We start from the raw sequence: 144,179 nt of genomic DNA on the forward strand, positions 1-144,179 counted from the left end.
ATTAGAATAGAACTTTTCCCAGGGTTCTCATTGCAAAATACGTGACTTATGTTAATAGTGTTGAATAGTGTAGAGTACTGTGGGTTAATTTGAGGAAAACTCAGGGGCCTCACCGCAAGAGTACATCCGTCGCCCTGCCCTGGCCGCGTGGACCGGCTTGCTGGGCTGTTCGTGCCCGCGCGCTTGGGCCGGCCTTGTGCCGCACGCGCCTGGGCTACGCTCGCCGGTCATGGGCCACGCTGAGGCCGCGCCCGCCGTGGGCTGCGGTGTTCTTTTCTTTTTCCAATGAATTAGTAAAGATTTCCTAAAATAAATTTTGAGCTGATTTTGTTATTTAAATATAAAATCATTTAGGAGTCCAAAAATTGTAGAACAAATTTCGTTGAGTTCCTAAAATCATCATCTATCTATTAGCGTAATTGGTTCATCTAGTTGATGCTGTTTTTAGGGTCGCCATAATTAATTTAAATTGCTTAGTTTTAATAAGACATAAGTTCGTAGGATTTTTGTGAGAAAATGGTGTTGGTGTTGACTCTGAAAATTTTATAGTAAATTACTAATGTTATTAGTTGCTCACTATAATTTTCGTAGCTCTAGAATAATTAGCTTGCTAGATAGATAATGATGCCCTATTTCGAATAGATATTAAATCGATAGAATGAAATAAAAAACACCTTGGAAGTGAATAACTAAAACACTTGTTGGGAAATGACATCTTTGTCGACGATGTTGATATGTAGATTAGTACGTTAGTCATTAGAGTTAGCTTGTTAGTTCGTAGTACGTGCTCTGTTTTAAGAGTTGTTGTTGCCTTATTAATTAACTGTTGCATCATCTCTGCATCACATTGCATACAATAATAGGGACGATGATGGGTCGTGGAGTCAATTGAAGTAGCTGAAAAGGTGGTGCTAGGGATCATGTCACGGAGATGGAATGCTAACTTTTGGTTATATTTTACCCAAGCAAGCCCCGGTGCATAACCCCTACTTTTCTGCACCTTATATTATGTTTGTGCAATAAGTTTCAAGGAGTTGAATGAAACCCATTTGCTTATGTATATCCTTATCCTATGAGTCTTACTAGTGTGACAGGATCGTGTAGATTGCTATACAATAGGACTCCTGGTATAAGTCGAGTGATTACCTGTCACTCGTGAGAGATAGGAAATATATTATTGTTGTTACTATATTATTATCACTTGGAATATATAAATAGTGAAAGGAAAAATAGAGACTGGGCAGGGATATAGTTTGGGTAATGGTGGGTGTAATGGGTTGTGTCCTGCAGCCTACGAGGCATAGTTTGGTTATACTGTTTTTCCTATCTGTGTCGGTTAAGGACCAGCCATTGCATTGAGCTCTAGGCAAGTCACAGACTTATTATCCCAAGCATATACTTATGTATGGGCACAGGGAAGACTTGTTACTCTCTTGTCATGGGTTCTGGCTCTTTCCAGGACCGACTTTCAAGGTGGTTTTGGGTGGAGGTCCAAGCACCGCAGTGAGTCCGGACTCAGGGGCGGGGGCTTGGAGTCCAAGTTTGCATGGGCCTAGACGCCGTGACAGGAAGGTAGTGGGTTAGTCCTGCTTGTGCCTAGGGTACAAGCGAGGGCGTGTGTTTCGGGGTACCCAGCTAGGCTTATTGATTCACGAATCAGTCGTCGTGTCGGTATGACTTGTCTAGAATCTAGCACCGTAGTAAGAACTGAAGATGAAAGATGGTAAAAGGAAATTTGATTGCTTACCACCTGCTTGAGAGTAGCACAGGTGCTTACATAGAATGAGTTAGTTAATGAACTAGTGATGACTGCTAATAAAATTGAATATAAGGACGCACGCTTAGTAATGCTTCTTGTAGATGTAATAAACCCACAAGCCAGATAGCCTTGCATATCCTTGGAGTCTTTTTTCTTTTCTCCTATTGGGTAAGTCTTGCTGAGTACAATTGAGTACTCAGGGTTTTATTTTCCCCTGTTGTAGGTGATAAGTGGATGCTAGAGCTGACCCTTGTGTGTGAATTCCTCCTGGTGGGCTCATAGATGAATTCTTTTATGCTATGATCATAGTTTTTATTTATAACTCTCACTAAATGTTTTTATAAATGGAAATTTTATAATATATTGTCATAGTTTATATATCAATGCTTCATTATGTCATGAATAGATATTTATTTCCTGCTGTAATTCTGATCACATGTTTATATTCTACTGTTAACTTAAATTGTTCATAACTCTGATAACATGTTCATATTCCGCTATTATAAATAATAAATATTATAGCTCTGATGTTACATGGAAAGTGATGTAAGAAACGGCTAAAATGTTGTAAGCTTTATTCTCTCATTTGTGATCCTGATGGAAAAATATGGATTTTTAGGGTTCTCCCTTGGGGTGTGCCCAACGGAACTGCGTAATTTGGTGTCCTCCCTTGGGTACTTAGTGTCTAAAGGAAGACAAGTACTCGTAGGAGGTATTAGATTAGGCGGTTCTGCCATATCTTCCCTCAAGTGGATATAATTTGATTTAGTGGAGATGCGACACACCGATCTGGCTTTAGATCGATAGACCCTGAAGCATGCAACCTTAGCACCACGTCTCCTCTAGTTATCAATCATATCACAATACGGTTGTCCCCGCCGAGAAGGCTAATAATCCTTACTGCAAATCGAAAGAACACAAGCAAGAATAAGAAAAAATGCAACTCAAGCAAAGTGACAATTGTGGATATTAGATTAAGCTCTTGAATGTGGGGTTTCATAAACTGACGAACAACGACAGTTCAAAGATAGATTCATCTAAAGCAAAATCCAGACTATAACATGGGCGGCTAATGATTATATAGTCTAAGGGGCATCAAGGACCCCTATTCGCATCCCTAAGGAGTCTCAACACGTTACAAAGGCCAAAACAGGCCCAAAAGACGACGGTGCAATACTCTGACAGATTCTAGATGTAGAATTGTTTCGATGATTTCCATTGACCCCGATCAAATTTTTACATAGGAACATTGTCATTGGTTAGCTTATGAAATTATACATTCACCCATAGGTAGATCATGCAAAGACAGACTCAGTATGCTTTCTGGGTGTCCGCTTTACTATAGGCTACTCCTGAAGTTCGATATGAACTCGAACTTGACAGTGGATTGGACCTCCAAGTTGGCCTGGATGGCCTTTCTTGCCTCCTAAGGTTGTGGGCAAGGAGGAGAACATCATTAGGAATCTTTGAGGTGTTCTCTCACATGGTTGGAGTGTGCTCCAACTTGGACCATGGTCCCAAGGGTGAATAACAAACTCACGACTGATATCTTAGTACCCGACAGAAACAACAATAGCTTATCATGATAATTTAAAGGCCTAGCCGACAAAATATTGATGTGGGACTAGATCCATTTAAAACCTTATCAAACAAGCTTTCTATCAAGTAATCATTGACCTCAGTCGCACTCAGATGGATGAGTTATGACTTTTCTAATGAAGCACTGTCGGGCTGGCGATGAACCAAATGTTGGGCTTCGATGAGCTTTCTCTCCAAAATCGATCTTGTGCATGTTGTATCCATCTCCCATCTTGTCAAAGCTTTCGACCCCAGGCAATGAAGATCAGCGTGTCACGCACAGGGAATCAATAGGGTAACACACATGACACAGATTTATACATGGTTCATGTACGTGGTACCCTGTGTCCTAGTTTGGAGTAGATCTATTTATCTTGCGTGCTCAAGTTACAAAGCGTTGCTAAGTATTTGCAAGATACCGATTGTGTGCTGTTAGAGTGCACGTTTAGATCTATATCCAAATGGATCTACTAACTGATGAATATGGAGCCATAACCACCATAGGAGAAAATACGCAAACAAGAACATCACCGAGGCATGATGTCTTTTTTAACGAGGTTCGGCGTTGTGCCTACATCCTCGAGGCATGACTACGGACACTCTTTCCCATAAAACAGTAGCTACACTGACATCTACCATCTAAAATATGTTCTTCCAATGTAGGATCACATTGGTTTACTAGTATTGTTTTGGCAATTAGTGTTGTACACACATAATATGGATGTTGCGCATCCGATTCTTTTGCTATGTCCTCCCCTTAAACCGTAACTTGATAGTTCGCATAGAACTGAAGAAATTTCTTTGTATCAATAGGAATATATCTGTAACTGTAACTTGTAAGGACTCGTGTGGACATGCATGTGGTGGCCGAGAGTGGTGCTGCTGCTTTTTTTCAAGCTCCTGAACTCCTGCAGCGAGGACTTGTACAGAGTTATCTGTCTGCTTCTATATGAGACTCCTACAGAGTGATGCTTCTGTTCTTCATTTCCTTTTTGTTGGTTTTGCAGGTTGTATGGACTTTAGGTAGGTGACTCCCAAAAGTGTGTGATCCACTGCTTAGCAACGGTAGGCTATTCCCATTGTTGCTGCAGCTTAATGAGCATGCTAAGCTCTCAATGCTCAGGAATATCCCTATCAATTTTTTTTATGCATGCATTGCCTCTTTTTTTTTTGTTATAACATGGCTGATATCTGTGTATTAAATTACTCAATGAATGAAGAGATTTTTTTTGTCCAGCTATATATTTATGTTGCAAATCTGAAGGATACAATAGAGACTTGGTGATTTTTTTTATTTTTTTGTTTTGTTTTTTTAAAACCACCATTTGGTGCAGCCTTCACAGGAGGCAGATGCAGGACTAGGATCGAACCCCCGGTTCTTATAGTTCCTTAGGCAAGTAGCAATAGCACCAATAATAAAGGGGGATGAAGGATCATGGGTAACGCGGTCAAGCTACCTGCACCTGGCTGGCTGGCTCCTCCCTTGGAGCCTTCACCACTGGGCCACATGCCCATCCACATAGAGATTTGATATTCCGTAAAATCTTTTATAAACTCAAGGCAACTATAAGTTGCCAAATTAAAGGTTGATGTTGTGTTGAGTTTACTTCAAAAAAAAAATGTTGTGGTGCCTTTTTTTTACCAAAATGCTACAATAAGTTATTACACAAAGATATTTTCTTTATAAACAACTCATGTATCATGTACTTTACTTTAGAAGCAGTTCTAGATTTATTGTAAAATGTACTGATTCTTCTGCTCCAATTTAAATGGTTCATTGACACCAATTTTAATTTTAATTGAAATAACTTCATTTTAGTTGTTTCATTTATTGCATGTACTAAATAAATTAGCTGGTTTCAACGTGAATGCACTCAAACATCAATAGGAGTGCATTTAAAGGACATGCTCGATGAATGGAGCTCGTTTCCATTGACTTTCCGCATAACTTTGTAACAAAATATCTGTCGTACAACATCCATAGAACTATTTGTATTATTATTATTTGAAAAAAAAAACATTATGATTTCACCCTAGTCTTATGAACTCTTTTACGTCGACACGTGTGCCTATCCACTAGCACCCTCAAAGGAGCAATGGAGAGGTGCACTGGAGCTTTCGAGTGAGTGGCACCGAAGTTTCCTAGTGGACCAGTCCTAGGCAAAGAGAAGAAGCCCGGAGGCATACTTCTGTTATGGTTAGTAAGTATAGTTATAGTTAATAGTTAAAGCCACCACCTCCAACACTAGCATCGACATCTGCTTTGCCGCTACCCCCTGCCTTACCGCCACCAAAAGTAGTTCCATCTGCATCAGTTTTGCCACCTTCATATCCTCCAGCATCGCCACTTGCGCTGGAGCTGCTGCTCTTACTTGCCTCAGCTTCTCCTCCAGCTCCAGCACTAGCATCGACATCTGCTTTGCCGCTACCCCCTGCCTTACCGCCACCAGAAGTAGTTGCACCCGCATCAGTTTTGCCACCTTCATATCTTCTAGCATCTCCACTTGTGCTGGAACTGCTGCTCTTACTTGCCTCAGCTTCTTCTCCAGCTCCGACACTAGCATCTACATCTGCTTTGCTGCTATCCCCTTGCCTTATCGCCACCTAGAAGTAGTTGCATCCTGCATCAGTTTTGCCACCTTCATATCCTCCAGCATCACCAGTTGCGCTGGAACTGCTGCTCTTACTTGCTTCAGCTTCTTCTCCAGCTCCGGCACTAGCATCTGACATCTGCTTTGCCACTACCCCTGCCTTACCGCCACCAGAAGTAGTTGCTTCCGCATCAGTTTTGTCACCTGCATATCCTCCAGCATCGCCACTTGTGCTGAAACTGCTGCTCTTACTTGCTTTAGCTTCTCCTCTAGTTTCAGCACTAGCTTCAGCCCCAGCAATGGCTTCATTTTCAGCTTTATCTAGAGCTTTAGCATCAGCAACAGCTTCAACAGCTTTAGCTTCAACTTTAGCCAGAGCTTGACTCTCAATCTCAACACGATATCGACACCAGCTGCTACATGGCCAGACACTTCTAAAATGTAAGCAAGAACATTATGTTACTTTTCATATGTTAAAAAGACATAAATATTTATGGTGATGTATTTGTAGCCATGCAACTGCTTGCTTAACTGCGCCTGTTTGCATCTTTTATTGTTTGTTGTTGCAGATATAGCTAGGAGTATGTTATATAACTAGGGCATGATACTATTGATATAGTTTACCTTTCACAGTCAACGCACTACAGCAACTAAGTTGCACTCGGGGAAGTCTTCTCCAAGTGCAACACTCGGGGAAGACCCTCCGGCTAATCCTCATCCGGCAAAGGCGTCTTTCCCGAGTGCCGAAAATCGTGCACTCGGGGAAGACTTTGTCGAGTGTCGTGCTGGTACTCGGGAAAGATTTGACGCCGTTGGCCGACGGCCGACACCGTTTTCTTTTTTTTTCTTTCCTGAGTGCAACACTCGGGGAAGATTTTTGAATTTTTTTAAATAATCTTTGCCGAGTGCCGCAGCTCAGGCACTCGGCAAAGAAATTTATTTTTTTTAAAACCTTCTTTGCTGAGTGCCGCAGCTTAGGCACTCGGGGAAGCCACCTCTAAAAATTCTTTTTTTTTTGTTTTTTCCTTTTTCATGTAAACAACAAAGCATATATATATCACAAACCACAAATCAACAACAATATATCACAAACCACATTTATATAACACAAACGACCAAATTTGTCCGAAATCCACAATATATTACAAACCACACATTCAAAAGTACACACTATTCCAAGTTCACAAGTTCAATACATAAAAACGACTCCGCAGGCAGCTCACGGTGACTGTGAGGGTTGGGACGCCCCAGGGTGCGATCCTGGCGAGTGTCCAGGTGGGGATGGCCCGACGTGCGATGCCAGCGGCCCTCCAACATGGTTCGACGCCGCCCCCGATTGATGCTGCAAAAAAGAGAAGAGATTGCACGTGAGTGACAAGATAAAAATGTAAGGAGTTTAAAGAAAAGTTGAAAATTTCGGCAGCACCTCCCCTACACGGGGAGGTTTCCAAAACCTACAAGAAAAACGTCGGCACGAAGGCCGACAACCACATTTCCGGCACGAAGGCCAACACATCAACAAATCTGGCACGAAGGCTGACACATCAACAAATCCGGCACGAAGGCCATCACTAGGTTTGACACTAAGCATGAGCAAAGAAAGTAAAACATCCGTACTCATACTCACTGGAGTAGACTCTCGACGATGTGGTGGTGGTGGTGGTGCAAGCAGCTGTGCTGGGATCTCCCAACCTTGTTGCGCCCAAGTTGTTGCACGAACTTGAGCAAACCTTCTTGCTGGGCCTCCAAAGCTTATATCCTCCGACGCTCGGCCTCCCACTCGGCCCGCTCAGCCTCCCGCTTAGCCAGCTGGGCCTCCTGCTGGGCCTGAAGTTGCTGCACCTCGGCCTGCAACATTTGACTCCAATGTTTCAATAATGCAGAGCTAAGGAACGTAAAAGTCAAAGAACGACGAATGAAACTGGAATACTTACCTAGAGTGTCGCCACCGATGTCGGCCGTTGGCTTATGGGCATGCTAGAGCTCGTGCTCGCTGCTCGTAGGCGGTTGAGAGGAGTAGAGCCCGTGTCGAGGATGCCATCGCCAATGTAGAACCACCCATGCTTCTTGCCTTGCCCAATCCTCATCACTTGCTCAGGATCAAGGCGCTCCTCGGTCCTCGGATCGTAGTCCGGCCTGTGGACTAACCTTAACGCCTCCATGTACGAACTGAGGCGGGTGTGGACGCTGGAGTTGGTGTACGCCTCTGGGCCTGCATCTGGGTTGTACTCGATGTTGGACTTTGCCGGGCCCATGTGGCCCAGAGCATACGCCGTGAGTTGGCCAATTGGCTGGCCACCGTGCGCCGCCTCCTGCGAGAAAGACAACAACATGTGGTTAGGAATTATGCAGAATTGAGCGCGGCTAGATTAGACAAATGGTGGAGACTTACATATGCCTTTGTGTATTTGCTGAGGCTGGCGCTGCCTTGATGGTGAGGTACACCTGGCATCATCATACGGTGCTCGCTTTTCTCTTGGTGCGCCTTCTACCAGTCCGCGTCCAACCATTTGTCCACTATAGCAGCCAAGCAATCGGGAAAGGTGGCGCACCAGCTCGGAATCACCTACAAGCCATTAGAAGATCAAATTAGGCATAGTTAATCTAAAAGGAGATCAATAGGAGATATTTTCTATTTACCTGTAGGTACCGCTCCCTTGTCAGAATCTCTGTCTCTCTTCTTGCCTGAGTTCTGTTGATTCTTCTATTACGGTAGGTGGCGTTGTAGTCAATGTGCGCCTAGAGGCGGGACTCGTGATACAAGTCCGAGACACGCCTTTTACAGGAAGCGTAAGCCACCTAATACGCCCTTTCCTCCCATCCCGGCTGGCATCTAAAGAAGTCCTGCATAAAGACACGAGGTATCCATTATTTTATTTCAAGAATGTCAAATGAATGCAATGAATTGAGGGCCGTAGAGCGAGAAAGGCTTACCCACAACTCCGTAATCACCTGATCCGCCAAGTTTGTGTGCCCATCGGCGGGGAAGAGGGCATACTGGTCGAATGAGGGTATCTCTAGGTCCTCATCCTCCGACGTCCACACCAGGCCAGGGAAGTGTTCCCTGCACAGAAGTCCTAGGATCCCATTGACATTGCGAGCCTCGACCCCCTCCTCCACAAGCATCCAGTTCCTGCACAAGTGGTTAACAATAGTTATTATTAGCTCTTATTATGATTTTTCAACATATCAAATGAAGAACATATGAAGTTACTTACCTATCCCCCTCGGGTGCAATCAGTGGGCGGCGGTCAACAGGAATCGGTCGCTTTGGGAGCTGGCTGGGACCTCACTTATAGGGTTTTGAGGCTGCAGAGGAAGTCGAACCCCCTGCCCCCTCCTCAGACGTGTGCGGAACCACCTCCTTGAACACGTGCGGAACGGCATCGTCGTACATCTACGGAACAACGTCCTCACCCACTGTGGGCAGACAGACGTCGTCGTCCCTAGAAGAGCACAAGGAGCTACGCTCGTGGTTAGTCGATGGCTCCCGCCTAGGCCTGCCCCTTGGCCCGCTCTACCTATGCGACATCTTCGTCTCCTCAGCCACTGACGTGCCCCTCGGTCTCGAGTAAGTCAAGTGACAGCTCCTCCTAGTGGGCCCCATCACCTGCAATTAAAAAGAATAAACCAGTATTAGTCCAGATAAATGAGAAGTACTTAGCAAGGGATGCAAAATAAAGAAAATGTAATTACAAAATAACATAGTATTACATGTATTTCTAATATTCTTCATGATCGGGATTATCTGGACGATAGGTATCATCATCACTATCAAGAGCCACAAAATCATCAAAAGCCTCATCCTCATCGCTTTCATTGCCTAGTTGTAGTCCATCAAGCATTTTCAAGTCTCTCGAATCATGCACCTCATCTGCAGCTTCCTCATCAACAACCCATTCCTCGTCTACTTCCATTTCAATCTCTCTGGTTAAGTCTATCTCAAGCATCCCTGGTAGCCCCTCATCTTGTTGATAGAACTCCCCATCATGCGTGGGTGGGTTCAAGTTGTAATCATCATCGTTTGGGCGAGGTAATTTACCATGTGGTGATACCTTGTGCACAATATACCAACCCTAAAGACGTGGGTCGGTTTTGCAAGCATATGGACAATAATAAACTTGCCTAGCTTGTTGAGCCACAATATAGACATCATCTCCTTCATAGAAGGAATCCTATCTAGTTTCGACTATCCCAAGTTTAGGGGACTTTCTCTGTACTACAGGTTTAAACCACTGGCATTTGAATATGACAGGCTTAGGTGCTTTTTCACCATGGTATTCGAGCTCGTATATTTCTTCAACTATGCCATAATAGTCCTCCTGATCAGCGTCGGGCGTAACTACTCCGGGCATAAATACTCTAGTATTCGTGGTCCTTGCATTGGGCCGACTCTTCTCGTAGCCTGTTGTGTGAAAGCGATATCCATTCACGTCATAAGCGTTAAATGACGAGACCTTATAGTCAAAGCCTTTGGCCACTTGTTGTAATTTGGCACTTATAGACAAATAACTTTGGCACTGCAAGATCAAGCAGGAGAGAAATGAAATTAGGCAACTAGGAACGCCAAACTTAGAACGAGCTAAGTTGGTCAGAAGGTACCTTTCTTTGGAACCATGTAATGAAATTAGGCGAACCATGTTGAAGAAGGGTCTCTCGTTCATGGTCAGAAGGTGGCCTTGGATGATGCCAGTATTGATAAAAAAATTCCTTGCAACAACAAGCAACAAGGTTGTTGGATGCAGAAAATTTACGGAGTATGTAACAAGTTCGTTGAGAACTTACCCCTGATACTTGTCGACTTCCTCAAGGTTCATCAACACGTAGAGCATGATCTTGCGCCACTCTTCATTGGTCAAGAACTTTTTGGACGCTCCACTTGATCTCCTGTGTTGCCCTTTGAATAGGCTGAGGGCCGATTCATTTTCATCCTCATTGTAACGAGGGGGTGGATTATGCACGCTAGGGAGGTTCTCACTATAGTATGACATTGTGAAGTTTGACACCTCCTCACGAATGAATGCCTCTACTATGGAAGCCTCAATCCTACCTTTGTTTCCACATTTCTGGCGAACAGTCTTTAGACATCTCTCGATTGGATAGCACCAACGGTTCTGCACGGGCCCCCCCCATTCATACCTCGTTCGGGAGGTGTAAAATCAAATGTTGCATCAACAAGAAAAAGGCAGGTGGAAAGATCTTCTCCAACTTACAGAGCAACTCGGGTGCCATTTTTTCCAACTCCTCAACCACTCTCAGAGATATCTCCTTGGCACAAAGCTGGTGGAAGAAAAAGCTCAACTCTGCTAGCACCTTCCAAACATGTTCAGGGACGTAGCCTTGAACCATCGATGGAAGAAGCCGCTCAATCCATATGCGGAAGTCATGACTCTTCATCCCTAAGACTTGGCCAGTATCTGGGTTCGCTCCCCTCCTCAGATTCACTGCAAACCCATCAGGGAAACTTAATGTCTACATCCATTCTATCACTTTCGTCCTGTGCTTCTTTTCCAAGACGTAATCAGCCTTAGGCCTTTTCCGTGGTTTGCCGTCTCTTGGAGGCATCATCTGTAGCTTTGGTCTGTCACATAGTGTTGCCATGTCTACTCTGGCCTTAGGGTTGTCCTTTGTCTTGTCAGGAATTGTAACACCCCGGGTGTTTAAATATTAAAAACAGGACATGTCATCATATGCATTACAAGGCATTTGGTCATATTGCAAACTTTGATATGCATTCACTAAAACAAGTTTACATTTATGTTAGGAGTGTTGAATTGAATTGTTTGAATCAAGTTCAAAATTTGGTTTGGATTTGAATTTTCGAGAAAGCCCTGATTTTCAGCATTTAAATCTTACCCTAAAAACTCATTTCAAAATCTAAGCATATTTTGGGGTTGAGCCCAAAAGAAAAAGTGTAGAGCTTGTTAAGTTATACAAAGTTTGTTTTTGGAGTTTTCAAAGTTGTTATGAAAAATTTGAAGTAATTCGAAAAGGCATAATTCGTTAAATGTTCCCTATTTGAATTCAAAAGTTCATTTCAAAATGTAGACTGAATTAGGGGTTTGTTATAAAAGCAAAGTTGTAGAACTTTGAATTTTGAACAACTTATATTTTTGGAGATTTTTGAGTTGTTATACAAATTTGGGAGTAATTTGAATTTGAAAATGAATGACAATTCTGTAAATTCTGTGAACAGTGTTCATCGCCTAAGCTACATCGTCGGCGACCTTCGGCTTGCTTCCAAGCACATCATGGCCATCTATGGCATCGTGCTGGCACAAGAAAAGGCTTCCGCTTGGTTTCCTTGAGCTTCTGAGCCGCTCTATAAGGCCGAGACGCCGTCGCCGTCGTTCTTTCTTCTTCTCTGTTTTTCCCGTCACCCTTGCTCATCTCCGGTGAGTCCATGCCGTCGCTGTAGTGCCTCTTCAGCCTCAGCAAAGCTTTCCACAACTCCACCTACTCCTTGCGCACTCAGCCGACCTGCCATTGTAGCTTGATTTCGCCAGGAGTCACCGTTCATCGTTGTTCTTCTTTGCGGCTGCCAGCATCGCCATCGCGTTCGCCTCACTATGGCCAGTGCTCCTCGGTGCGTATCCATCCTTGATTTGTAGCCCTTCTTCTTCACCATGTTACCGTGGTCCTCTGTGACCTTTTGATTGAACCATTCCTCCATTGCAGTCACCAGGAGTCGAGCTTGCCATCGCCGCCGTTGCTGTCACCGTCGTCTGACGCCACCCTTGCTGCTCATCGTCTACCGCACGTTCTAACATGTTTGTGGTGAGCTTCTGTTGCTTCTCGAGTAGTTTTAGAGAGCTCTAGCAACATCTAGTTGCTTGAACGCTGTGGTGCCACCGTGTCTTGCTCGGTTGAGCCGCCATGGCCGGTGTAGTGCTCGGTTCTGATCGCGTTTGGTCTCGGTTGTGCCACCAATCGTTGCGCCTTGTTGTGGTGATCACCGTGGTGCCTTTACCTTCGCCGTTGGTCTCACCGGCGGCGAGGAATCACCGGTCAGTGCACGTGTCGCCGGAGTCAAAGCCGGAGGTTGAAGATGACAGGCGGGACCCGATGTCAGTGACTCAGCGTTCAAATGGAATTTTTTTCTATTTTCTAAAATGAATGAATAGTGTATGCTTTTGTTATTTTTGTGTAGAATTATTTAAAGCTCCAAAAATTATAAAAATTTTTGTGTGACCTCTCTGTGATGTATATTATTTAAGAAAAATATGAAATGTTGTTTTTCAGTACATTTTGAATGTGATAAAAATTGCTTAATTAATTAATAAATGAGTTTCGATAAATTTTCTAGGCTTATTTGTGTATCCAAAAATTATAAAATTATTTTGCCACTTAGTTATCATGTGATAAACATTTACAAAAATTTTGAGGTCAATTGGAACAAGTTGATTTATTTCATAATTTTTAATTAATTAATTAATTCATAAAAACAAATAGTAACCTTTAGTGATTTAGGTTTTGTTTGAATTTTTGATTGAGTGATGTCCTTGGGTCATTAGTTGATAATGATCCTTGGCAATTGAATTAGGTGTTACGAAAAGGTTTAGTTAGTTTGACTTGTAACTGTACCGCGAAGGAAAGTTGTATTCTAGTTGTTAACTTTTACATCCATCATCGAGCATCATGTTTTGTATTCCGCATCATGTTAAACATGGCATTGTTACTACGTGTAGTGAATGAAGGTGAACACATGGTAGTTAATCAAGTTGCGGAGGAGGTTAATCCGTCTGTTGAGGTCGGATCGAATACTTGTGGAACGTTGCAGGAACCGGACTTTTCCGTCAACGAAGGCAAGCCCCGGATGCATACAACCCTACCTTGTGTTTTACAAATTAATTTCACTTTTGCTTTTCTATACTGCATTAAGTGATTAAGGGTTAAGTAAAAGCCTAATTGGTGCATTACCAACATTGTTTTTTTTGTATCTACCTTGTTACTAGTTTTATGTCGTAAATGTCTAGTTATGCTTAGCCATGCTTAGACAAATCAAAATCAGGTGATTACCTATCACATGCAGATTTTAAATGGATCTTTGGTTACTTATGTGATCATGAAATATGAGCATGTGGAGTAATAAATCTAGACCGGGCGGATTTGGTATGTGAGAGCCACAAGACATGGAGGTCTTGTGAGCGGGTTCTTTCCACCTATGTCGATTAAGGTCCATCCGTTGTTGAACTGTGTGCGGTGAGACTTTGTAGTACTAACCACATACTCTGGTAAGCCTTAACTTGGTGATTCTATGACGAGAATGGCTACTCGCGCACTAGGAGTGGAGAGATGGCGGGAATAGCGTGTACCCACGTGGCAATGGACTAGATTAGTGGAGTACTGTATTCTCGGGTGGCGCGGACCCGTTCTTATTTTAGAGGATCCGAGAGTAGGTTGGTATATGTAGGTCGGAGATCTGCATATGTCGTGTGGTCTGGAATTCCCAACTGAGTTATAATCGGTTTGAATCGTCGTTACTCCTCGGTTATGGAGACTCACTTCTCTGTTCATCATCCTAGTTTAATAACTAGAACTCGAATAAGGTTTGCGAAGATGTTGGATATGAAGTTTCATGATCTCAATATGGATCGTGTAATCTTTGTATACGATTTTATGAAGTTTTAAATGTCAAATTAAAGAATTTTGTTAAAAAGCTTTTACGCAAAATAACTTTGATTATTGCTAAATCTATACCTTGAATCCCTGAGTCTGCATTCCTAAGTTTATCAGTTCTTATCTCGGTTAAGTCTTGTTGAGTACTTTTGTACTCAGGGTTCGTTGACCCTTGTTGCAGGTGAGCCTCATGAGCAGATCTGTTTTGGATCATGCTGCATGACTATTGTTTTGATCTGACGATGAGAAGTAAATGTGTGGCCCTTGGGCAGGGCAGTTTAATTGTGTGTTTCGTATATTGTTATAATGCCACTCCACTACTTTGGTTTGTAATAAGTATCGAACTTAGTTGTATGGTTTGAAACAAATGGTTTGTAAACTATGTTATTGTAAGTCTTCCACTATTTTTACTCTGATGTATATATTTGAATAAATGTTATAATACTGCAATGACTCTATAATGTGATCCTGCTCAGAAATCGTGGATGATTCGGAGTTCTCCGAGGACACCCGACAGACTTCTTAAGTTACCAGGAACATGTGCATGGATGTCAAAGGTCGTTGGATAGTGACAAGTGCATGTGGGCCCTATAATTTAGGAGGTTCTGCCACAGAATGGTATCAGAGCCAGGTTACAAAGTTTTTGTTGTATTATTTTACAAAAATTTCAAAACAAATTGGGATGACTAAACTTAACTTGTTAATTTGGTCCAAATTGCTTCTGACTTATCTTATCTCTTTCTCACCATTCCTTATTTGATTAAAAAGGTTTTGTGTGGTAGAGTAGTAATCTTACTATGCCCTATATAAAAACAAATATTGTTTATGTGCATTATAAGCTTTGATGTTTTTGTTCGTAAGAACGATTCATGCATCATGATTAATTCACTCGTTACTTTCTTCACCTCTAAGTCTGGAGTTGAGTAGTGAGTTTGGTTTGAGTAATATAATCCATCCTAGCTGCTCTTTAGACTTTGATCAAATGGTCTTACTTGGATTAAATTGGCTTCCTATAGTATGGCTCGTACCAAGATGACGCCCCATAAGTCCACTCGACCCAAAGGAGTTCCTCATCACCAACTTGCCCCTAGGAATGATGGTGCTAGCAGTAGTAGCTCTAGGCCTGATCCCTAGATAGAGATATAGAGGATTTCTATAGAGTTAGCATAAGCTACTAGAGATAGGGCCTTGGATGCCATACAGGTAGGAGAATTACAGAATCAATTGAGGTGTCTCACCACCACGCACAGGAACTACGAACATATGTTAGTTCGTATGGTGGAAGGAAGGAATGAAGCTTAGCATAGGGAAAATGTAGCTAGAGCTAGAACTCATGAGCTAGAATTCTATGTAGAAGATTTAGAAGAACATAATACTTATCTGCATGAGGAAGTTCATAGGCTAAGCAATCTCCTAGATCCAAATCATGAACCCCAAGCTGATGCAATGGACCTAGGTGTTATCCTTGCCGATGGTAGTGAATTAGAAGAAGAAGAAGAAGATCCTGAAGAATTAGTAATGATCGATGAAAGTGATACTGAAGGCGGTAATATTTTCAGAATAGGATACCAAGCCTAAAGTTTGAAGTAATCGAGGAAAGGAGTAGAGTTGTACAATAGTTAGTTCTAGTTAAGTTAAGTAGTTTTGTTTAGGTTTATGCAGGTTTGTGTTTCTTTTAGTAAACTCTATGTAATGTGTCTGGAGTAAGCTGTTGTGCAATTCAATAAAGACTTGTGAATAAAGTTTGGTTTGTTATGAGCAGATGCGTCGTACGTGGGGTTCGTATATTCCTAGTACCTCACAAGATGAGAATGGTATTCCAGATCCACCACCAGTTCTAATAAATCTGGCTAATGCTATAGCCGCACTTGTCAATGTGATGGTCGAAAATTCTCGTTTGCTTCATGAGATAGCTTAGAGTAATCAGAATCAGATGCAAGAAAACTGTGGTCGCCACCATAATAGGCAGGAGGCTACATATGTTGATTTTATAGACACAAAACCACCGGTGTTCACCAAGGCAGATGAGCCATTAGAGGCTAATGATTGGCTTCAAACCATGGAGCAGAAATTTGATCTTATTCTATGCACGGAGTATCAGAAACCTACGTTTGCCGCCCAGCAACTTCAAGGAGTAGCAAGTGCTTGGTGGGCAAAGTTAGTGGCTATGCAACCAGCTAGCATTCCAATAACTTAGGGCTGAGTTCCGTTACTGCCTTCAGAGCCCATTATATCCCTGAAGGAGTTATGGCTATGAAGCTGGATGAATTCCTTGCTTTGAAGCAAGGGGATCAAACCATGATGCAGTATGTGGGAAGATTTAATCACCTGTCACAATATGCATCTAAACATGTCAATACTGATGCCAAGAAGAAGAGGTAGTTTATGAGAGGCCTAAATACCAAGCTGTAGACAATGATGACAACTTGTACTAATGTTACTTATCATGAGGCTGTAAATATTGTAATTGCTTCAGAGGCAAAGTATCGGCAGCATAAGGAGCTCAAAAAGAAAAAGAGTATGCCATCTAGATCTTTTGGGGGAAATCAAAAGAGGCAGAGGGTGATTTATCATCCAGTAAATTATAATTGTCCTCCTTATCGTCCACCGCAGTTCCAAGCTGGGTAATAGTCAAATGTTCATCCTGCTATAACCTACCCAAATTCACAGCAGACCAATGCTCCTGGTGGCAATGCTCCAACGTCCTAGGGTCACAATTATCCGTGTTACAATTGTGGAAGGACTAGTCATTTCTCCAAGGAATGTTCATATCCTAGGCAGGCTAATCAAAATTATCAAAAGGCCCCTGCCAATCAACAACAGGGTCAGACACCAAACAAGAACCCCAATCAGAATGCTCAGAAGGGCAAAGATGAGAGGAAGACAGGATGGGTGTTCTATATTCAAGCTGGGGAAATTCTAGAAGGGGAGCCAGTGATGATGGGTATGTTTCCTATTGCCAATCACCTTGTAGTTATACTTTTTGATTCAGGGGCATCTCATTCATTCATCAATAGAAAATTTGTGGTAAAGCATGAAATTTCAATTGGGGCAACAAAGGAAAATTTCTTTATACAGTCGCCTAGGGGGCGTCTGTGTACTAAGGAAATGGTATACCAGGTACCCGTAAACCTAGGTGGGCATATTTTTCCCACTACCATGATTATCCTTAAGGATCATGATATAGATGTAATCTTGGGAATGAATTGGATGTATCAGCATAAGGCTGTTATAGATGCTTTGAATAGAACTATAAGGGTGAGTTTGCCAGATAGTAATTCTCAATTTCTCATCCAACTTCCAACCTTAAGAAGATCAGTGGGCAAGGTTTGTGCAACTGCTATCAAAGAGATTAGAGATATCCCGGTAGTGTGTGAATTTTCGGATGTGTTTCCTGAAGATTTACTCGGTCTACCACCTAATAGGGATGTCTAGTTTAACATAGAGTTGCAACCTGGAACAGCTCCGATTTCTCGGAGAGCTTATAGGATGCCACCTAAGGAATTGGCCAAGTTGAAGACTCAGTTGCAAGAATTGATTGAGAAGGGGTTTATCCAACCTAGTTCATCACCTTGGGGATGTCTGACAATTTTTGTGAAAAAAGAAAGATGAGACCCTGAGGTTATGTGTCGACTATTGTCCGTTGAATGAAGTGACCATCAAGAATAAGTATCCCTTACCTCGGATAGATTTGGTTTTTGATCAATTGGCCGGAGCCAAAGTTTTCTCCAAGATAGATTTGAGGTCAGGATATCACCAAATCAAGATAAAGCCTGAAGATATTCCCAAAACGACATTTACCACAAGATATGGATTATATGAATACTTGGTAATGTCTTTTGGTTTGACAAATGCTCTAGCTCACTTTATGTATTTGATGAATTCAGTATTCATGCCTGAGCTAGACAAGTTTGTAGTGGTATTTATTGATGATATCCTAGTATATTCCAAGAATAAAAAAGAACATGCGGAACATCTTAGAATTGTTCTGACCCGTTTGAGAGAACAACAACTATATGCCAAGTTCAGCAAGTGTGATTTTTGGCTTAAGGAAGTACAATTTCTTGGACATGTCTTGTCAGCTGAAGGCGTTGTAGTTGATCCAAGCAAAGTAAAGGATGTGCTTGATTGGAAACCGCCAACCATAGTTCATCAAGTTTAGAGTTTTCTAGGATTGGCAGGGTATTACCGTTGGTTTATTCTAGATTTCTCTAAAGTATCAAAGTCAATAACTAAATTGTTGAAGAACCAAGTCAAGTTTGTCTGGTCATCTAATTGTGAAGAGCCTTTCCAGACTTTGAAGAGACTATTGACTATTGCACCAGTATTAGCCCAACCTGATATCAAGAAGCCGTTTGATGTTTATTGTGATGCTTCAGGTATTGGTATTGGATGTGTGTTGATGCAAGAAGGCCGAGTCATTGCCTATGCATCGAGGCAACTTAAGGAACATGAAGAACACTATCCGACTCATGATCTGGAGTTAGCAGCTGTGGTCCATGCTCTGAAGATTTGGCGGCATTTCCTGCTTGGTAATACGTGCTATATTTATATAGACCACAAGAGCTTAAAGTATATCTTTACTCAGTCAGAGTTGAACATGCGACAAAGAAGATGGTTAGAACTGATTAAAGATTATGACTTGGAAGTACATTATCACCCCGATAAAGCAAATGTGGTTGCAGATGCCCTCAGTCGCAAAAGTTATTGCAATTGTCTGGTAGTGAGAACAATGGGTTTGACTTTATGTCAAGAAATGGAGAAGTTAAATGTAGAAGTAATTCAACAAGGTAGTTTGACCAACATAATTATTGAAGCCACTATTCGAGATAAAGTTATTATTGCTCAGAAAGAAAACAAGGGCATAGCCCATATCAAAGAAAGGGTTAGGAATGGAAAAGCAGAATGCTTCAGCATAGATGATGAAGGTGTGTTATGGTTCAAGGATCGCCTGGTGGTACCAAATGTTCCTGAGTTGCGGCAGTCAATTCTAGAAGAGGCGCATGCTACTAGGTTATCTATCCATCTGGGAAGTAACAAGATGTACCATGACTTGAAACAAAGATTTTGGTGGACTAAAATGAAAATAGAGATTGCTAGATACATAGCAAAGTGTGATACTTGTCAAAAGGTGAAAGCAACACATTTGAGGTCTGCTGGTGAATTACAACCATTACCTATTCCATCTTGGAAGTGGGAGGACATAAGTATGGATTTTATTGTTGGTCTACCCAAGACATCAAAGGGATTTGACTCAATATGGGTTATTATAGATCGACTAACCAAATCAGCACATTTTCTTCTAGTTTAGAATACATATCCCACTATATGGTATGCCAAGATGTATTTAGAGCGAATTGTGAGTCTCCATGGAGTACCCAAGACTATTATGTCCAATAGGGGTACACAGTTTGTCTCTAGTTTTTGGAAATGGTTGCATTCTTCATTGGGTACCAAACTACTATGTAGTATAGCTTATCATCCGCAGACTGATGGACAGACTAAAAGAGTCAATCAAGTGATTGAAGATATGTTAAGGTGTTGTGTCCTTAACTATTCCAGTAAGTGGGACGAATGCTTACCTTTGGCCGAGTTCTCATACAACAATAGTTATTAGGAAAGAATTAGAATGGCTCCATTTGAAGCACTCTATGGTCGTAGATGTAGAACATCGCTAAGTTGGTCTAAGCCTAGAGAAAGAAGGTTCTTTGGGGTTGACCTTGTGAAAGAAACAGAAGACAAGGTTAAGTAAATACAAAGTAATTTGAAGATAGCTCAATCCCAACAAAAGAGTTATGCGGATAGACGACGTAGACCATTGGTGTTTAACAAAGGAGATTTTGTATATCTGAAAGTATCACCAATGAAGGGAGTTACCCGTTTTGGTGTTAAAGGCAAGTTGGCACCTCAATATGTTGGACCATTTCAAATTTTAGAGAGGTATGGAAAAGTGGCATATTGCTTGAAATTACTAGAACATCTCACAGCTGTGCATGATGTGTTCCATGTTTCTCAATTGAAGAAGTGTCTCCGAGTGCCTAAGCAGAATGTTGAGGTTGAAGGAGTGGAACTTGAACCAGATTTGACTTATTCCGAATATCCTATCCGAGTTTTGGATCAGAAAGATCGTGTTACTCGAAGAAGGACAATCAAGTTCTACAAGATACAATGGAATCAACATTTAGAAGAAGAAGCTACTTGGGAATCAGAAGATTACTTGCTAGAAAAATTTCCAAAGTTTCTGGCGTCAATATAGAATAGAGTAATGTTAGTTGAGCTCGGTTGTTACAAATTATGTTTTGTAAAGAGACCTCAGTTGCTTTATGGATAGATTTTGTATGTGTTCTTGCGACACATTTCCTTTTCCATTACTTACCCTATGGCTTTGAATCTCGGGGCGAGATTTCTTTTAGGGGGAAGGATTGTAACCCGGGTGTTTAAATATTAAAAACAGGACATGTCATCATATGCATTGCAAGGCATTTGGTCATATTGCAAACTTTGATATGCATTCACTAAAACAAGTTTACATTTATGTTAGGAGTGTTGAATTGAATTGTTTGAATCAAGTTCAAAATTTGGTTTGGATTTGAATTTTCGAGAAAACCCTAATTTTCAGCATTTAAATCTTACCCTGAAAACTCATTTCAAAATCTAAGCATATTTTGGGGTTGAGCCCAAAAGCAAAAGTGTAGAGATTGTTAAGTTATACAAAGTTTGTTTTTGGAGTTTTCAAAGTTGTTATGAAAAATTTGAAGTAATTCGAAAAGGCGTAATTCGTTAAATGTTCCCTATTTGAATTCAAAAGTTCATTTCAAAATGTAAACCGAATTAGGGGTTGTTTATAAAAGAAAAGTTGTAGAACTTTGAATTTTGAACAACTTTTATTTTTGGAGATTTTTGAGTTGTTATACAAATTTGGAAGTAATTTGAATTTGAAAATGAATGGCAATTCTGTAAATTCTGTGAACAGTGTTCACCGCCTAAGCTACATCGCCGGCGACCTTTGGCTTGCTTCCAGGCGCATCGTGGCCGTCTATGGCATCATGCTGGCGTGGGAAACGGCTTTCGCATGGTTTCATTGAGCTTCTAAGCCGCTCTATAAGGCCAAGACGTCGTCGCTGTCGTTCTTTCTTATTCTCTGTTTTTCCCATCGCCCTTGCTCATCTCCGGCGAGTCTGTGTCATCGCCGTAGTGCCTCTCCAGCCTCAGCAAAGCTTTCCACAACTCCACCTACTCCTTGTGCACTTAGCCGACCTACCATTGCAACTTGATTTTGCCAGGAGTCACCGTTCATCGCTGTTCTTCTTCGCAGCCGACAGTGTCGCCGTCGCGTTTGCCTCACCGTGGCCAGTGCTCCTCGGTGCGTATCCATCCTTGATTTGTAGCCCTTCTGCTTCACTGTGTTACCGTGGTCCTCTATGACCTTTTGATTGAACTATTCCTCTGTTGTAGTCACCAGGAGTCGAGCTTGCCATCGCCGCTGTTGCTGTCACCGTCGTCTGACGCCACCCTTGCTGCTCATCGTCTACCGCACGTTCTAACACGTTTGTGGTGAGCTTCTGTTGCTTCTCGAGTAGTTTTAGAGAGCTCTAGCAAGCTCTAGTTGCTTGAACGCCATGGTGCCACCGTGTCCTGCTCGGCCGAGCTGCCATGGCCGGTGTAGTGCTCGGTTCTGGCCACGTTTGGTCTCGGTTGTGCCACCAATCGTTGCGCCTTGTTGTGGTGATCACCATGGTGCCTTTGCCTTCGCCGTTGGTCTCACCGGTGGCGAGGAATCGCCGGTCAGCACGCGTGTCGCCAGAGTCGAAGCCGGAGGTTGAAGATGACAGGCGGGACCCGATGTCAGTGACTCAGCGTTCAAATGGAATTTTTTCTATTTTCTGAAATGAATAAATAGTGTATGCTTTTGTTATTTTTGTGTAGAATTATTTAGAGCTCCAAAAATTATGAAAATTTTTGTGTGACCTCTCTGTGATATATATTATTTAATAAAAATATTAACTGTTGTTTTTCAGTCCATTTTGAATGTGATAAAAATTGCTCAATTAATTAATAAATGAGTTTCCATAATTTTTCTAGGCTTATTTATGTATCCAAAAAGTATAAAAATTGTTTTGCCACTTAGTTATCATGTGATGAACATTTACAAAAATTTTGAGGTCAATTGGAACAAGTTGATTTATTTCATAATTCTTAATTAATTAATTAATTCATAAAAGCAAATAGTAACCTTTAGTGATTTAGGTTTTGTTTGAATTTTTGATTGAGTGATGTCCTTGGGTCATTAGTTGATAATGATCCTTGGCAATTGAATTAGGTGTTATGAAAAGGTTTAGTTAGTTTGACTTGTAACTGTACCGCGAAGGAAAGTTGTATTCTAGTTGTTAACTTTTGCATCCATCATTGAGCATCATGATTCGTATTCTGCATCATGTTAAACATGGCATTGTTACTACGTGTAGTGAAGGAAGGTGAGCACGTGGTAGTTAGTCAAGTTGTGGAGGAGGTTAATCCGTCTGTTGAGATCGGATCGAATACTTGTGGAACGTTGCAGGAACCGGACTTTTCCGTCAACGAAGGCAAGCCCCGGATACAAACAACCCTACCTTATGTTTTACAAATTAATTTTGCTTTTGCTTTTCTATACTGCATTAAGTGATTAAGGGTTAAGTAAAAGCCTAATTGGTGCATTACCAACATTGTTTTTCTGTATCTACCTTGTTACTAGTTTTACGTCATAAATGTCTAGTTATGTTTAGCCATGCTTAGACAAATCAAAATCGGGTGATTACCTATCACCTGCAGATTTTAAATGGATCTTTGGTTACTTATGTGATCATGAAATATGAGCATGTGGAGTAATAATCTAGATCGAGCAGATTCAGTATGTGAGAGCCACAAGACGTGGAGGTCTTGTGAGCGGGTTCTTTCTGCCTGTGTCGATTAAGGTCCGTCCGTTGTTGAACTATGTGCGGTGAGACTTTGTAGTACTAACCACATACTCCGGTAAGCCTTAACTTGGCGATTCTATGACGAGAATGGCTACTCATGCACTGGGAGTGGAGAGATGGCAGGAATAGCACGTACCCACATGGCAATGGGCTAGATTGGTGGAGTACTGTATTCTCGGGTGGCGTGGACCCGTTCTTGTTTTAGAGAATCCGAGAGTAGGTTGGTATATGTAGGTCAGAGACCTACATATGTCATGTGGTATGAAATTCCCAGCTGAGTTATAATCGGTTCGAATCATCGTTGCTCCTCGGTTATGGAGACTCACTTCTCTGTTCATCATCGTAGTTTAATAACTGGAACTCGAATAAGGTTTGTGAAGGTGTTGGATATGAAGTTTCATGATCTCAATATGGATCGTGTCATCTTTGTATACGATTTTATGAAGTTTTAAATGTCAAATTAAAGAATTTTGTTAAAAAGCTTTTACGCAAAATAACTTTGATTATTGCTAAATATATACCTTGAGTCCCTGAGCCTGCATTCCTGAGTTTATCAGTTCTTATCTCGGTTAAGTCTTGTTGAGTACTTTTGTACTCAGGGTTCATTGACCCTTGTTGCAGGTGAGCCTCATGAGCAGATCTGTTTTGGATCGTGCTGCATGACTATTGTTCGATCTGACGATGAGAAGTAAATGTGTGGCCCTTGGGCAGCGCAGTTTAATTGTGTGTTTCGTATATTGTTATAATGCCACTCCACTACTTTGGTTTGTAATAAGTATCAAACTTAGTTGTATGGTTTGAAACAAATGGTTTGTAAACTATGTTATTATAAGTCTTCCGTTGTTTTTACTCTGATGTATATATTTGAATAAATGTTGTAATACTGTAATGACTCTGTAATATGATCCTGCTTGGAAATCGTGGATGATTCGAGGTTCTCTGAGGACACCCGACAGACTTCTTAAGTTACCAGGAACATGTGCATGGATGTCAAAGGTCGTTGGACAGTGACAAGTGCACATGGGCCCTATAATTTAGGAGGTTCTGCCATAGGAATGTCCATGAGTGTTGCCCAAAGTGCTTTGGCGACATTCTTCTTAGTGTGCATTACATCTATGTTATGTGGAAGGCGAAGGTCATCAAAATAGGGAAGCCTCTCCAATCCTGACTTATGAGTCCACATATGTTCCACACCATAGCCTATAAAGCGATCTTTGTTTGGAGTATCTTTCTTTGGATTGCATTTCTTTCTTTTACCCTTCTTTGGATTATCTTTCTGCGTTAGGACCATGAGAGCATCTATCTGAGCATGAACCTGGGCACTAGTCATCTTCTGAGGTGCAGGGTCGGTCACCGTGACAACTTCGTGAAGTTCTTGGTGTCTTCTCTAAATGCATGGTCAAGAGAGAGGAATTGTCGATGCTTGTCGAACGATGAGAACTTGCCACCCTTCTTCAACCAAATAAACTATAGAGCTGCCTTGCATACCGGGCCTGGAAACTTCCCGTGGACACACCAGCCGGTGAATATCCCATACGCCAGGAAGTCATGCATGGAGTACTGGTACCAAACATACATTCTAAAGTTCTTCTTTGTAGCTCGGTCATAAGTCCATACGCCTTCATTCCAAGCCTTGATCAATTCATCATAAACAGGCTCCATGTACACACCCATTTTGTTTCCCGGGTGTCTAGGAATTATCAACGTCAAGAATATGTTTTGCCGTTGAAGTAGGGCCCTGGGGGGAGATTGAGGGGGATAGTGAACATAGGCCAACAAGTGTATGGGGCCAACATCATTCCATAAGGATTGAACCCATCCGTTGCCAGCGCAACACGTACATTACAGGCCTCTTCATCTTTGCCATGATGGTTGCCATTAAAGTTTTTCCATGCTTCACCATCTGCTGGATATACCATCTTATCAGGATTGTATCGAATGCCATTCTTGTGCCATGTCATCGGTTTCACGGACTCCTCAGACATGAATAGCCATTGGAGCCTCGGTATGATCGAAAGGTGTCGTAGGACTTTCATGGGGATGCCCTCATTCTGCTCCTTGCCATCACCTTTGTCTACCTCCACATACCTAGAGGATTTACACTTTGGACAGTACTTTGCATCCTTGTGTTCTTTCCTAAATAGGATGCATCCCTTCGGACAACAATGTATCTGCTCATATGGCATCTTCAGTGCCCGAAGGAGTCTCGTTGACTCGTACAAGCTGCTCGGTAGATGATGACCCTCCGGAAGTAGATCCCCAATAATTGCCATCATAGCATCAAAGTAGGCTCGAGTCATGTTGTGCTAGGACTTCAACCCTAGTAGGCGCCCAATGGCATCCAGTTGAGAAACCGCTGTCTTCTCATGTAGGAACTTCTGTGCCGAATCCAACATGGCCAAGAACACCTTAGCGCTTGGCTCTGGCTCCTCCTCCTCATCCTCCTACTCGTCCTCCGTAGGTCTTTCAGTGAACATCGCATCCTCATAGTCACCTAACCATCCTACTACCCCGCCATCACCATCAAATGCCTCCAAGCCTCGTCTCATGACCTCCTCTCTAGGACGGTAGGCTTCACCATGGTGCACCCACCGGGTATAGTTTGGCATAAATCCATACTTGTAAAGATGCTTCATCATGACTTCCCTTGTTCTTCTTTTCTTGTTTTCACATTCGCTGCAGGGACAAAACGTGTCTCTCGCTTCCTTAGCTGCCTTAAATGCATGGTCCAAGAATTTCTCAGTCTTATCCATCCATTCACGGGTGATTTGAGCCTAACTTGGGCGTCCCGTGTACATCCACTCACGGTTATCCATCCTCTAGCATATACACATAACGGAGTAATATAACCATCAGTCGCATCTGCACGGCGTGCCTACTGTCTAATAGGTGAGGATAGGTCCTAATCCCACCCGCGGATGCGTAGATGAGGTTAGTTTCCATGCTCTACTCCGATCCAAGATAGAATTTCGGCAGCACCTCCCTGCTGCTCTCCCAATACACGTCCTGGCAGAGAGAGTGTGTATCTGAAGAACAACAGGGAGGTGGTGCCAAAACTCCGTCTTGGATCCAAGTAGAACATGGAAACTAACCCATCTACGCATCCACAGGCTATCTAAAAATGTGGACAATCTGAAACAGATACGGTCATAGATATACAAAGATCCGCATACCTCCAACCATATCTATTTCGGACAGGAGACCCCTAACTGGGTTACGCAACCTAAGACCATGATACGGATAGAGGGGTTATACCTAGGGTGCTAGTGAGGTCAGGCTAGTAGGGCAGAGGCGAGTAGGTGCAGTGGCGATGCGACGTGGTGCAGGCAGACCCGCAACACCGACGAAGACGATCGGGTCACCTAGGTCCCTCCGATGGGTCCTCCTGCATAAAAAGATAATACATTAGTGTTAATTGAAAATTTCGGCAGAACCTCCCCTGCACGAGGAGGTTCCCAAAACCTGCAGAAAACATAGGCATGGATTAACTATCGATGACGATCCAGTAAAACATAGATTCATATATAGTACTAAACTTCATCAGCAAAATTGTTTCCTAAAATTGTTTCCTAACATCAGCAAATCACCTAGTCTTTGTGTGCAGTTAGCAGCAGTTCATATATAGTATTGAACTTCATCCATTCCTTGACTAGACGTAGATTCATGAAAAAATTAACAAACCTGAGTGCAGCAAGGCTCTCTCAGTCTCCTACTAGATGTGCAGCTAGATTAACTGAAGACACCACATATCAGCTCAAAGCCTGAAGATGTGAACATAAACACTGCAATAATATAATGCAGCAAAGGAACATTAGGTTATAGGATTTCGCACAACCTCTATAAAGAATTTCAGATATCACAGGATTTGAATCTAAGTAGATGCCTCTACATAAGAGATCACCATGGAACCAAATGACTAGAAATGACAGGCTTATTACCTGAACCATTCTAATACATGTTATCTGCTAAGTTTAAATTTAAGGTCACACATCTGTCTACTAAGTAAAAGCAAATGGATTTTAATTTAAGATCAATCATCTGCCATGATAATACTTTAACAAGGCATACATTGCATAAATTCAACTAACAAATAGTTCTTACTTGATTTACTTCACACAGTAAGGTGGCAAAGATGGGCTATATTGAAAGTATTAAATTGAAGCAGAAGCAGATGTGTCCTCTGTCGAGAACTAGGATAGATCTTTCCTATGCTAACCATATTATAAGCAGAAATGCTACACAAACAAACAAAAAAATTTATATGCTTTCAGTTAGTGCTTAGTAGTTCAACCATTGCCACTTCATTATAGGTTAAATCTAATAGCAAAGCCAAATTGTCTATGGATCAGTCAAAATATATATTGTGATGCCATTGAAAGCACACTACAACTATCTGTATAAGAATTTACATAGAAGTTATAAAGACAAAACACAAAAATATCACCTCAGTTGCCGTTAGTTTATCCAAGCACATGGCTGAAACCTTTCATAACACAATTAAGGTTTGATATAAAAGATAATTGTAATCTAAGCAGTCTTTCTAACGACAATATAAGCACAAGCTAAGCTCAAAAGGGTCAAAATATTATACTATTGACCAAAAGAATCACAACTATGCCTAATTATTCAGTCTAGAAGTGTTGAGCAAGTAGTACAAGTTAATTAGGTGCCAACATATAATAATTTTAATAATATTAGTGGAATCTCAAGATATATATGCAGACAACATATAGTATTTTAGTAGAGCAGATATATATAGCACCCTTTCATATGATTCCAGCTGGAAATATAAAGAATCACTCAAAGAAATAAAGCTACTTTGTTATCTACTAAATTGTTACGGCTTATAATAATATAATAATGCACTGAAAATAGATAGCTACTTAAAAGTTATCACCAATAGCTAACTCATGAAAAGGATGTTTCCTAAAGCTAAATATAGCTTTTAATTATTAATTGCTCCCAGTTGTGATAGGGATACAAGCAGCAATAGGAATATAGAACGCCTCTACTCCTACTATATATATATAATAGTCACTGCTGTACTATTTTATTATTTTCACTTGAATGTTGAACCGCTACTTGTAGTATTGTGATGTGCATTCTAAACATAAAGCTTGAAGCATGATTTTGCACATTCACAGGATACATGATTTACATCACAGAAAGAACCACTCAACAGAAACTGCTCATGCAGCCATTTCAGCACAAATGTGCAATTCTTCACTTGATCCATTAAGAAGATTTGGCATGGGTACCTAATTACATAGATCATAAACCACTATTACCAGCTACTGATCATTAATTAGTCAAAACTAACATGAAACAAACTCTAAACACACCTAAGCATGTGGACAAGTTTATTTGGACTGAGCCTAATCATAACCTTAAACTTGCTTCCTCTAACACACAGCACACACCCCAAATTGTATGCTAGGGGTGGAAACTATTGCATGTCCATTTTGTGTGGCGTGAGCTACTTCCGGAAAGTGGCTATTTTATCTGGCATAGCACCATAACATGCACTCTTATTAAATTGTATGCAGCAGTCACCAAGCGTTTTTCCCTTCACCACTCCATGCATAACTGATCTGTAATCATGCACATTGGCGCAAGATAAAGCTAATGGAGAACATGGATAGCAGAGCAGGTGGCTACGGGTAACAATGGCTGGCGGGCTGCAAGGACAGCAACGAGCAAGCTGCCAGGCTAGGAACTATTCCTAGGAACAGAGCAAGAACGACGTATGCGACCCTAGCTTTATTGATTTGGCAAAGAATAAGACTATGGGTCGCAAAGCAGCACTAGATCAGGACAAAGCAAGTACTAAAAAACTAGGGGACCAAGCCAGATCTGGAGGATAAAGAAATCACCTTTGAAAAGCACCTCGGTCAGGGAAGCAGGGACCACGCGCATGTGCACGGGAGTGAGGACCAGCTAGCAGGACTCCCATCATGACCTTGAGGGAAAGCACGTGGTCATGTCGGGGGCCACCGGGCGCGCAGACGCAGCGGGCGTCAGCCGCACAGGCGCTAGCTGCTGATGGGATGGGCTGCGGTGCGCAGACCGAGCGGGCGCTGGCAAGCAGCCGGAGCGATAGCCGGCCGCATGAACGCAGCATGCGGCAGGGTGGAGACGGCCACGGCCGCGCGTCAGGGCCGGCCTGGCGACCGTTGCTAGCTGTCGCTGGCTAGGGGTTGGAGACCGACGCGCGGTCAGCAGGGCGAAGCTACAACGCGTACTGGGGGCGGGTAAGAGAATCGTGGGCCCCATAGGTAAGGGAATTTGGGCACGGCCAGATCGATCTGAGCTGAACTAAAAATTTCAGTTGGGGTGGAGAAAAATTCTAGGGAAAGGTCGTCTGTACGTACACCGATATTTAACGAGAAATTCCAGCTCCGGAGGACAATAAGTCTAGAGAAGTGTCCTCTATACATGATCAATAATTAACTAGAATTTCCGGCTCGGGAGATGAATAATTCCAGGTAATGTACTGAGAAGAAGTGAGAAAACAAGTGCCCTGGACAGTAATGACCAACAAGCAAAAGATGAGGTTAATTCTGTGTACTTATGAATTTTTCTGTATGCTTATGATGATTTGTCAAACTTACAGTTACTGTATGTTTATAAATTAATTTGGTTGTATGCTTCTAATATATAGTCTGTGTACTTATATTTTGTAGGGCCTAATTAATTAAAGCACAAACACATAAGTCATAAGACTAGTTCACAGGATATCAACTCAAAAGACAATAGTTCACAATATATGTTCAAATCACAAAAAAGAAACAGCCAAAGAATAATATATGTTTACAAACATAAATAGTTCACAACAGATTTAGACGAGCACTCATAATTCACAACATAAATAGATGGTTCACAAACCCAACACAATGATCTAGTCATACATCAGCTAGGACCAACAAAAGCTCTACATTTGACATCAGACTACTTCCAGAAATTAGCGATTGTCATGCATCAGGTAAGCAACAGACTGCTTCCTGTAAGATGACATTTGACACCATTCACTACTTCCAAATTTTGCTCATAAGACAACCAATAGCTACACCTACACACACTGCTGCAATAATAACATAGTCCTTCTTCAAAATCTCTACTTGCACCTTCAATTGCCAAAGATCAATAACAGCACTATCAAGTTTTGCCTTCATTACATCCAAATCATGCTTCAGGTCCAAATTGCGGTCGTTTTAATTGGACAGTGTTATACACAAGGATTGAAGCTGAACTAAATGTACCCTTCTGGTGACTCAAGTACTTCGGTTATTTGGTCCCAACTTGTTGGTGTGGACAAAGGTGCTGGTGAGGCAAATGGATCATCTTCCTCGTACAGTGGTGAGTCTGGTGTTAGGGCGAAACTTGAATCTCCTGATAAAGAGTCGGGTGATTGAACTGTGTAACCTGCATGACAATCCACATGAGGTAGTTTAATAATTGGATTATGATACATCTCAAGTATGTGGTTAGGGGCGATGTATAAGATGGTTGTACCATACCTAACTGCAGAAGAGCCAGTTGCTGTCCACCTCCACCTGCTTGCTCAGAAGTCCCTGCACCGTCCTTTGGGAATAGTGTGTATCGGAAAGGCGTGTTGATCATAGCTGCAAAGGTTCTGTTGTAACTGTAGTTACCGTTCTGTTGTGCCTAGATTGCCGAGTTGGGACCCAGTGCATATCCTTCTACGTCCATCCAAATTGGCCACATGTAGAGCACAGTTCCTCTGCAGATGGCTACATTCCATGTAGAAGGTATATCTTCTCAGGATGCATATGTCTTGAAGGTTGTAGTGAGATCCTCCTTATTCAATTTTGGATACAACACAACAACCTTGTTCGTGAAGACCATACTTAAGGCTTTAGCGACGAGCAAATGTGGTGGCAGTCGGGATGGGGGTGGCAGGCCATCGAAGGGTAGTATTGCACAACCATGCTGGGGAGTCCATGGATACGTGACAATCTTTGCGCCCCAATGTCAATTTCTGCTGTTCTCAAGATTTCAGTGGCTTGCTCTATTGAACTGCCCCACACCAAGTAATCTGGATCATATCATAGAATATTCTCCAAAGCAGCATTAACCCCACAGATGTTGACAATTGCATGGTGTATCAGGATGCGATTAATCTGGTCCTGGTTTGCTATTGTTGGGACCTTGAGAAGTACTGTGTAGCCAAACCATTCTTTTGCATCCATGGAGATCTCACTATCGTGGAAGATTGTGATGGTGTCCATCCGACAGAAAAACGCCATCACTCTCTCCTCCTGCAAAATAAGGAACAAAAAATTGTCAATTAAGAAACACAACATTATATAAGTTGAAAATTTTAGCAGCACCTCCCCTGTACTGGGAGGGTTCCCAAACCTGCAAGAAAAACGCCGGCACGAAGTCCGACAGCCACATTTTCGGCACAATGGCCCACACATCAACATTTGCGGCACGAAGGCCAGCAACGACATACACGGCACGACAGCCGACAACCGGGGAGGGAGGGGGGCTTTACCTTGGGTGACGGTAGAGTTGGGCGATGCGGAGTCAGGATCACCTTCGTCTCTGGCTAGACGTGGGGAAAACGGCGTGGACGATCGCGGGGCGTGACGCGCGGGCGTGGGGGCGTCATGGTCGTCGGCCTATCCTTCTCCCCTCCTCTTCTCCCTTCCTCTTCTCCCCTCCTCTCTTTTCCTTCTCCTCTCCTTCTCCTCCTCCTCTTCTCCCCTCGTCCTCCCTTCTCCCTGCTCCTCTTCTTCTGCCCTTATCCTCTCTTCTGTCTTCCTCCTCCTCCGCTCTATAGAGCCGGGCCGGTGCCCGCGGGGTCGACCGGGGAGCGTGGCCGGGTGGCGGCGGGGGTGGGCCGTTGGGGAGCATGGCCGAGGGGCGGGGATAGTGGGCCACCAGCGAGCGTGGCCGGGGGGCGACGGCGGTGCCCCACAGCCGGGCGAGGCGGGGCGGCGCGGGGCTTGACCGGGAGGGCGGCGCGTCGGAGGCCGGCGGTGTGGGGCCCGACTAGGAGGGGTGGGGCCGGGCTTGGGTGGCGCAGGGACGACGGCGGCGTTCGGCGGGGCGGGCCAGGCTCGGCCAGGGCGAAGGCCAGGAGGGGCTAAGGCGGGGGGGGGCAGGGACCGGCGGCGGCGGCGACGTGGGCAAGGTGGCTGGGAGCGTGAGAGTGTGGGTGTGAGTGTGGCCGGATGAGTAGATGAGCGTTGGCCTTGGACGAGGCCCCGAAACGACCGTTATAATTTCCTCCACGCGGGGGGTTTCTTTTCGCTCGCTCGCTCGCTCCCTCCCGCCCACCTGCGCGCCGCTAGGGTTCGCCGTGCGCCGCCGGGGCTTCCCTCATCCGCCACCCACGCGCGGCGCTAGGCCGCTCGCCACCCCGCCCACGCCTCCCCTACCGCCCACGTGGACACTCGCATCGTCGGCGTACCCCATGTGGCGTCGCGGCCAGGCCAAGCTGCGCCCCATTCCCCGCGCAGCCATGCCGCCCCAGTGCCCCACCCGATTGGCCGATTGGAGTTCTTTGCTTCAACTCAGAGCATAGGTGATTAGAAATCAAATCCCTCCCTTTGTAATTTTGCAAGTCAAAGATCATGACATCATCGGTTGCTATCAAGCAATGAGGGATCGAAGAGTTAAAATTTAATTATAATTTTCTTCTGATATTTTGTAATCTCAATTTGTTATGGAACAAATTTAGTTTGAACTATATGTATCTTTTATCTAAGCTCATCTGAATGTTTTGTATTGTTCATCCAAATATTTTCTTGCCATGGGCATACTCTGCTCTAAATTTCTGGGTCCGCCACTGATTCCATGTCAGTATTGTCTGATCTGTATGTATATGATCGATGTCTTGCTGGCTTGGCTGATCTATAGTGCATTCCTATGTGATTTGGTTTGGAATCAAAGAATCTGTGAGCACCGATTGTAACTGACTGGCACTATTTTCCTGCTTTTTCTGTGTACTAGATTAATACTCGTGTGTTGCAACGGGTGCAATACAAAATTTCATGAGGTAATTGGTGTTATCCAAAAATCCTCAAGTCAAAATGAAGATATAAATGATTACTTGCCAGCATTTGGTTTTGGTGCCTGACGAGGTCTAGCTTTGGAGGATTTATTTGCTTTAATTTTGACTTTATGTCCTAGCAGATCAGTAATATTTGGGCTCCTAAGTAAACTGCTAACTCCTTGAATGAACCCAGGACTGGTCATAGTCCATTCGATTGACTCGGTAGTATCTCACATCCCACACATAGGGAGCCCTTCTTTTTGCATACAAATAAAAGAAGGAAAATTATTAGGAACGACAGATATTAATCAGGAACATGCATCTGAAAGTTTAGCATTAGTGTCTTGGTGAGTTTCAGAATTCAGAGTTCAATTACTCGGATTTGCACAATATTTCATTAATTGGGATGCTTGATTAGTATATTGACTTTACTTGTATCTTTCTAATTATTCAAAATATTTTTACTTATATAGTAGATGACGATCATGATTTCTGATATGTGTATAAACCAATATACTGAGAAATAATCTTTGATATCAATGTTATCAATTTCGCCACACCTAAATTTTTTTCCTTCCTCCGCCACTGGTCCATGTCCTCCATTAATAGCTTTATCTTGCGCCATATCTCATACTTGTTCTTGCTTTATCTATTGCAGGATGGGTCGCAAGAAGGTGGTTCACCCTGAAGATGAGTCGGGTAATGGAGATGCTTCTCTGCCTCTCCCCAAGAGAGCGAAGAAGCCCACTGCTAAGCCTCCACGCAACAAGTGCAAGGTGTCAGCAGGACGTGGCAAGAACTCCTTCCACAAAGCAGCGGATGACTTGTACTTGCCCAATGTGGATGTCGAGTTGGTTCCTATGACTGAGCAATTGTTCACCCATCCGGGCGATCAGCGTTTTATGGATGACGTTCATCCGCCTCGCCCTAAGGACTATTTTAGCAACCAAGGAGAGGTCTTTGGCAAAAGGTTTGAATGTCCATCTGAATCTCGAGATGCTGATTTTCGTGATCCTCGCTTTGGGACTATCTTTCAGCTGGACTACTATGATTCAGTGATCCTTTCCAAGAGCCAGCCAGTGGTTTTACAGAAGTACATTGATTGGGATCATTGTGTCAAATTGGGTGATCCTGAGATGACTAGAGCTCTTGAAATGTTGGAAAGGCGTAATTTCAAGAATCTCATGACCATGCAGTATCCGTGGAGCAATGAGGTCATTGCATAGTTCTTTGCTACTGTTTGGTATGAGAAGGCCATAGCTGATCATTATGGTTATATGCATTTCTCCATTGAAGGTCAACCCTATTATGTCTCTTATGCTCGCTTTGGCAAAATTCTTGGATTTGAGTTTGATGACATAGACAAACATCGGCTTAATTGCAACCCTCACCGTGACATTGATCTCTCTTTTGCTTACAATGAGGATGCTACTACCGATGACTTCTACACCGTCAACAACATGAGAAAGGTTTATCGCTATTTTAATTGGTTGGTCCAAACTTTGGTTCCCAAGATTGGTGGTGCTTCAGTGATTTTATCTTCTATGGGTCCCATCTTGAAAGCTTTTCAAGAGGGTAATGAGGAGGATTTCAGTGCTTTTGGCTTCATTTATAGGCAGATTTAGTTGACATCTTGGGATCCTAAGAAGTCATGTGCTCATGCTCCCTATATCATGAAGATGATTGAGGTAGTCACTCAGAAGGAGTTCATCAAAGAAGTGAGCCATGAGCCTTACCGACCTGTGAGAATTAGTGAGACAGCAAAGAGGAGAGGCCGCAAGCCCAGTCAACCTCAGCCTCAGTCTGTGCCTTTGCCTTCCTCCTTGCCATAGCTGCAGCTTATCCTAAAGACGTCCAAGGTCTTCTCTTACAGGGTATGCGCTCTGTGTTTCGGATGTCCATGGCCATCTATGAGGCCAACAGAGCACCACAGGTTTGTCTAGGAGGAGCTTCACCACGCCGAGGTCCAGCGCAAGATGATTGTCGAGCACATAGGTGTGACTTTGTCCCCAGTTTGTCCTCTACCTCCAGCACCTCAGCAGCCTGAATGGTGGAATCTGTTGTTTCAGCAGTCTTTTGTGCAGCCACAGCAGACACAGTTTGACACCGACGAGCAGCCACAGGCCTCGTCCCATGTTCAGCAGGGTGTTGGTGGCAGCTCATCCTCTGGATGGGCTTCCGCCACCTATGGTATAGCTGGTCACTTCTTCGGCCCTGCCTTCGACGTTCTCTACTCTGCCTCCTATCCTTCTACTTCCGATGGACAGCAGCCCGGTGAGACCCAGGAGGATGACAGTGTCAACCCTTCTATTTCCGGTGGACAGTAGCCCGGTGAGACCCAGGTGGATGACGGTGTCAACCCTTCTACTTCCGGTGGACAGCAGCCCGCTGAGACCCAGGAGGATGACGGTGTCAACCACGATGAGTGAGGCGCACGTGTTCTTCAATGACATCTTTCTTTTTGGTGCTTGACGCCAGAGGGGGAGAAAATATATGTTTGCCTCATTTATCTATATGCTATTTATGTATGGACCTTGGCTTGTATCATGATCTATATCTCTTGTTGACTTCTATCTATATTTTGGGCTTGTATGACTATATATTGTGATGAACTATGTGTGATTTTTAGTTGGTACTTAATGGTTGCAAGGACATGTTAATGTTAGTTTGCTTATCTAATATCATATCACTTGTGATGGTGTATGCCTTCATTTATTTGTTGTGTGATATTCATGTCATATGCATCACGATTATTTTTGTGACACCTTTGCACACCTAGGAAAGCATGGATGTATATGATTTGTTTCCTAGCACTTTCACTAAAATTGTGCATATATATGTGGCCTTTTATGCCAAATTGTAGATTCAAAACATATATGCATATATTTAGGGGGAGCTTGTCATATCCAAAGTGCCAAATTGTGAGCTTTATATGTGTTGTTATCAATCACCAAAAAGAGGGAGTTTGTAAGTGCAACAAATCCTATTTGTGAGTTTTGGTGAATATAATGACAAAGCAATAAAGAGCTAAGGATGTTTCGTGAGATTTTCATTTAATCATCGATGTGAAAAGTCTAAATGAGAAATGGGAACCCTCAATTATTACTTCAAAGCTAGTAAGTCATGCTTCAACTTGAGATAATTTCATTTTATTTTAACTTCTCTTGATCAGTGATAGAATGCTGTACTGTAAAGAGGTCGGGATCGAAATTATATCACTTGCAGGTGTCCTAAGTGCTCAAAAGATCAATTCTATTTTCTCTAGACACCTTCCTAAAATCATCCTTGACTTATATTTTCTGGTCCAAGCTAGCTTAAAAATTCTTCTCAGCCGAAAATTCATTTTCCTTCAACAAGAATTTTCGAAAGCCTACTCCTTTGAAATTTCTTGCTTAGCCGCCTTAAATTTCCAGAGCACCCCTCTCTATTGAAGACCGCAAATTAAGTGGAATTGTATCCCTCCCAAGCAAGAAATTTAACAAGAATTTTCAAAAGCCTACTTCTTTGAAATTTCTTGCTGAGCCTACTTAAATTTCCAGAGAACCCCTCTCTGTTGAAGACCACAAATTAACTGGAATTTTATCCCTCCCAAGCATAAAATTCCAGTGCGGTAGTCTTTCTGGTTCACTGTCTTATATTCATTTTGGCAATGCCCTTCTTCCCGGACTTCTCACTTGACAAGCGTCATGCTACGGCCTCCTTTACCATTGTCGTGCTGCCACAGAGCCTCTGTTGCTAGCTAGCTGCTCCTGCTTAATTTTATCCTCTCTGTGTTTATTTATGATGAAAAACACTGTTGCGTGGTAACGACCGAACTAGTTCAACGACATTTTAATAGAGTTCGTGGCATTATCTCTGCGAGTATATTTACTCAGTTACAGAATATATAGCTAATGAACATACAGTATGTTTATGCCAACTCCAACACCAATAATTTATTCCATATATATAGTTATTAATTACTCAGTTCTAGAATTTTACACCAGAAAGCAACCAACTGCAAGAGTTAAACATATACATCCACATGCTAGCTCCTATCTCTACCAAGTATATATATCATATATATCAGATTCCATTTGCTCGAATTTCAGCACCAGCAAATTAAGCAATTGAGGAGCTCACCTGCACAAATAAACAACAAGTTAAGCAGTTTGCTAAATCACCTTGTTCTAAAAAAATCACAGGGCATATTCAAAACTCACATTAGCATTATTTTATGTGTACTTGTCGTTTTCGACGTCTTTTTGCCTTGGGGCCATCCTCCTTATGACCATGCATCTCTTAGGTATGGTGTTAGTTCGCTCGCCGAAATCTTAGGGAGGATGGAAGTATCGAAAGGAGGGATTTCATTAGATTGATAATTGAACTCTTCCTCCTCCACTTGATTTTCAACTTCGACAACCCGCTTCTTCCCAGGGAGAACCACTCGTCGTCTCTTGTTTCTAGTGTCACGCACATAGAAGACTTGGAAAACCAGACTTGTGAGTACAAATAGAAGCTAGATCGAGTAATTAGGCACGAGCACACACCCTGTTGCATAGACCGAGATAGAATTAAGTACACGGATTCCATCACGCAGTTGTAATTTGATCATGGTCACATAATCCTAAAAATTAATTACAATGCTATTATTAGCAAATTTGGTCGCTGCTACCTTATCTATCGAGCTGAGCTGAGCACACGCCCCAGGCAGGACCGACGCCTATTTGGTTGTTGTCGGTGGACGGACCGTATGCCAAGAAAGGAAGCTCCGGGATCGAGAGCAGAGCTGAGCTGAAGCGGACCAGATTTGTCCAGTCGGTGGCCTCAGCTCCACCCTCAGTGGAAGAGTTGATTTGGCTTTATTTTCTTCACATATCACAATGAATTAATTAGCTGAATCACCTGCCATTCATCAACCGGGCCGGGTCAGCTCAGGAGTTCGGACACCTGTAAGTAAACATCGATCGATTCACTATCTATACAAGCTATATGTCGTGCTAACTTGACAAATTAATAGAGAGCATGCACAACATGCATGGCATGTGGTAGCAGTGTGCCAATGGAAGTACCTTTATACTCTAGTGCTCGCTGATCTGTACATGCTCCAATGTCAAGAATCGTTCAAGGAGTTAATATTAATACCACCAGATCCAAGGTTTAGGTAGGCCCTGCCCATTCGAATCAAGAAACATATTAATACCAAAGATGAAAAGAACAGATCCCGCTGCGTACTGTACTGGGTTAATTAGAAGTCTCAGATCGAGGTCAGGAATATATGTTTGCAATTAACCTCCACTAATAAAAGCCAGCCACATCATCACCATCCATTTCTTGCCACTTTCAAGATCAATGAGAGGGAAACAGAGTGAGTTTTTTTTTTGAGTTGAGCTTCAGTTTCTGAAAGGGCCAAATAATATAGATATGGCCGGTCAGGTTATTATCAAAAGCAAGAAAAGGCCAGGTAGATGTCTGGGTTTTAGGCATCCGACGTCATAACTTGCTTGAAACCTTATCAATTTTTTATCATAGCATCTACATGCGATAACATGACGCCCCGACAAGTTTCATGATTTTCAGATTTTATATGATTTAAATACACTTTTCCTGCAAGTACCTCGTCATGTTACGTCAACAAGATGCTTGACATTTCATGTGAGTTCCTGAATATGGCCTCAACATACACCAAATATCATGAATATCATTTTTTGAATCACCAAATTCCATTATTTCATGCACCTGCAGTTCAAATTTGAAGTATGCAAAAAAATTCAACGAAACAAAAAAAATTAACGAAATATACCAAAAAAAGTCAAAATTATCCCAAATTTGAACAAGGAGTTTTAAATAATGTGAGAAGGTCTCACAAAAAAATGGGGCAAAAAAAACAAAAAAACAATTCTTCCCCGAGTGCCTTTCCTGGCACTCGGCAAAGAGGCCCTTTGCCGAGTGCCATGACAGGGCACTCGGGGAAGCCAGCCTCTTTGCCGAGTGCCAGGGTGCGACACCCGGCAAAGTAATTTTTTTAGTTTTAACGGCGTGGACGAGCTGGGCCGTCAAGTAACATTTTTCTTTGCCGAGTGCCGCTCTTCTCCGAGTGTTGCACTCGGGGAAGAGGGCCTTTGCCGAGTGCCACTCTTTATCGAGTGCTAGGCACTCTGCGGCACTCGGCAAAGCCTCTCTTCCCCGAGTGTTATTCTTCCCCGAGTGCAACACTCGGGGAAGATTGGCTTTGCTAAGTGTCCGATTTTTGACACTCGGGGAAGCCTGCGACACTCGGGGAATTTTGCCTCTCCCGTAGTGACGCATTTGCTATTACTAGGATGGATGATATATCTAAATAAATAACCTTGCGTGACAATTGACAAAATGCACTAGTAATTAAGCATGCATTATTATTATTACCAACTGCATCCTCAGCCACTCCTGCAACTTTAGAAAGGTCACGCGCCACACCCTTCACGATGTCATACTTCTCCTTTTTCTGGCATTGCAGCATCGAGGGAGACAGCCTTGCAACGTTCTGTGGTCTTCTTAAGGATCTCCTGTTGAAGCCTGAGCGCAAGCACGATGCCAGCGGAAGCAACACTAGCGTTTTGCTGGCCAACTACGGCCATCTGCTCCGCGACCTCTCCGGCCATGGCTCTCATAAACTCCGCCGATTGAATCAACAACACCAATTTCATGTGGAACACGATTTCGGAGCTTGTGACGATGGTCTCTATGTGTTTCACCATGCGCTTTGACAGTTCTTCCTTGGCCTTGAGCAGAACTGCAGCCTCACCAGCTGCCTTGCTAAATTCTGCATCTGGCGTGCTTGCGTTGTCCTCATTCTTCATCCTAATTAAGCCCCGAGACAGAAAAACAAAATATTAGTTACTTCATATCTGAAGCATAGACCAATAGCACTCAAGACATGAGCAATCTACATGCATGGCAATGGGAATTGATATAAGAATATTTCACGGTACATACCGGCGTCCGTAGTCGAAATCCGACCCTGCTGCTGGCTTGCTAGGCTGAAAAAAATGGGACAGCACCGGCGTCGTCCTCCATGCTGCGATGAGCAACATTAGGAGAACTACAACACTATTAGAAAACTTCGCCATTGATGATCTTTCTAACTTGCCTCAGCACTCTACTGACTCCAGGATTTGATCCCTGTTAAACATGATCGATCGAGCGCATCCATTTATACAGTATGGGACTTCCTCCTATATTTGGTTCTCATTGACAAAGATGAGCGGATGGAATGGCTGTGGACGAGAACATCGCCCAAAGCAAGCGAGAGTGGTCGTGCATAGTGCGGAATGGCCATGACATGCATCCACTCATCTCCCTTCTTGACGAATGAACAATAAAAATTGAATTGTAGTTTGCTATATTAGTATGTCGTCGTAGAAAGTTTTTTCTATGCCGCATGCAAGAAAGTAAAAGGATGAAATTAAAATGGACACACAATTCACACTTGACCGCAGTCTCGACAGTTGTACAAGCAAGCTTCAGAGACATGATAGCAAACGTAGGTAGTGACTGTCAATCTCTCTGATCATGATGACCAATAAACATTTGAGGCCCTAACTTGTGTAGGAGCTAGGAAGAAGACAAATAGTCTCATCATATATGAATTATTGCACACAACTGTGAGACCTACTAGATTTAGGTCGTGCAAATATACGGAGTGTAAGACTAAATTATTGCAAAGTTTTTGCCGGTTGGCAGAAGCATTAGCATATTATTCATGATCCAAAACGACCAACTATACAGTAATTAGTAGTAGTAGCACTTTTTTTCGCGATCGGGCCTTTGGATCTGTTTTTCATAAAGAAGGCAGGAAGGTGACCAAAAATACAAAGTTGTATATCATTATGGTTGTGCTGTAATTACAGGAGTACATGACAAACACTCTACTGAGAGTAAGAGTTACTCTCGTAGTTAGCCACACCATTGGCGACACCTGTACAACCAGACAGGCAACAACCTCTCAGACTTCACCCTGGATGCATCCTACGTGGCAGCGCTACGCCCACGCTACCCGCGCTCGGGGGTAACCGGAACCTCTTTTTCCTTGACCCCAACATGCACTTCAAGTTTGACAACCAGTATTACAAGAACATCCTCAGCTCCAACGATGTGCTCATCGACAGCCCCACCCCGGGTTGGCCTCATCAAGCTCAATGCCGCCAACCAGGATATCTTCTTCCAACACACGGGGGCCAATGGTGAGATCAGGAAGAAGAAGAACTACAAGGAGGGTCAACCACAGCTGATTGATCGATAATCAGTTCAACGATAGCCAGCAACCTTGGCCGAGTGCTTCTGGTTGCTTAGTATGTCTCTGCTCTCCTCTCCTATTTAGTTAGTTGGTTTGTTGATTCAGTGGTCTCAATAGTTTGCTGAATTTCTTATTTGTTTCCTTCAAACCGTACGAATTTTCCTTTTGCCCTTGCATGTGTTGATTTCTTTCAAAATTGTAGGTCTTCTTAGAGGAATCCTTTCAATTGTAGCTTAAAGGTGCATTATAATTAATGTTGGTTACAGTACTAGTACTTGTATTGTAGCAGTACTAGTACTTGTATTGGTGCCGCGATGCTGTCTTAAGGTCAGTCTAGAGTTTCATTCATCTAATAGGCTGCCACGTAGGCATTTTACGATGCAACAATATTTTTGAAATCTTCTCTATCTCTTCTCTTCTATCTACAACTTAAAAGCAGCCAGCGTTTTCGTTCACCCCGGCTAACCACCACGTGCCTGCGATCCGAGTTGCCCGGCAAAACCACGTCTCGCCAGAAAAAAAAGGAAACAAACAATCGTGGAAGCACACCCCCTGCAATGCCTTCCAAAAAATAAACCGGCGCCCAGAACTTTTACGAGAAAAAACACGTCTCGCAAAAAAAAAAAATGATCAAGGCGCCGGTCTCACGCGATCGCTATTAGCGCCCCCGCGACCCCAGCTTAATCCACACGATGAAAATAAAACTGTCGTCGCCGTGACCAATCGACGTCGACGCAATCCTCGTCCAAGCCACCGATGCGAAAGTCTGGTGCCGTCGACGTAGGCACCACGGACGTACACCCGCGATCTGCTACTCCAATCCTCCGACGACCCGTGGACATCGACGCGATCTCCTCCAAGCCACCGACGCAAAGTCTGGTGCCGTCGCCGTGGCACCGCGACATCACCCGCGATCTACTACTCCAATCCTCTGGCAACCCATGGCCACTTGACATCAACAGATCGCCGCGTGGCCACTTGACGACTGCAGCGATATGCTACTCCAAGCCGCCAACGCATGTCCATCACCGCGGCCACCTGACATCGACGGTAATATGTTTCTCCTTCCCTCGCCGCCTCCCTAGCGATCTGATTCCAGACGCTTGTTTGGTACCGTCGCTGTGGCCACTCGACATCGATGACAATCTGCTTCTCCTGCCCTCGTGATCTGCTTCTCGGTCAGACTGTACACAAGGGAGGACAAGTCACGGGTAAGTGCTGCTCAACAAATTGCCCTAATCCTGTCAATATAGTCTGTAGTGATTGCAGTTCTAATGCACGATTTAACCTTTATATGAACTAATAATATAGTTGCAATTTTTGTCCCTAAATTATATGATGTTGTTGGGTTTTGTTTCAGAAAAACAATCATATTGTTCCGTAATTCCTTTAGACCTTAATGACATATATTCCAAAGCCTAAGTACCGTACTCCTGTTGAAGTGTCGGGATGATGACCAAAACAACAATTAAAGCTGCTGCAAAAGCACATGTTAGTGGTGCGATGAAGAAACAATCTATTATTAAGGACATAGCAAAACATCTGACAAAGGAGCATAAATAGAGAAAATGATCAAAGTAAACAGAAGTCATAAATCAACAACCAGGATTTGCCACTTGATCTCCTATCTTAAAAAAAAGGCCACCAAATTAGGAACAAGATGCAACACTACGCCAATTCAAACAGGAACCAAACACAAAGCGGAGGATGTACCTGTTACTTCCAGTGAGGAGTGGTTGGCTGCAGGAGATCAAGTCTCCATAAATGCCATAAGGAAATACATCTACAGGAAATTAGTAGGGTGAAACCAGAGGTAGCAGTTTTCAATATTGATGTCTCATGTATAGATGCAAGCCTATGAAAAAATAGAAAATCATTGCCAGGATTAGCATATGGTACATATAATGCTCATTTCATAGTATCTTTTAGGTTCAGATCACAGTAACAAATGGATGCACGAAAATGGAAGCTTAACCATAGATGAACATGCTCCAAAGGGAGGTCTAGAATTGTTAGTTGAACCATTTTCAAGGTCATGGTTCCACTGAGATCTACATTGGTGACACTCAAACATTCATTTATAATCTTTCTGCATGTATGGATCCTCTTGGAATTAGTTGCATAAGTACAAATAAATATTCCCTTAGGCACTCTAAATTCATTTATGAAACATCTAAGAAATTATGCATATTAACTAGGAATAAAAAAAATTCTGCATTGAGCACCCAAACACTTGTGTTGAATAAAATTCTGGAACAATGCGAGCATTTGAGATAGATTGATAGTATATAGCTCAAACAACATATAAGAAATTCCCCGCTAAATTCTCCCAGAGAGAAAACACCCACGAGCTCATCATATAGCTCACCTGGGTGATCGCTAAATCCTAGAAGTGCAGTAAGAAAGATCCTTTTTTCCCCCAAAATTAGAAGTGCATAAAGTAAAATTCATGGAATCATGCATGCATAATAAATTAATAATAGTGCATCGACCTGTTAGTAAGTGGAAATCATTGGAAATTCTTAGACACTCACTAACCACCACTCGACATCAGCAGCGATCTGCTACTCCAAGCCAGCCGACAGCCTATCGGGTGCCATCACCGTGGCGACCCGACATCGACAGACAATCTGCTTCTTCTTCCCTCGCCACCTCCCTCGCGTTCTGCTTCTCGGTCTGACGACACCCGTTGCCGTGGACACCCGACATCGACAGCAATCTGCTTCCCCTACCCCCGCCGCCTCCCACGCGATCTGCTTCTCTAGATGGGCATAGATCACAATTAGTTGCACACACTAGAACGTTGGACACTCTAAATATACAAGGACTAGCAGTACCAAGAGGCCATTATAAATGAATTACCAGCGAGCACTAGCAGCATGAGAAACATATAAAACAAGCACTGGCAACACGAGAAATAGATAAAAACAACGAATTGCGAACAAGCAGGATCGGGATTGCAGGGTACTAACTATCAGAATAAGTAGAAATAGCAGCTACTTACTATCACAAATGAATTAAATAAAACTTTCGGATTCTAGACTAGCATCATTAACCAACACAAAAACTAGCAGTGAACAAATTAAACTACGTAATGGCAGTGCATTCTGACTTTGGGAGGAAGGAGAAGCCATACCTCGAAGTGAGGGTGCTGGGTGTGGCGACGTGGGGATCTGGTGTTGTGGTGGTTGCAGCACCCTAGGGCTCCGCCTCTGCTGAGGTACGTAGATGCGGGACGTGATGAGGTCGGGGTGGATTGCTTGCACCGCTTGGTTCCACGCCGGTGGCCTCCTGCCCACCAGGCCTTCTACCCAAGACCCCGTCCGCGCATCAAGGCTCGCGGCAACGGATTTTGCAGCTGAGAAAGCGTTGGTCGAGCACTTACGCGAGGGGGCAGCGGTGCGAGCACGACAGGGAGGGCGGTGCTACGAGCACGACGGAGAGGGTGGCCATTGCTGTGGAGGCGGTTGGATCCGATGGTTGGGAGTTAGGCGCCAGCTGCTCTGCTGTTGGCACTGTCGCGGCAGATCCGGCTCCTCGGCCCCTTTGCCGAGGAGCTCCAGGAGGCACGCCGGGGGACCGAGGCGGAGGAGGAGGAGGAGGAGCAGGAGCAGGAGCAGCGGGACGACTCGCTGCTGTTGCAGGTGTTGGCTGGAGCAGCTGGTAGCAGCGGGCGCCAGGCCCCAGCCATGGGAGCTTTTTTTTAAAGGCCCAACCATGGAGCTAGCCGTGCGGAGCAGGAGAGAAGTGGTGTGTCGGTAGGAGAAAGAAGAACGAAGGGATTGGAGGCAGGGGTAAAACTGGAATGACAGATTTAGTGGAATATAAATAGTGATAATTAAATAAATAAGGAAGAAACGAGGAGTATGGCATTCTAGCGTGGGTATCCAGTTTGATAATGACATTCTAGTGAATCCCTTTTGTGGGATGGCAAACAGGTAAAGCCTAAGTTTGGTAACGGCAAAATTCTAATTGTCTCGCTTAGAAGCTGGATTTATCGCCGTGGCAGCCAGAGGTGGAGACGTGAAGGTGAAAAGAGATGTGCGAGAAGAGCAAATTCGGAAAGGGGCCAGAGTCGGAGATGGGAAAGAGTGGAACCATGGAGAATAGAGGAGGCGATGTTGATTTATTTTATTTAACATTTAACACATAGGGTCCACTGTATGGTCTCTATGATCATAAAAGACAAACAAATTTAAAGTCATCGAAACTATATATAATCAATCTTGTTTTATAAGCTTCACTTATGATTCATCTTTTTATGTTTTATAGTCATTCTTTTTTTATGCCTTTTATAGTTATTCTTGGGTACATGGAACCTGTTGAAAATCACGGTTGCTGCACACCTTTTAAAGACTTGATAAACCAGATCAACGAAGGTAACTACTGGTTCTTGTATATGTATCGATGCTTTGTAATGTAATCAAATGAATTAATTACTACTTCTTTTTGACTTTTATATTATTACAAATCAGATGGTCAGCTTACACAAGTCGTTGATCCTCAAGAACATATTTTTTTAAGATATCAACAGTACTTTAACTTTAAAAATTAATAAATAATTTTATATGCAGGATACTTCTAACTACAGCTTCAGTCATCTGCGTGCTTCAACTGCAATAAGTCAGACGTCACATCTGGGACTTGAAAATCTTCTAGATCATCTTTAATTGGTAACCAATTGCAACTTGGTGTCCGTGCAAAGCATGTTGTCCTGGTCAAATTATTGAGAGATTAAATTCTTAATTGTACAATATATTGTAAAACATGTACTGCAAAACACAAACTTATTATTAAGGTGAATGCTCTTGTGTTATGATTTAAAGTTATATTTTAATTGTCTATCTTTCTTAAAGACTTATGCAATATTGATGTTCCAAATACCACGATTGCAATATCTAATATAGATAACACTATAACACATGCTCATACACATGTTATCGTGGTATTATGTGTTTTCGTTACAACGCATGGGTATTTACCTACTAAGATAAAAGAATTGTGTCATGAAATTAAAGTGCCGCAGAACTATAAAATAAAACTATATGTCACGAACAGATATTTAATTTATATTTTATTTCATTCTATAACGTGATAGTTTTTTTTAAAAAAAAGGTCGCTTCTACTTATTGCGGCTGTGGCATGTACTGGCATTCAGCCCAGCCCTTCGGCTGAACCGCAGCGGCGCAGGCATCGCCTTGTCCTTGTCCTTATTAGCTACAGTATTTTTCTTCAAAAATTATCAGTTTTAGCAGTCTTATAGCAGCCGAACAAGCCCTGTTCTAGGATTTGGGCCGCCCGCCGCCAACGCCGTCCATCCCTCACGCAGCGCCAACGCCGGCGTCAATCTCTCCTAGGATATGCGGCCGCATTGCATATCTCGCTTGCCGCTGCGTCCCCGACCATGAGGACGGTGGCGGCGTAACTCCTCCATCAACTCACCTCCCGAAAGCTAGGCCCTAGACGCACATTGGCTGTGGTGGCATCTGGAGTTCGCGGAGTACTGCATCGCGGCGTACGGCCGTTGCCACTTCACCCGCATCTCCGTAGCCCTGCCGTGACGACTCTCCCGCCCATCAGGTGATTGCTCCGGCTGCTCCCCTTCTCTTCTTTGCTTGCAAGCTGAAGATTCTACAATTCATGTCTATCAGATCTAGGATCTAGGGTTCTTATTAGCTGTAGCTTTGTGCTGTAACGTCCTACCTCATAGTCTTAGGCATAATTGTTTGACATTTAATAATTGTATATATAGCCAGCCAACTAGCCAAGTTACAATGGCAAGACAGAAGCTTCTTTCTTCCAGTTACACAGTTTGTTTAGGCTTGCAGTGAGAAGATACTGACAGTGAAATGCTTACGCAAGAGTAAACACTAGGAATGGCAGTGTGTCATTTATATTGCCGTGTGTAATTGAAATACCTGACTGCAAACCACCAGCTTCCTATGGTCATATCCTACAATCTTGAACACTAGATTAATGTTTGAGACAAGTTTTCATGCCACACCTGTTACTAAAATACATTTTTTTCAGAGTGTGGCCGCTCTGTGCGGTGCGGCGTCGGCTGGTACTGCGTTTCTAGAGCAGGTCAGTGTCACCTCCAGTTCCAGAGCCGATTTGTTGTTGCCAAATTTTTTTCATCCCCAAATTTGTGCTAATTTGGAGTAGTAGATGTAGTGATTCTGTGATTTTTATGTGAAATGTTGCCAAACAGTGCCTTCAAAAGTGAAGAAGAAACATGTAGATCTGAAGTGTTGCTGTGATGGAGGGGAGCTCTGCAGATTGATCTGAGCGCCTAAGCTTGGGGAAAGCAAGTCTTCTGTCCAACATTTCCAACTTGGAATTGGATCCACCCCCCCTACATCTGCAGATTTGGATACCCACAACGCAGTGGGATGGAGGACAGTTCAAGAATGGAGCATTCCATCGTCAGTCTCACCGATGACCTCCTCCTGGAGATCCTCTCACGTGTGCCTTACAAGTCCCTGTGCCGCCTCAAGTCCGTGTCTAAGTCCTGGCTTGCCCTCTGCTCCGATCCCATCGTGCGCAAGAAAGCACCCCAGACCCTATCGGGCTTCTTCTTCCAAAGTTACAGAGAGCCTACATTCAACCCCTCTAACCTCCATCACCACTTCACCAACTTGTCAGGGAGAGGCCAGCCTATGGTTGATGTAAGTAAAATGGACCCTTGGCCCATTTACTTTGGATTTTGGTATTTGATGATCAACATAACCAAATTCGACTAATGAATTTGTAAGTGATTGTTTTGTAGTTCAATAGGGTGCAAGACGTGACTTGGACGAAGGCAACGTGATGATCCGATGATCAACACCTTAAGCAAGACTTTAGAAGCATACGAGAAGACCTAAGATATCAAGCAAATTCCAAGCATGAAGATAGGAACCAAGCCGTACGCAACATCGCGAAGAAACGAGCTCACAGAAGTGACCGGACGCTGGTAGCACAGTGACCGGACGCCCGACCAAGAGGCTCGGCAGAAGCAGTGACCGGACGCTGGACAGCAGAGTCCGGTCGAGTACAGAGAGGTTCCAGAGCGGCGAAAATGCGATCGGACGTGTCCGGTGGCATGTGACCGGACGCTGGCAGTGTCCGATCAGTTGATCGCAACTCTAACGTCGGGATGACCGGACGCGTCCGGTCATGACGTGATCAGAAAAGCGGGATTTCGTCTCCAACGGCTACATTCTCAGTGGGGCTTATAAATACAACCCCCAACCGACCAAATGATAAGTGTGGAGCTGAGGAAACATACCAAGAGTATTGATACACCATTTTAGTGATCTCCACTTGCATAGTGCTTAGTGATTCATTAGGTGATTAGCGTAGGTGTTTTGCGAAGTGCTTAGGTTGATTAGACCACCGCTTATGCGATTGCTTTAGGTTTAGACCTAGTGTTTAGTGAGGTTTGCATACCTTTTACTACCCGGTGCTTGCGAGCACCGTTGTTGTACATCAGAGGGGCTTGTAGTCTTGCGAGATCATACCAACCGCGTTTGTTGTGTGGCCGCCACCGTGTATCGGAGGGAACAAGGCTCGCGGTGTTTTGGCCGGAAGCTTAATAGTGAAGACGGCGGGGAGCATCCGGGAGAGACTTGCCGGAAAACACGTCGGAGACCCACTTGCGTGTGGGGAAGGCCCGAGGCTATCCACGGAGTTACCCGACCGGGAGCTTGGTCCTTGCGAGGGATTCCTTGCAAGGGGCTCCAACGAGGACTAGGGGGAAGCTTGCGCGCTTCTTGATACCTTGGTAAAAATACCTGAGTCATCGACGGGAGTTTACATATCTCTACCTTGCTCTTTATCTTTCGCATTTACTTTGATTGTATTACTCCTTTTGCGGAGAGATAGCAACACACTAGCAAAACTGTAGTTACACATTTAGATAGTTTATCTTTTGCATATGTTTTGCTAAGGTTAGAAAAAGAGGCTATAGTTAAGACTTAGATTTTTAAGTTGCCTAATTCACCCCCTCTCTTAGGCATCACGGTCACCTTCAATTGGTATCAAAACCGGTTGGCTTAATTTGGACTTTTGGCTTAACCGCCGTTGAGTCGACGCTATTTAGAATGGTTGGGATGGATACCTCTAGGCCTCTGCACTTTGACAGTACTAACTTTCCCTATTATAAAGCTAGAATGACTTGTTACTTTGAGGTGGTTGATTTGGGTGTTTGGAGAGTCACTCGTGATGGAATGAAACCCATTAAGAATCTCGATAAACCCACGAAGAACGAAGAAAATAAAATTCATTTCAATGCTAGAGCTAAAAATAGCTTGTTTGAATCATTTAGTATGGATGTGTTTAACCAAGTGTTCACTTTAAATATGGCACATGAAATTTGGTTAAAACTCCAAGAGCTCCATGACGGCACAAGTAATGTCCATGAACAAAAACATTGTCTAACTAAGCAAAATTATGATTCTTTTACAATAAATGATGATGAGTTTGTTCGTGATATGTATTATCGTTTGAATCTAATTATCAATGAGCTTCATTCAATAGGATTAACAAAGCTAGATGATGCGGATATCGTGAGGAAGATCATCTCCATGCTACTACAAAAGAAATATGCAAGCATCATCACCATCATTCACAACATGAAAACTTGAGCACTATGACCTCGGACATAGTCATTGACAAGATAGTGGTATTTGAAATATCACGTAAGATGGGTCAAGACGAAGCCTCTTCGTCGAGCAAAGGCAAAGCTCTCGTATGTAGCGAGAAAAAAAAATGAAGGGCAAGCAAATTGAGACAAGCTCAAGCTCCTCAAGTGAAGATGAGGAAGAAGATAAGGATGCTGATGATGATGAAGAAGATTCAAGTGATGATGATCAATTTTTCTCCACCTCCGACCTTGATGAAGAATCAATTAAACTTATCAATAAGGTGGAGAAGATGATCCAAAGCCTCAATGTCAAGGGTGTGCCCATCCAAATCTAAGATTTCATTTTCGCCAATCAAAGAAATGAGCAAAGAAAAATAGGATGCTATGGATGCGGCGAGGTGGGGCACTTTGTGGAAGTTTGTCCAAACAAACCCACACCCAAGATAAAGAAGGCGTGCAAGAATCAATCCTTCACATCAATAAGGTCAAGGGATGATTCTTTAAGTGAAGAAGAACATCATCACAAGAGACAAGGCCGTAAGCACTAATCATCAAACTCTTCTCGTGTGTGCCTTATGACACGAGGTAACGAAAGTTCATCCTCTAGTGAGAGTGATAGTAATGATGAAATGCCTTCTTATGATGAAACTATGCAACAAAATCTAAATTATGCTAAAGTTTACACTAGTCAATAAAAGAAGCTCAAAAAATTAAAAGAAAAGCTAGTTCGTTCACAAAAAGCATACAAAACTTTGCTTGAACAATATGAGAACTTTGCTAACCTCAATGTTGAACTATCTACTAAAATTGAGCAACTTAAGGCTAGTGCAACAACTAATGCATGCACAATCAATTATGAGCAACTTGTAAAGAAAAATGAAAAATTAAAAGAAAAAATAGCTAGCTCATAAGATGCTTATAAAAGTTTGCTTGTTAAAATAAAAACTATGTGCAAACATTGTGATGAGCTAACTAATAAAGTTGCTAAGCTTTAAGCCGTTAGTACAACCCCCACTAAGGCATCTAAAAATAAAAGTTTTATCTTTAACATGTCTAAAAAGGATGTCTCTACTTCTTGTAATGATTTATCTTTAACATGCACACAAGAGGTTGCAAAAGAGAATGAGCAACTCAAGCAAGAAGTAGCTCTCCCCACCAAGGACTTGACTCAAGTGAAAGGCAAGACGAAGCAAGCTCAACTTCATCAAGATAACACCGTCAAGGGAGTGAAGAAGTTTGATGAAGGACAAACCGTGGTTTGCTACGTATGCCACAAGGAAGGTTACAAGTCCTATGAGTGCAAGGTGAAAAATGAGGGAGGAGCAAAGAAGAAAGAAAAAGCAAAAAAGCAAGCTCTCCAACACCTATACCAACAAGATGAACAAGAAGGCCTCCACACCATACTTGTTAAAGAAGAAGAAAAATGACAAGGTGGTTGTCATCAAAGTGAATAAGCAAATCAACAATGGGGTCAAACGCTTTTGAGTGCCAAAGAAAATCATTTCCAACATGAAAAGCACTAAGAAGGTTTGGATCCCGAAAGGGAAGTGAGAAGTTCGATGGACATCGAGGAATTTGGAGACTTGGCAAAGTATGGGTGTATTTCATGGGTGCATAATGATGGACAAAATCATTGCCAAGTGGATTAGTGAATACTATAGACCTAAATTCCCATTTCCATGTTAGGTAACTAGATTCAATTTCCTTCAATTAGTATCAATTTGTATTTCCTATAAGTGGTATTTCTTACAAATTGATATCTTTAAGCATCTAGTTACTTTTCATGCCTATGTTTGCATTTACATGCTTATATTTTTTGTCATGCATACACTAGGTATATCTTATGGTAGACTTGCTCGGTTTCATTCTTAACCCTTGGAGCAAACCTACATGGTTTTAAATTGTTTAGGAGCACGGCACATAGCTTGTCTTATAATTGTTCATCTAATATGTGCCAAAGTCTAAATTGTAGATAATTTCTCCCGAATATCGCCTTCGAAAATGGCTCTCACATTCATGTGATATCATCTTTTAAGTGATATTTTTTATTCTAAAATCAATGTGCATGTTTTCTACAAGTATTCAATACTTGTGTGCACAAATTTAGGGGGAGATTACTCTATAAGTTGGATGCTTTGAGACTAACACCTTTTCAAGCTTATCATATGTGTAGTAGTCTCATTGCAAGAAAAATGGAGTACCCGGAGTTAAGCATCATACTTCAAATATCCACAATCTATTTCAAGTGGTAGAAATCAAATTGGTTTCCACTTATGGTATTTCTAAACCGATATCATCATGTTGATTTTATTTTGATATTTATATGCTTTCTCCATGCATTATATAGATTAAATTCCCTTAAGCAATAATTTGCCAAATATGCATATGCCTTGCTTTCTACAATATGTATGCATATATTTAGGGGAAGCTTAATCTATATAATGTGAGAGTCAAATTTTGTGATCCATTTCACTCTACGCATAAAGGATCACAAAGTTTGACCCTCTCTTGTGCTACTAATGTCTTCATTTTCGGTGTTTGATTCCAAAAGGGAAGAATTTAGAGGACCAAAAACAAGCATTAATAATTTACAAGTGGTAATGGTCCGAGAAATGTAGGATAGTGGATTATGAATTGCCTATGTAATAGGGAGAATTTGTAGAAAATAAGGCTTAAATCCATAATACCACATGGGGACATTTGCAAGGGCAAGATAAGTTTTTTATGTGGTATCCTTTAATTTTACAAATAGTATCTTTTAGTATCATATAACCTTGTCCCTAGCATTGCATCCTAGCAAGTAGGTAGTTTTTAAATTTTAAAATTTTTATTATTTACTTGCTTTGGTTGTGTTGCCATCAATCACCAAAAATGAGATTATAGAGAAATGGACCATTGGCCCATTTACTTTGGAATTTGGTGTTTGATGATCAATACAACCAAATTAAACTAATGAATTTGCAAGTGATTATTTTGTAGTTCAATAGGATGCATGACGTGACTTGGACGAAGATAACGTGATGATCCAATGATCAACACCTTAAGCAAGACCTTAGAAGCATACGAGAAGACCCAAGATATCAAGTAAAGTCCAAGCATGAAGATAGGAACCAAGCCGTACGTAAGATCGTGAAGAAACGAGCTCACAGAAGTGATCGGACGCTGGACCGGACGCTGGTAGCACAATGACCGAACGCCCGATCAAGAGGCTCAGCAAAAGCAGTGACCGGGCGTTGGACAGCAGAGTCCGGTCGAGTACAGAGAGGGTCCAGAGCGATGAAAATGCGACCGGACGCGTCCGGTGGCATGTGACCGGACACTGGCAGCGTCCGATCAGTTGATCGCAGCTCTAACGGTCGGGACGACCGGACGCGTCCGGTCAGGACGTGATCAGTGTCCGATCAGTAGCGGAAAAGCTGGATTTCGTCCCCAACAGCTACTTTCTCAGTGGGACTTATAAATATAACCCCAACTGGTCAAATGATAAGTGTGGAGCTGAGGCAACAAACCAAGGGTGTTGATACACCATTTTAGTGATCTTCGCTTGCATAATATTTAGTGATTCATTAGGTGATTAGCGTTGGTGCTTTGCGAAGTGCTTAGGTTGATTAGACCATCGTTTATGCGCTTGCTATAGGTTTAGACCTAGTGTTTAGTGAGGTTTGCATACCTCTTACTACCCGGTGTTTGCGAGCACCATTGTTGTACATCGGAGGTTTGCATACCTCTTACTACCCGGTGTCTTGCGAGATCACACGAACCGTGTTTGTGGTGTGGCCGTCACCGTGTATAGGAGGGAATAAGGCCCGCGGCGTTTCGGCTAGAAGCTTGATAGTGAAGACGGCGGGGAGCATCCGGGAGAGGCTTGCCTGAAGAGGCTTACCGGAAGGCACGTCGGAGACACACTTGCGCGTGGGGAAGGCCCGAGGCTATCCACGGAGTTACCCGACCGGGAGCTTGGTCCTTGCGAGGGATTCCTTGCGAGGGGCTCCAACGAGGAATAGGGGAAAGCTTGCGCGCTTCTTGATATCTCGGTCAAAATACCTGAGTCATCGACGAGAGTTTGCATATCTCTACCTTGCTCTTTATCTTCCGTATTTACTTTGATTGTATTACTCCTTTTGCGGTAGAGATAGCAACACACTAGCAAAATTGTAGTTGCACATTTAGATAATTTATCTTTTGCATAGGTTTTTGCTAAGGTTAGAAAAAAATGCCATAGTTAAGAGTTAGATTTTTAAGATGCCTAATTCAACCCCCTCTTACACGTTACGGTCCCCTTCAGTTGACCCCTCCCTTAACTTCTTATTCTCAGCCAACTATGTCGAGGTCCGGTTTGTCCACTGCTGCAATGACCTTCTTCTGTGCTGCTGCAAGGAGTCGTCGGATGGTGAATGTGACCGTGTTGTCTTCAATCCTGCTACTGAGAAGTGGACTGTATTGCCAAAAACAGAAGCAAGGCTAGGAAGATATGCCATGCATTTGGGTTTCGACCCAACCGTGTCCTCACACTTTACAGTGTTTTTGCTCTCAAAGTTCACACGTGGTATGCAGAATAATGTTGACGAGGAGGATGAGATTGATCATTCACCATCAAGTTAGAGCGGTGGAGATCTACTCATCACAAACTGGGAGGTGGACGTACCACCAAAGTCAATGGGGTGAAAAATCTATAGAAATATTTAGCTCCAGTGTCTTTTATAATGGTGCTCTGCATGTGACTACCCTTGATTCTTCAGTAAACAGAGTGGACACAGGGGGAAAGATTTGGAGAACTGTCCCTATGCCCTACTATTCTAGATTCATTGGGATGTCTCAAGGGCTCTTGTATGCTGTGTACTCTCCCAGGTACAGCTCTCAGCTGTCAATTTGGGTTCTCAAGGATTATGGTGGCAAAGAGTGGAGTCTAAAGCAGGCTATCAATTCAGTTGAATCGTTTGGAACACATAATATTTTCTTTGAAGATGGTGTTCCACCTGATGTTATTGCAATCCATCCAGAATGTAGTTTGGTTTTCATGATTCTGGGGCCACGCAGAAATATTGTGTCCTACAATATAGATAACAGAAAAGTGCATGACATCTGCAATCTTGCAGACCAATCTGTGTTCCCGTATCTACCTTACATCCCTTGCTTCGCAGAATGGTTTTCAGATGGGCACTAAAAGATGCAGCATCTTTGTGCCTTCATGCACGGTTAGTGTCAGGTATGGGCTATATCTTTTGAGTTTTAGGGCAGTGTGTTGGATTCATCATGTTTGTGCTCCTACCTTCCTGTACTGGGATGTTTCCATGGAGTTAGTTTCTCTATTTGCTTTCACTTGCTAAGTGTTGTGAACAACTGTCAGTTCCTCTTCCTCAAAGAGGCAAACGTGAATGAACTGGTATCGTATGTCTGGAAATTGTATTATGCAGCATTTTGATTCTCTTATCTATTTCTTAAGATGCTTTGATGAACTGAGTTAATCTATTTACTTTCATTTGCTAAATGTTATGGACAAAACCGTACTTGATCAAGTTTTAGATTCTTTTATTTTCATGTTTGTGCCGTGCATTATCTCATTAGCTATCCTTATTGGGAAAAGATATGTTAATGTCTAGTAGGGTTTTTTGTTTGATGGTAAACATCTAGCAGTAGTTTTTTTTTTTGAAGTTCCGAACAAGACGCAAGAAATACCTTTTTTGCCAAGTCCCAGCATGTATGTTTATATACTTACAGAAAGACATTTTGTTCTACTCTTTTCCTTTTTAGGAAACAGCTCTTGTGTACACATTGAATTTATTTGCTGAGCAGAATTAGCGAATAACAAAATTAATACATCAAATAAGTTTACCAGGAACCCTTCTTTCATTTCAAGCAAGGTGATTATGGGGCCTTGAATGTTTGCCTCATATAAATGTTTCTTGTAAATTCAAGTTCTTTGGATTCTGTCATTTTTGTAAACAGTATCTGACTACAATCCTAAATGGGGCATTTGATAACATCTGTTATTTATATAAACCTAATGTCGAAACTCAAATCTATATTAACGGGCTTGTTTGGATTCTCATGAAATAAATAGTATTGGTATTTCTCTTCTCAGGATTATCTCTAGTTTGATAATGTTTTTTTGAGGCTAGTTATTTTCATCCAAATATTTTTGTTGCTCCTACAGCATATCCGAATTGTGAATTTTGTTTTGAAAATAGCCTGTACAAATGGCTCATAATTGTGCCATGTTATATGTGTGCATAAGTATAGCTAGGTTCTGTCAGTATGTTTTATGTCATGGTTGTCTCAACAATACCATTATATGAAAGAAGCTTGAGCTTCAGGCTATCTGAAGAAAGGTCAATATTACTATTAGACTATAGTTTGGCTCTAGCTCAACACCGAGTTTCAAGGTAAGTTTGGCATAGGTTACCAGCTTGTATAATGGTTTGTGTGTCCGTGAATGGTCGCTTTATCAGTTTATTTTAACAAAAAAATGTGAGTGAGTGCTTCAGCTTAATACAGGTGGTTGTTTGCCTAAATTTCAGGTTACTTCAATGCACGAGGTATAATGCCTTTTCATCTTGTTTGCTGCTCCCACTTAATGCCTGCTCCAAGTCATTGAAACTGAAGTTGAAGCGGAACTCTGTTTGAGTCGTGCAATTGAACAGACTCAAATGCACATCAATTTGGACCACACATATAATTGTACCAGAAAGATTGTGTACACTTGATTTTAAAATGATCTGTGCCTAGTTTCAGTAAATCTTGAATGTTGAAGTTGGTCCATGCCAGGTTCGAGACACTAGGAGCTGGAAGCTGGTCTAGAGTTCTTTCAGGTCCGTGCCTGGTTCTGTTCAAGTCCAGTTCAATCCTCTCCTACATCATTTTGGGCTACCAAAAAAAAGTGTAGACCTGAATTTTGAAGATGTGCCTCGTTTGAGTAAACTTGGGTGATTTGAAAGTTTGGCGTACTTGCTAGGGAGACTTGGGCGATTTTGTGGAATGGAACCTCAGGAAGGAGCGCAGTAACAGGTTGTTCCATCGGTCGCTTTGGCACGAGCACGACTTATCCTAGACGAGGCCATAGGATTTGTTAACGTTTCTCTGTGGTTCTGTTCTGTGGTACCTTTTTCTTGTGGTTAGTCACTTTTTTGGGTTTTTTGTCGTTTGTTTGGTCACTGAAAACTCAAACAAATTAAGTTGCTTGTAGTCGCTGTCCACCGCTGCTAGTTGACAAATGCTGAAATTGTTCTTTGGTCTGGCTAGGGGACTTAGGAGTGCTAGAACTAGTCGTGTGTATGGCTTAGGCCTTACGTAGGGCTAGAAAGATAACCAATTACGAATTTCAACAAAAAAAAAAAACTAACCTAAACCAAGCAACAAAACACCGCCATGGCTAGCTCTAGCTAATCAAGCAACCAAACACACCCAGATCTATATATCTTTTTCACAATATAAAGGGTGCATGGCTGATCCGTGGACTCCGCAAATGTGAGGCAAAGACTGAACAGAAGATGCATGATAATTGATAGCTAATATACCCAAGTCCCGAGTAATCATCTGACCTAATATTGTTCTTACGAAGAGTAATATAAAGATAGCAGAGAGTAGAGACAAATGTAATATAGAACGAGGAGTCAATCTGCCTGGGTGGACGGCTGCACCAGCTGGGATCCATTTGGATGCAGCCCTGGCCTCCCAAAATGAACACCTGGCACTAGCACAAGCTGCCTGGCTTATAATCAAGTGTTAAGAGCATCTGCAAGTGATTCTCTATTTTCTTCCTAAAATGCTAGGAATAGAAATTTTGATGAAAAACTAGCCTCCAATAACTTTTTTAAATGGTTATCCAAATATAGCCATCTTTTATTTCGGATTTTTCACTAGCTAAAAATAGAAGACGAGAATGACTCTAGATTGCGCACGAGATATAGAAAAACTGTTGGAGAGTGGAAAGATATAGAAAACGATTTTTTATAAAAATGACTCTCCAAATGATGATTTAGAGAGTGAGATTTAGAAATGCTTTTGGAGATGCTCTAAGCATCAAATTGGGTTGGCTAGTAAATTACTGACTTTTGTAGCTTATTTTTCATGTCTTAACTTTTTTTGGCACTTCTATATTTCCACACAAGGAAATAGTTCTTTTTATCAATCACAGATTTCTCTAGAAAAATGATTATATTTTTTAAATCTAATTAAATGGGAAAGGGAACTAAATATCATATGTTGACGATCCAAATCCAGACAATAATAATTAAAATAGTCATATGTAAGCTTGTCATAAATATAATCAACCGAGAAAAAGAGCCACGTAAGGCCATTGGTCCACCAATCATCTATATGACTATATAGATATAATAGGAAACATATTAGCATTTTTGGGCACATGCTTCCAACCAAACGAATTGTATTCCAACTTACCTAACCAAACATATTTCATTAAATTTATATGCAACTCTCGGGCAACACTTTTTTTCTAGACAGGCTATTCGTGTCTCCAACCAAACAAGCCTTGAATCCTCGTATTGATTTATGTACATTGTTACATAGCACAAACAAATCAATATTAGAAATTTGCAAGATTTGTCAGAAAACTGGATTTATCTACGCTCATGTCAGCTCACCTGAAACCAATGACTAGAAAGAAACCAAGAGAAGAATATAACTCTGACGAACTGATGGCACACGCTAAAAGCATGGTTTTCAATGGATATGCTCTGGAATAAACCCCAAATTTAGAACTCATCAGCCTTAAGAGCCATCCTTTATATGGGAGAGAATAAAGCCGGAAAGATACTGATGTCAAAAGAACGATTCTGGATGTTTATATGTCCTGTCCTTTTGTTAATACTTACTTTCAGATCAAAACTCATCAGATTCCTATCTGCTCTTCCTAACGCAAGAATAAACATTTTTGTCTTGTGAGGCCACAATCAACAGAGCAGAGTACCGTGATCATTCATATTTGGTTGGTTTTGTTTTTCTGAATTCGACATGGAGTTTCTCCATAAAATTATCACTTGTTGAGGGCAGGAAAACCAATTGACCAGCATGTGCTCGGAGTCTGTCACTTGTAAAGTTGTAATGAACTGGAGTACTCCCGTACCAAAGCATAAAATCCATTAGATACAAGTATTAACAAATTGAAACCAACTGCAACGTAATATTTAGGGCCGATTTGGATCGCCTAAGATTAATTTTTGGTTCATTAGTTAAATTAATAGTTAGCAACTACAAGGGACTTCTTAATACTCTCCATATTGATAGAAATAGATATTTTGGTAAAAAAAAAAATCTCCTCTAACCGCTTCTTAAACTAGACCTGCATATATTTTTGTCCACTATTTATAGTTTCTCGCTAGAAAAATATAGAAAGCAAAGCTAGCTCTTCGAAGTACCGAAGAAGATATAGAAGTTATAGGAGTGTTGAGAGATATATAAAGGGTGATTTTTATTAGAATGACTTCCAAATGAGGATTTAAAGAGTGGGTTTAACAAAGATTGTTGGAGATGCTTTTAGGTAACTAAAGTTTAGTCCAACGTTTTTTTTTTGATACATAGACTAGTAGCTATTGGTTCACTTTTGTTTCCCTTTGCCAACTATAGTGGACTAATTGTTAGTTAAGGTGTGGCTAAAATTCAGTCCATCTATTAGTCCACTTGTTTGGATGGGTTAAAACTAAACTTTACCTGACAAACAATTAGTTATTGTGTGAAACATACTCTAATATTATATTATTGACATACACGTAAAGCCTGCTTGTAGTGCTTTGATGCCTACCTTTTCTTTTTCTTGGAACTTACACCGTAAATTTGACGTTCTTATAAGGTGTCAATAATATTCACTGATGCCATCCGTCCTCTCTTTTTTTGGAACTGACACGGTAAGTGTGAAAAAAATGGTTATCTGGTGTCAAAAATCCACGGCTCAGATGCATGGTGTCGTCGGGCTCGCCGTACCAAGATTTGTGCAAAGATATATCGACAGAAAACAACTCTTGGGGCATATTATCCCCTTGCATTGCTTTTATCAGCGAAAGGATAGAAAACAAATGAGACGAGACAGTGACCTTATTAATTTAAGCTTGAGAAAGCAGCCTGCTTACACTGTATAGCTCAAATAATATCCCATGGAATGAACCCTTTTCCAGCTACCTTGCCTCCAAATACAAAAGCTGTAGTCGTTGTTTGCCACCGATAGTTTCCGACTTGCCCGTGGTGCCCAGGAATATGCTGCTTGCGTAGGCTTTGAATTTTAGTCACCGCTCTTTCTCTCTCTGTCTCTCGACCAATCTTTTTTTTTTTTTTTTTTTTTTTTGCTCCGATCCCATCTCGACAGTACAAAATTTACTACATCCACTTGGCCTACACCACCCCAGTGCCCCCACACAATGCGCGTTGGACAGCGTCGTGGTTTTTGAAATATATCTTTCGTTATAAAATAGATTATCCACACGACAGAATCACACTTTTGTAAAACTATTCCTCAAAATAGATCTTTTTAAATAATGAATAAAAAATTAAGCTTTAGCTACCCTGTGTCGAGGATACATCATATTAGTAGATAACCATCGCTATAAAGAAAAGCATGTCTTTGAGGCAAATTGTCCTAAGTGGGATTTGCTATCAGCATGACCAGACCACCAAAGTGCGACCTAGATCCAATCAGCAGAGCGCACCCTAGATCCAACCAGCAGAGCGCACGATGAGACAATGCCTGTCGGCGGGTTCATATATTCAAGCAATCTATTCCAGTGTCGTTCTCTGCCAGCAGCTACATAGAAAACGGGGGGCGGGGAGGGGGGCGTCTTAGTGCTAGAAGCCTAATTTTCAAGAGCCAATGGAGTGGCTTTTCCAACCCATGAAAGGTCTCAAGATAAAGAATGACTATAGACAACTAGAAATGTCACAGGAAAAATTCATACAAGTTTCTTAAATCTGGTTATGAACAAGTGCAGTTGCCTTATTAGTGTCATGTAGATGTAGTTAAATGCCCAACAAAACCTAATAGTTGTAACACCCGGTTTTAAGGATAAAACATACACACCATATGTGAGACCAGGAAGTCAAATCTCACATATAGCTACAAATAAGGGTAATATCATAAGACAATGCTTAATATATAACGTACTTTGTTTAAAGGATATAACCTTAGACAGCGAGCAGCGGTAGGACAACTCCGATCTTCGGGTGTAGTCACCAACACCACAGGGACAACTGACAGGGACATGGATTTGACTGCATCTAGCTTTTAGTTGTCACAATTTTAGCATATGAGTAGCAACAAGTTGTCATAAACCCAATATAAACACATGATCAATGTAAACATGAATAATGTATAGCAAAAATAAATAATTAATAGTGATCATATATTCCATAAGGGTTCCAAGGTTGCTCATGACAGTGAGCACGGCTGATATAGCAGTTTTACACTCTGCAGAGATTGTACACTTTCACTGTGAGTCGTGGTGCCCATATGCCCGGATTTATAACTCTCAAAACACTTCCAAGGTGAGCAGACATGGGTTACTATGAAGTCTTTCGAAGGTTCGTCTAACAAGTTAGGACCGCTAGGATTCCAATTGACAAACAGATGTAGAGCTACCCTTCCAAATGGCACATTCCGCGTAGGCTATACACATAAGGACAGAGGCCGCACTATACCCGATTCAGCAAGCCCCTTTTGCGCCATGAAGGTAACCACTAACAAGCTAGAAAAGGTCCTCATACTTGACTAAAGCCAGAGCCATGTGGTCCTCACAGTTGTACTATAAGTCCCGGATGATCACTTACAAATAAGTCTTTAAGGAGGGGAATCTAGAGCATCTGGAAAGTAGCCAAACACTCCAGCCCCCTTTAACCATGTTGCTAAAAAGTCATCTTTTAGTGTTTATTGCATATTCCATTAGTCAAGTTATAAGATCATGGCTTTAGTTGAGCACTAGCATCATACTACCCAATGCAATAACACATAGGTGACAAGGAATCCAGGATATCAAATAGCTAGGAAAATTACTACGGTTGTCAAGGTAGACACATGCATATGATTAGGTTATTAAAGTGAATAGGACAACAAGGATAATCCCATGCTATACTTGCCTTAAACTTATATCCTTCTTCTAGTCCAAAGCTTCAAAGGAACTCCTTCTTGATCACCACGTAAAGCTCACTGATTAGACAATATCATAAAGCACCACACAAGCATCTGAACAAACATGCATAACAGACAAATATGACTAAATTAGAACAGTACACCATTCAATAAAAAGGTTTGAAAACTAATCTACATGTTGCTACGAGCATATAGACGCGAAAAGCACTCTAATCAGAGCTACAATGAAAAAGAAACAACTACCAAAAGATTATAAGTATAAGTTTATCAATACTTCCTTTGTCTAGCTATCTTCTCCGGTAACGGCGCCAGAAATGCTTGTTGGTATTTATTAACTTATCACTTATTTTAATAGCCACCTATTAATTACCTATATCTCTAACATTACTTTACTAGATTGTCATCCCTAGTGATGGTGCCAGAGATGCTTGTTGGTGCTGCCTAGCATCACTACTAGAATGATACTAAGTAGTTCTCTTATCATCTTATGTGACTAGAAGGAATATATAGATATGAATGAAAAAGGATCTGCAAGCGCACAAATAATATACCATTGTAGCACTTCACCTGAGAGTATTTTAGGTATCATTGTTTATATTTTTACCATAGGGAAGGTCTAGCATGGACATGTATTGATAACTTATACTATTGATAGAGTAGTAAACCATAACCAATGTTATACTCATAACAAGGGTAAGTCATAGGATAAAAGATATATATATATATATATAATAAGTATTGATCAATGATAAATCACTCAGAGTACTCCTTTCTATGGCAATAGCATGGTCAAGTAGAATATTAGAGAAATAATTCCTAAGTCATCCTTAATTATAAGTCAAAGCATACATTGATTAGTGCAATTACATCTAGTAATCATGGCTAAGATCATCTTCATATCTACACATAAGGGATGTTACTAAGGGAGATTAAGAACAGAGCTTGTCCCCTTTGTAATCAGATCCTACGTGCTACCTACATCGGGGAGTGGACTACAAAGGACTCAACAGGAGTGTCACGTCTGCGATCTACCACATGACCCAGAATATATGGTGTATTCATAGGTAAATAATGTATAAGCACCATGCTTACACAATGTCGACCACACACCCATGGTACCTTAGAGTGGGCGCTATACGAACTTATGCATGAACACGATGATAATCCAACTATACTAAGCATATAATCAAAGTAGACAATGAACATTATAATGAAGAACATGAATAAGATGAATACTAATATTGTCATAACAATTGTAGCAAGCATATAAAAATAATGGAGATACAAAAGAGAGTGGTACAAAGATTATACGAACCACGCTCTTAACACGATCAAGAATCCAAGCAAAACCTGCTTGCCTCCCTCTAGACCTAGCCTAACTAGCTATGCCCTAGAATATGATAGAGCTCTGAGGATGATTAGGGTTTCTGTCTTCTCAAATGACTTGATAGCTAGGGTTATGCCTGGAGGGAGAGGCAGGGGCTGGATTATATAGCCCTAAGGGTCCAACATGAGCCCTTGGATCAAACCGACTTAAGCAACGGCCTAGATGCACCTCAAAGGTGGTGGGAAACCGACATAGCGACGAGGCTGATAGGTGGGGCCCACTGAGGCTGGGCGGCCCCACCTGTCAGGGGGTGGACCTTCGCTTCGGTGATGTGGCTTCTGGACCCTTCTAGAGTCTTCCCACGTAGGTACCGCGGCGGAACTCCGTATTTTCTTTTGACGATTAGGCCCTCCTTGGTGATTTTCTGATTAAACCCTGCTAGAAATATAGATTCACCAAAACTTATGGAATTTATTAGTTTAAACCCCTAGACCTTTGTCGGTTATCTCAATTGTGCCCTTATACATGTTTTACTGATGGTTTATAATGGTTGTTAACTACCGTCAATAGTCCTCCTAACCTCTGATGCCGGTGGTCTCCACATTACGATCCATCTATTTAGACGAAGAGAGAGGATTTAGAATAGAGATAAAGTTTTATAATATAACAGGTACCAAAGTGAGCATAACTTTTAGAAAATTACAAGGTCAGAGAGGGAAGCAAGAAGTAAGCATAGATGAAAGCATGCTAAATGTCCAATTATAACTAGGCTTGCGTCCTACTGTCAGTATTGCTCTGATACCACTTTGTAGCACCCGGTTTTTAGCATAAAACCATAAACACGTCATATGTGAGTCCAGGAAGTCAAAATCTTACATATAGCTACAAACAAGGGTAATATCATAAGATAATTCTTAATATATAACATACTTTGTTTAAAGGATATAACCTTAGACAACAAGTAGCAATAGGACAACTCCGATCTTTGGGTGTAGTCACCAACACCATAGGGATAACTGTCTGGTTGATCACAAGCCTAACTCTTTCATACTCTAGCAATCTAATACCCATCCAGGATTTTTCCAAAGTATTGAAAAGTAAAACAAGCGTAAGTACATATCATACTCAACAAATATAACATGGGGTTCATGAGGCTCAAAAGCTTGACATGGATTTGACTGCATCTAGCTTTTAGTTGTCACAATTTCAGTATATGAGTAGCAACAAGTTGTCATAAACCCAATATAAACACATGATCAATGTAAACATGAATAATGTATAGCAAAAACAAATAATTAATAGTGATCATCTATTCCATAAGTGTTCCAAGGCCGCTTGTGACCGTGAGCACAACTGATATACCAGTTTTACACTTTGCAGAGGTTGCAAACTTTCACTGTGAGTCGTGGTACCCATATACCTAGGTTTATAACTCTCAAAACACTTCCAAGGTGAGCAGGCAGGGGTCACTATGAAGTCTTTCAAAGGTTCATCTAACAAGTTAAGACCGCTAGGATTCCAATTAGCAAACAGATGTAGAGCTACCCTTCCAAATGGCACATTTCGTGCAGGCTATATACATAAGGACAGAGGCCGCACTATACCCGATTCGGCAAGCCCATTTTGCACCATGACGGTAATCACTAACAAGGTAGAAAAGTTCCTCATACTTGACTAAAGCCAGAACCATGTGGCTCTCACAATTGTACTGTAAGTTCCGGATGATCACTTATAGATAAGTCCTTAAGGAGAGGAATCTAGAGCATCTAGAAAGTAGCCAAACACTCTAGCCCTCTTTAACCATGTTGCTAAAAAGTTATCTTTTAGTGTTTATTGCATATTCCATTAGTCAAATTATAAGATCATGGCTTTAGTTGAGCACTAGCATCATACTACCCAATGCAATAACCCATAGGTGACAAGGAATCCAGGATATCAAATAGCTAGGACAATTGCAACGGTTGTCAAGGTAGACACATGCATATGATTAGGTTATTAAAGTGAATAGGACAACAAGGATAATCCCATGCTATACTTGCCTTAAACTTAGATCCTTCTTCTAGTCCAAAGCTTCAAAGGAACTCCTTGATCACCACGTAAAGCTCATCGACTAGACAATATCATAAAGCACCACACAAGCATCCGAGCAGACATGCATAATAGACAAATATGACTAAATTAGGACAGTACACCAATCGATAAAAAAGTTTGAAAACTAATCTACACGTTGCTATGAGCACACAGACGTGAAAAACACTCTAATCAGAGCTACGATGAAAAAGAAACAACTACCAAAAGATTATTTGATAGATGAAAAGAAAACTATAGGCTTTGTTTATTTTAAATAAATCATGTATAAGATAGTTTAGAAAAATAGCTGGATTGAATTAGGTCAAATTATATTTGATTTGGAAAACCAAAATAAAACTAATCTTATTTTATTATTTAGAAAAGATCGAGGTGGAAAACCTAAATTGTTCAATGGGAAACTAATTGCGTATAGATTGATTAGATAATATTTTATTTGAAAGCACAAAACATGCTAAACAACGTTCCTAACACGTAGATCATGTCGTTACGAATCTAACGCAACTTTGAACTGGTCAACACGGAGTTAAAACGAAGATTTTGTGCATAAAACAAGGTCAGTGGCAGTTTTGTAAATAAACCGAACTTAATTTTGAATTAAAATAAATAAAAATAGATTTTAAATCAGAATCAGGGACTGTAGGTTCTATTTGGCTGAAATAGAGGATCTCTTTAGCAAAAAATACCACCGAAAGGGTATGGGTGAATCTAGACCAATGGATCGAGATTGGATGGCCTAGATTAGATCATAGAGAGGGAGAGTGAGAGAGAGACGTCGACGGTGGCTTCAGGCAGCGGCGCGATGGCCAGAATCGGCCCGACCTCGCCGGAGTTCGTCGATACGGTGACTCTGCGCATCATTGGTCCAAATAAAAGCATGGGGAGGGAGAGAGGAGTACGGTGAACTCGAAGCAGGGATCGGAAAAGGCCGTGAACAAGCAGAGGCGATGCCGAGCTCGATTTGGCGGCTCGGGTCGTCAGCGTTGCTCCGGCGAGCGTGTTTACGCAAGAGGAAGGGAGGGAGAGAGCAAGGGAGGTACCGGTGTACTCCTTACCAACTTGCGAAGCTCAGAGATCGTCTCAAGGCGACAGCGAGACTGCAGAACGACGGAGCAAGCTCGATTGCAGCGTGTTAGGGTTTCACGGCTGCTGGCTCGACGCGAGGCGACGGTGCTAGGGTTTAGGGATGGGGCGATGCGGCGTAGGGCTCGACTTATATAGGGGCCTCGGCGTGGGGTGTACGCCAACTGGCGAAGACGGCGCGGAGGCGGACTCCCGGCGGCAGAGTCCGGCTCGGGCATGGCTCAAGGTAGGGGATGACCCTGACCTGCGGGTCCTGAGTGGCAGCGAAATAGAGAGGGGAGAGGGGAGCATCCGCTTGGGCTTCGTCCTGGTTGGGCCAGCCTGTTGGGCCGCGTGAGGCGAGGGAGCTCTAGGCCTGCGGAATGGGAGTGAGGACTGGTTGGCTGGGCCTTCGGGCCAGAAGGGGAGAAGGGAGGTTTTTCTTCTTTTTATTTTCTATTCTATTATTTTAAAGAACTTTTAAATCATTTCAAAAGCAATTTGAATTCATTTTGGGTTTAGATCAAAACCACGTATCACAATAAAACATATAAACTAGCATGAATGCATCAACAAGGTTGCTAACCCTACGATGAATTTTAATTGAATGAAAAAATATTATTTCTCTATGTTTCATGAGCACAAAAGTTTTGAATTAAATCATTTTAGCTCTATTTCCAAATAAGCAAATTTTATGGTGTTACAATAGTGAACAAACATTAGTAGCGTTATACTCCCTTTATTCATGAATAAAGCAATTCCTAGAGTTGTCAAGTTAATTATACACTAGGAATGGTCCGAGCGTCCATGTACTACTCTTCTGACCTCCTAAAGCGCCGCTAAGACGTGTTGTATTAAACTTTTTCTCTATCTTAATACAAAGATACGCAAACATTTTGCGTGATTGAGATAAACAATACTTTTAAAGTTTGATCAACCTTATAAAAAAAGAGCACCATGACTTATGACACTAAATTAGTATCATTAGATACATCGTAAATTATACTTTTTTGGTGTCACAAATATTTATAATTTTTCTATAAACTTGAATACTCTATCAAAAAAAATATATATATATATATAGGAAAAAGTCTACTCCACCCCCTCAACTATGGGAGGTGGTCTACATAACCCCCTCAACTATGAAACCGTCTGTTTTACCCCCTGAACTTTCCAAAACCGTCTAATTTACCCCCTGGGCGGTTTTTCAGCGGCGGTTTTGCTACAGTAACCGCGGGTCTGCTACAGTAACATGGGGTTTGCTATAGCCGGTGTTTTGAATTTTCTTTTTTTGTTTACTTTCGATGATTTTTTGAAAAATCATAGTAAATAATAAAAAAATCATAAAATAAAAATCTAATTTTATTGGACTCCACATGAGTAGATCTACACAGTGAATATATAATACGGTATGTTTTAGTATAATTTTTTTTATAGCTTTAGATTAATTAGAAAATCTAATTTTGTCTGTAATTAATTAGAATTTATCTATAACTAAGTTATACATAGTCCAATGAGTACGAAATTTTTACTATAATTCAAGCATACAATAATTAGCGTACCATAAAAATTTCACCACAATTGGACCATAGAAGCTGCAGCTATGAATTATTCCAATTAATTACAGACAAAATTAGATTTTTCAATTAATCTAAGGCTACAAAAAAAAATTTGTACTAAAGCATACCGTATTATATATTCACTGTGTAGATCTACTCATATGGAGTCTAATAAAATTAGATTTTTCATTTTATGATTTTTTCTATGATTTTTCAAAAATTCACCTAAAGTTCAGGGGTATAATAGACGATTTTGGAAAGTTCAGGGGGTAAAACAGACGGTTTCATAATTGATGGGGTTATGTAGACCACCTCCCATAGTTGGGGGTGGAGTAGACTTTTTTCTATATATATATATATATATAAGACAAGTCTAGGAACGGAGTGTCCGGTAAGAGACGAAAACAATTACAAGGACGTCGGGTGCACGTAGCTAGGCACGATCTTTCAGAGCGCCCTGTGTGCCCTCGTGCCGTGAGCATGCTTCGCTGCTATTGTAGCAAACCGCCGTTGAAAAACCGCCCATGGGTAGAATAGACGGTTTTGGAAAGTTCAGGGGATAAAACAGACGGTTTCATAGTTGAGGGGTTATGTAGACCACCTCCCATAGTTGGGGGTGGAGTAGACTTTTTCATATATATATATATATATATATATATATATATATATATATATATATATATATATATATATATATATATATATATATATATATATATATAACTACTATCCTATAGCTGGCTGCAGAATAACTTATTCTGTAGCCACTTTGAGTTACGATAATTACTATGTTAATTTACGAGATATAATAGACGATTTTGGAAAGTTCAGGGGGTGTTAAAACAGACGGTTTCATAGTTGAGGGGGTTATGTAGAGTAGACTTTTTTCTATATATATATATATATAAGACAAGTCTAGGAACGGAGTGTCCGGTAAGAGACGAAAACAATTACAAGGACGCCGGGTGCACGTAGCTAGGCACGATCTTTCAGAGCGCCCTGTGTGCCCTCGTGCCGTGAGCACGCTTCGCTTAGCATATGCCACTAAATATTCGGAGAACCGCCACGGCCGACCTCCCCTTCTATATCACCCTTCGTAATCCATTCGGTGACCATCATCAGTAATTACTAGTTCGAGGCGATGGAGTTGATCGGCAGCTAGAAGTTAGAACCAAAGCAAGAGTGGAGTCGAGATGGTGCAGTTTGGCAAGTGGCTGAGGAGGCAGATCGAGCAGAGCCTCCCGGAGTGGCGGGACCAGTTCCTGCGCTACAAGGAGCTGAAGCGCTGCATCAAAGCCCTCTCCGGCGTCTGCCCGCCGCTGCCGGCGGAGGAGGCCGAGTTCGTCGCCGAGGTCGACGCCGAGACCAAGAAGATCAACGCCTTCTTCCTCGACCAGGAGGAGGAGTTCATCATCCGGCACCGGGAGCTGCAGAACGACATCAAGCGCGCGCTGGACCGCAGAGCGGCGGGTGCCGTGGCGCCGGCGCAGCACGAGGCCGAGGTCGCCGCCATCCGCAGGGAGATCGTCAACTTCCACGGCGTCATGGTGCTGCTCCTCAACTACAGCAGCATCAACTACATAGGTAGGACTTAGTAGTAGTACAGAACTGAAAGATCTGTCCTTGTCCATGCATGTTCCCATGACGATTATGATCCCATCCATGTCTGTTCGCTGCTGCATGCAGGTCTGGCCAAGATCCTGAAGAAGTACGACAAGCGCACGGGCGCGATGCTGCTGCTGCCGGTGATGGAGACGGTGCTGCAGCAGCCCTTCTTCAAGACGGAGACGGTGTCGCAGCTGGTGCGGGAGTGCGAGGCCATGATGGAGGCCGTGTTCCCGGAGGCGCCCGAGGGCCAGGCCGCCGCGGCGGCCGCGCCGTCGCGGAGGCGGAGCAGAGCATCTTCCGCAACACCGTCGCCGCGCTCCTCACCATGCAGGACGTCCGCGCTGGGAGCTCCACTAGAGGAAGCCACTCGCTGCCTCCGCTCAACCGGCCGGACTCCGACTGGCTCCGGTCGTTCGAACCGCCGTTTCCGATCCCCACCCGATGACAGTTCTTGCTCCTAATTGGCTTGCCAGCCTCCTCTGTTCTTTTCGTCTTCTTGGTCCGCTTCCTAACTAATGTATGTAGCGTAAGACTAAAGTAAATAATGCAGTTTACTGGAATGATAGTTGAGAGAACGTACAAGTTCATACTGAATTTGATTCCAATTCTGTACAATCTGCTGTGAATTGTGCAAGATATCGCAATGTCAAAATTGGACTCGGGTTGCGGTGTTGGATTCAGTCCATTCACAGTGACAGAAGACGAGTTTATTTCTCGCAACAAAAAAGCTAAACGCAGATGGTTTATTAAGCGGTCAAGATATGATGGAGTTTGCAGCAGGTAGGAGTATGCAGAAAACTCTGGATCTTTCTAGGAGGCATCAGATGAGAGTATTATCAGTTTCTGATGTTGTGCAGTGGCTCCTGACCTGTCAAAAAGTCAAAAATGAGATCTGGGAAACTCATGGACGATGGCAGCCTGATCAGGACTCAGGAGTCAATCCAGGTGTTAGCAGGAACTGAACTCTGTTTTTCTTCTTTTCGGCCTGCCCTGCAGGCTGCAGGGAAATGGTGTTACATGACACACCAGCGAGGCAGCGATAACATAGTTTACTTGGTAAGCGGGGTGGATGATTCTTCGGATAAAAGAATATGCCTGGACTCAAGGTGGTGCCAGAAAAGAAATGACATGGAAAGGCGTAGGTAAATATCGCTCCATGTTCAGTTCCATTCCAGAGATTGGACTATTATAAACAATGTTTTAAATAGTGGGCTAAGCTCTTAGCGGCAGGTCTCTCCCAAAGGCTAAGAAAAGCTATAGCGGGCCGGCTTGTTTGGTTCCAAGCTCCTAAATTTAGTCAGCTAAACTATCTCCTAAATTTTAGTCAGGCAGCGTTTGGTTTGGTGGACTAATTGTGACTAAACTTGACATGTGCGTGTTTAGGATGACCAAAACGCGCCTAAGCTCCTGCCCCTGGCATTTGTCCGGCGGGGAAGGGGAGGAAGGACCATCGGCCGCCGGAGAAGGGGAGGAAGGAGAACTGGCCGACGGAGAAGGGGAGGAAGAAGTGCCTGCCTGCCGATGAGCTCTAGCGAGATCCGGTCAAGATGAGCTCGATGCGCAAGATCCGGTGAGCCCCGTCCCTAGCGCGTGCGCGCTCGGCCCGGTAAGCTCCGGCGAGATCCGGCGCCGTCCTATCCCCGGCGCGTGCAGCCGGCATGGTGAGCACCAGCCACGGGCGGTGGCAGCGCCAAGGGCTCCGTCGTGCGTGCGTGCCTGGAGCCCCGGTCTCGAGCGAGTGCGGCGAGCGGCTGGCGGGTGGTGCGGCGAGCGGCTAAGCGGGTGGTGCGGCGGGAGGCTGGGCGGGCAGCAGCGATCGCAGGGGCGAAGCCCGGCCGCGGGATAGGGTTGGCGCTCGGGACAGGGCAATTATGAGGGGCACCACCTGTCCAGGTGGGCTTTTAGTCCCTTTTAGTAAGCTTTGGGTGACTAGTTGGCTAAATGCAATTTTAGTCATATTTAGTCAAAGTGTTTAGTAAAAAAGTTACTAAAAGGGATTAAAGCTACTAAAGCTGCTAGGTGAACCAAACACCCCTAAGCCATTTAGGCCCTGTTCGCATGCCCTTAAATCCGGCTTGATCCGCTTCTTTTTTTTATTCGAAATAGTATTTTTCTCTCACAGATTCATCCAAAATCCTCCAGATTCCTCCAAGCAAACGGGCCTTAGCGGCTATTTAGCGGATGAGTAAAAAAATATGTCGAGCAGAAGGTAATAACAATGATTTCATGCAAGGTCATCTGAGTTGATAGCAACTTTGGTGGAAGTTGATTGTTCTATCGATTTAGATGCAACACTTGGGGTACCTAAGCAACAAAATTAATATGAGATAAAAAAATGTCAATCTTACTGCATCAACCTAGAACAAATATGATACTCTACCTGCTTGATGGGATATATGCCAATTTATTTACAGTAAACTGTAAACCAATCAATAGCAGCAGTACAGAAAAATCATAAGCCATTGTATTTACAGTAAAGAGTAACCTAATATCCTATCAAACAACAGCAGTAGCAAGCTTAATGCACCAACCTAGAATAGATCTGATACTCTAATTTATTCATGGGATAAATGCCAATTTATTTACAGTAAAGAGTAAAGAACAAAGGATGAGATGCAGCACTACGTCACTAACATTCACATCCAGCAGCCCAATACATAAAGAACAGATGAAATATGAGAAGAGTTTGAAGAATCTTGTCTTCTGGCTCGGACATGGCCGTCACAGCAACAGCACCAGGCGTTGCCGCTTGCACTCCCACGCGCTCGCTGCTTGCCGCCGCCCTTTGCAGTCGCGGCAATAGCAGCAGCCGGTGCCACAGCTCGCCGCCGCCCGCACTTCCGACGCCCCTCGCCGGTCTTGCACCCTTGCCGCTCGCCGGTCACAGAAGGAACAGCATCCGGCCCCGGCGCCAGCAGTCACGTGAGCTCGAGAGGAACCGGTGTCGAATGGGCAGGGTTACGCGTGTGAGAGCTTCCCATCGTTATGTATCGCGGTGATTTGGGCCTGCTGCGTGATTTGGGCCGAGGAAAATGTAAGCCCACGCAAAATAGCGGCGCTAAGTGGAGGTTCATTTAGCGGTAATAGCGCGCTATTAGCCGCTAATAGCGGAAAACTTCCTCTGGCGCCAAATCTGTCGTAGCTTAGCGTTCTACCTGCTGAAACGCTAAAGCCCGTTATAGCGCCAGCTAAATCCCTCTATTTTGAACATTGATTATTATGGTCACAAGAAGCCAGAGTTTTCAAATTTAATAAGCACAAGTGCAAACTGCTTGTCCAAGGGAGGAACAATGCAAGAACAAGTTCCAGGGAAGTTTTTCCCTCTCTAAATACAGTATGAAAATATATAATAGTCACGCGGTCGGTGTAGCTAATGGCTGGTATTCATACAAAACAAAAGATCACTCGTATGTACTCTACATTGTTTATACTAAGGTCGCTTTTAGAGTCGCCTGTAATAAGGCTCTCCCCAGTCTCCATTCACAGCGATTTTTGCCATATGTATGTCCGTATTGTAGCACTGTCTCATGCCATGTCCAGAGGAATAGGGAGGTTAGAAGATGACAGGTGAGAACAGGCAGGCAGATGAACAAGACAACAAGAGCCGACGTACTCGTCCAAGGATTCCAGCAGGATATTCCTCCGGAATGCCAAGACTACACTTTAGATGCTGCCGAGTAGTTGCTTCTTCGAGACCTCTACTCAACAACGACCATAAAATACAAGACCTATTTATCTTTTGGATATCACTTTAACAGGAATATGAAGGTTAGAAGAAGCAAAATATAAGGCCGTATTTTGCTTCTTCGAGTATTTGTCTTTTGGGATGCCCAACGCACGGGTCTGGATAACTGCCCCAACCTCCACACCGGAGCCATATGCTCCGTTTGACAAAAAACGGAAGCACTCCCTTGAGCATGCTTTGGAGACTTCACTGTGTATCCTCAAAAGCAGAACGAGGAGGGGAAAAGTGGCAGAGTGGACAATGGTGGGGATGGAAAAAAAAAATCTCTGAAAAGATACGGTCTCCTTTGAGAGATTGATAGCATGCACTCCGCCTCAAACTCCGTTCCATCTACGTGTACTTCGAGGCCTGATTACTACCGTTTGCATTGGCCCTAGCCTGGTAGATACGTGAGCAAAAAGGATTAGAAACTCATTTTCAAACAAAGTTTCGGTTTATCAAGAGTCTGCCGTGGTTGAAGGAGTTAGGGTTCATGAAGTGGCGATGACAAACAAAAGGTCTAGTCATATCGAGCACTCCCTTTGTTCCAGATCCTAAACCGTTCTGATTTTTTAAGTACATAACTTTTTGCTGCTACTGTACCTAGATAAATACTATTTAGATTCATAGTAAAAATTATGTACATAAAAAAGAAAGAACGATTTACAATTTGGAACGGAGAAAGAGTAGCTCTTAAACATGCTTTTCGAAATGGAATATTTTTCCTGAGGGCATAGACACATCTGTTCACATACACTCCATCTGTCCATAAAAAGAATACAATTCTAGCATAGTACCAAGGTAAAGTATTTTGAGTTTAATTAGGCTATAAATAAAAAATACAAATATTTGTAACAAATTATTTCCTTCTCCCAACTGGGTATAGTTACTCCTATGTGTATATCTCTTGATTTAAGGAGTATATGGCTAGACTAAGTGTATAACGTTGTGTATAGATACATAGCAAATTCAGTATACCAAAAAGTCAAAGCGACGTATAATTTGGAACAGAGGGAGTATGTGTTTTCCTTTTTATTGACTTTTTAGTGTTTTTATTTACTTTATTTATTTATTTTATTTTTCATGTTTTCTGCTGCCCCTTTTACAAAATTTAGTTTATAGTTAATTTTAATTGGCCTCGTGTTGTCCTATCCTTGGCTCCAATGGCACAGCTTTAGTGAGACAAATTAAAAAGGCTTAATGTGTCTCAACATAGTGGTATTTATTTTGTATCTAAATGTCTTCAAGTGAAGAAGAAAAAATGATCACCTATGAAGTTAAGAGAACCAGAACTTTAGTTTGCATTTTTGCTAGGAAAAAAGTTACTAGCATATTTCCATTAAAAAATAAAAATTTAATTGAGAGGAATTCGTACCCATTTATCTCTCGGAGAGGACAAGTATCTTAAAAATGGAAGATGAGGATCTGTAGATTTTCTAAAAAAGAATTGTACTTTTGAGTTTAAATCTTAAGTGGCATACAAAGCGTTTAAATGGTAAAGCTAAGACATACCTTTTTTTTTAGGGGAAGCTAAGACATACCTAATGGAGGATATATAGGTCCAGCCAAATTGGAAGGGCCCAATCTCACAAGAATATAAAAGTCTGAGTCGACTCAAACTGGACGCAACGCGGCCCATCAAGCCCACCAGGCGTCACTTGGCGGGAAATGTGACGCTTTTCCCTCCATTCTCCTCTTCCCGCTGCCGCCGCCGCCGCCTCCCGCCATTTTACTCTCCCCTTCCCGATCCCACCCTTTCCATATCCCACCAACTCCTCTCTCACTCCCTCAGTCCCTCTTTGCCATCCCGAGCGATTCACTGTGCGACCAAGCCATGGCCTCTAACGCCGGCGGCAGCTCCCCACCTTGTAAGATCTAATCGCTCCCTCTTTGGATCGCATTCAATTTGGTCTCCTTGCAGATTTCTTGCTAAGATTTGGATTCCCGTGCGGGGGAAATTTCGTTTTTGCTGTTGTTTTTTCAGCCGCATCGTCGCCCGATGGTCGGCCGTCAAGCCCGCTCCCGGTCACCAACTCCTCCCCATCTCAGCCCACCCGCCGCTCCGGTGAGCGGCGCCGCCGCGGCTCCGCCAGCCCTTATGCTTCGTCCCCTTCCCTCGGGGGGTTCGAGACGCCGCCACACCCCGGACGCCGCACGCCGTCCGGCGCCGGGGCTAGCGCCGCCCGGCAGCAGCGTCAGAACTGGGACTGGCCGGTTCCCGCCGACGCCCTCCACCCCAATGTCCACCGATGACATCCCGCCGTCATCCGAAGCCGGGGACGACGAGACCGACGGCGGCGGCGGCGGCGGCGTCGACGCCACCCCGGTCTTCGTCTGGGGCACCAACATCAGCGTGCAGGACGTCAACGCCGCCATCCTCCGGTTCCTGCGCCACTTCCGGGACCCGCGCGACGCCGGCCGCGTCGACCTGGTCATGGACGAGGGCAAGTACATGCGCGCTATCCACCGCATCCTCGAGCTCGAGGGCGGGGAGTCGCTCGACGTCGATGCGCACGACGTGTTTGACCACGACCCAGACCTCTACAGCAAGATGGTCCGCTACCCGCTCGAGGTGCTCGCCATCTTCGACATCGTGCTCATGGACCTCGTCGCGCGCATCGAGCCGCTCTTCGAGAAGCACATCCAGACCAGGATCTACAACCTCAAGTCGTCCATTTGCTTGAGGAATCTCAACCCATCTGGTAATAGATTATTTCTTTTGGCCAAGGTGACAATGTTCTAACTTTAGTTAGACTGTACATTGTGTGATCTGATTAGTGACTTCCTGTTCGTTGTAGATATTGAGAAGATGGTATCCATCAAGGGTATGATAATTAGATGCAGCTCGGTCATACCGGAGCTCAAGGAGGCTGTGTTCCGCTGTCTTGTTTGTGGTTTCTACTCAGAGCCCGTCATGGTTGATAGAGGTATGATGCTAATAGACATTTTGATTCATGCAATTCTGACTCGTAACCTTATTTCAATGAATTCCGAAATTCTGTTCATAAATTAATGTGCCTTCAGTTCTTCAGCGATATCTTAGGTACCGTATTATACAATCATGATGTTGCTCAATTCAGTTATCCATGTATGCTGCTTGTCAGGAAATAAATCTCATGCAATTTTTTCTCTGATTCCTGTTAACCTTTGCTCCCAAATATACGCCACATCGAAGTAAAGATGCCACTTCATAATGTATTAATCTATATGATAGTTTTCCTTTCTGCTCAGCATACTTATTAGAGAATGACATCAGTGAGAAAGTGTTTTTGTAGTCTATCCAAGGTTTGGGGTGCTTTGTTTTTCGTGATTGTGACTAGGTTTTGTCCTTGGTGAGTTCATCTGGGAAAATGTGGTTACTTGGCAAACTCATAAGGTTTGGTTGGTCCCCACACAGCTTTGACCAGTGCAGGGAGCTCCTCCAGGCTTCCAATTTTGGGTACATGTGGCTCAGATCGTTGTCCAGTGTCTGAGCTGCTTGGGAGGCCATGAACCAAACAGCCCCTAATTCCCTTTAATGAATAATGGCAGAGCTTTGGCCATTTTTTTTTTGTCTTGAAGGAGTAGCTGCTTCGAAATGCATACCATCCAGTAATATATGATACAATTTATATTCAATTCCATATTGATAGAAAGATGTGCATGCCATATGTGGACCATTTAAGTTCGTCTTTTTGTATTATTTTTATCAATGAAAAACTAATATTGTGTGTATTGCCTTACTCAGGGAGAGTAACTGAGCCACACATTTGTCAGAAAGAACAATGTAAAGCCACAAATTCTATGACCCTAGTGCACAACCGATGCAGGTAGCTGTACCTACTTGTCGCCATTTTTGTCTTTGCTAGTACTCTTAGCAGAATCGAAATCATGTTGAATTTAACCTTTTTTTTTTGCATGACTAGATTTTCAGACAAGCAGATCATAAAGTTGCAGGAAACACCAGATGAGATACCAGAAGGTGGCACTCCACATACAGTTAGTGTCTTGATGCATGATAAGCTCGTTGATGCTGGAAAGCCTGGAGACAGGGTTGAGGTTGGGATTGGAACTTTCTTAGTGATCAGTACCTTAAATCTTGGCATATGGTTCCTGTTTAAGCAAATTGTTAAATTTACTTATTTTGCTTCTATTATAGATAACTGGAATATACAGGGCTATGAGTATTAGAGTTGGACCAACTCAAAGGACAGTGAAATCTATATTCAAGGTTAAAAATACTGAGTTTTATTGCAATCTCATATTTGAATTTCCTCTTAGCACAACGGGATTAAATCTTGTACTTAAGTATTGTCTAATGGTATTCCTTCTTCATTTAGACATATATTGATTGCCTTCACATAAAGAAGACAGACAAGTCCAGGCTTCATGTGGAGGACACCATGGATATTGATAATTCTAATGCTAGCAAATCTACTGAAGAGGATTTTCTTAGTGATAAGGTATTTTTCAGTACCCATACCTTCCTTCAATGGTGTGTGCTGGATTGTTCGTATTTTTTGGTACCCAAATCTTTCTTCTATGTTTTCTGCTGCATTCTTGGTAACCCTCTTTTTTTGGTACTGCAGGTTGAGAAACTAAAAGAGCTTTCAAAGTTGCCTGATATCTATGACAGATTGACTAGATCATTAGCTCCAAACATATGGGAGTTGGATGATGTTAAAAGAGGTCTCCTTTGCCAGGTAACTTCATGGAATATTAAGATGTTCTTTTAAAAAGTTTGTGTCATTGCTAACCATAGCATACTGTAAACTGTTCTGTGTCCAGCTTTTCGGCGGCAATCCCTTGAAGCTTCCTTCTGGAGCTAGCTTCCGGGGTGACATCAATATTTTACTTGTGGGTGATCCTGGAACAAGTAAATCCCAGCTTCTCCAGTACATGCATAAACTGTCTCCTCGTGGTATCTATACAAGTGGTAGAGGAAGTTCTGCTGTTGGTCTTACTGCTTATGTTACCAAAGATCCTGAGACTGGCGAAACTGTATGTGTGCCATTAAGTTCACACTATAGCTTTGTTTTCTTTTCCATCTTATTGAATCGCTCCCATGATCTGAACCATGACCTTGTTTACCTTTCAGGTTCTGGAAAGTGGAGCACTTGTTTTAAGTGACAAAGGTGTTTGTTGCATAGATGAGTTTGATAAGATGTCTGATAATGCCCGAAGCATGTTACACGAGGTCTGGTTTGCTGAAAATTTTATGCATTATTTGCATGCCAAAATATGATTATCCATGTAAGCTGAAGTCCTTTTGCAATTAATTTAGGTGATGGAACAGCAGACAGTATCCATTGCGAAGGCTGGAATAATTGCATCTTTAAATGCTAGGACATCTGTCCTGGCATGTGCCAATCCTACCGAATCACGTTACAACCCAAGGCTTTCTGTAATTGACAACATCCACTTAGCCCCAACGCTACTTTCAAGGTAACTAACTGGATGGCTTCATCTTTCAAAGTGAACGAGTGACATGGAAATGTTAACTCTTGTCACAATTTAATATGCAGATTCGATCCTGATTTATCTTATCTTGGACAAGGCGGATGAGCAAACTGATAGGCGCCTGGCAAAGCATATTGTTTCGTTGCATTTTGAGAATCCAAATGTAATACCTGACTCAACCTTTATATTTTCATACTTCAATTTCTTCTCTTTTTTTATGAAATAGATAATGACCAACAATTTAACAAGTGCAACACTTCTCTTAGCTAATTAGTTATGCACTCATCCTCTTGTGCAGTTAGAGGAGCTCGAGGTCTTGGATTTGCAGACATTAGTTTCCTACATAAGCTATGCAAGGAAGTATATTCAGCCACAGTTATCTGATGAAGCTGCAGAAGAGCTAACTCGTGGCTATGTTGAGATGAGGAAAAGAGGGAATAGCCCTGGGAGCAGAAAGAAGGTAGCATCTTTGTTTCATTATGCTCTAGTCCTTTTGAATAGCGAGAAGCCCCTAATACATTGCTGCTTGGTGGACAGGTCATAACAGCAACTGCTAGACAAATAGAGAGCTTGATTCGTCTCAGTGAAGCATTAGCCCGAATGCGGTTCTCTGAAGTGGTAATCATTATTTCTGAATATTAGTTACTGGTTATTATTTAGTTTTATGACCATTTGTAGTTCTTGTGACTGATAATTGGGCTCTTGCTGCCTGAAGGTTGAAGTGCGAGACGTTGTGGAGGCCTTCAGGCTTCTTGAAGTTGCCATGCAGCAGTCTGCAACGGATCATGCAACTGGTCAGATTAACTTGGCTTGACTTTGTTCAGCCTTTCTTTTTCACTTTGCAACCATTGTGCTGATGGTGTGTCTATGAATGATAAAAAGGGACGATTGATATGGATCTAATCATGACGGGGATATCTGCAAGTGAAAGGCAGAGGCGGGAGAACCTTGTTGCTGCTACCCGTAACCTTATCGTGGAGAAAATGCAGCTTGGAGGCCCCTCAATGCGTATGATTGAGGTAAAGAAACATCTTTGGGTTGCTGCCTCTTTCCTTGTTTTCATCATTAGTTGCCCCAGCAGTGAGCTAAGTATTTGTTCTGATTGGTGCGCAGTTGCTGGAAGAACTGAGGAAGCAGAGCTCAATGGAAATTCATCTGCACGAAGTAAGTCTGGAACTGTAGCTCGCAGTCTCTTCTGATTATCTTTGTAGGTTCGCATAAGCTGATGTGTGCGTGGGATTCATGTTGCAGCTCCGCGGTGCTCTTGGCACTCTGATGACTGAAGGTGCTGTGGTTATCCATGGAGACATCGTGAAGAGAGTTTGATGTTACCTGCCATCTGCGGTGATGCTTCTATAAGCTCAATCTGCCACTTCCTTGAACAGACAAGGTTGCGAAGATTTGATCAATTGTAGCACTTAGCCCTAACTTATGTGGTCTGAGGTCTAAACTGGTCCAGATTTGTGTAACTCCCTAAATAGTGGTATTGCTAGCTGTAGATTTTTTTAAATGAATATCAGAATTTTGTTTTCTTGCAATGGTTTGAGTTTACTGCAACAAGGGTAACTTCTATACAGGCCCCGTTCGGCTTACCCAGAAACTGGTTTGTTCGGCTTGTTTTTTCAGCCGAAACGGTGTTTTTTTCTTACAACAATTTAGCTAGAATAATATTTTTCAGCCAGTTTCAGCAAGCCGAACGGGGCTATCATTTGCTTATGTAGTTCCGGTTCAGATTTGAAGTGGCAGCACCTCCTTTCATCTCGTTCTGTGAAGTATCTTGCTGGGTTCTACGTATCATCTATATGCTGCCGTTGCTAGCACTGTGGCCTCATTTCCGAATCATGTCTGACATGATTAGACCTAAACCACTAATCAAAAGCGTAGCAGCAGTGCTGCCAGCAGGGCAGTTGCAGTGCACTTCCCTGTTGCTCGGTGGCCTCCTTCGGCCCTTAACACGAGCCGAATCAAACGTACCAGCAACGTGTTACGTTGTGTCGGCATGGTTGTTGCAAAGTGACGAGTCTTTGGATGCACATGCTGCTTATGGTGTTAACATTCATCGTCACGGTCACGCAGGGCTGGAGCCGGAGCTGTTTTGGAGGAGATACAATTTTGTGGCTTCTTTGAAACAGCTCTGGCTCCTTTGTTTTTCATTGAAAAACGGCTCCTCCAAAATGTTTGGCAAGGCTCTTCTGGAAGAGCTGGAGCTGGGGTGGAGCCCTGCCAAACAGGCAAATATGAATGCTGCCTCGCTCGTTTAGCTTGGCCACATTAACCTTCGCAACTTGCTTTACATCGGAAACCAAAGGATTTATGTTACACAAGGTTTGACCGATCAATTTGCTCCACGGTATCTATCTTTTGTAAGGAGTAGTTGATGCCACGTTCTGAGGATTAACCAAATATTTATGTTATACAAATTATATTTTACAATTTGTAAGGAATATATGACCTCAATGCCATATTAGTGATTTTGGTGATTATGATGACAACTAAATTAATAGAACTAACACATATGCTAAGATGTGTTAAATATATGTCCACATAGTTTCTATGGATCTAAGGACACAAAGTGGCTCCAAGATTGCAGAAGAAGCCGTGAAGAAATCAAGAAAATAGAAGTCAACTGGACGGACGGTCCACATCTCATGAAAATAAGGGCGCATTGCTTTTTTAAAAGCAGAGGAAACTCCTTTAAAAAAACATGAAAATGAGAGCGCTGGACACTCACAACAGGTGTGTCTAGCCCATGCAGTGACTAAATGCACTATGCAAAATGAATTGGCCAGATGGCTTGTGAAGAAGAAATGAAAGCGCTAACAATCTTGCAAGCATTTTCAAAACATTTCTCAAAGGTTTTCACTTACATCCCACCACTGTTACGGCGGGCTTTACTTCGAAGGAAGTACAGAGAAGATCGAGGAACGCGAGAGCGAGCTAGGGCTTGGTGGGCAGGAGCCGTGGTGGCGGCGGCAAGAAGTGACGATGAACAGTAACATGGCTGGGAACCCAAGGGAGACAGTACGTCTCAATCCCAGGTTACCTCTTCTATTATAATTCTTTAATATTTATACAAGGAGATCTCAACCGACTCAAACCTAATTCAATCCAATAACCAACTCTAATAGATAACCATCCTAGATTCTAGGACCTGAGAACCAACAGGCCGGCTAAGCCGGACTCCTAACCAACCAGCCGGCTAAGCCGGACTCCTATCCAGGCGTCTACGCCTATAGACCTTACCGGTCATAACATCTCTCCCCTCCTCAGGAAACAGCTCGTCCTCGAGCTGAAACGAAGGGTGAGCTTCCCGAAATGCAGGAACTGGCTCCCACATGGCCTCGGACGCAGGCATGCCGGACCACTCGACGAGGACGTGCCAGACGCCACGACGAAGTTCAGAGCGCAGGATGCGTTCCGGTCGCTGGAGAGGCTGGCCGTGGCGAAGTGGAGGTAGCATAGGCTCGATCGTCGGCAGTGTACCACGGAGCGGCTTTAAGACCCCGACATGGAAGACATCATGAATCCGTGCTCCCTCCGAAAGACGAAGGCGGTAGGCCACCTCGCCCACCCGCTCAATCACCTGGAAAGGGCCAGCATACTTGGGCCCCAACTTGCCGCGACCGCCAGGAACTAGGGACTGTGTGTGTCGATGAAGCATGTGGAGCAGTACCCAGTCCCCGACGGCAAACTCCAATGCACGGTGCTTGGCGTCATAGAAGCACCGAGCGTGCTCCTGCGCCTGGAGGAGGCGAGCGCGTACCTCGTCCAAGAACTCATCCCGGTTGGCCAACATGGTGTCGACGGCCTCCGTGCGTGCCTCCCCTGGAACATATGGCAGCAGGTCGGGCGAAGGACGACCATAGACCACCTGAAACGGAGTGGTCTGCAGCGCCGTGTGATATGCGGTGTTGTAACAGAATTCTACCCACGGCAACCAGTCTAGCCAGTCGCGAGGGCGGTCACCTATGAGACATCTCAAGTACATGGCGATGGCCTTGTTCACCTGCTTCGGACTACCCGTCCGTCTGTGGGTGGAACGCCGTGCTCATCCGAAGCTAGGACGTCGGCATGACGAAACAGATCACGCCACACATGCCCTGTGAACATCGGGTCACGATCGCTGACGATGGACTCGGGAAATCCATGGAGGCGCACGATGTCCTGGAAGAAGGCTCGCGCCACTGATGACACCGTGTAGGGGTGGCCCAAGGGAATGAAGTGTGCATACTTCGAAAACCTGTCAACCACCGTTAGGAGAACACTTTTACCGTGGACCTTGGGCAGCGCCTCAATGAAGTCGAGGGAGATATCTACCCAAACTCGCGAAGGCACCGGTAATGGTTGTAGCAGTCCCGCGGGGTGCAATGTCTCTATTTTGTTCCGCTGGCACGTGGAGCAGGAACGCACGAAGTCGTCGACGACAGCGCCGATCATGCTCGACGTAGAACTGGGTACGAAGCCGCCGTAGAGTCTTTTGGACGCCCTCATGGGCTCCTATGTGGGCGAGCTGTAGGACGTCGTCCAGGAGCGGTGACGTTGCCGGCAGGAAGACGAGTCCATCGTGGAGTATGAGGCCCTCCCGGATGGTCCAGGAGGCCCCGTGTGCACCGGCGGCCATGGCGTCGTGGCGTGCACGTAGCATGGCGTCGGTGTCCAGCTCCTGGCGGAGGTCATCAAAGAGCCAGAACATTGGAGTCGAGAGCGCCACGAGGGACGCCGCATCAGTGTCTTCGAGACCCGCCAAGAGCGGGGTGTCGCCGTCGCGGTGGGACAAGCGCATCGGCCACCACGTTCGCCTTGCCGGGGCGGAACTCAACCCTTGAAATCATATCCAAACAATTTGCTCACCCATTGATGCTGTGGAATTATCGAAAGCCGCTGGTCGAGCATGAACTTGAGGGCGTAGTGATCAGTCCGGACGACAAAGGCATGACCCCAAAGATACGGGTGCCAATGGCGGACTGCTTGAACGAGACCGATGAGCTCACGCTCGTACGCAGCCGCTTTGAGGTGGTGAGCCGCAAAGGGTCGACTGAAGAATGCCACGGGATTCCCGTCTTGATGGAGGATGGCTCCGAAGCTGGAGCCGGACGCATCGCAGTCGACGACGAACGTGGCGTTGAAGTCTGGAAGATGGAGTACTGGCGCTGCACACAGCGTGGCCTTGAGGGTCGTAAATGCCGCGTCCGCTGTTTCTGACCACCTGAACCCCTCTTTGCGCAAGAGGTGCGTCAGTGGGGCGGCAATGGCGCCGTAGTCTTTGATGAACCGGCGGTAGTAGCCGGCTAGCCCAAGGAAACCATGAAGTCCACGCGCTGAACGCGGTTGCGGCCACGACTGGACAGCCGCCACCTTAGTCATGTCCATGGCCACCCCCTCAGCCGTGATGACATGGCCAAGGTAGTTGACCGACGAGGTAGTGAAAGAGCATTTGGACCGTTTGAGATGCAGTCGATGCTCGCGGAGGACATCCAGGGACGGCTGCGTAGATGCTATAGGTGCTCGGTCCACGTGGAGCTAGTAGACGAGGATGTCGTCGAAGAAGACGAGGACGCTGCGCCGCAAGGAACTGGCTTGAGGACGAGGTTCATGAGCGCCTGGAACGTCGAAGGCAGCGTTGGACAAGCCGAAAGGCATGACCAAGAACTCGAAGTGGTCCGTGGTGTGTCCAGAACGCCGTCTTTTCCACATCAGCGGGGTCGACGCGGACCTGGTGATAACCTGAACTGGAGGTCCAAGTTGGTGAAGAATTTGGCGCCATGGAGCTCGTTCAGAAGCTCTTCGACGATCAGGGATCGGGAATTTGTCTTTCACCATCACTGACGTTGAGTGATCTGTAGTCAACATAAAAGCGCCAAGTTCCTGTCCTGCTTCTTAACGAGCAGTACCGGCATGGAGAAGGGGGACGTGCTGTCCCATATGACCCCCTACTAGGAGCATTGCCTCGCACTGCCTCTCCAGTTCATCCTTCTGGAGGTAGGGATATCTAGTAGGGGCGGACGGCGGACAGGCTCGGCAGCCGGGCTTCAAGTGTATCCGATGATCACAGGGACACGTGGGTGGGAGCTCTGTGGGCGCCTGTGAACACAGTCGACATAGGTGTCATGGAGACGGTCCAGGAGGAGTGGCTCCGCCCCCTTAGTCGGTGAGGATGTGGCCGGAGAGTAGCTGCTCGGCGTGGCCCTGTACTTGGCAATCCAATGCCTGTCCACAATATGCGGTGGCTGTGGAGGACGAACGCCATGCGAAAGACCCTCAAAGTCCCACAGGATCAGCCCTAGGGTCCACAGCCAGGCGATCCCCTAGGACCATGTCGTAGCACTCCAACGGGATGGAGAAGCAGTCCACTGGGAAAACCTCTCCGCCGATCTCGAGCTTGGTGTTGAGGGCGAGACCACGGCACACGACTTGGTCCCCGTTCGCCACAACCACGTGTGCACCGTGGCTGTCCTGAAACTACAGTTCCGCACGCCGAGCTACCTCTGTGCTGATGAAGTTGTGAGTTGAACTGGAGTCCAGTAGCGCGGTGAACTGGTGCACACCAATGTGGACGTGGAGCTGCATGGTCTTTTCGGCCTAGATGCCCGTGATGGCGGATAGAGAGATCATAGGCTCATCAGGGGTCGAATGGTGGCGCAGCCGGGGTGACCTCCGTTTCATCCGGCTCCTCTATGATGTAATCTAAGGCCTCGAGGTAGAAGAGCCGGGCACACTTGTGCCCCCTTATGTATTGTTCATCGCAATTGTAGCATAGGCCCATCTTGCGCCGATCCGCCATCTCCTCTAGGGTGAGGCGCTTGAACGTGCGTGGCGCTGATGACTGAAGAGGCGGCGCTGGATGCTGTCGGTGTAGGCAGCGCGGCTGGTGTGCCAACAGGGCGGCGCACCAAGCGCGGTGCCGGCAAGGTAGGAGCATGCGAGGCAGTTGCGGCGCTCATAAGCGCACTGCAAGCCGCATGGCATGCTGCAGGTCTAGTGGCTCGAGGAGCTCGATGTTGATGCGGATGTGTTCCGATAACCCGCCGGTGAATAGCTGCGCCTTCTGCAGCGTAGATAGGTCACCGGCGTGAGCGGCACGGGCTTGAAACTCCGCCATGTACGCGTCCACCGATCCTCCAAACGGCAGCCGCGCTAAGTCGGCGAGGTGGTTGGTGCTGAGGGCCGGCCCGAAGCGCTGCTAACACATGCGACGGAAGTTCGGCCACGCGGGGGGGCCTATGTTGCCTTCCAAGACGAGGTACCACTGTTGAGCCACGCCCGTGAGGTGATATGATGCGAGCCAGACCTTGTCTACCTCCCATGTCATCTGTCTGCGGAAAAACTGCTCGCACTTGTTGAGTCGGCCGAGCGGGTCTTCTTTGCCGTCGTAGGTGGCGAACGTCAGTTTGTGGTACTTTGGCACAGCCACGCCCTCCACTTCTGGCGGCTAGGGGATCTGTGGCGGCATGGAGGACATGTGCGACGTCGGCGTCGAGACGTAGGGCAGTCCTATAGATGAGAGCACAGGTAGTGGGGACGATGAGTGTGGGAACTTGATCTGGGTGATTGGTACTCCCGTCGACGCTGGTAGAGTAGGCGGCCTCGAGCCGTGCGCCGCTAAAGATGACCCTAGCACAAACGGCTGTGGCGCCATGGCTGATTCCGCGGATGCCGCAGCGACCTCGGAGATCACCGGAGCGGAGGCCGTGGGTAGAGCTGGAACCCCCCCGAACCCCGACACGCCGAATTGCGGGAACGCTAGTAGACCATCGATCGCCGACAGTCGGGTACCCTGGTCCGCCAGGTGGTGGTTGACGGCTGTCATCTGAAGTTGGAGGCCCGCGATTGCTTGTGTCAGCGCCTGGAGCGCCTCCACAGTCGACATGGGTTGGGATGCGGCCGGCACAGTGGCCATAAGGGTGCCCATGTGGCCACCAGAGGCATCAACCCGACGGATTGTGGCCCGGCGGCGGCGGGCACGCCGGGCGTGGGAACAGCGGAGGAAGGAGGGACCGTCGCCGACGAGTCCCTGGATGTCACCATGGTCTCTGATACCAGGTTGTTACGGCGGCTTTACTTCGAAGGAAGTATGGAGGAGATCGAAGAATGCGAGAGCGAGCTAGGGCTTGGCGGACAGGAGCCGTGGTGGCGGCGGCAAGAAGTGACGATGAACAGTAACATGCTGGGCACCCAAGGGAGACAGTACGTCTCAATCCCAGGTTACCTCTTCTATTATAATTCTTTAATATTTATACAAGGAGATCTCAACCGACTCAAACCTAATTCAATCCAATAACCAACTCTAATAGATAACCGTCCTAGATTCTAGGACCCGAGAACCAACAGGCCGGCTAAGTTGGACTCCTAACCAACCAGCCAACTAAGCCGGACTCCTATCCAGGCGTCTACGCCTATAGACCTTACCGGTCATAACAACCACACTACTAGATCTATACATACACAGCAGCGGAGCCACAATTTTTTTTTAGCTGCGGTGAAATTTAGTTAGAACTTAAAACAAATGCATAGAAAAGAATGCATACACATATTGCTTGAACAATAGTTTCAAGGTGACACCTCTAATTTAAAGAATAAATATTGTTTTTGCACCGAATCATTCCAAATACATCAAAAGGAACTTGATCAGCTTGTAATTTTTATAATATCAATTAATGATTGATAATTAAGAGATCATATGCCTAATCGTACCTGCAACCTCTTGGAGTTTGTCACATTTGATGCCACCGTGGCATGACGTGGGCATGGAGCCATTTGTTGATTTTCTCGGTCATAAAAAAGTGTGCACCATAGGAGAATCGTACCTACAACCTTTTGATTCCAATGTCGCACACATGACCGCTGTAATACAGCACTCTTATGTGTTAGAATCTAGAATAGTTTTATTTTATTCGTAATATTATTTACTTCGAATTGTTAAAACAAATTCGGATGGAAAAATGACCAAAATAAAAGTTGTAGATCTGGATGAGTTGTACAACTTTCTTGTTGACAACGTTTTCATTTGAAATCTTTTACCATCCCAAAATTCCTTTTTAAGTTCTCATATTCGGAAATTCAAATTTTGAATTACCCAAACGAACTTGGATGGAGAAATGACCAAAACAAAATTTGTAGATCTCGATGAGTCCTACAACATTTTTGTTTATCACTTTTTCATTTGAAATCATTTAATATTCTAAAATTCTGTTTGAAGTTCTCATATTTTGAAATTCAAATTTAAAATTGTCGAAGCAATGTCGGATGGAGAAACAATCAAAACAGAAGTTGTAGATCTCGATGAGTTCTATAACTTTGATGTTGATGACTTTTATATTTGAGACCATTTAGTATCTCAAAATTCTATTTGAAGTTATCAAATTTTGAAATTCAAATTTTCAAATTGTTCAAACTAACTCATATGGAGAAAGGACCAAAACCAATGTTGTAGATCTTGGTGAGTTCTACAACTTTGTAGTTGACAATTTTTTTTCATACGAATTCATTTGATATCCCAAAATTATGTTCGAAGTTCAAATATTTTGAAATTCAAAATTTTGAATTGTTGGGCTAGATTCTGGACCTATTCTAATCCTGGGCCGATTCTCATTTTTGACCCACTGAATTTTTTTTCTATTATAAAGTGAATAAAGAATGTACACTATGAAGATTCAACCAAACTTTTTTTGAAAAACGACCAAAATAAAAGTTGTAGATCTCGATGAGTTCTACTACTTTGTTGTTGATGACTTTTTCTTTTGAAATCATTTTACTATCCCAAAATTCATTTCTATGTCCTAGTATCATGAAATTCAAATTTTAAGTTATTTGAGCAAAGTCGAATGGAAAAATGACCAAAATAAAACTTGTAGATCTCAATGAGTCCTAAAACTTTGTTGTTGACGACTTTTACATTTGAAATCATGTACTAACCCAAAATTCTGTTTGAAGTCCATAAGCATTCTTTGCATACGGTCTTGAGCGTTTGAATATAGGTCTGCATGTGCATTGTGTTAAGACAGATAAGCAACATGTGGACTGTGTGATCTAATATTTATATTCACAACTATATTCTCTATCTTTTTTAGCAAAAACTTATGGCCTATATCATGAATAACCTAGAAAACTTATGGCCTCTGACCACCGCATCCTCGACTTTGACGGCCGTGATGCGATAGAGGTAACAAGTTCAGACCACTGCAGCAGGTCTCGTCCTACGCTAGCTTCTCAACCTGCATGTTCTCATCAATCTCCCCTGTCGACAGAATATGCTCGGCAGTCCACCGAGGGGTATCCCGCGATGGTAGATTTGTCGGTGGGGGTGCGCGTAATCAGGAACCAGATGGCGACACAAGGCGCAGAGACAGCGATTTAGATAGGTTTGGGTTGTCTGATCGATGTAATACCCTACATCCTGTGTCTTTGGTGTATTGTATTGATCTGGACGACCAAGTAGCTTGATGTAGCCTATCCGCTAGGGGACCCCTACCTCTCCTTATATACTCTGGAGGAGGTAGGGTTACAAGGTAAGTATCCTATTTGGTACTGTATAATGTCTTGCGGTGCACGCCGAGCAGCGCCATGCACGCCTTGATCTTGTGGGCCGGGCCACCCCTGGGGGCGCAGCCCATGTCTTAGGGCCATACCCCCATAGCTAGTCCCCGAGCCTAACAGTAGGTGACGTAGTCACGTGGTGCCAGGGTCAGAAAGTAGAAGACCAGCCGAGCAGGCAGCCAGTCCCTGGGCGTAGCCTCGAGATGAGAACAAGCACATTCATCGTAAGGTGAAGTGTGCCCACTTAGTCCCCGAGTCTGTTGGAAGATGAAGAATGAATCTTGTAGCAGGGTCAAAGAAAAAGAAGTCTAAAAGCTTGCCGACGTCGTTCGACATGTGCGTATCAAGACCTCAGATGTGCCGCCCAAGATCAGCACCCTGATCCGAACAGCATGGAGCAGCTTGACAGCACACCGACGAGATGTAACAAGATCCGAGCACCGAGGAGTCCCCGGCGTAGCCGGTGATGTCCGACCAACCAGGGAGTTCCCGGCGTAGCTGGCGATGACCGAGCACCGAGGAGCGAGGAGTCCCCGGTGTAGGCGGCGATGTCTGAGAACCGAGGAGTGAGGAGTCCCGGGCGTCGCTGGCGATGACCGAGCATCGAGTAACGAGGGGTCCCCGATGTAGGCTGCGACGTCCGAGCACCAAGGAGTCCCCGACATAGGCGGCGATGTCCGAGCACCGAGGAGTCCCCAACGTAGGCGGCGATGTCCAAGCACCGAGGAGCGAGGAGTCCCCGGCGTTGCTGGCGATGTCCGAGCACCGAGGAGCGAGGAGTCCCCTACGTCGTTGGTGATGACTGAGCACCGAGGAGTCGAGCACCGAGGAGTCCCCGGCGTCGCTGGTGATGTCCGAGCACCGAGGAACGAGGAGTCCCCGGCGTAGGCGGTGATGTCCAAGCACCGAGGAGCAAGGAGTCCCCGGCGTCGCTGGCGATGACCGAGCACCGAGGAGCGAGGAGTCCCCAGCGTAGGCGGCGGTGTCCGAGCACCGAGGAGTTCCCGGCGTAGGCGGCGATGTCCGAGCAACGAGGAGCGAGGAGTCCCCGACATTGGTGGCGACGTCCGAGCACGGAGGAGTCTCCGACGTAGGCGGCGATGTCCGAGCACGGAGGAGTCCCCAGTGTAGGCGGCGATGTCCGAGCACCGAGGAGTCCTCGGCGTAGGCGGCGAGGTCCGAGCACCGACGTAGCTGACGACGTTTGTGCGGTGAAGTGTGCCCACTTAGTCCTCGAGCATGAAGAATCCGAGCGCTGAGGAGTAACCGGCGTAGCTGGCGATGAAGCACGAGCGGCGAACAGTCTGGTCAACTGGTCGGCGGCGAAGTGAACATTGAGTAGAAACGACTGGCGAACAGTCCGATCAACTGGTCGACGACGGAGTCCATAAACCAAGCGGTCTGACCAGTTGATCGGTGGAGAAGTCCAAGCACCAGGTGGTCCGATCACCTGGATGATGATCCTGCAATATAAACATGTAGAACGGGTAGTACATGATGCACAAATAAATAAACTCTGGAGAAAAATCAGCAATGTTGATGAAATGGTGTATGTAGTTCGGCAATCAGTTGGCATAAAAATATATTTATGTTTAATATAAACCGCCTGAAAAGTTAGTGTATAGCTGAGTCTCCAGCCCTAGCTAGCCCATAGTCCATAACGTCGAGCGTGGAGCCCGTGCACGTGTAGGAGGAACAGGCGTGACCAAGGAGCCACTGCCGACCACCCATAACGCAGAGCGCGAAGCCCGTAGCACGTGTAGGGAGGAGCCAGAGACAGGGCCATCTCTGGAGGCGTCCGAGCATCAACATGACTGTTCGAGGGTTCAAAAAATCGTTTGGAGAGCAAACATGGAGAAAACAGTTTGAAGAAACATTATGGCGACATACGGAGATTGGAGAATATTTAGAAGAATATTAAAGTGTGACTTAGCTTTGGACGGAGTGTCTAGTCGGTGGCGTATGGCGTTATCTGGTCGGCGTTGACGGTGAACACCTGGCAGGCGGTGAGTTGTTGGTGAAGGCGACCTCGAAGGTGGTTCCGAGATCGGATCTACTGTCGTGGGGGCTGATGTAGCCAGGGATGAATCGTCGTCTACTTTGTTAATTTTCATAGGATTGGAGTACCCAACCAAGGCATGAATATGGTCCGAGAAGTTGAAAGTTCTAGTTTGATTTTGGTAATTGAATGATAACATTAATTGAACTAATGTGTTTCATTGGAGATGAACATGTGATTAATCCATAGGCTAGTTGGGCAACATGAAAGGCCATGGAGGAGGGATGGAATGTGCATTGTGAGGTGAAGTGCTCAACTTGTGGAGAGAAGATGAAGATTATGATCCAAGACATATTGAGTATGTAGGATACAAGTAGACAAGTAGTCTCACACTACAAAAAAAATCCGTTGATCCACGACGGATTGCTTTCGTCACAATAGCCCCGAAATCTGTCATAGAACGCCATCCGTGACGGAAGTTTTTTCTGTCATGTATCGAGCGTCACATATTGGCTACGAGTCATCTGTGATGATTTTCGACTGTCACGGATCCCCTGGAAGTCCACTTAGCCCACTCTAGGCCAGGCCGAGCTTGGTAGTCTATGACGAATTTTTTTCGTCACGGAAAGCTTCCACGTAGTATTTTTTTCTATCACAGATTTGAGTCGCCATGTAAGCGCCATGTGTTCGCTAGGGTGTATGCTGACGTGTCATTGGTGCCACGTAGGATTTAGCCCAAGTGTTTTGTGGCCCAATTTGGGTTTCCAGGAGCTTTCAGCCTATTTTTAAGGCCAACTGACTTTTTTGTTTTAGGCTGATATGATTTTTTTGGGCCTTTTAATGGTCATGCAGCCCAACTCAAATTGGGCTCCTACTAGATTTCAGCCCAACTAGAAATGGCTGATAGCAAAATAAAAATATTTTCATCCTTAATTTCAGCTAAGTTAATTGCAAATCATCATTAATTAACACATGTTCGCATCATTAGTAACAAAATAGGACCAAACCAGCACATAAGTATTCTGGGAACACATTACAACCTTCACATCCGATACAACATATTTAAAACATGTCCAAAAGCACATGACAGTACCCAGCACCAAATTTGTGATGTTTATGTCCACCTGTGCGTGTTGCATGCGCCTCTCAATTAAGTGATGGACCACGTTTGAAAGACTTAACTCCTCATTCCTGCCATGAAACATATGAAGTTCAGTGCAGGCTCAGCATGCTGCCATCGCAAGCTCAACTTGTCTAATATAATTAGATACATCTTCTGACATCAATATATATAAAGGACTTGTTCAAGGAAAATGAGATAGCATCGCATAGTTGCTAAGAGCTACTCACTTAGTAATTCTTAATATCACATACAAAAGTAGCATTTCTTTTCCCCACTAAGAAAGAGTCACAGAGTAGTAAAAAACAATTAACTTGTGCTGCTAGACTGGGTAAAGAAAACTGAACTTAGTAAATCAGCAATGGAATGTGCACTGGTCAGCCATAAATTATTTTCAAAACTGAATTTTCATACCAGAAATTATTTTAGAACCAACATATATACTCATGCTTAATAATTTAATTCAAGGATGACTAGTAGGTGCGACAACATGCATGCTTATGCAATGCATAACTCATCTAGATGACACACTCTGATATGATATATATGTGCATATTTATTTAGCAGCTAGCATATGAATTTAGTAGCTATGCATATAACTTCATTGAGCTGCTACTGAACTGAATCAAGCCAACACCATGCAACCGAACACAGCGAGATGGTATGCTGCTACTGAACTGAATGAAGCCAACACCATGCAACCGAACACAGCAAGATGATATGCTGCTACTTTATAAGCCATGTGCAACAAAGAAAACAGAATAGAGCGAGATGAGCTGCTGCTAAACCTGAACTGAAGATAGATTCAGTTAACTGAACCTGAACTGAAAGTACATTCAGTTAACTGGACACTCATACACTAAACATAATCGACCAAAGGAAAAGAAGATTAAACTAACCATCTGTTGCTGCAAATCACCAAAGATTAAACTGTGTAGAAAAGCATCGCCCTATCATTGTTATACTTAGCCCATGCTTTTGTCCTGTCCAAGCTAACAAGAACCAGGCCATTAGATTCTGAATACCAAAACATGGAAATCCGGTCGTTACTCTGAACAAAGAACTGTGTAGAAAACTTGGGCCTCGTTTAGATTGCGAAAAGATTTCAACCCGATGAATAGTAGCACTTTCGTCTTATTTGACAAATATTGTCCAATCGTGGACCAACTAGGCTCAAAAGATTCATCTCGTGATTTCGAACTAAACTGTGTAATTAGTTATTTTTTTTACCTACATTTAATACTCCATGCAAGCGGCTAAAAATTGATGTGATGGAGAGAGAGTGAAAAAACTTGGAATTTGAGTGGCATCTAAACAAGGCCTTGCCTACACAAAGCAGCGTGCGAGAATTCTCTGACGAAGCTGCTGACATGAACTAGGCCATTAGATTCAGTAGTCCGTCCCCATGCATGAACTAGGCCATCAGATTCAGTAGTGCCCTAGATCAATGCATCTCCTCTCCAAGTCCGGCTGAGATTTCATAGATGAGATTGAGAGAGGGGATGTGGGGGTATGGCCCCCAAGACATGGGCTGCGCCCCCAGGGGTGGCCCGGCCCACAAGATCAAGGCGTGCACGACGCTGCTCGGTGTGCACCGCAAGACATTGTATAGTACCAAATAGGATACTTACCTTGTAACCCTACCTCCTCCAGAGTATATAAGGAGAGGTAGGGGTCCCCTAGCGAATAGGCTACATCAAGCTACTTGATCGTCCAGATCAATACAATACACCAAAGACACAGGACGTAGGGTATTACGTCGATCAGACGGCCTGAACCTATCTAAATTGCTGTCTCTGCGCCTTGTGTCACCATCTGGTTCATGATTACGCGCACCCCCACCGACAAATCTACCATCGTGGGATACCCCTCGGTGGACTGCCGAGCATATTCTGTCGATAGTTGACGCGCCAAGTAGGGGTGTGCGCTTGATCCATGGCGAGCCAGATGGACCTCAAATCAACAACGCGTTATCGTCGTCAATCTCGTGGAGATCCATGCCGGTCCACGGTGCCACATGGGACACCCCTTGCTAGACGACCACCCAGACCTTGCAAACATGAATGATGAAGAGAGAACACGTTCCAAAAAAAAACTTGACAACAAATTGAAATGAGTGGTTGTGACTTACATCTAGTGTTGCATAGTGGTGTGCCAAAAAAAAGGCAATGTGTATTTGCCCCCTACTGCTTCAAATAAGCCTAGTACGATGAATTCATATATAATCGCCCTTTCATATTTCATAGATATAATACTATCATTAACAGAGGACAAGCATCCTAGGCACGTGGCCTCGGGCTTCCAAAGGCGTTCTTTGTTAATGATTAATAGAGGCAAGCAAATTATGATGTCCGACTGTGTTAATGTATTTACTGAGCTAGCTACATGACCTTCTCTGGAAATGGCCCCTCAACCCAAACCATTTCACATAGGTGGCTAGGGCTGCCCGTCTCTGTAAATAATTTTTACCGCCTTTGCTGATCCATTTTGTAGTAGTGATAGGTGTATCAGAAAACTGTTCACAAAAAAGGTGTATCAGAAAACAATACATTTAGTTGAATCGATCTTTAGTCATTTTTCTATATGTGGAACTAAACTGTTATTGCACCTAACATTTAATACGAGCATTATGGTTTTTTTAGCAGAAGAGCATTATGGCTATTTGATTTGATAAAAAATAATAATGGGCCAAACCCTATTAATCCAGCATTGGATACGTGAATACGTGATAATTCAGAGTGTGAGATTAATTGTGTTTGGCCTATTTTATTTTCAAAAAAATAAAATAAATCATAAGGCTCGCAACAAGCCAGCAGCTCATCAGGGAATGGGTAACACATACTCCTACTAGTGTGCGTAGATAAGGGAATCCTTCTCTCTCTTTCGTAGTTTTTAGATTTGGTTTGCTTAGAGTTTAGCCCAAATAAATCTATCAGCGAAATTAGATAATTTTCGATTGAGATATATTGTTACTTGCGATGACTTCAGTGATTGCAACGACTAGGTTGCCATTACATGTGCCGATTTCATCGACAGGCGGTTAATTTGTGGCAACTATATGCAAGGCCGCAAGGGGAGGGGTGACACTCCCAACAAGGACAGTTACTCTAGATCGTCGATCTCATCTTCGATGGTCGCAGAAAGGAAATCGAGGATTGAAGGTGATAAATCTGCGTTATTGCGTATTATGTTGTGCCTGACAATGCAATTGTCGATATTCTTTCATCGATTATTCATATGCATTTTGAACTAGTTCCAGAACGTTGGATCTTCCGGCTTGTCGAATTTTTGGAGTGATTGTTGGATTCGGCATATGGACTGTACTCTGACTTCTATTCATCTAGAGCATTGACTACATCGAGCAAAGTCACTATAGGAAAGTAGACGATAAAGAATCTAGATAGAATAGTGTATCTTATTTATTTTGGATTTTTTTCATGTGTAATTTGAGGATGTACTATGCTGAGCTTTAATATAATTCCCACTTTCCTTAAAGAACTCATGGAATGGAAGGGCGAAGACACGTGATGATCGGTATATATACTTGATAACAACGAATTAAAGGACGACGTGCAATTCATCCATGTGCTGATTGTGCTGTTTTTATTGTTGGCGTCATCAGCATCGTCTTATCCAGCATTAAACAGTAAAGAATTGAGATAAATCATGAAAGCATGAAGTGGTAGATTGGATAGGGCATATAACAGCCGCATAGGATTAGGGGTGGTGTTGCGGTTGCTTTACCCGTAACGCTGTCGTGGAGGTGGAGTCATGATGCATGCATGTCCTTGTGTCCGGGGGAACCACGAGTGGTGGTTGGTGGGTTCCAAAACGGGCAATCCCCAAAAAGCTGCTGCCAGCGCTGGGATAGCATGGCCGTTGGAGGCGAAAAAGTGGCTTTCCTGCAAATGCAAGTATGATTGTCATGTTCACCTGGCTGATAAGCCATGGTTGAAAGTACTGTTAGCTAATTTATGGTGAGAGAAAAATATTGTTCGATGACTAAAAAAAATACGGCTTATAAGCCAAGCGAACAGAATGGATAAGCCTGCACCGCGCCAAAATGTACACTCATCTGCCTGCCATATATTCTCCTCTACCGAGTATTATCTAGAATTCCCTAACGCCTGCACCACCGTCCTCTCGTACAACAACAGGTATTAGAGCTTCCCAAACGCTATTTTTTACTAGCCCCAAGTGTCACGTAGGATCGGATAAAAAAAGTAGGTGATCTAGATTTATTATAGTAACTTACAGAAGCTACGTATGTTTGGAGAGAGAAGATGGTCTATGCTAAAAAAGAGGAGGGAGATAAAATAAAGATGATGTATTATCAAAGGAAAAAGTTTCTTTACAAACCACAAGTAGTGATAGTTTGCATTGTGTGAATAGTAGTCTCAATATTTTCTAGTCTATGTGGATGACTTTATTTGTACTAGAACTACTGAGAGTGTTAGCCTCCATTGGTGGTGCCCTTAGGCCTTCCCCAACGCTATTTTTTAGCTTGTAGCCCCAAGTGCTACGTAGGAGTGGATAAAAAAAGTAGGTGCTCTATACTTGTCATAGTGGCTTGCAAAAGCTACATATGTTTGGGGAGAGAGAAGGTGATCCATGCTAAAAAGAAGAGAAGAGTAAATAAAGGTGAGGTATGATGAAAGCAAAAAGTTTCTGTACAAACCACAAGTAGTGATAGTTTGCATTGTGTGAATAGTAGTCTTGATATTTCCTAGTCTATGTGGATCACTTTATTTGTACTAAAATCACTAAAAGTGTTAGCCTCCATTGGTGGTGCCCTTAGGGCTTGCCCAATGCTGCTTTTTTACTGATAGCGCCAAGCGTCATGTAGGATTGGATAAAAAAGTAAGTGCTCTATACTTGTCATAATAGCTTACAGAAGCTATAGTGCTTGAGGAGAGAGAAGGTGGTCCATACTAAAAAAGAAGAGGGAGAGAAAATAAATGTGATATATTATGAAAGGAAAAAGTTTCATTGTAAACCACAAGTAGTGATAGTTTGCATTGTGTGAATAGTAGTCTCAATATATTTCTAGTCTATGTGGATCATTTTATATGTACTAGAACCACTAGGAGTGCTAGACTAAGGCACCACTAATGAAGTGATGCACATAGACTAGGAAATATTAAAACTACTATTCATACAATACAAACATCACTATTTATGGTTTGCAAAGAAACTTTTTCCTTTTATCTTACCTCACCTTTATTTTCTCTTCCTCTTTTTTTTTAGCATGGATCATCTTCTCTTTCCCCAACTATATGTAGCTTTTACAAGCTACTATGATAAATATAAGAGGGTGTTTGGTTCCTTAGTCGCTCCTAAAATTTATATCACATCGTATGTTTAGATACTAATAAAGAGCATTAAATATAGATTAATTACAAAATCAATTACATAGATAGAGACTAATTTACGAGACGATTTTTTAAGCCTAATTAATCTGTCATTAGCACATGCTTACTGTAGCACCACGTTGTCAAATCATGGACTAATTAGGCTTAAAAGATTCATCTTGTAAATTAGTCGCAAGTTGTGTAATTAGTTTTGTAATTAGTCTATATTTAATACTCCATATATATGTCTAAATATTCGATATGACAGGAAAATAGAAGGGCTAGTAGAAACAAACACCCCTTAAATCATCTACTTTATTTATCCGTTCATACATGGCATATGAGCTGCCAGTTAAAAAACGGCGTTGGGGAAGGACTTATCGATGGATCGGTGTACTTGTTCTGTCACTCTTCATCGATCAGATCTGCAATGACAGAGTACTAGATAGATACGGAGTAGATCCAAGTGTCAGATAACAAGAGCTTTTGCCGTGGCTTTACTCACCGAACGCCGGCCCAGGTGCAAGCAAAAGATCGATGCTCGTACGCGTGTACTTGTGCCTGGCCAACTGAATTACAAATGGCACGTACGTACGTACAATCGTGATGCACCGAGGGACGGCACACGCCTGGTTTTAGTTAAAAAAAGTTTTCCCAAAAAATATTACAGTAGTAGATACGTGCATAAAGCATTAAATGTAGATGAAAAAAACTAATTACATAATTTGGTTAGAGATTGCGAGACAAACGTTTTGAGTCTAATTAATCCATGATTAAATATTAATTACCAAATAAAAACAAAAGTGCTACAGTAGCCAAATTTACAAATTTCACGCAACTAACCACAGCCTAACATAATAATCACACCGATCAGGACAAAGCAAATGCAACAGTAGCTGAGATTCGTGGAGTTTTGTACACTGCATGTGCACAACAGTTGCTCCTGTACACTTTTACTTCTGGGACTGCACAACAGTAGCGGGGAAAAAAGGGCCAGAGGCTACAATGTGCGGTAGTAGGCCCCCCTAGCCTGATGCGTTGTCAAGTGAAGGAAAGGGGCCAAACAGTCATGTTTAGCATTTAATTTAACTGTGCAGTCGCTTTCTACATGTGTCTGACAACTACAACAAATTCAATATAACTTCGCTTGCAATAACAATAACAATAACACTAACAGCTTTCTTCAGATGAAAAATGACATGGAAAAAGATCCAGGTTGTTTAAATTTCAGAGACAGCAACCCAAGCCATATTTTAATTTTTTGCCGGTTGCAATCCTAGCATGTATTTCATTTGGAGACTAACTAGGAAGGATGGATGGTTCCATCCCCCTTTTCTATCCGTCTCTCTTTTCTAAGATGGAATCATCCTATGTGAGTATTTGGTTCATGGTATGGGATGATTTTAATTTAATTTTTTTGTTTGAAAGTAGCCTTTGCGTAGGCTCTTCTTCTACCCTGCCCTGCCAGAGGCACACCATCCTCACCGTGTAGCCTACTCGTGCCTCCTCGCCACCAAGCCGTGGCCACCTATGCCTCACCCCACTAGAGATGCACCACCTTGCCATCCTCACCGACCCACCCTACTCACGCCTCACCATGCACACGGAGTCATCCGTGCCTCGAGCCACAACATCACTGGAGCCACCCCACTTGCTTGTACCGGTGCCCCCATCACCTACATGTGTGAAGGAGGAATGGAATGATGCATGTAAGGAAAATGGACTCTTGGCCCATTTACTTTGGATTTTGGTATTTAATGACCAACACAACCAAATTGGACTAATGAATTTGCAAGTGTTTATTTTGTAGTTCAAAAGGGTGCAAGATGTGACTTGGACGAAGGCGACGTGGTGATCTGATGATCAACACTTTAAGAAAGACCATAGAAGCACAAGAGAAGACCCAAGATATCAAACAAAGTCCAAGCACGAAGATTGGAACCAAGCCGTACGCAAGATCGTGAAGAAATGAGCCCACTGTGGTGATAGGATGCAGGTTCGGACGCTGGATAAGCAACCGGACGCTGCGACCGGACGCTGGGCAAGTGGCTCGGCAGACAGGCAACCGGATCCCTGACCGGACGCTGGCGGCAACCGACCGGACGCAGGACAGCAGCGTCCGATCGATTACAGTAAGGTTCCAGAGCGGCACATCTGTGACCGGACGCGTCCGGTGGCAGGCGACCGGACGCTGGCCAGTGTCCGATCAGCATATTGCTGGCTCAACGGTCGGGACGACCGGACGCGTCCGATCAGGATGATTCAGCGTCCGATCAGTAGCAATTTCGTGGGAATTCGACCCCAACGACTACTTTCTCAGTGGGGCTTATAAATACAACCCCCAACCGGCCATTTGAGGAGTGTGGAGCTGAGGAAACATACCAAGGGTGTTGGTACACCATTTTAGTGATCTCCACATGCAAAGTGCTTAGTGTTTTATTAGGTGATTAGCATAAGTGCTTTGCGAAGTGCTTAGGTTGATTAGACCACCGCTTATACGCTTGCTCTAGGTTTATGCCTAGTGTTTAGTGAGGTTAGCATACCTCTTGCCACCCCGTGCTTGCGAGCACAAGTGTTGTACATCGGAGGGGCTTGAAGTCTTACGAGATCACACCAACCATGTTTGTGGTGTGGCCACCACCGTGTATCGGAGGGAATAAGGCCCGCGGCGTTTCGGCCGGAAGCTTGATAGTGAAGACGGCGGGGAGCATCCAGGAGAGGCTTGCCGGAAGGCACGTCGGAGACCCACTTGCGCGTGGGGAAGGCCCGAGGCTATCCACGGAGTTACCCGATCGGGAGCTTGGCCCTTGTGAGGGATTCCTTGCGAGGCGCTCCAACGAGGACTAGGGGAAAGCTTGCGCGCTTCTCGATACCTTGGTAAAAATACCGGAGTCGTCGACGGGAGTTTGCATATCTGTACCTTGCTCTTTAGCTTCTGCATTTACATTGCTTACTTTACTATGTTTGCGGTAGAGATAGCAAGACACTAGCAAAACCATAGTTGCACATCTAGATAGTTTATCTATTGCATAGGTTTTGCTAGTGTTAGAAAAAGAGGCCATAGTTTAGAGTTAGAATTTTAAGTTGCCTAATTCACCCCCCTCTTAGGCGTCACGGTCCCCTTCAATTGGTATCAGAGCCGGTTGGCTCATATTTGGACCTTTGGCTTAACCGCCGTTGAGCCGACGCTATTGTAGAGTGGTTGGGATGGATACCGCTAGGCCTCCTCAATTTGATGGCACTAACTTCCTCTACTATAAGGCTAGAATGGCTTGCCACCTTGAGGCGGTTGATTTAGGTGTATGGAGAGTCACTCGTGACGGGATGAAACCCATTAAGAATCCTGAAAAGCCCACAAAGAGTGATGAAAAAGAAATATATTTTTATGCTAGAGCTAAGAATTGCTTGTTTGAATCATTTAGCATGGATGTGTTTAACCAAGTGTTCACCTTAAATATGACACATGAAATTTGGTTAAAACTCTAAGAGCTCCATGACGGCACAAGTAATGTCTGTGAGCAAAAACATTGTCTAGCTAAGCAAAATTATGATTCCTTTGCTATGAATGATGATGAGCTTGTTCGTGATATGTATTCTCGATTGAATCTAATTATCAATGAGCTCTATTCAATAGGATTATTAAAGCTAGATGATGCGGACATCATGAGGAAGATCATCTCCATTCTACCATAAAAGAAATATGCAAGCATCATCACCATTCTTCACAACATGGAGAACTTGAGCACCATGACCCCGGGCATTATCATTGGCAAGCTAGTGGCATTTGAAATATCACGTAAGATGGGTCAAGGAGAAGCATCTTCATCAAGCAAAGGCAAAGCTCTCGCTTGTAGCGAGAAGAAAAAGATGAAGGGCAAGAAAGTTGAGTCAAGCTCAAGCTCAAGCTCCTCAAGTGAAGAAGAAGAAGATGAGGATGATGATGATGATGAACAAGAATCAAGTGATGATGATCAATCTTCCTCCTCCACCTCCGACCTTGATGAAGAATCAATCAAACTTATCAAAAAGGTGGAGAAGATGATCGTAAGGCTCAATGTCAAGGGTGTGCCCATCCAAATTCAAGACCTCGTTTTCACTAATCAAAGAAACGAGCAAAGAAAGAGAGGATGCTATGGATGCGGCGAGTTGGGGCACTTTGTGGAAGTTTGTCCAAACAAGCCCACACCCAAGGCAAAGAAGAAGGCGTGCAAGAACAAAGCCCTCACATCAATAAGGTCATGGGATGATTCTTCAAGTGAAGAAGATCATCACAAGAGGCGAGGGCGCAAGCACTCATCATCAAGCTCTTCTCGTGTGTGCCTTATGGCACGAGGTAATGAAAGCTCATCCTCTAGTGAGAGCGATAGTGATGATGATTTGCCTTCTTATAATACAATTGTACAACAAAATCATAAATATGCTAAATTTTGCACTAGTCAACAAAAGAAGCTCAAAAATTTAAAAGAAGAGCTAGGTAGTTCACAAGAAGCATACAAGAATTTGCTTGAACAATATGAAAACTTTGCAAATCTCAATGTTGAACTATATACTAAAATTGAGCAACTTGAGGCTAGTGCAACAACAAATGAATGCACAATCAATGATAAGCAACTTGAAAAGAAAAATGAAAAATTAAAGGAAAAGTTAGCTAGCTCACAAAATGATTATCAAAATTTGCTTGCTAAATTGGAAATCATGTGCAAACATTGTGATGAGCTAACTAATAAAGTTGCTAATCTTGAAGCCATCAAAAATACCCCCACCAAGCCACCTAAAAAGAAAAGTTCTATCATTAAAAGGGATGTCTCTACTTCTTGCAATAATTTATGTTTAGTCTCACCTTTGTGCAACCAAGTTTGTGTTGAGAAAGTTATTGTAGATACATGCACACAAGAGGTTGCAAAGGAAAATGAGGAACTTAAGCAAGATGTAGCTCGCCTCACGAAGGACTTGACTCAAGTAAAAGGCAAGGCGAAGCAAGATCAACTTCATCAAGATAACACCATAAAGGGAGTGAAGAAGCTTGATGAAGGACAAACCATGGTTTGCTATGTGTGCCACAAGGAAGGCCACAAGTCCTATGAGTACAAGGTGAAGAATGGGGGAGGAGCAAAGAAGGAGGAGAAAAAGCAAACAAGCAAGTTCTCCAACACCTACATCAACATGGTGGACAAGAAGGCCTCCACACCTTATCTCTTGAAGAAGAAGAAAAATAATAAGGTGGTGGCCATCAAGGTGAACAAGCAAGCCAACAATGGGGTCAAACGCTTTTGGGTGCCAAAGGAAATCATTTCAAACATGAAGAGCACCAAGAATGTTTGGATCCCAAAAGGGAAGTGAGAAGTCCGTCGGACGTCGGGGAATTTGGAGACTTGGCAAAGTTTGAGTGCATTTCATGGGGTGCGTCATGATGGACAAAGTCATTGCCAAGTAGGGTAGTGAATACTATAGACCCAAATTCCCCTTCCCGTGTTAGGTAACTAGATGTCATTACTTTCAAATTAGTATTCATTTCAATTGGTTTTGTTTTTCAATTGATATACTATTAAAGCATCTAGTTATATTTCATGCCTATGATTGCATTTACATGCTTAATCTTTTGTCATGCATTCAATAGGTATATCATATGGTAGGTTTGCTCAGTTTCATTATCAACCCTTGGAGCAAACCTACATGGTTTAAAATTGTTTAGAAGCACGGCACATAGCTTGCTTTACAATTATTTATCAAATATGTGCCAAAGTCCAAATTGTAGATAATCTCTCCCAAATATCATCTTTCAAGTGGTATTTTGATTCTTGAATCAATGTGCACAAATGGTACAAGTATTCAACACTTGTGTTCACATATTTAGGGGGAGTAATTCTACAACTTGGATGCTTTGAGACTATCACTTGTTCAAATGGTATCAATTTTTCAAACCTATCACATGTGTAGTAGTCTCATTATAAGGAAATTGGAGTTCCCGGAGTTAAGCATCACTCTTCTATTGGCATCATCTTGTTGTTTTCATTTCATATTTACATGCTTTCCCCATGCATTATATAGATTAAACTCTCTTGTACAATAAATTGCTAATTATGCATATGCTTTGCTTTATACCATATGTATGCATATATTTAGGGGAGCTTAGTCTATATAATGTGAGTGTCAAAATTTGTGATTCATTTCACTCTCTACACAAAGGATCACGAAGTTTGACCCTCCCTTGTGCTACTAATATCTTCCTTTTCGGTGTTTGATGCCAAAGGGGGAGAATTTGAAGGACCAAAGACAAGCATTTAGTTACAAGTAGTAATGGTCCGAGAAAGGGAGGAAAGTGAATTATGGGAGTCTAAGTAATGGGAGAATTTTTAGAAAGCTAGGCTTTAATCCATAATATCACATGGGACATTTGCAAGGGCAAGACAAGCTTTTAAGTAAAGTTTTAATTGGTATCTGTCAATTAGTATCATATAACCTTGCCCTTTGCATTGCATCCTAGCAAGTAGGTAGTTTTTAACTTCCAAATTCTTATTATTTGCTTGCTTTAGTCGTGTTGGCATCAATCACCAAAAAGGGGGAGATTGTAAGGAAAATGGACCCTTGGCCCATTTACTTTGGATTTTGATGTTTGATGACCAACACAACCAAATTGGACTAATGAATTTGCAAGTGTTTATTTTGTAGTTCAAAAGGGTGTAAGATGTGACTTGGACGAAGGCGACGTGGTGATCCAATGATCAACACTTTAAGAAAGACCATAGAAGCACAAGAGAAGACCCAAGATATCAAGCAAAGTCTAAGCACGAAGATTGGAACCAAGCCATACGCAAGATCATGAAGAAATGAGCTCACTGTGGTGACTGGATGCAGGACCGGACGCTGGGCAAGTGGCTCGGTAGACATGCGACCAGATCCCTGATCGGACGCTGGCGGCAACCGACCGGACGCAGGACAGCAGCGTCCAATTGATTACAGTAAGGTTCTAGAGCGGCACATCTACGACCGGACGCTGGCCAGCGTCCGATCAGCATATTGTTGGCTCAACGGTCGGGATGACTGGACGCGTCTGGTCAGGACGATTCAGCGTCCGGTCAGTAGCAGTTTCGCGGGAATTCGACCCCAATGGCTACTTTCTCAGTGGGGCTTATAAATACAACCCCCAACCGGCCATTTGAGGAGTGTGGAGCTGAGGAAACATACCAAGGGTGTTGGTACACCATTTTAGTGATCTCCACATGTAAAGTGCTTAGTGTTTTATTAGGTGATTAGCATAAGTGCTTTGCGAAGTGCTTAGGTTGATTAGACCACCGCTTATGCGCTTGCTCTAGGTATATGCCTAGTGTTTAGTGAGGTTAGCATACCTCTTGCCACCCCGTGCTTGCGAGCACAAGTGTTGTACATCAGAGGGGCTTGAAGTCTTGCGAGATCACACCAACCGTGTTTGTGGTGTGGCCGCCACCGTGTACTGGAGGGAACAAGGCCCGCGGCGTTTCGGCTGGAAGCTTGATAGTGAAGACGGCGGGGAGCATCCGGGAGAGGCTTGCCTGAAGGCACGTCGGAGACCCACTTGCGCGTGGGGAAGGCGCGAGGCTATCCACGGAGTTACCCGATCGGGAGCTTGGCCCTTGTGAGGGATTCCTTGCGAGGGGCTCCAACGAGGACTAGGGAGAAGCTTGCGCGCTTCTCGATACCTCGGTAAAAATACCGGAGTCGTCGACGGGAGTTTGCATATCTCTACCTTGCTCTTTAACTTCCGCATTTACATTGCTTACTTTACTACGTTTGCGGTAGAGATAGCAACACACTAGCAAAACCATAGTTGCACATCTAGATAGTTTATCTATTGCATAGGTTTTGCTAGGGTTAGAAAAAGAGGCCATAGTTTAGAGTTAGAATTTTAAGTTGCCTAATTCACCCCCCTCTTAGGCGTCACGGTCCCCTTCAAAGCACACGACAATATGATGGTGACCAAGAGGAATGCCCCCCATCTCTTCAATTTATTTGGGTTGGATCTATCCTCCCACATTTGTAGGAAATATTCCCCTCTGGGGATGGATTCATCCCACTCACCCTGAACCAAACACTAGCTAAAATGGGATCCCCCAATCCTATCCCACTGTGCTCCTCCAAACAAACACATACTTATAAGTTATACTTATGGCCATATGCAAATATATAAATTCCTCCTCCTTCATCCACTCACATCTCCAAGGAGAAAGAGAAAAGAACAATAAGACTTGAGAAAACATTCTATGAGTGTCTGGATACCCACATAAAGAAATCTTCTATTTTCTAGAAACACATCGATAGAAAAGGTTTGCATCGCCTCTAGGAAGTGATTTGAGCTGGCTCAAAAAATTAAGCAATTCCGTAGTAGTGCTAGTACGTAGATCCTTGCATTAGTCACTTGTAACAAAACTAATATAGCTTGGATAACAAAGTTTTTGTAATTCACTTTTTTATACTTCATCCTACCGCAAATGTAAAGATTTCTAGGACTTTGTGGACAACATAAGAAGCGAGGAAGACGATGCATGTACAACTCAATTAATCCCCCAAGTCGTAGGGAGTCAATTAAATCCTGCCCGATGGATTTGACTAGAAGACCTAACTATCGTTTCTCATAGCACTACTACAAAATGGGCAATTACTGTCGAACCATCATGACCAAACAATTTTAAACCTATAGTGATAGGTGCATCACTATCGGTTCATAAACAACAAGCCCATTACTAGCCTGCTAGTTGTATTACCAACCGACAGTGATATCTTAGATCTAGACCGAAAATTAATAGTCAAGTTCTCTCTCACTCTCTCTAGACTTATCTCCCATCTATCTCAGTGTGCCTCCTCTCCGTCTGCTCCTCCCTCCTCTCCCCTCCCCTCCCCTCCCCTCCCCTTCTCCTGGCGGTGACCCAGGTCACAACCAGCGGCCATGGCGTGGCTAGCTGCAGAGGGCGGCCCTGCACTCGCACCCACACAGGTGTTGCGGCAACTATGTAGTAGTCTGGGCATGGCCTGTGCTAGTGTTTTCTTTTCTTTTCTTTTCTTTTGTTTTGTGAAAATGGGTATCACTGTTGGGCGAGCAACCGACAGTGGAAGGCCAGGGTCTATCACTGCCGATTTCTCAATGTCGGATCCAAATATGTGGTGTAGTGTAGATGAATTTTGAAACCCTCCATATATTAATTTGTGGACGGAAGGAAGGACGGAGTACGCATGCAGGGTCCAGGGTAAGAGAGTCAGTATCCATATATACACACACGTAATGGGTCCAGAAGTATGCTTCATCGTATATACGGAGTATTTATATGATATGATCGTCATGTGGAAAACAATTATTGGACGCGCGTCGACGTCTCACGCACGCTGATAAATCCAAGCTAAAGGCGTGCATTGTACTAGTATATGTTGCATGCAAGCCTCTAGCAATGTCGTTGCCAAATGAAAAAGGTAAAGGCACTGCGTCAGAATTGCACTTCAAGGTCGGTTCAAAATATCCCATAACTATCGAATTTTTAACCGGCACAACCATACCAGCAGTGATGAGGGTAAGCTATCACTGTCGGTTCCTGCAAACCGGCAATGTTCTTCAACTTCACTTCCGGTTCTTTACACAACCGGCAGAGTTCAGTTCCATCAACACTGTCGGTTCATAAGACTACCTGGTAGAGTTTAGTTCCACCAACACTGTCGGTTTCTGTTTCAACCGGCAGTGTTGTCATAAGAATCACTGCCGGTTTGTGACAAGAACCGACAGTGATGGCTAAGCCAACGCTGCCGGTTTGTGGCTCCAGCCGGCAGTGCCATTACTGCCGGTTTGTTGCTAACCGGCAGTGATGTTTACGACAACACTGTCGATTTTCTGCTAACCGGCAGTGATGTCACATTCGTATTTTATTATTTTATAATTTATTTTAATTTATATTTTTTCGTGGAATCTGGTTTCGCTTTATATACGCTACTTAGACGACATGTCCATCAATATTAAACATTACAAATGTTACGGTTATAGTTCAAATGTTTTTATTAAGATCTCAATCTCTCAAAATAAAAAAGAAATGTTCTCGGACTTCATAGATTGTACAATGCTTCTCAGACTTCTTACAATAATCTGGCGAGCCGCTCTGGACCATACTGGTCCTTGAACTTCATGGATTGTACAATGAAAAATACTCTATCTTTTTCTAATATCTCGGCTAAGATGAATTTTGCCAGCTCCGATTATAGTGCGACGATCTTCATGTCTAACAGTCTTTCGTAGTTATATTTCTTACGCTGTCGTTCAAAAAAGATGATATCCAAAGAGGAATTAGTAAATCATTCGGTTGAATGATTAACAGACATAAATAAAATGGGGATTATACACACCAACTTATCGGCTTTTTCTGATTTCCCGCTGATGTCAATTAGATACTTCCCGTATTTATTGTTTCCCACCGACTGTTTTAGATACTTCCCCTCCATTTCGATAACCTTGAATGGGACCTGCGTCCCACCGATATATCTTCTTCGGTCACTGAGCAACATTAAAAGGAGAAACGTTAGAAAGCAGTATGTGTGATTAGAAAATAATATGTTACTAGGATCGCTTACTAATTCAGCACTGCCACCAGTGCATCCAGATGATGAAATGGTTTTTTCTTTGAGTCCCACACCTTGATCAAATTTTTATCAAGATTAACACAAATGAAGACAAAATGGTGTCTGCAATCACAGAATCCTAATTATTGAATAATCTTAACGAAAAAGCATAAAATTAAAAGCCAAGAACACATACTCGCAGTTGTAGGCTATAAGTATGTGGGTTTTGTTCTTTATCTTGAATTCATCGAAAACAACAATCAATCTCTATTTTAGGTCTTCCACGTCACATCCATGGAGGCCTAGACATGTCTTTTCATTAACTCGCAAGGGGTTGAAAGGTCCTAATGGCTAGAGGGGGGGTGAATAGCCTAATAAAATTTCTACAACAACACTTAACCAAATGGTTAGACAATTATGAGGCGAAGCGAGTGTTGCACTAGCCTACTTAAAATGCAAGCCACCTACCACAATTCTAGTTTAGATAGTGTCTATTCACACAATAGCAAAGACACTATCCTATGTTAGTGTGCTCTCAAAGACTAACTAAAGAGCCACACCAACCAAGCAAGCAAGCTCTCACAACTAGCTACACTAAAGAGCTTGTCAACTAGTTTGCGGTAAAGTAAAGAGAGTGGTTAGGATAGTTATACCACCGTGTAGATGAAGAACCAATCAATCACAAAGATGAATAACAACGAAGACCAATCACCTCGGAATCAATGATGAAGACAATGATTTTTTACCGAGGTTCACTTGCTTGCCGGCAAGCTAGTCCTCGTTGTGGCGATTCACTCACTTGGAGGTTCACGCGCTAATTGGCTTCACACGCCAAACCCTCAATAGGGTGCCGCACAACCAACACAAGATGAGGATCACACAAGCCACGAGCAATTCACTAAAGTACCTTTTGGCTCTCCGCCGGGGACAAGGTCAAGAACCCCTCACAATCACCACGATCGGAGCCGGAGACAATCACCACCTCCGCTCGACGATCCTCGCTGCTCCAAGCCGTCTAGGTGGCGGCAACCACCAAGAGTAACAAGAGAAATCCGCAGCAAAACACGAACACCAAGTGCCTCTAGATGCAATCACTCAAGCAATGCACTTGGATCACTCCCAATCTCACTATGATGATGAATCAATGATGTGGATGAGTGGGAGTACTTTGGCTAGGCTCACAAGGTTGCTATGTCAATGAAAATGTGCAAGAGCTATCAGCCACAGCCGGCCATGGGGCTATAAATAGAGCCCCCATCAAATAGAGCCGTTATACCCCTTTACTGGGCAAAACGCGTTCTGACCGGACGCTCCAGTCGTGTTGACCGGATGCTGGACCCCAGCGTCCGGTCGCTCGCAGACGACCACGTGTCCTGATTCCAACGGTCACTTGACCTGACCGGACGCTCCGGTATAAACTGACCGGACGCTGAAGGCCCAGCGTCCGGTCGTTTCCAGTAAGCTCCCGAGCTTGACCGGACGCGTCCGGTCGAATGCGATCGGACGCAGCCAGCGTCCGGTCACATTCCAGCTACTGTGTCACCGTACGTCAGCGCGACCGGACGCAGCCTGCCAGCGTCCGGTGCATTCAGATCTAGCGTCCGGTCAGTTGACCGACGCTGGCATCTTTGCGACCAACTCGTTTTCACTTCTAACTTCTTCACCCTTGCTCCAATGAGCCAATCACCAAGAATTTTGCATCCGGCGCAATAGAAAATAGACATTTCATTTTTCCAAAAGCGCCGAGTGATCATGACATAGAGAGGGACCCAAACCCATCTCAACCTTGCAAGCACCTTGTGCACATGTGTTAGCATATTTTCACAAATGTTATCAAGGGTGTTAGCACTCCACTAGATCCTAAATGCATATGCAATAAGTTAGAGCATCTAGTGGCACTTTGATAACCGCATTCCGATACGAGTTTCACCCCTCTTAATAGTACGGCTATCAAACCTAAATGTGATCACACTCTCTAAGTGTCTTGATCACCAAAACAAAATAGCTCCTATGGTTTATACCTTTGCCTTGAGCTTTTTGTTTTTCTCTTTCTTCTCTTCAAGTTTAAGCCCTTGATCATCTCCATGCTATCACCATTGTCATGCTATGATCTTCATTAGCTTCTTCTACTTGAAGTGTGCTACCTATGTCATGATCACTTGATAAACTAGGTTAGCACTTAGGGTTTCATCAATTCACCAAAACCAAACTAGAGCTTTCAGGGGTCCAAAAAGCCTGTGTTATCCCATTTGGTTTTTAGAATGCAAAATGTTGCTATACAACTACATAAAATCATGGAAAGTGCTTAAAAGTTAACAATTTGTGTCCCGAGAGAGTAGTTAACTATAATATCGTGCGTGTAGGGTACTTACATAGTCCACAGCGTCAACATTTGTGTATCGAGAGAGCGTTTCTGGTATAGCTGGAACAAGCACTTCCACTTGACATCTAATTTCTCTTCTTCAGGATAATTAAAAACATGTGGCGAATGAATAATAACCTCAAAACTAAAGTCCTCCGTCTCTGTTGTTTGAGCCATGTAATATTCATGCAACTGGCGCATATATGTTGTCAAATTTTTATACTCGTGATCGGGAACCAAAAGATTGCCCCCTTCATACTTCATTGCCGGTGTTGCCGTCGCTTATACATCATAATAGATGGTCACAGCCTCTTCCATGGTTAATTCGGGGTTGTCTTCGATGAACTTTTGTATCTTCCTTAAATCTTCATTGTGTATTTCATCGGCTCTTGTTGTAGCGTATTGATTCTGTGTTTGCCTTTCAAATTCGGACTTCAACAAAAATAGAGGCAGTGAGGCACAAAGATTGAAGAAACTAATACAATCTTCCTTTGAGATGTGTGCTGTAAATTTTCCTTCCATCAAGTTTGTAACGCTGCCACTGAACTGCCTTTTTCTTTTTTGTTGGTCCACTTTGGGAGCATTAGCGATCGAATCCAATGACCTTTTCTGTGACTGATAGGATGCCTTTGATCTTATTTGGGCTGAGGTGGAGGAGGAGGATGACGATGAAAATTCTATTTTCCCAGGGCTGATGAAGATGGAGGAGGAGGAGGTGGAGTCTTCTCTTTTCTTGAGGCTGATGAAGATAGAGTCGGACGAGGAGGAATAGAAGGAGACCTGTGTCTTATCGGGGGTGATGGCAAGAGATGAGGAGGGGAGTGATCTCGGTTGGAAGATGGTAAGTGATCATCGTGGGTGGGCGAAGACTCGCAATCATCCTCATCATCAAAGGACAATTAGTGGTCAAGCATAATGAAGCGATTACGCTAGGCCACTTGAGAGCCCTTGTTATGACCAATTTTTGGCCTGTCTTTCGCTATGGGGTACTCAACATGTATCTTGTTAGACTTCTTATCAAGTACTCTGTCAATAGTGACACAAGCGTACCCCTATGGAATTGGGGGGCCATTAATGGTCCCGTCTCCCACAGGCCAGGCCTGGCCAAGCGCCACCTTGTCCTTTGTCCATTCCTGATGGATGTACAACTTGACATTGATGGGTTCAGTGATGCCGTCCACTGGATGAGGCACATTCGCATCTTCTTCATTGAGCGGGGTCGATCCACAGCTGCTGCGACCCCTAAACTGTGGGCTAAAGGCAATAGGAGTAGGGTTTTGTGGTACTCCTGACCCCTTGGACAACAAAATTTGCTAGACTCGTGCTTCAACAATCACCTCAATCTGTGCGTCCATTCTTTCTTCCATCTCTTTTAGTCGCCTCAAATACTCTACCTCCTGATCCGCTCTACCCCTCGAGCGGCTTCGGTAAGTGTTAGATTCTTGGGGGAATGCTAGTTTCTAAGGAACAACACCGGTTCCTCTAGTGCGACCAGGGTGCTCCTTGGTTCTGAGTGCTTGGGTGAGCACATCTTTCTCCCTATTAGAAGTGCGAGTCCCTTGCCTCACCTCCTCAGTTACCTAGGAGATCCTCTGGATGAGTTTGCTCATGGGTTGATTTGTGGAGCTAAAGCTCCCATCCTCTGCGTGGCGTATATTCCTCCCCATACAGTATATTACCGATCTTGGCTCCCAATCGGCGGTCTCAACCTGAACGCCTTCCTCAGCAAGGCGATCCATCTTTTCAAGTTCTGCTTCAAATTCGAGCATCTTTTTGGCATAGCCAGGAGAGCCGAGATGATGAGGATTCATCACTTTCTACGAGTTCTCCTTATTATTCCTGCTTAGTTCTAAGTACTCCTCGGATAACCTGCATTCCTTGAAATCCTGCCAGAAGTCCTTTTGCTTGCTAAACTGTCCACCATCGAAATCTGGCTCTTTATTTGGAGGACAAAATTCTTGTACAATGTCCCCTTAAAATTCTTGAAGCATGTACCCATGATTTCTTTTGTTTTTTTCTTAACTAACTCCTTATCATACTCCGTTGGAAAAGTGAAATACTCTGGGATCTTGATATCCCATATGTAATTCTTCTCACTTTCAGGAACCCTCCACAGGTCATCATCTTTCCTAATCCACTTCCTGTACCTAATTGGGATGAAGTCCCTAACAAGTAACCCGAGGATAGTATTGTATTTGGTCAAAGCTATAGGCGGTGAGAGTGGATCCCCAAATTCACCGAACTCAATAATGTGCTAGTGTGCATTCCTACCAACAGGAATCTTTGACACGCCTCGTTTGGATCTGGCCTTCCTGCTACCTAAACCCTCTGGCTCCTCGGCTGGCAGAGGCTCCTGCTAGAGACGCCACATAAGCTATGACCCTCTCAATTGATTAGCATGTATGGCTACATAGTCACATGATACCAAAGTTATCTGGCCATCTTGGTCATTTTGACCCAGATAGAGTAGGCTAGACAGGGTCCATGGCTGCTTGTTCTCACCATCCTAATTGGCACCATCACCGTTTATCGGATCATGCGGCTCTCCTGTCCCAACGATATTAGCTGCTTCTTGTTGCCAATATGTTCTTCGGCGACGGGGTAACAGGCGACGATGAGTCATTGCTGTGACACGATCATGGTTAGTTTTGGCTGCGGACAACTACTAATAGCATATGTTTATATATATATATATATAATATGTTTAATGCAAAGTCTAATAATAAGTCCACATACAACAAAGTCAAATAATAGCATATGTTCACCTAGAACAAATTCATTGTTTGATTGACCACATACAACAAAGTCCACCTACCGTTCTACGAAACTAAGCCTACATCAACTTTCAAATAAGAAAAGCAATGACCATAGCCATAAATAAAAGCATGACATCTTTTCAAGACCAAGGAGCAATTCTCCTAATCTTCACATCTCCGACGGGTGACTTCTTTTCAATCTCCAGTGCCAGCGGATGGCCATGGTTTGCATTTATTGGACCATAGTAGGCCGGTTGCCTATGGTTTACAAGGTAGGCCGGATGACTATAGTATGCCCTCAAAGCTTCAGCTTCTATGTTGTACTTTTTGTGCAAATTACTAGGGTAGTGATTGACTTGAGCATAGCAATCTTCTCAGATTCGATAAATCCCAGGCATGTGATCAACATGCACTACATACCATGCCATGGTTGCCTATACATTTAAGTAAATTAGGCATGTGATAAGTGGTAATGGTAACTCACTGAACAAGAGTTATTATTCAAGTTATATGGCCAAACTAAATCTATTTAATGTTCTTTATCCTTGACATGATAAAAAATTACCTAAATAATGGGACTGTTTATTATTTGGAGATCAATATGGTTTAGTAATCATACTTTCTAGCATGCAGCATCATATGTCATTGGTTAATAGTTAGCAATAGGGGTGCTCATGTGAATTTCTCAAGTAAGCAAGCATACTTTACTTTGGACAGGCATGGACACCCTAGCCTGTAACAAAACAAAACATTGAAGTAGGTTGCTAGGAATGCAAATAAAAGCATGTTACTCATCCTCCAAGCAATCTAGGTTATATTTCAAATGAAAATTTTGTAGGGTTGCAAAGTCTATGTTACTAAATCACATAATGCACATAAAATACTCACTTTACAATCATTGATCATGAGAGAAAGTAAAATAGCTTATTATGTGCATTGCTTTGCTAGTATTGCCTGTCGCTACTGCAATAGTTGAGAGATGCTTTTCAAGAATGAAGATTGTCAAAACAACTTTGTCTAATATGATCAGTACTTGAGTCATAGACTTATTTGCTATCTAGAGAAAGAAGAAATGAAGAAAGTGACCAATGAGGCCTTGGTTCGACGTTTCATGACAATGGAAGGAAAATGGCGTAAATATGATCTCTAATAGGTAATGCCATGCATCTACTATTAATGGAAAATTCTATAGTTTATTTGCTAAATAACTGACCTATCTATTTTCTTTCCTTTAGGCTAGTGGGATCTTCATCATGGTCTCCTGGATCACATATTATGCTAAATGGGGCATGTTTTGTTCATGATTTTGGAATTCTATCAATGATGACTACACTAAAGTGGTCAATGCTGTCTTCTTTTTGTTAAATGGTGAGTGTTATGTTTGGACCAAAATCTCATCTCTATTGCTAGAAGTCGAATTTGATATTAAAATATGGTAGTTGCACATTAGTTATGCTATTTTTGATTGAACATCATATCGATTAGTGTAGTTATGAATTAAGTAGTGCATCCCCAATCATTTTGCTCTAGCTTCACCCCTGACCAGCGTACATGAATAGCCAAGAAACATAATCACATATTGTCACTTAATGTAGACATAAGTCAATTTTTTTCTTCTTAGAAGTGAATTGGTAAAAATGTGTTACACAAACGTTCCCCCAAAATAAGTATTACTAGATTCAAGTAAGCAGCAACACCTCTACCGATTCACAGCAACACCTCTACTGATTCAAGTAAGCAGCAACACCGTGGGACATTTCATCAGACACATAGCGGGTAGTGAGTCACACACTCTCCATGGGGGTGGGAAAGCAGCTGTCCATGCACTCCTGAAGGCCTTGGCGGTGGGAGTGCAGGCATGGAGGAGGAGGGGCACGGTCGGCGTTGTGGATGAGGAATGAGGGCATGGATGGCGCGGTGCTCTGGCTTGGGGAGGTGGACGGCGTGGGGCGGTGCTTCGACATGGGGCGGTGGACGGCATGGGGTGGTGCTCCGGCGTGGGGTGGTGCTCCGGCGGTGTTGGGGGAGGGGTTGGCGCGGGGTTGAAATGAATTTGGATAATTTCAACCGGCGCCTCTTTTATACCTGTAGCTCATCACTGCCGGTTCTGATTGTAAACTGACAATGATGGGGTACATCACTGTCGAGTCATTCTCCAAACTGGCAGTGATGTGGTGTAGCAGTTAGGTGTTAAGTAGGATAACCTTTTGTTTTCTTTCGAACTCCTCCAACTGGCGCAATGGTTAAGACCCCTCAACTTAGCCCCTGTGACCCGTGTTCGAGTCCCAGGTGGTCCAAATTTTTTTTGTTCTATTTTATAAATTATTAATTTACTTTGGGAAATAGCTCATCACTGCCGGGTCATTCCCCAAACCGGCAGTGATGTGGTGTAACAGTTAGGTGTTAAGTTAGGTGTTAAGTAGGATAACTTTTCATTTTCTTTCAAACTTCTTCTACTGGCGCAACGGTTAAGACCCCTCAACTTAACCCCCGAGACCTGTGTTCGAGTTCCAGACGGCCCAATTTTTTTTGTTCTATTTTTTAAATTATTAATTTACTTTTAGAAATAACTCATCACTGCCGGTTTTGATTATAAACCGACAGTGATGGGGGTATATCACTGCCGGGTCATTCTCCAAACCGATAGTGAAGTGGTGTAGCAGTTAGGTGTTAAGTAGGATAACTTTTAGTTTTCTTTCGAACTTCTCCTACTGGCGCAAAGGTTAAGACCCCTCAACTTAGCCCCCGAGGTCCGTGTTCGAGTCCCAGGCGGCCCAACTTTTTTTTATACTATTTTATAATTTATTAAGCGACCTAAAGGTCAAAAGGAAAAAATAAATAACACTTGGCACACATCCTATACTAGCGCAACGGTTAAGTCTCTAAACTCTGTAGCCCGAGACCTGAGCTTAAACCCAAGGGCTGGCACAATTTTTTTTAATTTTTTATATATTACTGCCGGTTTTCAAAATAAACCAACAGTGATAACCAACATCACTGTCGGTTTATTCTCATCAATGCTGGTTTTTTTAAACCGACAGTGATGTTTATATATATTAAAAAATTTCTTTTATATACTGAATAAATAGAAGCATATGTATTTCTATATCGAAATGGCTTGAAATTTTTTTTGGCAAGCTTGTACACTCAAATTAAAACCCCACACAGGATCTTTGGTTTTTCTGATCAGTTTTTTTATCTATTATATTTTCTGTGTGCTGAATGAGACAAAAGAGAGTGAATTTCATCTTAGACCCAATAGATTTTTTCATCCACCTCCACAAAATTCTTATCCTGAGGGCACATTAGAGCATGTGTAAAAGTTTGGCACCATTCCGGATCTTTTCGTGGATAGACTCAGTTTAATCTATAATTAATCGGCGTCGTCGCGCGAAAATTCAATTAAACCTCAGAAAATAGCAAATCATCTTTGAAAAATACCAAACTAGGTGTTTCCTTCATACGTGGCATGTGCAAGCCTAAGAAAAAGTTTGAGACCAATAAGACACCAGAATGCGTATGAACCATAGAAACCATGATAACCTATGTGTATAGTCATAGTTCGATGAAAGGGCACATGTATCTCTATGAAGCATGTATACTCCGCCTATGTAGAAATGGCTTGAATTTTTTTGGCAATCATGTACACCCAAATTAAGACCCCACACAGGATCTTAGTTTTTTTATTAGTTTTTTATTTATTTTATTTTTCTCTATGTCGAATGAGACAAAGGAGGGTGAATTTCATCTTGGACCCAATAGATTTTTTCATCCACCTTCATAAAATTCTTATCCCTAGTGCACATTAGAGCGTGTGTAAAAGTTTAGCACCATTCTAGATCTTTTCATGGCTAGACTCAGTTCAACCTATAATTAAATGGTGTCATCGCACAGAAATTCAATTAAACCTCAGAAAGTAGCTAACCATCTCTGGAAAATCCCAAACTTGGTGTTTCCTTCACACGCGGCACGTGCAAGCCTAAGAAAAAGTTTGAGATGAATATGACACCAGAATGCCTATGAACCACAGAAACCTTGGTAACATATGTGTTTAGTTATAGTTCGATGAAAAGGCACATGTACCTCTGTGAAGCATGTATACTCCACCTATATCGAAATGGGTTGAAATTTTTTTGGCAAGAATGTACACCCTAATTAAGGCCCCACATAGTATCTAAGATTTTTCTAATCAATTTTTTTATTTATTATATTTTTCTCTATGCCGAATGAGACAAAAGAGGGTGAATTTCATCTTGGACCCAATAGATTTTGTCATCCACCTCCACAAAATTCTTATCCCTAGGGCACATTAGAGCCTTTGTAAAAGTTTGGCACCATTCCAGATCTTTTCATGGGTAGACTCAGTTCATCCTATAATTAAACGGTGTCGTCGCCCGAAAATTCAATTAAACCTTAGAAAGTAGCGAACCATCTTCAGAAAATCTCAAACTAGGTGTTTCCTTCACACATGGCATGTGGAAGCCTAAGAAAAAGTTTGAGATGAATACAACATCGGAATGTATATTTCTAGTTGCCCAACAAATATTACATGAATTACATGCATGACAATAATTAAACACACAAAGCCGCACCCAATTAAACTACGACCTTGAAAACAACTTAATAAACATTAATTACTATCAGAATCACTACCGGGTTCGATCGGGCCACGCATACTAACATGCCTCTGTAGCCATATATGTTAATTGATGTCACGGATTATGTATCCACTTGTATCGATGAAGTCCAATGCCCGTATGAGTGCATTGTCTCGTGCCTCACAATACCGAAAGAATGGTTGGCCATAGATGTAATCTTTTGAACGACCACTGCCCCTGTTAGTAATCCTTATGCAGTATTGGCATCTTTCTACAATGAGCTGGCCGAGGTTACCATTGCAGAAGTCCTAATCATACCGAGTTGCTTCGTAGCTTGGTCTAGAATGGCCCACAAGCCACATGCAGCATAGGTAAGGTCCTAGAGCGCAATCTACATACAGAGAAAAAGGAAAAAATAGAGAATGTTATTACAATAATAAACAACAAATAACCATGACTTAGGTATAAGTGACCATTTTACCACATCCGCACAGTTGTAGCTCGCAAACCATTCGCTTGCTTGAGGAACGGGGATATCACCAGCATTCAAAGCAAGTGTCTTGAAGTGTGAGAAACCAGGCACATCATAGCAAACACGTCGAAGTGCCTCTAAACAGATGTGCACGACACTGAATTAGATGCTTATCACGTCTGGGCTCTGTCTTCTCATCTCGTGGATATGGTTCCGATGATTTACACCCCTCAAAGGGATAGAAAAGTTGAGTTCACACGTCCATAGCTGACCACTTGCATTAGATGTCGTGTTCTCGATGATGTCCGAGATAAAGAACTAGCTAAGTGTTGTTCGCAGCCAATCTATTGGGGATATAGTCTGCGACATATATGTATGCCACAATGATATTAAACTAATTACACTTATTTGTTAGCATAAAAAATAAAAGATGTTGGAAAATATTTCATACAATAGCTAAAACAGGGAACCGTGGAATGGCCACATTAGGAGCAAATGGCTCATCGCCAGGGTGGAAACCAGGTTCTTGTGGTGGGGGAGGTCCGTTGTTCATACCACATAATCAATAAAATGCCAAAAAATATGAACATAAAATATATGCACAAAAAATTCTTCAAAGTAAAATGTGGCAACATAATTAAATATAGATCAAATGCAAGGAATAAGAATATATATAAATGTAGAATGCAAAGAAACATAAATATAAATATAGATCAAATGAATATAGATAGAATATTGGAGAAGAGAACATATCAATACCATTGAAAAATGCAGGAGGTCATGACCAAATCACGTAGAGAGAGTGGATTTCTTGAGAAGTGAGAGTGAAACGTGAGAAATGAGACTGTGAGAGTTCATGGGTGGGTGGGATCGATGTATGTGGTCGGCGGTTTGTTTTATATAGGGGGGCATGGACATCACTACTGGTTTTTAAGTAGAACCGACAGTGAAAGTTAATATCACTGTCGGTTTTAAATAGAACCAACAGTGAAAGTTAATATCACTGCCGGTTTGTAAGTAGAATCGATAGTGAAGGTGCATATATGTAAATGATATATTTATTTATATAGTACAGTGGAAAAGTTTTAACAACAACGATATATTTATTTAGATAGTAATGAAATACATCAAAAAATAACAAAAATATTAGAAATAAATTACATATACAATAACAAAGACCTTACACTAAAATTCCATATACGATAACAAAGACCTATTTGCGTACAGGTCAATGTTACAATCAATGTGTATCAACACATTATAATGTAACCACCTCAATAGCATTCTTCTAGCACCAACTAGGGGCAAACAGCAGCACCGAGGTGGTCTACGAGCTATATCAGTTGGAGATGACAAGGTGGCATCGATGAATCCGCCATGTATGTACATTGCCTTTTTCCAGATGTGCACCGCAATGGATGGCTCTATGAACCTCGTGGCATATCCAATCTTCAGCGTTGCTCTATCTTCAGTAGCATTCTTCTAGTACCTCTTGTGTGCACCATTTTGGTGGACTATGACGCATAACGATATCTATGGTTTGTTGTGAGAGAAAAATATTGTATTATGGCTGATAAGGCCTGGTTGAAACCAACATGCATGAAGAGGCTAGCTCCTGGCCAAGGGCCATTTTATAGGGGCTAGCAGTCGTGGTACATTTTTATTTCTGAACTAAAGTTGTCGGGGTAGGTGGGAGCAGTGTTAAGACTCCGCAACTTAGCCCCTAAGACCTGTGTTCGAGTCCCAGACGTCCCAAATTTTTTGTTTCAATTTTATATATTATTAAATGACTTTAGGAAATTGCTCATCACTATCGATTGTAATTCTAAACCGACAGTGATGAGGAAATATCACTGCCGAGTGAATCCTCAAACCGGTAGTGACGTGGGTGTAGCAGTAAGGGGTTAAGTAGGATAACTTTTCCATTTCTTTCGAATACCTCTGACTGGCTCAACGGTTAAGACTCTGCAGCTTAGCCCCGAGACTCGTGTTTGAGTGCCAGGCGGCCCAAATTTTTTGTTTCAATTTTATAAATTATTAAATGACTTTGGCTAATTGCTCATCACTACCGGTTGAAATTCTAAACCGACGTGATGAGGAACCATCACTGCCGGGCCATTCCTCAAACCGGCAATGATGGGGCTGTACTAGTTAGGGGTTAAGTAGTATAACTTTTCCCTTCCTTTCGAATTCCTCCGACTGCCTCAATGGTTAAAACTCCGCAGCTTAGCCCCCGAGACCCGTGTTCGAGTCCCAGACGACCTAAATTTTTGTTTCAATTTTATAAATTATTAAATGAATTTTCTCTGTGCACCTTCTTTCTCCGTGGCCTTCTTAGCGTTTCTCTTCATCTCGGCCTGATTTGGAGACTAGAACAGTACACGCATCAAGTAAATGGATCACTCAACAGTCAACACACAAGCCATAGGCATTCCCATTCACATCTTCAGGAGCACATACATCAATGATCAATGAAGGTTGGAGGAGGAATGGAGCTACTACACCTTTGCTCAATGCCGACTGTGGGCTAAGCTCCTTCGAGTATTGCGAGCAGGGACTATAAACTGGTTGGGGGCCAGTGGCACCGAGGAGCTATGGATCCCTCACTACTAGTAGTAGCTCGAAAGAGAATGGTCGCCCCAATGTCCTTCTATCGGAAGTCTAGACATATATATTTATATTTATATTTAGCTGATGTTTAAATTCAGAGATTAAAGTTTAGAAATGTTACGCCCGGTGTCTAATCGAGTGTTTGAATAGTAATAAGGTCAGTCTCTATGGTAAATAACTTTCATTCTCATTAATTGCTATGATACGTCGACATATTTGCTGAGTTGGTAGAGTATTAACGAGGAGGAGAGAGAAGATGAGAGTTTCATCAGGATCAAACATCCTTTATGGTTTGTGCATAATGATTACATAGTTAACAATAATCTAACTATCTTTAGGTGCACCAACAATGAGGGCCTCATTGTGATCAAGCCGTACGTAAGCAGGTTCGTCACCCTCTTGAATGATAGGTAGGGGTACGTTCGCCCCGAATGGAGGCATTTCCTGATAGCCCCTGTAGTCTTCTTCGTCCGTCACTCTATCGACACCGACAATCTTCCTTTTCCCTTCTAGGACTACTTTTAGCCTTCCTTTTGTCTTGTTGTCCCTTGCATAGAAGACTTGCATAACATCTGTTGCAAGGACGAAGGGGTCGTCTCTGTATGCGGTCTTAGTGAGATCAACGGTAGTGAACCCTTCGCTGTCAGTAATGATTTCCTCGAGCTGGATCCACTGGCAAGTTAAAAGAGCTGCCTTCAATGGACCATAGTCTAGCTCCCATATCTCCTCTATGAAACCATAGTATGTCGCATGCACATTGCTGTTTTCATCGTGAGCATCAAAATGAACACCATAATTTTGGTATGTGTTGTTTCCATCTTGCTTTTTTGTGTAAAATGTGAATCCATTGATCTCATACCCTTGATACCTAAGATATGTACTCGAAGGTCCCTTGGCTAAGGCATCCAGTTGATTACCCAACTTTATTCCAAGCAAGCGACGCTGCAACCAGTTGACAAATTCCTCCTTATGTTTTTTTATCCAGCCAAGCCTGTGACCTGCTCGGATACAGAGTTTTGCAGCGATTACCTGTGCTCATCAATGTATGGCATCACAACCTCGACTTGCTGAAGAACAGCGAACTATGCCTATCTAAAAGATACAGGGTCGTCTACTGTAACAGATTTCTCCCAAATCGTTCCTTTGCCATATAGTCTTCCCTCATGACGAGATTCTAGAACTCCGACCCTTTTGATGTCCAAATAATATGTGTAGAACTCAATGGCCTCCTCCGTTTACCATCCTTCAACCATACCCCCTTCTGGACTAAATCTGTTCCTAACATACCTCCTGAAAACTTTCATCAATCTTTCGAAAGGGAACATCTAATGCAGGTACATTGGGCCAAGGGCTCTAATTTGGTCAACAAGATGAATGAGCAGATGCAATGAGATATCAAAGTAAGTCGGCGGGAAATGCATCTCAAGCCCAAAGAGAGTTTTGGCTATGTCCTGCTGCAGCTGCTCTAGCGTGGATACATCAATAACCTTTTTTGAGATTATGTTGAAGAACGAGCAAAGCTTTATGATTGGGGCGCGAACCTTTGGGGGGAGGATACCATGCAGGGCAACAGGGAGTAGCTAAGTCATAATGACATGATAGTCATGGGCCTTCATAGGGCCATAGTTGAACTTGAGTTCTCTCATGTTCACTAGCCTCTTTGGGTTCGCACAGTAGCCCATCGGAACTTTGAGTTCATTGAAGAAAGAAATAAGCGGACGCTTTTCTTCCTTCTTCAATGTCCATGACGTAACAGGAAGTTCAAACTGACCATTCTCTAGCTCCACGAGATGTAGCTCCTTCCTGATTTTCAAGTGTTGTATGTCTAGGCGTGTGGCTAGTGAATCCTTCGATGTCCCCCGGTGTCCATCAAGGTGTTAAGAGTGTTAGCGCACATGTTTTTAGTGATGTGCATGGGATCAAGACAATGGCGTATACTCAGAAATGGCCAGTAAGGTAGTTTCTAAAAAACCAATTTTTTCTTCTAAACGCTCCCATCAGGCGCTGCTACTGCATTATCTCCCTTCCCAAGGACAACCTCTAGTTTGTTGAGTTCTCGAAGTATCGTAGGCCCGTCTTGATATTTTGGAGCTAAGAGTTTCTCAATAGTATCGTTGAAATCTTTTCTGTTCCTGCAGTAAGGGTGATCCTTAGGTAGGAACATACGGTGTCCCATATAAACTATCTTTGACTTATTTGGCTGATTTACCGCATCAGTGTCGTCCAAGCACTCGACACATCCAGTATAGCCTTTTGTCTTCTCTCCGGACAACGAACCTCGACCTGGCAGGTCAGTGATTGTAGCGATAAGTACTCCCTTGATCATGACATGTTCTTTTTTGTACTCGTCCCAAACATCGGCACACCCTTTTCAAACATCTCCACTAGTTCATCGATCACTGATTCTAGAAACACATTGATGTCGTTCCCAGGTTGTCTTGGCCCTTGGATCAGTAGTGGCATCTGGATGTACGACCGCTTCATACAGACCTAAGGTGGAAGGTTGTATATACAGAGCGTCACTAGCCAGGTGCTATGATTGCTTCTAACCTGGTCGAAAGGATTCATCCCATCTGTGCTCAAAACAAACCAAAGATGCCTTACCTCTCCATCGATGTCCTTATAGAACATAGTATTGATAGTCCTCTAGTCATGTCTATCGGTGGGGTGTCTCATCATTGTATCTTTCTTAGGCTCTTCGCCATGCTAGCGTAACAGCTTGACTGACTTTGCATATACAAACAGCCTATACACCCGGGGAGCTATAGGGAAATACCAAACGACCTTTATGGGACCTCCTCTGGTCTTGATACCCTCATTTGACGGCCCTTCCTTGTACCGTGGAGCTTCACACTTGGGGCACTTGTCCAAGTCTTTGTATTTTTCTCCACGGTACAATATGCAATCATTGGAACACGTGGATTTTTTCAACCTCGAGATCGATGGGGCAGATCATTTGCTTGGTCAAGTATGTCTTTTCTGGCAACTCATTTTTTTTTCTGGGAGCATTTTTCTTATTATACCTAACAACTGATCGAAGTCTTTATCTCTCAATCCGTTTATCGATTTGAACTCTAACAGCATGATGTCGGCTTCCAGTTTGCTCATTGGACAATTCCTATACAATGGTGTTTTGCCATCTTGTCTCATTTTCTCTAGCTTTCTCAGCTATCTTTCACTAAGACATCCGGTCTCTATATTACGTAGCAGCTGAGAAATGTCATTGTTATCCTCGGTGTCGTCAGCTAGCGTGTTCCTAAACATATTATTAACTTAGGCCATAGGTACCGTATTGACACTAGGTTCCTCGTCAGCATCGTGGATGGCTACGTCAGGCATGTCCACATCATCATCGTTTTCCTGCAGATGTGTGGGCGGGGCGTGCCCCATCGGCACTGCTTAGACCTCATGCCAGCCATCGGCGTCTGGAGCGGAGATGCGCTGGCGGGCGAAGCCCCGTCCACGACGCCCGAGGCATTGGCGGGCGGGGACACGGCCATCAATGGGCCGAGCATAGCAGGCCGTGCACCAGCTGGGGGCGCGACCGTGGCCGACGAGATTTTGCGGTTACACCGCCCGTGCACAACGCCAGCACCAGTAGCAGTGTTGTGCATGCCTCCGGCGACGTTGGTTGGCCAGGCTCCCACAGACAGGGGTGCTTGCTCCGCTCAACAGCAGCGATGTCGTGAGAGCCTCCGACGATGAGGCGTGGCTTGGCACGCTCGGACAAAGGCGACATCCGGAGCTGCAATGAACGAGGAAGATGTTCAAGCCTGGACACCGGAGGAGGCCCGCTGCGGCGAGCTGGATGCCGAGTCGTCCTCGTCATCCAAGAAATCCTTGACTAGGACCAGCGACTCATCCTCCGTCAGCCGCGTCTCGGGCTGGGCGAAGGAGGTTCCCCGCTGGTGTTGTCCGGCCTTAGCGGCGGCGCATCGGTGGTAGAGCCCGATGGCGCGGGTGACAGAGTAGCGCCCCCCCCCCCACCCCCCACCCCGCAGAATCCTACGGGGGGTGGGAATGGTGGCGGCCGGGGAGGCTGCGCCCGGCATCGGCGGCGGCACGGGCGCGAGGGAGCTCGTGGAGGAGCCCCAGCGCCGGATTCAGAGGAGGCGGGCTCGTTGGCGGCCCCCGGCTTCAGCGCTGCGTGGGCAGCGAGGAGGCCTGTGCAGGTGCCCCAGCGGTGGCAGCCGCGGCTCCGGGCGGCCCGGCGGCGCGGCACGAGCAGGCCACGGTTCCGGCGTCCGCGAAGGCAGGGGTTGGTGGAGAGGAGGGGGAGGAAGAGGCGGGAGGCGGCGGCGGCGGGGCGGCGGCGGGGTGAGGCCGGTCACAGTCGGGGCGTCGGGTTGGGGTTAGCAGGTAAGCAAGAGTTTTCTCTGCGATGCCCGTACCAATTAATTCCAATGACAAAATATGGTTTCCATGAATATAATTGAGGTGTGTATATATAATATATATAAAACCCTTATTATAAACGCAGTATACCATACCACCAACGTGTTAATGAAACAACTTGATGGATCGGTCCAAATAAGTAGGACCGGACCTGATGAAAAGAAAGGGGGAAAAATAACGAACGAACATGCCAGACAAAGATGCTTCAGGAGTGTCTTTTGTTGGGTGATCTTCTGAGGTAGTAGTGAATGAAGTGTATCTGTGTGTGTCTGTCGAGTGTCGACTGTTGAGTCAGTGTTGGTCTGTTTGGACGACGACATGCATCAACGACCTCTCGGCCGGCCGGCGCGCGTCGGCGGAGTCGTCAGCTAGAGGAAGTCGACGCTGAACTCGTCCTCCAGCGCGCTACGGGCGAGGTCGAAGCAGGAATCCGGGAGGTCCCGCCGGATCGGGAAGCCCGCAGCGCCGCCGCCGCTGACGTTGTGACCATGGAGCCTCGCTGCTCCGTGGTGCTGCCAGGGGCTGTACTTGGCCGGGTCGAACTGGTACGCCCCCTCGGCATCGCAGCCGAACATGTCCATGCGCGGCGGCATGGGCTCGCCGCCGACCACATTATTGCCGCTGCAGGTCCAGGTGCCGTTGCTGTCGCCGCCGCCGCCTGTGTAGGCGGCGCTGTACGTCGTGGCGGCGTCCGAGACCACGTCCACGCCGCCCCCGCCGTAGTCGCAGAGGTGGTTGTCGGACCGGCTGAACGAGCCGTAGGAGCCCGCCCGCTGCATTGCCGGGACGTTGGTCACGTACAGTGGGTCGAAGCTGACGGTCGGGGAGTGTGGCGCGAGAGGGTCGTCGCTGCTGGCGGCGCCCATAGCGGCGAAACAGTGGTCGTCGGTTGATGAGGCGAGCTGCTTGTCGTCCTGATGACGATGGGGCGCCACGGCGTTGTCGTCCGCAGCGACGACGTCGTCGTTGTTGAGCGGCTTGTGGGTGGCGGGGTCGATGCCCCGCTGCCGGAGCTTCTTCTTGATGCACGAGTTTCCAGAAGTTTTTGATCTCGTTGTCCGTCCGCCCCGGCAGCTGCGATGCGATCTGGGACCACCTGATGGATCACGTACAATCACATGTATATTCACATGATGCATGTGTGCTTACATGTATGTGTGTAGTATGTGGCTGTCATAACAAACTGAGTGAGATTGCCATTGTTGATTTCAAGTGCAACACTAAAATAAATCAGCAAGTGTGGGTTGTGGCTGGCTGCCTGCCCCTGCTAAGTACTCCAGCAAAGAAGGAAGCTGTTACGTTTTAAATGCATGATGCATGCCATGCGTGTTGTGTACTAATTTACCTGTTGCCTAGTATCTTGTGGAGGCTGATGATGAGATCCTCCTCCTGCTGGGAGAAGCTGCCCCTCTTGAGGTCAGGCCTCAGGTAGTTGATCCATCTCAGCCTGCAGCTCTTGCCGCATCTCTCCAAGCCTACACCAAACCATGAGTATATATCAAATGCAAGATCGCGCTGAGGCAACAGCAGGTGATTATATATGAAGCCAATTATTAATAAGCATCGTATACATACTATATATTGTGCAAGAGAAGAGACTAATAATGAATAATTAGCTGAATATATATAATGCCAGTCAAGTGACTATTATATTGAATTGATTGAAGTAATACACAATTATACAGTACATACCTGCGAGCTTTGCGACTGAGCTCCAGCAGCCAACGCCATATCGGATGATGTGATTGTAGAGCTTCTCGTCCTCCTCCGGCGACCACAGGCCCCTCCGCAGCTTGGGCCTCGTCGCCGCCGCCTCGCGCCCCATGGATCGAGGGCGGCGGCTGCTGGCCGGGCAACTAATTAACACGCTCTAAGCTGCTCTTTGCCACCGCCCGGACGGCGCGATCGACCGTTGCTTGTGCTGTGGGATCAGATCATGGATCAGTTTCTTCAAGACTAGTACCGCAGGGCGCAGAGCAGGCAGCAGCCGCCAGTTAGCGGCAGGTGATGGAAACAATGATGATGAGACGGCCTGGCGGGCGATATAAATTAAAAGCGACGGTTGGCTCGCTATCTCAGCAGCTCGGCTCAACTCTCAGAAGGCAGTTCGATGCTTGAGACTTAAGCTAGAGATAACAGACCGACTGCGATCTTATTAAAAGTGGAGCTGAAGAAACTATAGCTTGTAACTAAATAAAAGGGGAGAAAAATAAAGTAGCAACCAGCAGTGGTCTGTCTCACTCTCTGCGAGCAAGATCGAATGGGAGAGAGAGAGAGAGGCCAGGCACTCTAGCTAGCTACTAATAAAGTGAGATTGAAGCAAGGTAAGGGCAAGGCCCCCGTGGGCTAATGGATGGGGGTTGGGTTGGAGAAGATTTAAGGAAATAAAGCAGGTAGCTTGAGGTGCGGGGAAGAGCAAGGGCGATCAAGTACAATAATCCCACGATGCGACAACAAACTCCATAGATCCATCGGCAGCAATATAGGCTCCGCTCGCTTCGCTGAAAAAACAAGTTGAAACATTGTTCCGATTGATTTATTGTGAGAAAAAAATACTGTTCCGACTAAAAAAACAAACTGAAAAAAATAAATTATAAGAGAAACGAACATTCATGGCAATGCACGCTATTAGCTAGCTAGCTGCATGTGGGGGCAATGCAATGGCAACCAGCATCAGTCGACCACACCACATGCATTATCGCCGTCTCGTCATCATCATCGCCAATTCGTCAGCTCCCAGCAACAGTACCTGTACGGGGTAAAGGTGCTTAGCCTTTTTAATTATTGTTGTCATTAGCTAACCTCCGTGGCCTTTTCCCTTTATCGTCATTTCCCTTCTCTACGTCCCGGGTGAGTGGTGGTGGTCGGGATATGACACGCTACGTATATAATTTACTATACACATGCACTACGGGAAACGGGTTCTTTGCCGAGTGCAAACTGCTTTGCCGAGTGTTAAAAATCGAGCACTCGGCAAAGACCTTCTTTGTCGAGTATCGCACTCGGCAAAGAATTGTACTCGGCAAAGAATTCTTTGTCGAGTGCCGAGCACTCGATAAAAAAGGGCACTCGGCAAAGTACTTCTTTACCGAGTGCCAGGCTCTCGACAAAAGATCGACACTCGGCATAGGCTGCCCCGCGTAACGGTGTTCGGTCACGTCCTTCTTTGCCGATGCCTGCTGTTAGACACTCGGCAAAGATTTTTTTTTTGAAAATACTTTGCCGAGTGTCCCTGACACGGCGCTCGGCAAAGTTTTAATTTTTTTTTGAAATGTCTTTGCCGAGTGCTCACTGATTCGGCACTCGGCAAAGATAGAAATTAAAAAATTACTTTTTTTTAAATACCTTTGCCGAGTGCCTTCCCCTGTGAAGGCACTCGGCAAAGAGGAAATTTCTATAAAAAAAAAAATCAAAAAACCTCTTTGCCGAGCGCCTTATTCTTGGCACTCGGCAAAGACCCCCTTTGCCGAGTGCCATGCCCCGGCGCTCGGCAATTTTTTTTGTTTTTGGCCTCCAAATTTTTTGTGCAGCCCTTTTTAAGTACCAGGAACTTCTCGTTAGAATTTGAGGATTTTTTTTTGCTTTTTGATATATTTAGTTAATTTTTTCGTTTACTTGAATTTTTTCGAAAAATATAAATTTGAACTGCACGTGGTGTGAATAATGGAATTTAATGATTCAAAAAATGATAGTCATGTTACTGAGTGTAGTGTGAGGCCGCATCCAGGAACGGACCCGAAATTTCGGACATCTTGTTCACGAAACATGACCGCGAATTTGCGTGCGAAGTGTTTTTAAATTCTATAAAAAGCAAACGAAGTCCGAAAATCATGAAACTTACGATGCTTACAAACCAAGACATCTCCACATGTGATATATGATACCGGGCGCAGCCGCCCTTCCCCATGCCGCGCGCCGCCCGCCGCAGCCCCTCCCCGCACCGCGCGTCGGCGCCTGCCCCCGCCCCCACCCCCGTGCCTGCGTGTGACCGAGCGTGGCCAGCTCGCCGACGTCGGCCCGCCCACACCGGCCTGCCAACGCCGGCGGGTGGAGGAGGGGAGGAGGAGGAGGGGGGGGGAGGAGGCGAGGAGGAGGAGGAGGAGTAGGAGCCGGCCCTGCCCCCGGCCGTGCCCCGTGGACCGCCCGCCCCGACGCCGCCCGTGCTCGACCCCGTTCCCGACTCTGGCGACCCCAACCTCGACCCCGACGCCGCCCGACCCCGACCCCCGGTGCCCGTCAGGTATGGCCTCTCTCTTGTTGTTGTCGTGGTAGTGATAGTTGTAGTAGTATTAGTTGTAGTAGTAGTGCTAGTGGTAGTAGTAGTATTAGAAGTAGGGGTAGTAGTAGTAGAACTAGTGGTAGTAGTAGTAGCAATAGTGAAAGTAGTAGTAGAAGTAGTGGTACTACTTAGATATATTCTTCTGTATGGATTGATATCCAAACTACATGGCTTTTGTTGAGACATATGTGCTTGTCGGCCATCATGCCGTTGTTTTTTGCAGGTTTTGGAAACCTCACCATGCAGGGGAGGTTCTGCCGATTTTTTTTAAATGATAGTATTTTGTTCCATTTTTGTAGAGAAGAGCCCATCGGAGCCGAGTCGAAGTTCCCATCGCCGTGCCGGTCTGCCTGCACCACGTCGCCTCGCCACTGCACCGACCCGCCACGGCCCTGCTAGCCTAACTTCGCCGCCACCCTAGGTATAACCCCTCTTTCCGTATCATGGCCGTAGATCGCGTAACCCAGTTAGGCGTCTCCCATTCGAAAGAGATATGATTGGAGGTATATAGATCATTGCATATCTATGACCATATCTGTTTTGGATTGTCCATATTTTTAGACAGCCCGCAGATGCGTATATGGGTTAGTTTCCATGGTCTCCTCTGGTCCGAGACAGAGTTTCGGCATCACCTCCCTGTTGTTCTCTGGATACACACTCTTTTTTGGCAGGACGTGTATCTGGAGAACAGCGGGAGGTGCTGCCAAAATTCTGTCTCGGATAGGAGTAGAGCATGGAAACTAACCTCATCTATGCATCCACGGGTGGGATTAGGACCTATCCTCACTTATTAGACAGCAGTAGGAACACCATGTAGATACAATTGATGGTTACATTACTCGCTGATACATATGTTAGAGGATGGATGACCGTTAGTGGATGTACACAGGCCAGAGAAGTCAGAGTGATTACACCATGGAATGGATGAACAAGACCGATGCTTTCTTGAACAGTGCATTTGGCAAGGCTGTAAAAGGACATTGCCTAGTTTTATGTCCCTGCAGCAAATGTGGAAACAGAAGAAGGGTAAACAAGGTGGAAATGGGTAAACATCTTGTGAAGAATGGATTTACGCTAGACTACACCTGGTGGGTCCACTATGGTGAAGCCCATCATCTGAGGAGAGGAGGTGGTGAGACCACGGGTGGAGGCTTTTGATGCTGATGCTGGGGTAGCAGACATGTTAGATGACTTTCACCAAGGACAGTTCGATGAGGGACATGAGAAGGAGGAGATGGAGGCAGCCGCATAGGCGTTCTATGACATGATAGACTCGGCACAGAAATCCCTTCATGATCAGTCAATGGTGTCTCAACTGGATGCCATTAGATGCTTAATGGGGTTGAAGTCCGAGTTAAACTTGAGTCGAGAAGGCTTCGATAAGATGTTGGCCGTGATTGGCATCCTACTTCCGAAGGGCCACATTCTGCCAAAGAGCATGTACGAGTCACAGAAACTCCTTCGTGCATTTAAGATGTCGTATGAGCAGATACATGCTTGTCCGAAGAGGTGTGTCCTATTTAGGAAAGAACACGAGCATGCAAAGTTCTGTCCAAAGTGTAAATCCTCTAGGTACCTGGAGGTAGACTCTGATGATGGCTAGAAGAGGCAACTTACGATCCCCGTGAAAATCCTACGGTACCTTCTGTTCCTACCGAGGATCTAATGACTATACATGACCGAGGAATCCACAAAACAGATGACATGGCACAAAAATGACAAATGGTACAATCCTAACAAAAATGGTACATCCATCCGATGGTGAAGCTTGGATTCGCTTTAATGACAAACATCGTGACAAAGCAGATGAGGCTCGTAATGTACGTGTTGCGCTGGCAACAGATGGGTTCAATCCTTATGGAATGATGGCTACCCCATACACATGTTGGCCCGTCTTCATTATCCCCCTTAATCTCCCCCCGGTGTCTCCTTTCAATGACATCACGTATTCTTGTCGTTGATAATTCCTAGACACCCAGGGAGTAATATGGGTGTGTTTATAGAGCCCGTGTTTGATGAATTGGTCCATGCTTAGGACGAAAGGGTATGGACATACGATCGAGCTATAAAGACAACCTTCAAAATGCATGTTTGGTACCACTACTTCCTGCATGACTTCCTGGCATATGGGATATTCTGCGCCTGGTGTATTCATGGGAAGTTCCCATGCCCAATATGCAAGGAAGGTGTGAGGTTCATTTGGTTGCAGAAGGGTGGCAAGTATTCGTCGTTTGACAGACATCGTCAATTCCTACCTCTTCACCATCCATTCAGACAAGACATAAAAAACTTTACGAAAGGTGTCAAAGTGACAAACCCTACACCGCGGATGATGACTGGTGCCGAGGTTCATGCTCAGATAGATGCTCTCGTGTCCAATGAAGAAGGTGGTTTGTGGGATATGGTGAGCAACATATGTGGACTCATATCTCGGGCATGACGAGGCTCCCCTATTTCGATGACCTTCTTCTACCACATAACATTGATGTAATGCACACTGAAAAGAATATCGCCGAGGCACTTTGGGCAACACTCATGGACACTAAAAAGTCTAAGGACAACCCTAAGGCTAGAGTGGACCTGGCAATGTTGTGCGATAGACCAAATCAAGAGATGCAGCCTCCTAGTCGTGGCAAGACCTAGAGAAGGCCTAAGGCCGATTTCGTCTTGAAAAGGACCAAAGGAGGGAAGTACTTGAATGGATCCAGATGCTAATGTTCCCTGATGGGTATGCAGCGAATCTAAAGAGGGGAGTGAACTTAGGCACTCTGCGAGTCAACAGGATGAAGAGTCATGACTACCACATATGGATTGAGCGGCTTCTTCCGATGATGGTTCGAGGCTATGTCCCGGAGCATGTCTGGCAAGTGCTGGCAGAGTTGAGCTACTTATTCTGCTAGCTTTGTGCCAAGGAGCTCTCTCGGACCATCATTGATGACTTGGAAAAAGCGGCACTCATGTTGCTCCGTAAGTTGGAGAAGATCTTTCCACCCGACTGCTTTTTGCTGATGCAGCATTTGATTGTGCACCTCCCATATGAGGCACAGACGAGGAGGAGGAGGAGGTGGGGGAGGCGGTAGGCACAGGTTCCGCTTCCTCTGACTCATCTTCGAGTGTCTACTTGTGAGGTCCCATGAGCCTCCCACAGGTTCCGCTTTCTCACCAACGCCCAGTGATTCACCCCGAAGGCCAAAAATAAGTAACTTTATATGTTATCACCACTACTTCATATGATATGATGAAAAAAACTAATATTTTTTCTTAATCACTTGTGCAGGAACTAGGTGGTTGTGTTGGGTGGTAGCGCACGACTAGTCAACGGCATCCTAGGTCTTCTATGCAAGCAACACTTCCCCAGCATTGTCACGTACGCATCGAAGATGGAGCTAGCCTACTCGTTTGACCACTACGTCGTCGCCCTCGATGCGGAGTACCCCAACAAGGCGGCGTGGGTGAAGGCAGAGTTTTGGGTAAGTCTCACTCGCACAACATTGCTCAATATGTCGCATTCATTAGACTTTTCTTGAAATAATGAATGGATACATCACTTTTGTATGCAGACTTATTACAGATGCAAGGAGGGATTTGAGGCCAGAGCGGAGCAGGTGACTACCAAAGCATGTAAAAAACTCATCACCGATATGCATCATGAGGCGCGCATCCAGGCCATCGTAACCTACTATGGGTCGAAGCTTGGAGAGAGGAAAACCAAGAAAGACGCAAGAGAGATGCAGCTGACCCGGAAGCAGTACCTTGAGGTAAATGAAGAACATCAATATTGATTCATTTTGAGATTAAGTTGGTTTCATTTGATCTTCTTATATGTCCAATACTTGATGACGCGTAGATGATTTCCTAGTGGTGCCAAGCGTATCCCGAGTGCTGGGCGATGATGGTGGAGAGGTGGTTCACGGAGGAGTACCTCAAGATGCACAGGGATGCCTAGGACCATCGTTTGCAGATGCAAGGTCCAGCACACCATCAAGGCAGCTACAGCCTCACCGGATACAAATAAGCATGGGTATGCGAATTCATTTATCTATTGTGACACTCAGTTCTGCCTGATTTATAATCATCGTGCTGTCTTTCTCGCAGTCGGCGTCACATAGTGGCCAGGCTTGCTCAAACTTCTAGGCATGGTGTATGGCCCACAAGGGCATGGCGACATCCAATGTCTCCTTCAACCTGGAGGACCCGCCCGAGGCATACACGAACCCGAGCGTCCACTCCCGTATCAGTGAGTACACTGAGGTGGCGAGGTCGTTCCATGGGCTAGACCATGATCCAAGCACCCAAGACTTTGATGGAGAGGCCGTCATGAGGGCGGTGCAAGGCAAGAAGCATGGGCGATTCTGGCTTGGTGACGGCGTCATCGACACGGCCTCTACTCCCTCTCTCTCCAAGATCTGAGCACGAAGCACGAGCGAGAGCCCGACCATTTGCACACGCCGACCGCTGCACAGCACCAGGTCGATGCACTTGAGGTTATTCCTGTTTTACTCGTCATCCATTGATCTTTACATACCTTAATTAGCTTTGCATTACTGAAACATTGGAGTGAAATATTGTAGGCCCAGCTAGAATAAGAAATGAGGCAACGTTAGGAGCTGGAGGCTGGGCACCAGAGGATGGCGGCCCAGCTAGAGGCCAAGCGAGAGGCCGAGCAGGCCGAGCGGCAGGCCTAGGCGCAGAGGTTGACGGACATTACGGAGTTCCTACAAGGGCTTGGGCAACGTGTGGGCTTCTCTCTGCCAGCTGGGCTGTTGGTTCCACCTCTGCCTCCGCGTCCTACAGCTCCAGCTACTCCTATGAGTATGAAAGTTTTTTTACTTTCGCTTGTATTGCCTCTACCTTCCTAGATTAGCTATCCAAATAATCTTGTCTCACATGTAATCTTTTCTCCTTTGTGCAGTCTGCATCTGACGGTGGTTCGAATAATCCACCTCATGCACATCCGAATGATGGAGCTGGGCCTTCACCATAGTCGCAGTGGCCGAGATGAGTGCACGTTGTATTTTTTTCATTTGTTGTTCACTTGGTGATGGACTTGTGATATACTTGTGATGCACTTGTGGACTTTGATGGACTTGTAGATTTATTTAGATGGACTTGAGCACTTATTATTATATATGTGATATACATTGTGATGGATGTGATATGTGCGGATGAATGTGTAGATGGATGAGATATATATGTGATGAATGAGATATATGTTTGTATGAATTTATTTGTTATGATGGAATATAAAAATAATTAAAAATTGCTGTTTTGGGTCACTTTGCCGAGTGTTGCACTCGGCGAAGGACCCCGTTGCCGAGTGCCATGGTCACAGCACTCGGCAAAGCTGGAAAAATGGGCGCTCGGAAAACCATTTTTCCAGCTTTGCCGAATGCCATGACCATGACACTCTCAAAGAATTTTTTTTAAAAAAAATTCAAACATTGCCGAGTGTCGGCCAGAGGGCACTCGGTAAAGAATTTTTTAAAAAAAAATTCAAACTTTGCCGAGTGCCGGCCAGAGGGCACTCGGCAAAGAATTTTTTTTAAAAAAAATTCAAACTTTGCCGAGCGTCTGTAAGGGGCACTCAGCTAAGAATTTTTAGAAAAAAAATAAAACATCTTTGCCGAGGGCTGGATAGAGGGCACTCGGCAAAGAATTTTTTTTAAAAAAAATAAAAAATCTTTGCCGAGTGCCTGCAGGGTTGGCACTCGGCAAAGCGATCATCAACGGGGCCGGCGCCGTGACGGTCGCTTTTCTTTGCCGAGTGCCCCCGGGGCTCTCGGCAAAGCCTTTGCCGAGTGCCAGATAAAAGACACTCGGCAAAGAGGGCTTTGCCGATCAATTTTTTGCCACGTGTTCTTTGCTGAGTGCAATTTGGCCTTTGTCGAGTGCGTCAGACACTCGACAAAGAACCTAAATCCAGCAGTGATGCATATGTACATGCAGTGGCGATCTAGAAAAATATGCTAAGAAAAGGCCAAATAATGCTATAAATCTTACTAGCCTAAATTAATAGGATATAATAGATATATAAAATAAAGAACACAGATAATGATATCCATTGGAAATGCTCAAGCAATATGTAGAGCATCGAGGATAGAAAAATATTGTCAAATAAAGAGTGTCTGACAACCAAAGAGATTATATATCATCACTTTACAATTCCACACCACTTTGACCACATTCCTTAATTTTACATAAATTAAGAATGCCATGCATTCTTCACAAATCAAGATAACATTATGAACTGAAATAAACTAATACGATGGGCACCATTCATTCTTGGGGCTCTATTGCATTGTCTTTTTTTAGTTCTAGCGCTACTATTCAACACATCTTTCTCACTAAAAATATATTTCTGTCCTAGACTCCTATGCTCAATGATATGAAATACTTCAAATTGCCACTACCAAAAAAACGGTTTTAGGAGACAACACTAGAACATATTGTGTTATCACCGCCAGGACCTTCACCGCACATTTTTTGAGAGCCGACGGTTATTAAGAACTCAAAGTTAAGGTCTCACAAACCGATGATAACGATGACTGTTTTAAATACAGACTGATCTAAAGCAAAACCCCAATCCTAATTTGGGCGATGGTTATTGTCGACACAGAATTTCGTCCCGTGCCGAGGACACACGCACCAAGCCGGAAGGGTCCGCTCGATGGAGCAAATCCGCCAAGCTTCTGTGCAGGGGCGGTCGATCCTACGCAATCCTCCCGAGGCGTGCCAGTCAATTTAACCCTGCAATTGACAAGGAGAGAAAGTTCATCAGTAATTAAGGGCGGAACTTGCCGATGTTGCCAGACAGTTCCGAAAGTACGGCTATGAGAGACGATATGGAAGGAAATCGGCTAAATAGCCGATCTTAGTATATTCATGAGAATAAGTCAGTTATAGTTCATGGGGTTGTGTGAAGAAGAATCGGTTATAATTCAGAATAAATATTATTTAAGCAAACATCAATAAATGACAATAAGAAATCGATGATGATTGGTTTATACTGAGCCAATGATTACAAGTAACCGAACTCCTGTTTATGTAAAGAAACAATTCAACACCGCTCAACCATCTAATAAAGATAAATCTAATGAACATGTTATATCTCATCTATCGCCATGACCAGTGGGGCATGAGGCAGAATCATGCAGGCCGTAGAAACAACAATAGACTCGACGACCCTAACTCATTACTAATATCAGTGGGGCATGAGGCAGAATCATGCAGGCCGTAATACAATAACAAGATCATGGGGCTAACACATCTTTCAACTTATCTCTACTTCAACGATCTCGTGATGTGAACTGTTCATGAAAGCATTTGATATCGTCTAAACAGCCGATTCAGGCATAGCGCATAGTTAAGGTCATGCCTTCTCAGGAACGGATCTATCAACTAACGATCCCCACTCCATGGTGCCAACAGTGGGGTGAGAGGCAGAATCCCACATGCCATGATGATGGGCCATGGAACGGTTCTCGCTAACTAATAGATCTACTCAAGATCGAACATGCCTTAACCGCATGCTATACACGATTAAGATTGATATAAAACAGCCGATAAAAACATAACTCGTCGTTTAAGATGTAGATTAGATCAGTTTAAGATTAGCAAACGATGGGTTAAATAAGATATAAGGCCGATCCACATCAATCTCAATCGGGCAGAGTAATATTGCTGTAATTAGATAAACAATGAAAGCAATAAGCAATATCGGTAACTTAATGAATCTACCAAAGACTGCCATTCAAAGGTAGAGCCAATAACTTGACCTCGATCTAATTCAAGCAGTGGGGTGTGAGGCAGAATCACACAGGCCATACTTGAATTAGGCAAGAGTCGATAACTAGCTTATACCAGAGCCGCAGTGGGGGTCGATCGGATCGATGCAGCCATACGAACAGAGGTATAAACCATGATGGTACTTACAACAAGCAGTGGAGGTCGACCGGATTAATGCAGCCGTACTCGCTGAGATCTACTCTATTCCTACTCCTAAGGGGTGGCCGGAGCCGAAAAAAGTAATTGACTTGTATTTGATTGATTGGTCCCTTCTTACAATAGTTGGGGTTTGGTATTTATACACAGAGCCTAAACATGAATCCTATTTTAGCACGATTTGTTACAGACTTTGGCATAAAAATGAAAATATTCCTAATTTAAGATAACTTGGACTCTAATCTTTCCCTTTTTGTAGAGTCCAACATGTTTTCATCCTGGCGTTGATCGTAGCCTTGTCGTTATCTGCTGGCGCTATCCGAAGAAAGCCAATTCCTAGATTTCATGTCTGAATCAGCTATTTCTAATCCGCCTGCAACTGATCCCTTGATGATATGATCCTGGGAGCTTTTGGGTCTCTGTGACCCTCCTTCCAAATTTTGGTGTAAACACATACCCCCCAATTTTGGGACAAAAGAACTTTTGTTCCAAAATTACCATGTACGTGCTCCCGATAGGCCCGTAGTCACGGGTGAGGAATCTTGGGGTCTACTATTTGTCGCCGTCCATATCAAACCATGAGCCCATGCTTCAAAACTTTTTCAGAGCATTATTGCTCCACGGGCGTTTAGACTCATCCTTCCAAGCCGGCTACAAAATGGTTATCCGACCCTGGTGAGAGTAAATTCAACAATTCAGCCATGTTTCGCTTTTATCTGCCTCCTTGGGTGTCTCCTATCCCACTGGATCCTCCATGGTTTATCCCTTTGCTATGCAGATCTTCAGCGGTTAGAAGAATTCTTGTGCAAGGGGTAATTGTGTCACTTATTCTAGCGTTTCGTTGAGCAAGAAGACTAGCCATCGTAGTTAGAAGATTTCTTGTGATATCACCTGAGTCTTCTCTCCATGCTCACAAAGTTGTTTTAGTGTTTTGTGAAGGCTAGAATACATGGACATCTTCCCCTTGTTTGTTCCATCAAATGCCTATTGGGAAAGCCAAAGCTTCTTTCCAGCGGTTTCCTAGTCACCGAGGAATTAGCTGGGTATTTGCTAGACAGGCGGCTCTTCCCTTTCTCTTGCACAATCTTATCAATGGGCTGATGTGACTTGGTTCACAATGACCCTCAACCTTATGGGGATCCGGACTCCCTTCAATCCAAAGAGGCCTTGGTGGGTAGATCTCTAGTCAATGTAGATTCTTTGTATTCGTCCCACGATGCTTTGTAGTTTGGGGAAACGATAAGTTCGAATTTGTTACCCTTCCGTTATCCGTCTCCTGAACTTCCAGAGTGCCGTTCCGCTTCTGTTTCTGATTCCATACTCACACCCCTAGCAAAATCTATCTTCTCGCCTTCCTGGGCTATATAAATGGGTCTCGGCAGTTGATCTAAGGATAACTCACTTTGCCCCAAACCTTCTGCACCCTTAGCATAGTTCCTGCTTTCCCGTAGGTCATAGATCATGGAGAACAGCAAGAGGCTTCCTAAGAAGGTCTTCATCGGATCTACATCATCGCATCAGCGCCTTCATTATTAGGAGGGTATATCCCGCGATGCCTCCGCTGCCTCAGGGAACAAGGCCGACTCCGTTCAGCCTTCAAGGCCTTCCTCATCGACGACTTGCTGCCAGCCCCCTTGCCATCAGATGAGGTGGATTGATAATGACGATCTGCTTGCCTCCATTGATCGACATGGCTAGAGTCTCGCTGAGTGTCTATCCCTCGTAGAATCGGCCCTGGCCATGGTTCGATGTCGATCACCTCCTGTGGTTGATTCAGTGGAGGATAGGTTGGCCAAGGCCAAGGCTAGAATTGTAGGTGAGATACCTGTCGTAACCTCTGTTTCTTTTCAATTTTTTCTCCGAGACTCTAATCACCTCCCCTTTGAATCTTTTAGATCTATCTGCTCAACTGGAGAGCCTTCGATCAGCTGCGGATCATGCGGTGGGATTTGTCAATGCCAGGGGTGCTATTTTGGTGGTTCATTTGCATGACATTCCGAATTGTGTCAGGGAGGTTGCTCTCCATGGCGTCTGTCATGGCGCTGCCACGGCATTGGTTGCCGCCCAAGCCCATCCGGGCCAAAATCTTTAGCTTCTTCCCCATGGTTTTCTAGTCACAGCATACCCTGGGGAGCAGGAGCACTTGGTCGAGGATTTCATGAGTGTCGCCAATTCTGTAGCTTTTAATACCTTGGCCGATGATATAGTAGGCAGGGTTTTCCTCAGCCCGTAGTTTGTAATAGGCGACATTTAACAGATAATTTTCCTGTCTTGGCATTATGCGCATTACTTTTGCTTAGGCTTGCTTTTTCGGCTAAAGAGCCGATTTGATATAGCCGATCTAGGCCCTTCGGTTTAAGTCTAAAAACACGGCTTTTATTAAGAGAACCCTTCGATTTCCTGCCTTTCAGTTGCTCAGTGTTGTATTTCCATCGGCACTAGTGAATTGGTGCTTCGCCTTCCATTAATTGCTGTTGTCTTTTACACGTCTTGAGGCGCCCGTCCCTTTGCTTCAAGTCTTCAAATACCGGTTGGTGGTTTCAGCCTCGAATATATCCTTACTAGCAACTGTTTCTTCGCTCTTCTCTGCCTGTTAAAACCCTATAGCGGTTCTCTTTCTCCCTTTCGTAGATCCAATCATTCTTCCATAGGCAGCAAAGATAACCGAGGTAAGCGTGCAGTGGAGAAACTTCTGGAGGAGAGTATGCCAATGAGCCAGCGTCTCCGACGCATGAGGTGAGGTCAACATTTCTTGTTCATGATGATGAATAGTTCTGACTCACCTGTAGGTTTGTTGTGAATGATAGTTTCTGTCCTCTTCCTAGGGCCGGCGGGCCCTCTGACGCCGCATCTTCTGTGTCGGCCTCATCGTCGGATTCTTCTGATTCCTACAATGGCGACGACGCCTGGCACTATCTTAATGAGTGGAGGATAGCTCAAAATCATTACTCTAAGGCAACTTGGGAGAATGGCTAACTAGAGATTCACCTCGGGGTTTCCCATGCCGCCCTTTATGTGGCTGAGGCGGTGGCCAGTGCCGTCCGAGCACAACTGGCCGAATTAGATGCCATGGTGGTGGGTAAGATGAATTCCATGAAGGCCTCTTACTCTGATTTTTATTACTCTTATTTTGATGTTTTCCTTGTTTCGTGATTGTCAGCCCTAACAGCATAGTTGGAATCTCTCCAACTGGCGGTGAACGCAGCCGTGGACGCCATCAATGCCCGAGGTTCCTCCACCGACATTCGTCTCCAAGATATCCCAGCCCGTGTCTAGGAGATTGCCCTTCATGGCGTTTGCCACACACATCAATGGCTCTAACTACAGCGCAAGTCTAGACCGAGCACAATCTTCATACTATGGAGGTTGGTTTCCCGATTGGTGATGGCCCTGAGGAGCACGAAGACCTGCTCAAAGAATTCATCATGGCAGCGGAGGCCATAGTGGACATCACATCCGCGCGGGATGTGGTGAACAAGGTCTTTGAATAGTTTGTACTTAGGGTAACCCTGATGAACAAAGACTCCTATTCCTTCCGTGGATGCACCTTGGTACAATGCTCTTGTGTATGACTGTTTCTATCTTTTGTTTCTTTTTTTTTGCTCTATAGGCGATACATATCATATCAGCTTTTATTGCCTTTGAAGATTTTCATTTTTGAACTAGAGGCGATACCCTCCTGGTACCGGCTACTAGAGCCGAGAATGAATCGGCTACCAAGTGTTGATCAGACGCTAGGATAATGTCCCATAGAACTTTCAATATAAAAGGTCAGATGAGTAATCAACCTAGGTCAAGCGTTCTATTAAGCAAAATAGAACTTCTTTTAAGAAATCCATTAACTCTGAATCACATTTACACTTCAACTCAGCCTTCACGTACGTCGGCCTAAACCCATCTCCAAGACTTAATACTCATTTTCCTTTGATCCAACGGCCGACGTGAAGCTATGACTTTTCTACTAAAACAACTCTCAGAGCCGATCGCTTGCATCGGCTGTTGGCTTTCATTGCTGATTTTAATGAAGCCTCCTTCCCATGTCTTACTAGAAAAACACTCGAAATCTCCTAGTTCCCAAAAGACTGGATCGGATGTCGCGATTCTTACGGACTCATCAGCACGAACCAGTTCGACATCATCTCCATGCCATTGAATCACACACTGATGCATGGTCGATGGTATGCAACAATTTGCATGAATCCAATTATGACCGAGGAGTAAACTGTATAATCCTTTCCCATCAATAACGAAGAATGTGGTGAGCAGAGTTTTACTCCCGATTATCAGTTCGACATTTATTGCCCCCCGGGTCTTAGATGTGTTACCTCTAAAGTCTCTAAGCATCATGTCAGTTTCCAACAGATCTTTTGGTCCTTTGCCAAGCTTACGAAAAGTAGTATAAGGCATAAGATTGATAGATGCACCTCTGTCCACCAATATCTTGCTCATCGGCTTTCCATCAACAAAACCTTTCATATACAACGCCTTCAAGTGCCGATGTTTGACTGGTCTGTCAAATATCGATTGATGCACGACTGTCAACTTGGCAACCATCTCTTTATACTCTGACTCGTCGAAGTCTGAATAAACTTCCTGATCTGCCGAAGTTCTAAATTCTAATGGTAACAGAAAAGCCATTTGGATATTAGCTGATGGTTGCCTTTTATCAGATATCTGCTTGATATGCCATACTTGAGTTTTATCGAGTGCCTGAGCCTGTTCTATTTCTCTGTTCCTTAGGCGCTACACCCTCCTCTTTTGGCTTCTCGTCAAATCTCCTAGGCACCACTGGCCTTCCTACCATGTGTATATTCTTTCAGCGCCTTCCACTTCATGATCAGCCTAGTTCTGTCCAATGACTCTTTTCCCCAATTGATCATGAACACTTTTGTTTTTTTAAGCGCCGACCCATGTTGTTATAATGATATGCATCTTGAGCATGGATAGACCGGCGGTTGGTTCGAGATTACCTATACTCCCAATATCGATTGCAGCATTCTAGACAGTCATGTCTGGTAGGCAACTTCAAACCTTCATTCTAGCAATGTCTAAAGAAAGGACAATTCCAATATAATTCAGCTTGTTCCCTTTCATACTTCTCTTCTTCTAATTGATGCTGGTATGCTTGATCTTTTAACCAACGCTGATAATCCTTTTCCTTCTGCCGCTGCCATTTATTGAATAGAATTCGAGATGTGACCACGGCTTTGATGTCTCTACTTTCAACGTCCTCCCCTACTCGTATCAGCTCTTTTGTTCGGCACGGCGTCTTCTAATCTCTCTGTACTCATTAGCCGATATTTGTATTTTGGGATCGACTGTTCTAGCTTCTCTCGATTTGGTCGATGTTAGGACCTTGGTTTTTCCTTTGAACAACCCAGCATCAACCATGTTTTGATCTCCTAGGAAAGGATTATCATCGACTTTCATCTTCCGAGGTGTATATAATTTGAGCCTCCATTGTTGAATAGCTCTCTGTATATGCTGCCTGAAGATTCTACATTCATTAGTGAAATGAGAAGTAGCGTTATGGAATTTGCAGAACTTCTTGTTCTTCAACTAATCAGGGGGCAACATGACATGACCATCGGGCAACTTGATCTACCCCTTCTCAAGCAAGAAATCGAAGAGCTTGTCTGATTTGGTAACATCAAAGTCATAACTCTCCTCAACTCCTCTTCCCCAAGGATTTGGCACCATCACTATCTTCTTGCCCCAATTCCATTCAACTACAGCGACCTCTTCTTCTTCATCTTCATAGCCATCATTGACTAAATATGGATCGTAAGCATCGGCTACTGAAGTACTCTTCTGGAATTAGGTATCTCTGCGTATGCTCTGGAATTGGCTATTAAGTGCTACCACTCGTTGAGCCAATTGACCCAAGTTGTCAA

General features: G+C 43.8%; 3 protein-coding genes, 1 long non-coding RNA gene and 4 pseudogenes across 4 annotated transcripts; 5 read left to right on the plus strand and 3 right to left on the minus strand.

The window, feature by feature from the left end:
- Positions 1-5,554: 5,554 nt before the first annotated feature.
- Positions 5,555-40,654, minus strand: LOC136460656 (uncharacterized; annotated as a pseudogene).
- On the plus strand, positions 34,185-35,852 carry LOC136457280 (uncharacterized; annotated as a pseudogene).
- On the minus strand, positions 37,817-38,810 carry LOC136458344 (uncharacterized). The gene is made up of 3 exons (XR_010759977.1): positions 38,577-38,810; positions 38,180-38,454; positions 37,817-38,055 (listed from the first exon to the last, which is right to left on the minus strand). It is a non-coding gene; the product is annotated as an uncharacterized lncRNA (long non-coding RNA).
- Positions 40,655-47,052: 6,398 nt separating the features above from the next.
- On the plus strand, positions 47,053-57,304 carry LOC136456096 (F-box protein At5g07610-like). The gene is made up of 5 exons (XM_066455863.1): positions 47,053-47,359; positions 47,810-47,863; positions 47,991-48,451; positions 54,691-54,940; positions 54,975-57,304. The coding sequence occupies exons 3-5, from the start codon at positions 48,172-48,174 to the stop codon at positions 55,567-55,569; spliced, it is 1,125 nt and encodes a 374-aa protein (XP_066311960.1). The 5' UTR covers positions 47,053-47,359; positions 47,810-47,863; positions 47,991-48,171; the 3' UTR covers positions 55,570-57,304.
- A 12,172-nt stretch (positions 57,305-69,476) lies between these two features.
- LOC136458345 (SPX domain-containing protein 6-like) lies at positions 69,477-70,718 on the plus strand (annotated as a pseudogene).
- A 4,883-nt stretch (positions 70,719-75,601) lies between these two features.
- On the plus strand, positions 75,602-80,977 carry LOC136458346 (DNA replication licensing factor MCM4-like). The gene is given in 20 exon segments (XM_066458296.1): positions 75,602-75,729; positions 75,846-76,063; positions 76,065-76,563; positions 76,660-76,788; positions 77,589-77,670; positions 77,767-77,899; positions 78,000-78,071; positions 78,181-78,303; positions 78,430-78,543; positions 78,629-78,841; positions 78,939-79,037; positions 79,125-79,285; positions 79,366-79,372; positions 79,374-79,463; positions 79,599-79,760; positions 79,838-79,918; positions 80,016-80,094; positions 80,183-80,319; positions 80,414-80,464; positions 80,552-80,977. Coding segments are annotated over 20 exon segments (2,559 nt in total). The 5' UTR covers positions 75,602-75,695; the 3' UTR covers positions 80,627-80,977.
- Positions 80,978-125,690: 44,713 nt separating this feature from the next.
- On the plus strand, positions 125,691-126,026 carry LOC136460657 (uncharacterized). The gene has a single exon (XM_066460277.1). It carries the CDS (start codon positions 125,691-125,693, stop codon positions 126,024-126,026), a length of 336 nt encoding a protein of 111 aa, XP_066316374.1.
- A 99-nt stretch (positions 126,027-126,125) lies between these two features.
- Positions 126,126-128,378, minus strand: LOC136458347 (myb-related protein Hv33-like; annotated as a pseudogene).
- Between the last annotated feature and the right edge of the window lie 15,801 nt (positions 128,379-144,179).

Source organism: Miscanthus floridulus, chromosome 6 (genome assembly GCF_019320115.1).
Source record: "Miscanthus floridulus cultivar M001 chromosome 6, ASM1932011v1, whole genome shotgun sequence".
Classification (NCBI taxonomy): domain Eukaryota; kingdom Viridiplantae; phylum Streptophyta; class Magnoliopsida; order Poales; family Poaceae; genus Miscanthus; species Miscanthus floridulus.

Bases quoted from the DNA above. Each gene is read 5' to 3' on its own strand.
- LOC136456096 (XM_066455863.1), top strand. From the start codon at position 48,172: ATGGAGGACAGTTCAAGAATGGAGCATTCCATCGTCAGTCTCACCGAT. The intron at 48,452-54,690 runs GTAAAATGGACC...GGTCCCCTTCAG, and splicing joins CCAGCCTATGGTTGATGTAA to TTGACCCCTCCCTTAACTTC. The intron at 54,941-54,974 runs GTTCACACGTGG...AATGTTGACGAG, and splicing joins ACAGTGTTTTTGCTCTCAAA to GAGGATGAGATTGATCATTC.
- LOC136460657 (XM_066460277.1), top strand. From the start codon at position 125,691: ATGGTGGCGGCCGGGGAGGCTGCGCCCGGCATCGGCGGCGGCACGGGC.